Source organism: Camarhynchus parvulus, chromosome 11 (genome assembly GCF_901933205.1).
Source record: "Camarhynchus parvulus chromosome 11, STF_HiC, whole genome shotgun sequence".
Classification (NCBI taxonomy): domain Eukaryota; kingdom Metazoa; phylum Chordata; class Aves; order Passeriformes; family Thraupidae; genus Camarhynchus; species Camarhynchus parvulus.
Genome location: NC_044581.1, coordinates 3116918 through 3258397, shown reverse-complemented (window position 1 = coordinate 3258397; position 141480 = coordinate 3116918). Strand labels below are relative to the sequence as shown.

Here is a 141480-nt window from a genome sequence, read left to right as displayed (position 1 = left end):
TTAGGGACTTTTGCAGGATTGTTGCTCTCAAGAATTGTAACAGCTTTTAGTTTAATCTTGGTTTGGAACTCAGCAAAATTGAAACACTGACATTTGAGGTTAAATACACTTCTGGTGCTCTTTGTTATGGTAACACCCCCTTCACTGCTGCATTCAAGAAGAGAGCTGAAAATTCACACTTTGCCACAGCACACTTTAAATCTTGTCTGAGCCCCGTATTCTGTTGCCAGATTTCACTGAACTTTCCTCACATGGAACTTTTCTTGGCTCGTAGTAACCCAGAAATCCCGGTGAGAAGTTCACACCTTTGCTCAGGGCTGATCTCACCACAGCTCCTTTGCTCTCACAGTCTCACCCTGCTGAGGACACCCCTGAGAGCTCCTGGAGTCCTGATTTTGGCAAAACATTTCTTCCCACGAAAACCGACATCATTCTTCAGCGGGACAAGATTCAACTCTTATTATTTTTAAATCATGTCACTAATCTACTTATTGGAGCCTTGCCCTGGTGTAATAAAACCAAGTTTAAATTGCTGAAGGGCTCAGCTGCTGCCTCCAACAGCTGCCTGGCTGTAATTTGCCAATAGGATGTATTACATCCTGATTACAGTTTCTTTTGAGTGATAGGCCAAAATTACAAGGCCAAAATGTGGCTAATCATGATAAAGGAGATAAGTCTATTCATCTCCTGCCCGCATTTAATATTTGCACAGCAGATGCTGTTTGTTCCCTTCAGCTTCATTTCCACAGAAATTTGCTCTCATTCTGAAGAAGTTGAAAGGTTAGTGAAAAACTTTATTGGACATTTTGATGGTGGAGAGAGGGAGGAAGGTGGAATATCTTAGAAGGTTTCTCTTTGTTTCCCAGCCCAGATAGACTTACACAAATCAACCAGCCCTTGAAAGAAAAGCAAAGTGAGTGACTCCAGGCCAGAAACAATTTTTAGGAGGAATTTCTTCACTGAAAGCATTGTCAGGCATTGGAAGTGGTGGAGTCTCCATGCCTGGACTTGTTCAATAAACAACTGGAGATGGCTCTCAGTGCTCTGGTTTTGGTGACATGGTATTGTTGGGCCAAAGGTTGGACCTGATGATCTTGGAAGTCTTTTCCAACTTTAATGATTCTTTCATTCCAATCTTCCTAAAACACTCTGGGAACTCCTGATGAGCAGTGTTGCAGCAAAAATAGGCATTATTAATTCCTTCTTTGTCTCCACCACTGAGGGTGAAAATACAAACCACAGCAGAGTCCCTGATGCATCAGATCAGAGCAGCCACTCACAGACACTCAGCTCCCCTGGGGTCTCAGAACAGAGACAAATTCCAATTTATTTTGTGTTCTTGTGATATGCCAAGCATGAGACCCCAAACACAGCACAGATAATTAATCTCAAGCTTTTGCTCTTCACGTCCCAGCCTTTCTGCTGCTCCATCTTTGCCAGTTGTTCCTTGCATTATTAACTGTAAGCACAGAAGGAGAATGCCTGCAAATGCTGTGGGGTAAATATTTTCCAGTCAAGTGGGTGCAGACCCCAGAGATGTGTTTTAGGCTGCAGGACAGCTTGTGAGTTAGGCCAGGCTTGTGCAGCCCCTGGACCAGCTGAGCTGCTCCTACCACCCATGTAAGGCTTTGACAAAATATCAGTAAAGTCACTCTCCTGAGGGAAATGAAAACCATTCCTACACTGAAATATAATCAACATTCTAGAAACAAAGCCATTTAGTGGCTAATTCAGATTACTCCTCAGGAATGAGAAGTAAAGAGAAAATGAAACATTTAATTCTGGAAACACATTTTGCCCCAAACACTCCGCAGGCATCCCCCTGGGATGTGCACTCACCAGCTTGGGCTGGGTGTGTTTCCAGGACATTCTTTGTGACCGAGATAATCTCCTGTTTGACTGAGGCTTTGACAGACAGGGACTTGATTGGCTTGGCTGTGGCAGTGCTGCCAGAGGGACAGGACTGTACAAACAAGAGCTCCCTGGTGGTTTGCAGCACTGACCCAGCGAGGCCAGGGGCACAGCAGCAGCAATGCTCCCATGCATCTCACCCCAGCTTCTCCCCACAGAGTTCTCCACAACATCACCAGGGTGGTATCCCTACATAGCCTGCCCTAAAAGATGAAATTGAGGTTGGAAAAAACCCAACCCCACTGGTTCTCTGCTATTACTCTCATTCATTGGGCTACTTTCCTTTTTCCCCACAAGGATTTATCCTCATATTACAAATCAGTAATTCCTTCTCATGTTTCTCATGTGTTACCATGCAATGCCTGCAAACTTGATATTCCTGTGCTCAGCATCAGAGTCCATGTGCCTGTACACCACAGAGGTTATTCAAAGAGTGAATATGGGATTTTCCATGTTCTAAGGACTGGATTAATGATAGCAAAGCAACCAGAGCCAGGGTGATGCCTCCTCTTCCTCCATCCCTGGACCCAGCTTGCCAAAGGCAACACAAGTGCTCCATTTGTCTTGCTGAGATGCCTTTGAGGGCTGAAAAAGCTAATTTGCCTCTGGTGAACTCTTTCTTGAGCCCCCACCACAGCTGGTGCTGATGAATTTCTTGTGATGGTGCTGCCATGCTTCACAACCAGGCAGAGATTTGTGCCACAGGGTGTCAAATTCGAGTTTATCATGGTCACTGAACCAGCAAGGCAAAGCCTCAGAGCATCACAAGCTCTCTGCAAAGCTCCTCCCCATTAGTTATGCCTGTCCCTGCTGCCAGTCCTGTAAAAAACAACCATTTTCCTTCTTTCAGGGCAAGGTTTAGGAAGTCCTGTCCAGAACTGTAATGCCCCATGTAACCCTGTGCAGGAAGCTGCAAAACTTGTCTGAAAGTGTTGTTCTTGTTCCCAAATCTATTCCTGACCTCTCTGCATTTATTTTCCCTGGCTGTGAAATTCTCTTTGACCTAATTACAATTCCCACTTGGTGTTTTGGCACTGGAAATGGAGAAGCAGAGCTGCTGAACAAAAAAGTGTGTCAGGTGCACTGTGGTCACCTCTGCCTCTCAGAGCAGACAAGGGCTGCAGGCACTGGGATCATTTTATATCTAAGCCAGTGTTTAATTCTCCTAATAGCCCCAAGATTGCAGCAGCTCAAAGCTTCACACCAAGGATTAAGAAACATCCTAAATATGGGCTTGTTGCAGGGATGGTAAAAGAACAACAGAGTCTCTGAGAACTATTCTTGAAAAACATTTATTCTGTCATGGATTTACAGCTCTGACTCCCAAGCCCCACAGCCTCTCCCAACAGGTCATTCTGGGGACAGTTACCTTGGATGGAAAAACAAAAGCCATACAAAGGAGCCCCCCCACCCCAAACACACAGTTTGGTACCAAACTGAGCCCAGGTTTTCTCTGGGCCTCTGCTGTTGGATATTTAACCCCAGCTGGGATGGAGCTGCCCTGCCCCATCCCTTGGTCCCAGCTGGAGCGTGTTCCCTGCCAAAGGCCCCAAGGAACTGAAGGTGTTGTGTTTAACTGCAGAATAACCAGGGGGGACAGGGGTGGGGAAGGATTCAGCAGCTGCTCTTTTTTTCAGACATCACTGAAAAAGGACATCTATGCATTTCAGTTTCACCTCCTGAGCCCCAGCATTAGCAAAGTCAGATACAAACCCAGAGACCAACGTACACAAAATAGTGACCAAGATCCAGACATTTCTAAGCCCCTCAGTTTACTGTGCTGTGACACCTCCAAAAAGCAACAAAACCCACGTTAGGATTGTGGTGGATCTTATTTTTAAGAGGGAGGGACAGAGATGCAGCACAGAGCATAGCAACTGTCAAGCAATGTTTAAGGCAAATTTATTCCCATTTATCAGGAGTCAAAGAAATGGTTTTGTTTGTTGGCTTTGTTGTTGAAGCTGTTAGATAACATCTCAGCTGGACATTTCTGCTTAGATGATTTAATCAAAGTTTGAGGGAAGTCATCTCAAGCTGATCTGAGCCTAGAACAGCAAATAATGTTATTCCCAAGAATATCAGCCAGAACAAATTTTTTAAAAATTAAAATAATTGATGTTCAGAACTCCCCCAAAACTTTCTTCCCTCAGGAACCAGGTTGAGCCCAAGTAAAACACACAGACATGAAGAAGGACACAAGGCAAGCCTCTACAAACACAGGGCTGAGTAGGACCAAAGCAGAGCCAAACCTAAATTCCACAGGTGTGAAACAGAGTTATGAATAAAAAAAGAGGGGAAAAAAGAAAAACAGAGCCCCAGAGAGGAATGTTTCATGAGAGAGATGGAAAATAAAAGTCCTCTGAATGCAAAAAAAAGGGAGTTCTTAGGTGCAGCCACAGAAAGCTGGGGAGTTCAGTTGCCTCATCTCTCAGGTGTGTTAGTTTGTTGTGCCTTTGCCCTCCCTTGGAGATGCAGGTGATGGTGCCAGGAGGTTCCTGCCTTTACTCAGTCTGTGCATCATAATTAGCCCCCCCTGCTTTCTTCAGCTCGTTCTTGATGTAATCCTCATCCAGCTCTTTGTGGTCACTGATCACAAATTCTTTGGCAAAGTTCTGCAAGAGATAAAGAAAAAGCCTGTTAACAAAGGGGGATATTCTTCATTAGCTGAATGAAGATGGGTTATCCAGCTTCCCTGGGTGTCTGAGCTGCATACCCTGATCTCCTGTGGCTGGGATGATAAATAGCAAGCTGTGGATGAGACAGAGGGCTGGTGAAGGCAAAACCCAACACTTAACCTGGAAAAATGTTATGTTTCCACTTCCACAGCCACCGGCTGCAGACCCAGTGCAGGGGTGCAGCAGCTCTCAGGTTAGGTCAAGTTCCCTAAGCAGAACGTGAACTGAAACACTGAAAATTATTGACCTCCTGAGCACCACTGACCCTCAGCATAATCTTGGCCAAGTCACTAATCCTCTCTGTGCCCTTTTTAGGGCCCCTTCTCCTAAAAAAAGAACAGCACCACCCCAGAGTCCACTACAGTGTCACACCTGTGAAGGACTGAGCAGCACAGGGATGCTCCCAGGAGCAAACACAAGCCAGACACTGCCCCAGCCAGGCTCTGCACAGGCTCTGCCCTGTGCTTTGAGTCCCAAGTGAGCTGCTGGGTGGATGCACTTGTGTGCTGCAGGGCAGTTTCCTCCCTCTGGAGAGCTCGGCAGCTCCTGGAGCTGGGCAAGTGCTGGGATGTGAGGTGGGGACACAGAAAACCTTGCTGGGAGCAGAATGGGACCCAGGGTGCCTTTAGGGCTCCTGTCAGAGCAGTGGCAGCTCAGGGATTTTTTTTTCCCTTGTTGGGGGCTGTCCTTCCTGCCTCCCAGCAGGGCTGGCATGGCATCCATGTGTGTGCACAGCCATCTCAGCAAACAGCCCGTTTGCTGCCTGCTTTAGCGTTTTCCTCCCCTTCCTAACCACAACTGAGAGCACTGCATGAGTCTCCCTTCCCCCACCCCAGGGACATGACAAACACAAGCATCCACTGCACTCCACCAAAACCACGAATTAAAATCCCAACAGCTTTGCTGTGACATCTCAGGGAATCTGCAATGCCCCAATCCCTGGGCGGTGAGCTCCCCAAAAGGTGATGGAGAAGGAGGGAACGCTTTGGGAGGGCGGCAGGAATCTTGTGTGGGTCTCCCTGGCACTGGCACAACGGGAAGGGGGGCTCCTAATTGGTTTCAGCCTCTAAGCCATGGGAGAGCTCTTTATTTGGCAGCATCCCAAGGGTCTCAGTTTGGGATCAGAGTCAGATAAAGGAGGGGGTGGAGGAGGATGCGGCTTGAAAGAGCCTCAGCACCTCTTTCATGCGATGGGAGAGATGGAAAGGAGAGGAAAACAGCTCCCTCCTCCCTCTCTGGGCCGTGGCTGATCCTGTTTCACACTGCAGGAAATCCTCGGAGCAGCTCGGGAGCCTTGGCTGCTCTGCTGTGCCTGAGGGCCCTGCACAGAGTGCTCAGCACTAACAGCCCTGCCTGCAATGCCCGGTTTCCCGGCCATGTGGGCAGCACAGGCACTCATCCACAGCTTGGCAGAGTGCAGGGAAAATGGGAAAGACATTGCTTTTTAGAGAAAAACAAATCCTTTTCTTTTTCTTTTATTTTCGTGTGTTTTTTTTTTTTAAGATAGAAATAAAGAGGCAAACTGCCCAAACCATCAGATTTAGTCATGCTCACGAGTGTCCTACTTCCAGGTCTCCAGGGTGACATCTCTGCAAAGCTCAGCCCTGGCTAAGACCCACCCCAGGATTTTCAGCTGTTTGATGCTCCTATGTGAGTCTTGAGCTGAGCCCTTTCAATTCCTTTTCTATGGTACCAGGTTTAACACATTTTCCTCACCTTGGGAGCAGATTATCCAAGACTACATGATTTCAGGGCGAGTCTTTGCCCTGCTTTAGTGAGAACTGAGGCAGGTCCATAAAACCATTTCTGAGAGGGATTCCATGAAAAGTGTATTTTATAAGTGTGGGGAGGGATTTCTTCAATGCCCACTCTGCAGAATCCAGCTGATTCTGAAATTGAAACTGCAAGTGCACTCATGCCCAAGCAGAGCAGAATTCATTCCATGTGCCACAAAGTAAATACAATTACTCAGATGCCTTCTCAAGTAGACACTTATCCAGATGACTCCTGGGTGATGATGTGTGGGCATCAGCCACCATTTCACATCAGCACCACCAAGACACCTTACAAGGAATGAACAGTGTCCCCCTAGCAGTGGCCAGATGGATTCTGCTCCCAGCCACTCTTAAATATCCTCTTAGCTGACTGGGCCACCTCTTGTGCCAGATTTGTACCCTCAGAGTGCAATCTGGGTCACTGCTATTAATAACTCTGCTTTATTCCACTCTCTCAGGGTGCTCCTTGGTTCCTCACACCAGCTCTAACCCACCACGGCGTCTCCTCAAGCCTGGCCCCAAGGAGGGAAGATGCTTTTGGTGAGTTTGGTGCCTGGAATTTGTGATTTTAACATCCTGCTTGACCTTCAGCCACAGCCTCCCTCATCACTCTGAATTTACTGTCTGAGCTCTCTGGGGCTGAGCTTTAGTTCAGGCTGCAAATCCTAAGGCACGGTGCATAACTCTGATGCTTGGGCCCTTGATTTGCTGACATGTGTCTTCATCTTACATCCTCCACTTCCTTTTCCCTTCTCCTCCCCCCAACCCCAGGCTTTCTACAACCACAGCAAGCCCTGCCAGTGAATTCTGGCCTTTGTCTTCACCCCAGCCAGCAGCAGCCTCCAGATAACAAAAACAATGATGCCATTTATCTTTATCACTCTCACAACACAACAGTGACCACAGCCTCTTTGCTTTGCCTCTCAAGTCAGTGAACAGCACACAGGAATACGAGGTTCACTCCTGGCTCTCCAGTGCACCTCTCTGGCTCCAGCTCCTCCTTGTGCCTCAGAGTCACAATTTTGGAATGCCATCCCCTGTGCCAAGCACACCAGGCACAGACTGAGAGGGCTCCAACCATGCAGGAGCAAAGAAGGAGGCTGCATCCCTCCCTGGGAAGAATGAAATTTGTGCAGAAAGCTCAACCCTTCTCTCCCAGCCAACTTAAGGGGGGGAAAAAGGGTGGAGTAGATTCTCTTCCAAGCCCTGAATGTTTAGCATATGGGCCATAAAATTTCCCTAAATTGCCCAAGGGAAAATCCGTGTGGTGCAGATATTGTACCAAACCAGGTCTGCAGAGGCCCTTGAAAATCCCAGCCTAGGAAGCTGAAGCCAGGAGTAAAATCCTTGCATAGGCTACAGACACTTCCCAGCAGCTACAGATGGTGCCAGGTAGCTGAGCAGCTTCTTGCCATTTTTTATTTATTTTATTTTCACTGGGGCTTGGAGCAGCTTCTGCTGATGTTCAGAACTCTCAGTTCTACTGTGCTTAATGCCACCACTCCCATGCACTGGTCACCCCATCCTCAGTGCAGAGGAGGTGACATCTCCCAGGATTCTTTTCCAGCAGGCTCTGAGTCCCAGCCCTACAGCAAACCTGCCCCTGCACTCAGCTGTCAGACTCCAAGCTCAGCAAAAACCCTCTCTTCAAATCCACTCCCTGCCAATTTTACATGGAGCAGTTCCAGACTCTGAGAGAAGCCAGTCCAAACCTCTGGCAAACACTTGTCTCAGCAATGGGAGCTGCATTTCAGCTGCTCTGCAAATTCTCCCTGCTGTGCTTCATCCCACTGGAAGAGTCACAAGTCTGTGTGTCAGACACAGGGAGATGAGAAGCTGCTGATTCTGATCCTCTTCTCTAGACTAGGAGTTCTTGTAAATCCATATCCATTGGGTATGGTCATTGCAGTAAACCAGAATAGGAAAAACAACCAAAAAGGAGAATTTAGTTTGCCTTCCCAGCAGGATCTCACTCACCCTCATGAGTAACTCTCAAAGCCACTGTGACATAGCTGTTCCCTGTGAGTTTCATTTCCTGCCTCTAACAAAGCTATTAAACCTTCTAGTTTAATTTGGCTATTTCATCTTCTGCTCAGGACTCTGTACTGATATGAGAAAACCAAAGCACATCCAGAGAATTCTGTGTGATCCCTGGATCAGGGACAGGGACCCCATCAGTGGCTGCTCCCTCATGGGACACATCATGAGTGCAGTGAGAAATCCAGAGGAAAAGGGAAAGGTGAGCAAAAAAAAATATTTGAGTGTGAGCTGCAAAATAGGAACTCAGTAGAGCTGTTGACATCATGAAAGCCAAATGAATTCCTCACCAAAAATAATGATGAATAAAATGCCTTGAATATTTGCTCACAGAAACAGAGCTGTTTTACCCTGAATATGAATTAGGGAAATAACAGAGCACATGATTGTGTGGGGGAAGGAGTGCTGATGAAAACAGAGTCAAAATCCATGGAAAATCTGACAAATTGGCAAAGATTGGGCAGTTCCTTTGCTGGGAGAGTCCTGCAGGACATGAATTCAGCCCTGTCAGAAAAAAGACCCCAGTGCTGCCTAAGGAAGAGTTAAAATCTCCTGGTAGGAAATGCAGTTATGAAGGGACAGAGTTCAGAGAGGAAGGAACACTCAGAGGGAAACCAAGTCCTGGCTCCATTTCTTTGGTGTTTGCATCAGAACCACCCCATTGCCACAGCCCCTGTGCCTGGGCTGGTCCTTGCTGTGGGGTCTGGTGACCAAAGTGCAGCTGGCAGGGGACACCAGTGCTGTGGGGTGGCTCTCTGAACACATCTGCCAGGTCACCCTGGCCACAAGGTGACACATGGCTGCTGCTGCTGCTGCCAAACAGACGCAGAAATCACTGCTCCATGAAGTTCCCAGTTGTTTAGATTGTTCTAGGGGCGGGTTAAGACTCTTCCCCAGAAATGATCTCCCAAGCATCTTAAGCAGCTGCCTGCAATGGGAAATTCTGTGCCATTCTTGCCCCATTAGACCTGTCCCTGGCATGGAGAGGAGCCCAGTGGGTAGGATGTGGGATTGTGCATCTCCCTGTCTCCATTTCACAGCAGTCTCACACAGTAAGACTTAGCTAGACCCATTTTTACAGATAAATACTTGTTCCCCATCCTGGCCTTACTCCTAATCTGCTCCCAGCTGAACTGCTTGGACCAGGCTGCAGGCTGGAGCCAACATTTCCTGCTGAGTTAAGGAGGAAAGGATGGAAAAATAAATGGCTGTGGGGGAAAAAAATAGCTCCTGATAGTTCCTTAAATGGATTTTTCTACAATCCAAAAGAAATACAATAAACTCAAAAGCCATTTTCCAACAACATTAAAGAGCTAATGAGCATAGGTCCAAGCAGGGCCAGAAGACCTGGCTCTCATCTAGCACAGATCAGAGGAACTACAGCTATTTGTAGCAGATGAGATCCATCCCTGTAATTTGACAGTTATTACAGCAAAAAATCAATTGTCCTTTCTTCCTGAGAGGTTTTCTGGCAACCTCCTGCACTCACTATCAGCACTCCAGAGCCACCTCCCCATGGATTTCACAGCACCTGCTCCTCCTTCCAAGGGAGGAACACAAAAGCCAGGGCAGCCCAGTTCCTCCTCTGCTCTGTAATAGTTCATCCCTCTGTTCACAGCCCATAATCCCCTCCTCACCAGTTCATGTCCCTGTGCTTTCCTGATGGAAGGTGCTTCTGGGAGCCCAATAACCATTCCTGGTGGGATCCTCTTTGTCCCAGGGCTGGGCTGTGCTGGCAGGAGGTGCCTGAGCTGACTGGCTTTCCCTTGGTCTCACAAGAACAGCAACATTTATTGGTGTTTGCTGAGCCCTGAGCTGAGCTCAGCCCAGCTATCAGTACAGCACAGGATATAAAGCAGGAATCTCCTCACACTTGGGTCTTAAATAAAGACCCACAGGTGCTTTGGCAAATAGTACAAGATTGTGAGAGCCCTTCAGGTTTTGCTGAGGGCTTCTCAGGGTGAAGAGCTGCTCTTCTGGAATGCCAAGCTGTCCCTTGTGCAGATCAAAGCTGTACAAAATCCTCCTTGTGCCACCCTTCCACAGGGTGAGCGCACCTGTGGGCCCAACTGCACCTGCACCCATTCAGGGTTTGCAGACCGAAAAATTCCTACCTTAGGATACTGCTTATTCCAAATGATGAACCAACACTGGCTCAGATTTGAAGTTTATCATTACAGAAATAATAAAAAAAGTGTATTTTTCTGTGTATAACTCACATGTCAAATAATCTCTGTAAAAAACAGGACACTGAGAATGTACCTGAAGGTCAAGGGAACTGCTAAGAGTGAAATAGCTCTGGGATAAACTCCCTCCATTAAATTTCAGTTGGACTTTCTTGTCCTTGTTTGTTCTGACAGATTACCTGCAAGGTCACAGGCATAAAAAGAAGAAAATGGTTCTGCTTTATCTCACTGCACTCAGAGGGATTCTGTTGCATATCAAGAACTATTCAAAATACTTGTCAAGATAATTTCTTCTGGACAGGAGATCACCATTGCTGTGACATTCAGAAATGCTTTGCAAGCATTTATAGACAAGGTTGCTCAGTAAAAGTATATCAAGCACCAGTTGTATTGTTTTTATATTTTAGTACAGACTAATTGGAATATGAAAGCTTTAAAGTAACAGCTAAGAATGGTTAATGCTCCACCAGATTATTAACTTGTACAGACTACTAATCAAAGATGAAACAAGTGAAATTGCAAATTATATGTAACAGACCTAGGGACAGATCTGAGCACAGTGCTCAGGAATGCTATTCAACTCAACAGGAATACATTGTCTAAACAGATTTTTAAGAAAATCTTTGGCTTAGTGACTCATATAAGAGTCATTCATTAGTACTCTATAATTTCATCTTCAGCTACAATTACGCAGTTTCAGCTGCTTCCCATGAGCAGAAACTTGCTTTCCTATCTCTCAGGTGTCATTCTGGAAGTTTCTTTGGAGAACATGCCCCCTCTGAGTCGTCATTCTGAAACATTCAGCACCAGAGTTTATCCTCTGGAAAGACAGGAATGTATTATCTTCATTCTTCTTATCTAAATGTAATCTTCTGTATCATATAAACTACCAAAGAGTCGAGGGGGCTTCATTCTCACCCTTCCCAGTGTCCTGTTGGGAGGTTTCTTTACACTGGCAAGAGCTCAGTTATTGAGGGAGATTAATTTAATCATCAGCCCCTTCTCCAAGAGCATAAACAAAACCATCTCCCATGCTCTGGTGAGCTGGTTCTACGTTTCATTGGAAGAGCTAATCTTGTTTTAAATTCTCCTCCAGAGGAAAAATTCCAAACATCAGCATCCTCTCCATCACAGCCAGGTCTCAGCTGTGCCTCCCACGAGTCACTTCTCTCCTGGCTGTTGTTTGTTCTCACTTGGACTGAGCACATTTCTCTTTCCCCTGCTACGCCCAAGGCCAAACAAAGCCTGTTCACATCTAGTTAGCCATTAAGAGCTGTTAGTTAATTGGTGCCACGGGGACTTCAGACTTTGGGTGATTAGCTCCACAAACCCACTGTGCAAAGGCAAAAGGCCTCTGGAGAAGTTTAAACAAAGGTGTGGGTTTTCCTGTTTAATTTTACCTGCTAAACTGAATACTGCTGATGATCATTCAATAGTGAATTATTTCCATAGCAAGGAAGGGGATGGGACACATCTCAGTGGGGACAAGGAGGGGAGTGCAGAAATTCCCTCCTCATGAAATAGCTAAGGCAGCCTTAAGCTCAAAAGATGCTTCTTTATGCCTGAGTGCTCAAAGGGCAGATGTTAAGCCCTCCTAGGAGGAAGACAGGCAATAGGAAACTGTCTTCTTTTTAAAGGATTAACTCCTAAGTTGGAGGATGAGCCAACCCTTGCCTCTCTCTCCCTCCTGCTGCTGTTGGTACAGAGAACAGCATTGGGAGCTGGTGGTTAGGAGCATAAGGAAGAGGTTACCTGTACTACTTCCTTGACCAGAGTCTTGTCAGTCCCAGTTTTGGCTCTCTGCAGGCCACTGACATCCTCTCCAATCCAGGTGATGAGGGCAAACTTGACTCTCTTGCTCATGGCATCGCCGGTGGTGAATCGGACAAAGCCGAACAATCGCACATCGTCTGCGGAGGCAAAAAAGGGACCAAGGGATTAAAACCAGCAACATCCCTGCCTTCCATTCTCCAGGCTGAGCCTACTGCTCTCAAACACCAAGGCAAGGCACTGATCCTGTGTTCAGTGCCAGCATTTGGGAATCAGGGGGCAGGACAGGGCTCTGCTCACATGCCCTGTGCTTGCAAGTTGTGCTGTGCCCGTGTGGGCTCTGCCCCTTCTGGGTTCTCTGAGTTCCTGGGAGGAAGCTGGCTGTGCTGGACACCCCACAGCACAGTGGAAATGGCTAAAATACAGTCAGCAGGCAGGTCAAGAGCACAGTTACACATTCAGCCAAATGGTTCATCTGCAGGTCTGGTGAAGAAGGGAAGACAGCAATATCCTGGTGTCTCTTTCTTACAGAACAGCAGGATTAGGGTCACACTTCATAACATTACCAGAAACTGGCCATTGTGCAAGTCTGATCTCTCTCCCTCCTTCCACCCACTTCTGGCTCACTTGTAGTATGAGTTCACAAGAAGGAGGGGAGAGGAAGGAGGAAAAGAAAAATCTGCAAGGACTTGCCCAGGTGTGTTTTTCTACTCCTTCCAAAGCTCTGGAGGGAAAAGTCCTGGACTTTTGAGCTGTGCTGATCCTTGTTTCACAGCTGGCTTGTGCTACATCACACCAGACTAATTTAGCCTGGCCATATGTGTGACAACCTTGCAGACTCTTATCTCAGAGAGCTCCTTCCTCCATCTCCTGTGACTCATGGAGCAGTTGGAAGCTTCCTGATCAGGAGCAAGCACCATCCCCCTGCATCCCAGGCTCCAAGGGATGCTGGAACCTTCCACCAGGAGGGCAGAAAGCAGAGCAGATGGACACTTGTGCAATTGTGGAATATTTCTAATAATCAATATTTCAATCTTCATCTCTCAGAGGTCACTCGAGGCCTTTAAAGGAGGTGACTCAAAGCAGAAGAACAAACCTGCTGTTAGAGAAGACTCCTGGTAATCCTGGCACACTTGTTGTGGCCAGTTCAATGTGCCTTAGAGGGATTTGCTGGGTTGACTAATTGCCAGGTGAAAATGTAGGCTCCAGGTGTAGGAATGACTGCCAACATCCCCAGCACACTCTGTGAGCAGCCAGGACAGCCCCAGGAGCTCTGGAGACAGGGCAGAAGCAGCTCTAAACTGCTCATCCCCTGAAAATAAGCTGCTAGAAATCAATGTTTTAAAAAATTGGGATATTCTGTGCAAGTTAACAGATCTCAGAGCTTCTTTAACACTTTCATTTGCCAAAATGTGGACAAAGACAAAATAGAAGACTTTTTTAAATCTGAAAAAAATCCACCTCTGCTCTCCCTGTTTTATTCTCTTTGTTCTTTTTTTTTTTTTTTTGTCACTGACCGAGTAATACTGGGCAAACTGGAAAATGGATGTAGGGGGGTGTGTGAGCCAGTACAATGCTCAAAACAAACTCCTCTGAAGATTTCAAAATAGAAACAAAAAGAAAGATCTTATTCAGAGGAAAAATCCAGATGGATCTTTGGCAGGAGAGAAAGAGCCGTGTACCAACAATGCGGGCAAACAAAACTTCTCTCTCATTTGCCCTGCTACTGGTGAGTGTAGGAAATGCACGTGGGGGCTGCTGCTTCTGACAGCAAATCCTCTTCCCAAGATTGATTAGAGCCATAAATGAAGCGACAGCCAGGAAATACCCAAGGTGAAGAGAGACAGTAAATCCCCTAATGTTACAATCAACAGATCCAGGAGCCAGCCTTGCTTCCCCAGCTCTGACAGCAAACAGGCCACACTCTGCCCACAACTGTTCTGTGGCTCCTCTGGGAGCAGTCCTGGCAGTCCCAGAGTGCTGGGAGCTCCTGCACTGCAGCGGTGTCACTGCCCTTCCCATGGAGCCCTCAGTCCCCACCTTGAGCCTGGGGGTTTTCATCCCTGCCCCTTCTAGCAGAGGCTGCCCCAGAGCCTGAACACTGCAGTGTGCCCCTTTGTAATAAAGGGAGTGGAAAAAAGATAATGAATGTGAAAAGCCAGTGCTTTTTCATAGCAGCACAGAGAGGAAGCTCCAGGGATGCCCCATCCAAGTGTCCAAGGCCAGGTTGGAGGGGGCTTGGAGCAACTTGGGATAGTTGTCCCTGCTTATGATGGGGCTGGAATGAAATGATCTTTAAGGCCCCTTCCAGCACAAACCATTCTGGGATTCTATGAATTTGTGTGTCAGAATAACTTCCCTTTGGCATTAACCCACAGCTCGCTGGCAGCAGCAGGATTTGCTTCTCAGCAGAACTTCCAGTGCTTGCCCATCCTGGCTGAAAGCAGCTCCATGACTGAAGAGAGCCAAACCCAGCGATTCCAGCTTTCATCCATGAGCACCTGAGCATGAACAACTCTTACTTGACTAATTGCCAGGTGAAAATGTAGGCTCCAGGTGTAGGAATGACTGCCAGCATCCCCAGCACACTCTGTGAGCAGCCAGGACAGCCTCAGGAGCTCTGGAGACAGGGGAGAAGCAGCTCTAAACTGTCCTGTAAGTTTAATGAGCACCTGAGGTTGGACTGGGGCTCTGAGTCACCTCTTGGGCAGATTTTCCTGGGGCTGCTTCACTTGTGGGGGCTTGAAGGAGGCACACCCCAGCTGGCTCCTGTCTCCCCATGGAGTTTAAACCCCACTGGAGGCAGAGCAGGCTCTTTAGCACAAACAGGATATTTAGCACAAACGTGATGCCTTAGCTGCTATGCAGGATGTGAATCGCGCTGCACACAAAGCCAGAGGGAATGTGAATTGGAGCCCTGAGCAATTAACATGTCTCAGTTCCTAAAAGGGCATCAGGGACGGATGGAGAGGTTTTTAGCACTAGCTCAGTATAAGCCTCTCCAAGTGCAGGTCAAAATCCCTGAGCAGAAGTGGCTGAGTTTCACAATTAGGCTGAAGCGTGTTCGGAGTGATAAGGGGATCAAAACGCAAGTTTTTCCCTGCTCCCAGATTTCCTCTTTCACAGTTCATCAGTTCTGCCCTGCCACATCAACTCCCCACGCTGGAAGTCATCAATGCCATCAGTGCCAACTCCCTGAGAAATCTCAAGCATTAACATCCACCAGTCCCTGCTCACACAAAAGCACTCACGGTGGTTTTAGGAATTTGCTGGGAGTGAGGGGAGCAGAACAAATCAGAGAGAGACAGCACAGATTGCCCCTCAAGGAGGAAATCCTGCCCAGAGCTGTGCCGCCCCTTCCCAGCCACTGAGACGTGAATTTCAGGGCAGAGAGAAGTGAATAACTGGTCTGGGGAGAACGGAAATAGCAGCTTTATTTGAGATCACACAGGATCCAAACAGCAGAAATTCACAATGTTTATTCGATTAATACCACGGCTCCCTTCACAATGGCTGGACAAACAGTGAGCAGCACAATGAACGCCTTAACAAGCATCACTTGGTATTTCTCTCCAAACTCTTTATTTATCACTAAGACAGGATTTTCCAAATATTCTGCTTAAGCTGCCCTTGGCTGTCAACAAAGCTTGATGCCAAACTACAGAGATTTCCTTCATGGTATCCTTCCCCTTTTCTACATCCACTCAAGTGCTTTGGTTCAGTTGTACTGAAAAATTCCCCATTTAAAATGCAGTGAGTCATCAGTAAAAGATAATAGCTGCAGGAAAGAAATTCACTGCCAAACCATCATGGTTCTGAGGGCTCTGAGTGGCCAGGCCAGAGATGTGCCACGATAAAATCCCTGCTCCCAGCTTCACCTGCTGAACCAAGGTCACAGGCAGCCAGGCAGGTGATGGACTGACCCGCTTTTGTCTTCTGTCCAACATGAATTACTACAGCATGTGACAGGTTCCATGAAGATTTGATTTGTTTGCTTCAATTGGATTAATTTTAGATTAATTTGTCAATTTTCCACCTCTTCAGTCAGCGCCGTGGTCACGTGGCTACAAGTGCAGACAGAAATGTTCCTTCCCTCTCCCTACACTGTTTTTTCCTCTTAAACCCTGCACTGAGCCCACGGCTCTCATGCAGGGCCGCCTTGCTCCACCCCAACGTGTTCATTCCGTCATCTCAGATGTGTCTGACCCCACCACAGGGCTTTGCTGGGACACCAAACCTCCTCCAGGTGACTTGGGGTGGCCCATGTGAGTGCAGGGACACAAGTGCAGGGACAGCGACCCCACAGTGGCTCCTCTGCTCCAGGGACGTGCTGCTACCCCAGTGACAGTCGTGGTTCCTCTCCTGACCTGGTGGATACTGAGGGCAAAGCGGGAGCAAAAGAGGACCCAGCTCTTCCCTGAAGGAAGGAATGGTGCTGCTGGTTGGCCAGAAGGGCGAGGCAGGCCCCAAAACAAAGGGCAGGCAAAAGGTAGAGACCTCTTCTTTCCTTGCTCCTGTGCCCACCGTGGGATGGCAAAGGCAGACCAGGACATTTTAATTAAACACCACAAAACCAAGAGCTACCATCAGTTACCATCACAAAACCAAAGAGTTATCAAGAGTTACCAAAAACACCCAAGAATTACCATCAGTTACCATCACAAAACCAAAGAGTTCCCATTAGTTACCATCACAAAACCAAAGAGTTACTAAGAGTTACCAGAAAACCAAAGAGTTACCAAGAGTTACCATCACTGCAGGCCTTGACCCGATGAGTTACTCCCACAAAAATCAGTGAGAATATTCCCTAAAGCCACACCCTGTCCACAGCAGGGCCAGGCTAAGCCTGGGCTCCAGCTGGCAGCCAGGAGATCTCTGTGACCCTGCCAAGAGCACGTCCACACAGGCAGGGAGGGCACAGGGGCAGGGTGACAAACTCCATAAGCCACCCATGGCCCCAGGTCTTCCTTGAAATAGCCAGTAAGGGAAAGCAGGAGAGATGAACACTGAAGAGGAAAAACAAAAGCAGCAGGAGATTGATTTACAAGGCCCATTTTAGCAACTTAAGATGCAGCCAAATGCAGATAAGCACCTATCTCATTATATGTCCTCGTGTGTTTTTACAAATCTTTCCTACAACCTCAGGTGCCGACGTTACCTTGGTGATGTCTCAACTCACAGCTCCTACCTTTTTAATGTGCAGCCCAGGCTTTCTGGGACAATTGATCTAAACCCCAAAAAACTTGTATTTTTATTAGGAGCCAATTCTATTTCTATTTTCTAATATTTTGTGTCAACCCCAAATGATTTTATAGGGTATTTATTTTCTGTTCTTCTAAAGATTTTCTGTTCTTCCTGCTGCTGAATGCCCAGTGTGGTTTTGGGCTGATCTTTTCAGACACATGAATAACTATCCCATTTCATGCTGTCATTGCAATTATTTATCTGCACTGAGGCTTTCCAAATAAAAGGCTCATTATTTCTTTTGTCAGAGATGCATTGAAAACAGCTGTTCACATATGGCATGGGGGGGAGGTGGGGGGAAATCCAGCCTTCTGACCACTCCATTTTTTTTAATGGCAGAATACACACTAAAAAAAATGAAATTAAACCACAGACAGAGCCAATGTGATGCTCTGCTGCTTCATAATAGAGACACTGAGGCAATGTCCAGGGCAATCAGGTACAACAGACGCACAAAAAAGTTCCACAGGATGTCATTTCAGTTGTAACTCATTCTGCTCTTCTCAGCAACAGCATTACCAGCCCAGTTATAAGACTTTGAAATTAAAAACATCCAAAAAAAATCCTAAGAGCTGTCACATCCTTCCATACAATAACCTTCAACTCTTATCTATTTCTGGCCTCAAATGCACCAGCTCAGCTGTTTTTTTTTGGTTTATTTTTCAAAGTGTACTGATGGCATGTAGTACTAACCACCAAATTAATGCTTGCTCTGGAGCCAGGCCATCTGCAGAGGCAAGGGCTGGAACTGGGAGGTAAAATGGATCAGAAGCCTTGAATCAAGTCCTTGTTTAATGCAGAGGTAATCTGTGCTGCTAAACCCAACCAAAACAGTCTCAGCCAGCAGACACGGGGTGTCCACAGGGAGTGGTCAATGACCCTGACACAGTGAATGTCCTCAGCTTTGTGTCCTGACTCTGTGGGTCAGACCAGGGCCAGCACAGGCCGGACATTGGCCCTTAGGCAGGACTGCAAGAGGAAGAGCCCCCAGCAGCCACGAAGGATGTCCAGTGGCCTAAACCAAGCTCCTTGGCCTAAACCAACCTCCATGGCCTAAACCAAGCTCCTTGGCCTAAACCAACCTCCGTGGCCTAAACCAACCTCCTTGGCCTAAACCAACCTCCGTGGCCTAAACCAACCTCCATGGCCTAAACCAACCTCCTTGGCCTAAACCAACCTCCATGGCCTAAACCAACCTCCATGGCCTAAACCAACCTCCTTGGCTTAGACCAACCTCCTTGGCCTAAACCAACCTCCTTGGCCTAAACCAACCTCCATGGTCTAAACCAACCTCTGTGGCCTAAACCAACCTCCATGGCCTAAACCAACCTCCATGGCCTAAACCAACCTCCTTGGCTTAGACCAACCTCCATGGCCTAAACCAACCTCCTTGGCCTAAACCAACCTCCATGGTCTAAACCAACCTCTGTGGCCTAAACCAACCTCCTTGGCCTAAACCAACCTCCTTGGCCTAAACCAACCTCCATGGCCTAAACCAAGCTCCTTGGCCTAAACCAACCTCCATGGTCTAAACCAACCTCCGTGGCCTAAACCAACCTCCATGGCCTAAACCAACCTCCTTGGCCTAAACCAACCTCCGTGGCCTAAACCAACCTCCTTGGCCTAAACCAAGCTCCTTGGCCTAAACCAACCTCCACGGCCTAAACCAACCTCCTTGGCCTAAACCAACCTCCTTGGCCTAAACCAACCTCCGTGGTCTAAACCAAGCTCCATGGCTTAGACCAACCTCCTTGGCTTAGACCAACCTCCTTGGCCTAAACCAACCTCCATGGCTTAAACCAACCTCCTTGGCCTAAACCAACCTCCATGGCCTAAACCAATCTCTGTGGCTTAAACCAGCTTCCTTGGCTTTGCTTTGGGATAGGCTGGAGGAGAGGTCTCACACACGTGGGGCTGCCTTTGGGGGCCAGGGAAGATGGATGCCTGGCTCTAAAGCAGGGCCTGCTGCCTCCCAGGCAGTGCTGGAGTTGTCTGAGACAAACAGACCTTGACAGGGACAGCGTGACAGCGACTGACACACAGAAGTTCAGGGTCAGGCTCTGTTTGCAGCATCACCCCAGGACCCTGAGCAAAAGGACACTGAAGGAGCTCTTCTTTCCATGTTTCCTTGGCAGCTGCTGTCCCCAAACGGGTATGGGGAAAATGTGATAATTTAATGATGCTGTTTGTTCAACCTTTCTGTTCCTACACAAAGCTTAGTGAAGATGGAAGGAAGAAAAGGCCTCCACACCAGGATCTGTAAGATGCAGGTCTGATGTGGGAGGTGTATCTGAGAGCACAGCAGAGAAGAGAACCCGCAGCAGGGCCAGCAGCAGCTCCTGGCTCAGGGCAGGGCCTCTCTGCCCCAGCTCAGCACCTGTGGCACGTGTGCTCCCCCAGCAGCCCCAGAGCAGGGCTGGAGGTGTGCAGAGCTGGTTTCTGACACGGCCTCCCTCAGCTGCTACTTCCTCTAAAAGAAGCAGTTTCAGTTTCTCTCCTTTCCCTTTGTCCCCAGCCACTCTGGTTCCCCAAGGAGGTTTGCAGAGGCAGTGATGGGCATGGAAAAGGCTATGGATAGAGGGGAAAAAAGCAAAAATAGGAGCTGTTACCAACAGCCCTCTGATGTCTGTCACTGCACAAGGCAGGACATCCAGCACAGGCAAAGAGATTCCAAACTGGCACAAGAGCCCCTCCTGGTCCCAGAGCCGCAGGAGCCAGCACACAGCGACCCCGCCCAGCGCCCGGCAGGGGAGCCGAGTGTGCCAAGGTGCTTTTCATCAGAATGGCTCTTAAGGAAAGCAGGGACACGGATGTTTGCAGCTCGGAACGGCGCTGAAATAGGTGCTGCAGAAAGTGGAGCAGAGCGAGCTCTGACGGTGACTCTTTGCACGCTGAGATTTGCAATCCCGGCTCCTGCTCTCACCTCCGACCACCAAGTGATGCTCAGCTTCTACCAGAGGCAGCTGCTGCACTTCGTGGCTTTCAGGGCAGTGTTTCTCACACAACAGGAACTTAAAACAAAGAAGTTTGTTCTGATACCAAGGTTTTTTACATTTTTAATTGCATTTTTTGAAGCTGTCTGCATTGGTAGCATCTCTTCTCCCTTCCAAAGAAATGTAAAAGGAGATGGAAGAGACCAGGACGAAAGAGATGGAGCAACAAGAATAAATACTATTCAACAGCTTTTTCTATCCCTTGCTACTCTTTTTTACTGACTTTGTTTCAGTAGAAATATTCCAACAACTTCTACTTCCACTTTCTTCCAGATGGGAAGGAAAGCTCCAACTTCACTGCTGGCACAAGGTTTGATCCCTGACTATGTCTAGCGGGCCAGGTGAAGGTTTGCTGCACAGATGGAGGCTCCAAAACTTGCATGTCTTCCTTCCCCAAATGCAGCACCGAAATTCGTGGGTGGAGGAAGATCCTTTTCAGCTCTCAGCCAAGGACCAGGCACCTCAATTTGCCTTTTTTTTAAGCCTCCAACAGCTGTGCTCCAGAGGTGCCTTTGAGGACAACTTCTTGGCCCTGGTGTGCCAGGGAACAGCCCTCAGCAGGTGCACAAGGGAAAGGGAAAGGAGGAACAGGGAGCAATGGAGCAGCTCTAAGGGATTTAACTCCCCATTAAAGGCTAACAATACCCCACAAGTGCCCTATATTTAACTCTTTCCTTACTGAGCTTATTTCTAAAATATGGCACATTTCCTTTTTGTCTATCTTGGGGCCAGCTTGCTTTGAGCACCCTGTTTATAAGCCCTGTTAAGAACACAGATGTGGCCACACTCCAGAGTGCAGTGTGTGCCTCTGCTATTTGTCATCCTCATCCTCCCCAGCCCAACTCCTGCCTGTGCTCTGCCAAAGCCCCTCTGCCTGCTCAGCCACTCCAGAAAAGGATTCCCTTTGCCACAGGATGGAGGAGAGGAAGTTCTTCAGTTCTTTTCTCTTCCAGAAAAAGCATTGAAAATCAGTTCAAAGAAAAAGAAAGACAGGGGCTGTATAAAAGCAAGGAGAGAAAATAAATGGGGAAGGCTCCCCTGCAAGCCTCAGGTGTCTGGAGACAGCAGAGATGCTCAGTTAATTTGGTCAGGAGAGGAGACAGAGAACTCAGATCCTGATCTCCCAAGGGAACAATTAACCACTGCCATGAACTTCCACAGTGCTGAGCCCTGGGATTCCCTGGGTTCCAGGTAATTGCTTTTCCCTTCTGTTGCCCACTAAAAAGAGTTGAGTGGGAAGGAGTTCCTGCAGTGCAGGATCAGCTCTTCTGACACCAACCACAGCAGGACCTTTCCTAGTTCTGAGAATTTTCCTGCAGGTTCTCAGGAACAGCTGGAAACGAGTGGCTGCATTAATCTCAGTGAGACCCACTGCCAACATCGTAGCAGAGCAGCATAAACCATCATCATTTCAGGGCTCCTTTCCAGGGACTAAAATACACTTTTCTCCTGTCAGATCAGAGCTGTCCTGCCCTCAGTTACTTTCCTGGGAGTTCTCCCACTCAGTAAAGCCCAGTCAATCCCTGGGACTGCCAGCCCCATGGTGTCCCCGTGAACTGCCCCAGCTTGGGAGGACAGAGACTGCTCAACACAATTCAGACAAAGAATTCTGAAAGTACAGGTGATTGCTTGTACAGTAACTGGCTGAGTAAGTCTTTGTTATAATCCAGTATTAGTAAAAAATACTCCATATCTCACCTCACTTGGTGACATTGTTAACTAGCAGCCAAGATAGGAGGAAAACTGATAAAAACTGAGATAAAAATCAAAACCCTCTTTTGTGAAACTCATCAAAAGTCAGATCAGAGGCAGCTAAACACTCCTGAATTTATCTTCATTTTTCCCAGGCTTTGTTCCTGCCCTGAACGTTCCACAGCCGGCAGCTCCACAATTCACTGCCACGTTTGAACCTGGAGCCGCAACAGTTGCGGTTGTGCAACGCCACATCTGCGATTGTTCGATTGTTTGCAGGGCTGTATTGTTCGAGCCCAGCTTTGCAACGACCACCCTCCGCTCAGGTTTTGTGTCTTTAAAAAAACCCCAGCCTTCCAACTGCAGTCACTTTAGTGCTATGATTTTCAGGAGGATGTTATAAGTATTTAATGATCAACGATCTGCACGACCGCATCTTTCTGGCCACAACCGAGTCGGTTTTGCCCTGAAATTGCATTGCCAAACAAGGCGGCCGTTGCTTATCGGGCGTTTTATCTGGTTTATAACCGAGGAGCAATGAAAGATTGTGCAAAGAGGGGAGGAAGAGCCCAAAGGACGTGAAGTCTAAGGGTGAGACAAAGGACTCGCTGGACTATGGACTTGGGGCAGTTGCACTCTGTGGGGCTGGAAGGCGATCCCGCAGGACAGGGCGGGCAGGGAAGCAGCAGCACTAATCCCGGTCCCCCCAAGTTTCCTCCCGTCCTTTCCCCTCTCAGCGGGCAGCAGGAGGGGCAGAAAGGGGCCAAGGCAGCGGAGACGGAGCTTACCTGTGCACTTCCTTTTGAAGGTTTCATAGTCTACCCCTTGGTCTCCAGGGACGATCGTAGAGCCATTGTACTTAAACGTCACCCTTCGGGGAGGGAAAAGACAAGGGGAATAATACAGTTAAAAGTCACCTTTTAGGGTGGGGTAAAGGAGAGGGGAACAACACGTTTAAAAGTCACCCTTTGGAATGGGGGAAGGGAAGGCGAAGAACACACCGAACAGTCAGAGTCTTTAGGAAAGGAAAGGAGGAGATGGGGAAGAATAGGCGGTGAAAAACCCATCCTTTAGGAAGAGAGGAAGAGGAGAAGGGGCAAGGTCTGTAGAATTCACCCTTTGGGGAGCGGGGAGAGAGAACGGCGAACCCCAGCGCGCCGCTGCCCGTCCGGGGGGATGCCGGGGGGGCACCTACCAGTTCACCTCGGTGGCATCGTCCCTGACGAGGTTGTACGCCTCCCTGCACGCCTCCTTGTCGATTTTGGTGGCCATGGGGGCGAAGGGGGGGGGAAGGCAGCGCGGAGCGGCGCGGAGCTTGGGGGGCCGCGGCCGCCGCTGCTGCCGCACCGCGCTGAGCGAGCCGAGCCGAGCCGAGCCGAGCCGAGCCTGGCCCCGCGCAGCGCGGCCGTCCCGCCCCCGCCGCCGCCGCCGCCAATGGCTCAGCGGGGCCTGGCCCGGCCCCTCCCGGCCCGCCGGGGGGACCGCGGTGATGCAATAGCCCGGGCACGGGGGCGTGGGGGCCGTGGGGCTCGGCCCGGCCCGGCACGGCACGGACCAGCCCCGGGGATGCTTTTCCCGGCCGCCGCCGTGCTGGCAGCCCCCCGATGCTGTGGCGGCCGCTGAGGGCCGGGAGGAGGAAGGAGGCAGAGCCCGGGATGGAGCGGCCGGCGGCGGCGCGGCGGGGCCGGGGAACGGGCCGGGAGCACGGGAGGTAGCGCGGAGAGGAGCAGGTGAGCGGGGGTGGGGGCTCGGGGGTGGGGGCTCGGGGGTGGGGGCTCGGGGATGGGGATGGGGGCTCGGGGATGGAGATGGGGGCTCGGGGATGGGGATGGAGGCTCGGGGATGGGGATGGGGCTCGGGGCTGTGCAGAGCAGCGGGGGCTGAGCATCGCCCGCATCCCGGCCCCAGCGCTCCGGGCGGCCCCGGCCTCGAACGGCGGCTCCGGGGTGACTTTGGGTGTTGACAGCCGCTGCTGGGCCAGGTGTGCGCGGGGGGCTGTGTCCTTGTGTCTCTGTGTGTGTCCGTGTGTCTGTCCGTGTGTCCGTGTCTGTGTGCGAGCGGCTCGCCCCGTTCCAATGCAGCGATCTCCCCCTGCCGGGCTGCCGGCGCTGCCCAGGAGCGATCCCGCATCCCTGCGAGTCCCCGCGCTCCGGGAGATGCGGGCGAGAGGCTGAGGCTGCCTGTGAGGCCGAGCTTCATTCCCACACAAACAGAGACAGCTCTCTGCTTTGCAGAGCCCGTGGGAATAAACAGCACCAGGTGATGTCGTGCCCAAGGACTGGAGTTTTACCAACCAGCCCTTTGGCATTTTCGTGGGTTTCTACCCAAAACCCGTAGGGCTGGATTTGCCATTTAATAAAAACCTGCATTCCTTCATAAAAAGTATCACATTTTATTTCTTTTAAAGTTTGCAGGGGATGACCATTGCTTGTTTCACATTAGTGTTGTGCCTGTGAAGGCTGAGCAGTAGGAGCCCCACTACCACCCTGTCGCTGAGTGCTGTCAGACGTGAGGGACGGGAGCTCCAGAGCGAGCCCTGAGTGCCAGGGACCCTTTAGTGCCACCAGCGCTGCCCCAGCTCCCTCCAGCTGCATCCCTGTCCCTGCATGACGTGAGGCTCCCGGGGCACTGCTGCAGTGCATCTCTGGCTCGATGAGGTCATAGGGAACAGGGAAATATTTCTGAAGTCAGTACAAGTGGAGGACACTGAGCGAATCACGCTCGGTATCTGCAGGCTGCAGGCTCTAGATGATAATATAATCACACATCAGTACTTCTGGATTTATATTGATTTTCTTTGCTTTTAGGAACGCTTTCATTTTTTTCTAAAACCTTTATGCTGAGCATTATCTGCTCATAAATGTATTTTTTGTAGTCTGTGTTTACCATCCATTGGCACTTGCTGCTGTTTATCCCTGTAACCCTGCTGCTTGTCCTTGTCCTTGTCCCTTCAATCCCTGACCCTCAGCTCCTGATGTTTGCCAGGGCAGAGGTGGGGGACTCCAATGTCATCCCCTTAGGAGGAGAGAACCTCATCCTTGTGCAGGTCTCTGTGACCCAGTGGCTGAATAATTAATTCACTTAATTAGGGACTTCATGCCTCACGCTTTTGAGTGCCAGATCCGAACATCAGAAATGCCCATCTTCCTTGTGGGACCAAACCTTTTCTCTTTGCTCCTCTTCCTTGTCTTTTCTCACTTTTTCATGGATTTTTTTTTTTTTTTTAATGCATGGAGGGATAAGTATTGTGCTCAGTTTCATCAGGCTATACTGGAGTGAGGAAATTACCTACTTTTTTGACTTTGGTGAGCTCTGACTTGCTTTTCATATGGCAATTCTGAGACCTCCAGATCATGGGGCTTTTCATCCTGTGAGGAAGATGTCACTGGCCTGGCAGAAATACCTGTCCATGTCACAGGAGTCCTTGGAGAGGAAGCACCAGAGAAAGTGAGGACTTTTGGACCTCCTCAAGAAAACATCTCCAGCAGGCATGGAGTCGAGGCTGGAGTGACCTTCAGCTGTCTAGAATGTACCATGAGGTTCAGGAAGGATCTCAGAATATTTGGAGCAAGCTGAGCAAACAGGATGGCTCTGCACAGCCATGGGCCCCCAGGAACATTATCTTCATCTTAAAATGTGGTAGTGCCTTGTCCCTGTGTCTCTTTGCCATCTCCCCCACTTTTTGCTTCTTCTCCAATCTTTCTATGTGCCTGCCCCCAATCCTGCTTCTCCATCCCTGGCTTTTCTGTGCAGGAACAGAGAAAGGAATGGAGAGAACAATGCTCTCCTTCAGGAAGAGGCTGCCCTGAATTTTCAGGTTACAGTTAGCATTGGGGTTGTCAATTTTCAGGTCACAGTATTGGGGTTGTCAATTTTCAAGTCACAGTATTGGGGTTATCAATTTTCAGATCACAGTTGGCATCGGGGTTGTCAGTTTTCAGGTCACAGTTAGCATTGGGGTGCCAATTTATAGATCACAGTTGGCATTGGGGTTGTCAATTTTCAAGTCAGAGTTAGCACTGGGGTTGTCAATGTTCAGGTTACAGCTAGCATTGGGGTTGTCAATTTATAGGTCACAGTTAGCATTGGGGTTGTCAATTTATAGGTCACAGTTGGCATTGGGGTTATCAGCTTTCAGGTCACAGCATTGGGTTTGTCAATGTTCAGGTCATAGCCCACATTGGGGCTGGCAGCAGAGTGGGATTTCACTCAGACAGTCGAGTCCTCATGGCCACACGAGGAGAGACCAAAGCTGGCAAAAACCACTTCCATCTCCAGCCTCAGTAATCAATAGATGAGTACAAGCCCGCCATCCCCTCTGGTTCCTGGGGTGTCCGTGGGGCTGGCTGGGTGCTGCTGCCCAGCACTGGAGGGTGGCAGAGGCCGGGGCAGGTGGAGGTGCTGGCACTGGCAGTGTGGCACACACCCCTGGTGTCACACACTGTGCACATCACCCTCTGCAGCCACACAGCCCTGTCACCACCCGGGACACGTGTCCAAGCTGGGCTGTCCTTGGTGAGAGCAGATGGAGCCTGGACACACAGCCAGCCTCCTGCTGTCCCCGTGATCACCTCTGGAGGGTACCCGGGGTACTGGGTGAGCAAAGGGCTTTTCCCCTTGGACCACTGCCCTGAAACTGGACCCGGTGGGTCTGTGAAGTGTCTTTGCTTCTGAGTTCCCCCCTGAGGCAGGGAATTTTCAGCCTGCTGCTCACCAGGGGGAGGATCTTAATTTCGAGCCTCCTGGGCCGTAATGAATGAGGGAAAGTCCCACAGAAGCAGGGAAAGCCCCACTGGGGAGGTGAATTTCTGAGGTCAGGTAGTGTCATGCCGGGTAAGCCGGAGATGGTGATGGGGCTTCGGGCTGCACCTCCCGCAGCCACTGCACAGTTTATCAACACTGTACAAACAAAACACAAAAAAAAACCCCCAAATTCCCTGCAGCCAGTGCCCCTGGCACGGCTACCCGTGCCTGTCTTGCCTCAGGCCCTGCCAGCGCCATCCCTGACCCGGCAGGAACAGTCCCGATCTCCCAGATGCGTCCGAGCATCCCGGGGCAGGGAACAGCCCGGATCTCCCGGGTGTGTCCGTGCATCTCGGGGAACGGAACAGCCCTGATTTCCGGGATATATCCGAGCATCCCGGGGCAGGGAACAGCCCCGATCTCCCTGGATGTGTCCGAGCACCCCAGGGCAGGGAACGGCCCTGATCTCCCGGGATGTGTCCGCGCATCCTGGGGCGGAGAACAGCCTGGAGCTCTCGGGATGCGCTGTCCGAGCACCCCAGGGCAGGGAACGGCCCCGATCTCCCGGGTGTGTCCGAGCACCCCAGGGCAGGGAACGGCCCCGATCTCCCAGATGTGTCCGAGCATCCCGGCCCGTCTCTCGGTCTCTCCCGCGGGGATCCCCGCCCCGGCCCGCCCCTCCCGGCGCCTCCCCCGCCGCTCCCGGCCCCGCTCCGGTCCCGCCCCGCTCGGTCCCGCCCCGCCGGCGTTTCCTGCCCCGGCCGCGGGGCGAGGGGCGGCTGCAGCCTGCAGGAATTTGTCACCGCTTTGTTTTCCCGGCTGTTTTCCGCCCGGGTTTTGCCCCCGCGGCCGATGTAGCGGGGCCGGGGAGCTCCGGCCGGCCCCGGGCAGCGCTCGGCGCTCCCCCACGGGCAGCGCTGAGCCCGGGGCTGGGCTGGGCTGGGCTGGGCTGGGCTGAGCCCAACTTGTTGACACAACCGACCTTTGACAACAGCGGGGAACAGCAGCGAGGAGGGAAAATTGATATTTTTTAAGCCGGGCATTTCCAGCGCGTGCCGGGCCGGGAATCGCGTTCCCTGCTCGGTTCAAGATGCGTGTGAGCGCTCAGGAGGGGCTGGCGAGCTGCTGAACATCTCCCTCCCTGTGCCTTTGTTGCAGAAGTGCTGCGGATCGGGCGGTCATGGAGGGAACGCGGCAGAGCAGGATCTGCCGCCCGCACAAGATCAGTGAATCCTCCAAGGTTCGTACGATTTGTGTCACCTACCAAAACCATCCCGCTGCGGGTACAGGGTCTCCTTTGGGGGGAATGTGAGAATTCAGAGCTTTTAAAAGAGGGATAGAAATGGTGGCTTACCTGCTCAAGTGGTTTTGGTAGAAGTTGCTGCCTAGTGATTAAGGGGGAAAAAAAGGAAAAGCAGCAGCAAATGGGCATCGGCTCATCATGACTCATAACTTAGAAACCCACATCATTGCAGCACAGTAGTTTCTCTATGCTAGAAATTCTGTTATGAAATGTGGTGTGTTTGCTTTTTAAACTGATCCATCTCGTAAAATCCAAGCTCGTTACAAAAGCAAAGCTGGGATTGCTCTTTAGATTCAGTCTTGGTTTTGTACGAGATGGGAGCCTCGATCCTTCAAACTGGGCTTAGCCCAGTGAACTCACAGAGCCTGGGCTGCTTTCTTGAGTTTGTGGGGTCCATTTTCTTTGTATCAAAGCTCTGTCTGCACAAATACATTGTTTTTATTTGTGAATTCACGGAAATCCATCTCAGGCAGCTGTTTCTGCAGGTCCTCAGGATGACTTATAAAATGTTAATAACAGCTGTAATTATTATGTTCACTTTGTTTCATGCCAGTGCAAGCTGCTTTTGTGCTGTAGTTACAGGAACTGCAGAACAGGTACCTTGTTATACCAGAAAAAAAAAAGCTGGAAAAGAGAAACTTTTCAGTGCCTCCTTACCAAAGCTGAACGAGCCAGATCTCATTTTCTTTTGCACCATTGATGAGCAGCAGAGCTGCATTAACAGTCTGAGAGAAATTAGATCTTTGAATCCAAGAGAAGCTGAAATTCTGCTCTAACACAATTGATGAAAGATAAATAGGACTAATTTTTAAATGCATCCCTACCAATATAATCTTTCCCTGATCCTGTCTGCCACTTAAATGGTTTAGTCTGAATGTAATGATAATTCATCACATTAAAAATTAATTAACTTGACAGCATTGTTTTATTTGCTTGCTTAGACAGCAGCTGTCACTATCTGTTAAACTTAGAATCACTGGATAATGTAAGGCTGCTCTCCAGAATATAAATAGCTTGAGGAAAATGTTCAAGTTCAGTATGAAATTAGTCTTGGTTCTGAAATGTGCAGCTCCCAGCTCCATTTCTTGCTCCAAACAAATGAGCTCAGCCAGTGGCTGAAATCCTGAGCTGCTGTGCTGTGGGTGCCTCCGTGCAGTGTGGGATGGGCTCATGCCTGGTTCCTGGAGCAGCAGCAGTCCCACATGGCAGCAGGGATTCCAGGAGAGAGAGCTGCCAGGCGGATCTGAGGGCAGGATTACGCTGCTGCCTCGACATCCAGCTCAGCACAGAGGGATCTCTGGCAAATCTGATATTCTGCTGTAATCTCGTTATGCATGATGGTGGAATTAGGGAATATTAGAGAGAAATGATCAGGCAGCTCCCAGGGATCAGAGGCAGGATGGGTTTTGGTTCAATCCAAGGGTTTGGATCAATCCTATCCCCAGTCAGTCAGATTTGGGAGAGAGTGCTGCAAGTTGTTATTTCTTGTCTGTTCATCTGCCACCATCAACTACCCCTGGTTACAGCTGCCACAGAAGTCTGGTTTATCCTTTGCCATATTTATTCTTCTCCCCCTTCCTCTCCACCCCCTGGTTTCTGCTTAAGCTCCTGTACAATATCAGCTTTTCCCAGCCTCAGGGAAACGCAGATAAAAAACTTTATAGTCCTTAAATACCGATTTATTTTTTCTATTTCTCAGTGGAAGCCACTTTGTTGTCTATGCCATAGATCCCTTTGTAAATTCAGAGGTGTGTTCATGAGTATAAGGCAAATTAAAGGGTTTTGATGCAGAAACCTTTTATTGTTGAAGCCTGTTCCCTTAGACTGGTTTAACTCTGCACACTTGAGTGTTCAGAGCCATTCCAACAGCAGGATTTTTGGCAGCTTGGGCTCCATTGTTTAGAAGAGAACATAACGAAATAAAGAGGATCTGCTGGGATGTCACAGTGAGAGCAGCACGTTTGGTTGTTCATTTGGGTCTCAAGAAGCCCTCTTGGCTCTAAGAATCAAATATTTTCCAGGTAGACAGAGTCCCACCATGGTTTAACCAACCCAGCAAAGGCTTTTCCAGACTGCTGTGGCTGTGTGCTCTCTGCCTGGGCAGCCAGGAGAGCCACAGGGCATTAGGATTCCTGGGAGAACCAGCAGCTTGGTGGGGAAGGGAAGGGGGAGTGTCTGGGAGGCTCAGGTCACCTGTGGGACCTTGTCAGGTGTCACCTCTGGCAATGCAGCCTGGGGGTTTGGGACTGGGCAAGATTCAGACAGCCAGGACTGCTCAGAGCTGCCTTGGGTGGGACACAGGGATGTGCTTCCATTGCACCCCTTCTCACTGCTCTTACAAGTTCTTACAGGCTCTGCCTGGTTTGGGTTTGGTAATTAAAGTATTTGCTATTTGCATTTACCTTAACCTGGCTTCTATTAAGAGGCCTCACAAGGTACCTGACTGTGCCATCTGATATTTAATTCCTCCAGAGGGTGGTCCTAAAACTTCACTTGGCATTCTGGGCCGACCAGCAGTGTTCAGTTCTTGTTCTGCAGGACATTTCAGGGCTAACAAAATGTTTCCAGCTTGGTTCATCCTAAGGCTGGTGATGTGAGTCTGTGGGGAAAAAAAGCAAATGCTGGTGGCCTCAAAAGCTCAGTGACACATCCAGAGCTGGTGGTCACAATGTGAGGAGCAGAGGGATCACAGAAGGGCACTTAATGGATGTGTCCTGAGGGCATTTTCCCTTTCCTTTAAAAGAAAAATATCTGCTCCTATTCATTTAAACAAAACCTACCTCAGCTTCTGGAAGTGAGGAGAAGCCTTGTGGGAATCAGCTCTCCACATGTGTGGCTTTGCACATAAATAAACAGCTTTTCCTTCTGAGTGCAGTGTGTGTGCCTGGAATAATGTGGGAAGAAAGAGAGGAAGAAAGGGATTTTACCCTAACAAGCTTAGAAATGCAGAGTTCTGGAAAGATTTAAGAGGGGGTAGCTGTCAAGCAAGCAGCAACCCAAACAATACATGGGCTGAATGAAAATTCAGAGTACTGCTGAGGGTGTGCTTCCCACTCTGAATGCTCTGTGAGCAGCTTAGCTGGGAGAACTCTGCAAGGAGTCATCTGGGGGACAAGGAAGAAAGGAAATGTCAGCAAGATGTCTCCAAGACAATGAGTGGAAGAGTTTCAGAAAATTGTGCCTGTATAACTCATCAGGGAGGAGGTTTCAATGCAGCACTGTGGGGGAAGGAAGAGTAAATTTTATTAAAAAAAGGGGAGTAGGAAGCAGTAAAAGTCTCCATAGGCCTTTCAAAGTGAAGGTGATGAGCTCAGGCTCGTACTGTGTCACTTGCCAACTACTTCATGTCAGAATTTATTATAAATGTGAATGTGCAACACACAAAAGCTGTCTCTGACTCATGTATGACTGCACTTAGTGAGAAAACACATTCCACTCTGGAACTGATCGTGGTGGAGGTGGCGCCTGCCTGATGCTGTTTGTGTTTTCCAGGTGTACAGGTGGGATGACCACTCCACTCTGGTTCTGCAGAGCCTGAACGAGCAGAGGCACCGAGGCCTCTTCTGTGACATCGTGCTGGTGGTGGATGAGCAGCGAGTCCCGGCCCACAGGAACCTCCTGGCTGTGTGCAGCGACTACTTCAACTCCATGTTCACCATCGGCATGAGGGAGGCCCACCAGAAGGAGGTGGAGCTCTTTGGAGCCTCCTACATCGGCCTCAAGGCCGTGGTGGATTTCCTGTATGGCAGTGAGCTGTCTCTGGATGGAGGCAACATTGACTACGTGCTGGAGACAGCTCACCTGCTGCAGATCTGGAAGGTGGTGGACTTCTGCTGCGAGTACCTGGAGAATGAAGTCAGCGAGGAGAATTACCTGTACCTGCAGGAGCTGGCCTCCATCTACAACCTGAAACGCCTCGACTCCTACATCGACTCCTTCATCCTGCAGAACTTCGGCACTCTGTCCTTCACCCCGGACTTCCTGCAGAACATCTCCCTGCAGAAGCTGTGCCAGTACCTGGACAGCAGCGATGTGCAGCAGGAGTGCGAGCACGACCTGCTGCAGGCGGCCCTGCAGTGGCTCACGCAGTACCCGGAGCGGGAGAACGAGGCTTACCAAGTGCTGGACAACATCCACTTCCCTCTGATCCCCAAGAGCGACCTGCTGCACAGGGTGAAGCCTGCCGTGTGCTCGCTGCTGCCCAAGGAAGCCAACTGCGAGGGATTCATCGAGGAGGCCGTGAGCTACCACAACAGCGTGGCGGCGCAGCCGGTGCTGCAGAGCAAGCGCACGGCGCTGCGCACCTGCGAGGAGCGCCTGCTCTTTGTGGGAGGGGAGGTGTCGGAGCGCTGCCTGGAGCTCTGCGATGACACCTGCTTCCTGGACACCAGGAAGGGACAGTGGGTGGCAGAGACGCCTCTGCCCGCCCGGCGGAGTCACCACTGCGTGGCGGTCTTGGGAGGATTCATCTTCATAGCCGGGGGCAGCTTTTCCCGGGACAACGGAGGGGATGCGGCGTCAAATCTCCTATATAGGTATGACCCCCGCTGTAACCAGTGGATAAAGGTGAGGCTTGAGCTGTATTATTTCTCTTGATGTTTAGAGTGTCTTCTCCTTTGCTGGTGGAAGGGCAGGGCTTGTTGGAATAGTCAACGTGGCAGCACTTGCAAATGAAAAGTCAAGTTAGTTACATTGAAGCAGCCGCTTGAGTCCTTTGTGGGAATGCTTAAATGACACAAAGAGCAATATTCAGATATTCAGATATCTGATATTCAATATCAGATATTCAATATTCAGATGTTCAGATATCTGATATTCAATATTCAGATATTCAATATTCAGATATTCAGAAATCTTCATTTGGGATTTGGGGGGGATGCGGGACAATGGAGGGGATGCGGTGTCAAATCTCCTATATGGGTATGACCCCCGCTGTAACCAGTGGATAAAGGTGAGGCTTGAGCTGTATTATTTCTCTGTTCAAAGTCCTTGATGTTTAGAGTGTTTTGGTGGTGGAAGGGCAGGGCTTGTTGGAATAGTCAACGTGGCAGCACTTGCAAATGAAAAGTCAAGTTAGTTAGTTAGTTATGTTGAAGCAGCTGCTTGAGTCCTTTGTGGGAATGCTTAAATGACACAAAGAGCAATATTCAGATATTCAGACATTCGGCTCCATTTGGGATTTGGGCATCTCATCTGAGAAATTCAGCATCTGCCCACAATTCTTTAGATTACTTCTGGAAATAATTCTGGAATGGACTTAGAGGTGATTGCTTGGCTCATCTTCCTCAAGCAGTAGTACATATAAATCAGAAATGGGTGTGATGTAAAAAGAAAATGTCTCTGACAATTGTCAAGTGTCTCTGTGCTAAATGTCCCTTAGAATGAGCTCTTTGCTCCCAGTGCTGCCACAAAACCCTTCATGTGTGCGGGTTACTGTATCAGCCACTCCTTGTTCCCATATGGACCAGTCATGGTTCCTGTATGGACCAGTTATGGTTTCCATATGAACCAGTCACGATTCCTCTATGGATCAGCCATCCTGGATGGTTCACTTGTGGTTTTCAGTGATTCCAATACCTGTTTCTTGCAGAGCTGGGAAGGAGTTCCTATAAACACAAATGTTTCTACAGTAGCCTGTCTTTTAGATGTTTCCTGTTTTCCCCTTGTTTGAAATGGATGCTACTGCAGAAAAACAGAAGTGTTTCATGAATATAATAGTCAAAACCAGAATCTCTCCTTACCAAATAAAGGGGAAGGAGCAACTTCCCCATCCTCAGACATGAAAAGCCCTTAAATCCCTTGCTTGCCAGACCCTGGAAGATGCCAGCAGGTCATTTTTCTTTGCCAGGTTGCCTCCATGAGACAGCGACGAGTGGATTTCTACCTGGGAGCCATCACTGACATGCTGGTGGCTGTTGGTGGCAGGAATGAAAACGGGGCCCTGTCCTCAGTTGAGACCTACAGCCCTCAGAAGGACTCCTGGACCTACATAGCAGGACTGCCCAGGTAACTGAGCTGTCTGGAAGCTCCCCTGTGTTTGCAGGGTGGTAGTAAAGAGAGCTTGTGTGGCTTTAGCTGATGAATATGAGCCCTGGAAGGGAGGGAAGGGGGTGTAAAAGCAATGTGGCATCAGCCATGCCAACCACAGCAGCAGCTGGAGCTGAGCAGGCAGTGCCTTGTGTCAGCAGGGTTTTAGTTTTCATCCCAAGGTGCATCTGGAGGATGGGAGGGAGAGCTCTGATTCCATTCTACAATTCTTACAAAGCTTTTCCTGAGGCCACTTGGAGTTGAATATTTTCAGAAGCACTTTTCACATCTTGGTCAAAGGGATTTGTCATTTCTTTGGCCTTACTTTGTCACCTTGGTGTGATGATTTTCCTTGTAGGGTGTTTGTGTTGGGCTGCTCAGGCTGGCTGTCACAGCTAAACACATTTATCTGTGTTGGAAATACAGAACCCTGGCAAATGTGAGCTCTCTCTCTCTGAGTTAAAACTTGGCTGTTCTGCTTTTGAGAGGTTTAAGCCCTGCAGCTCTTGTTGTAGCAGACAGAACATTGCTGTGTCTTGAATCAGTGTCAGAGCAGTGACTTTGGAAGGACAGCAGGACAGCATTTCATTTGCTGTGATCAGATTTGGTGATGTTTCACAGCTGTGGGAATCACAGGCTGTATGGATGCTGTTTCCATGATGCCTGAAAGCTCAGCAGCACTGCTGGCTTTCCTGGTGCCATCACAGAGCAGGCTCCTGCAGTTTGATGTGAGAGTTCAGGGATTTTCCCAGGTCCCTGAGCTGCCGAGCTGCAGAGCCAGAGGCAGCCAGTGAAGGCACAGAATCCTGTTGCCCAATTCTATTTTGGGCAGGTGCTGCAATGCAAGGCTGATCCAGGCTAACAGCTGGGCTCGAGTGCTCTTCACAAGCAGGATGCTTTTTTATTTCTGCTCACTTAGGCAGATCCAGCAGTTGGGGCTAAACACCACAGCCCTTCCAGGGAAGCTGTGTAGGAGAGTATCTTCATGTCCTAAATCCTTCTGTTAACTGGGGTCACCTGTGAGGTGTATCCTGTGTGGATATTTTTACTCATAAATGATCCTATGGAAGTTCACACAGTTGGCTTAATCCACACAGACTGTCTAAAAAGGAGCAGTTTGTCTGCATATTCCAACTGCTGCCTGTGTGCTGGCTTTGGGAATTCTGCAGCTGCAGCATTTAAAGTGAACTTTGACTTGTGGGTGTTAATTTTTTATTAGATTGCCTGGCTGGTCTGCTTGGACGAGACAAAAGTCCCCTCTTAGGGGACAGACCCCTTTTAGGATGAATTATTCCTGCGCCCAAATGAATGATTCTGCATCTTCTCTCCCTGTTGCTCTGTCCTTGTGTCAGCTCAGCTGGGTGGTGACAGCTCCCCACTTTTCCATGCAGCTGCAGTTTTGCACATTTAACTGTCTTTACTTAGATATTAGTGGACTCTTGGCCCCTTTGGATTTTCTGTCTTTTCAACCCTTTTTTTCCATTTGGTGCTGGGCAGTGAATTGTTTGAGTTTGATTTGCTTCTGCACAGAAGGAATAAGGCAAAAAGAACTTTATGCAGGTTGCAAAAGGCCAGACCCAGAGGTGAGCAACGGGAACCTTTCTGACACACATCCACTGCTTGAGCTGGGTGGCTCTGGCAGATTTGGGGCTGCTGAAAAGGCTCTGGGCAGCCCCTCCTTGAGATGCTTGAGGTAGAGCAAGTGCAGAGGAGGCACCAGGATGACCAGAGGGATGGAACAGCTCTCCTAAGAGGAAAGGCTGAGAGAATTGGGATTGTTCTGTCTGGAGAAGAGAAGCTTCAGGGTGACCTAACTGTGGCACTCCAGTGCCTAAGGAGCCCACAGGAACGATGGAGAGAGATTCACAAGGGCCTGGAGTGCCAGGACAAGGGGGAATGGCTTCCCAGGGGCAGAGGGCTGGGTCAGATCAGATATTAGAAAAAAAATTCTTGGCTGTGAGATGGTGAGACCCTTCTCTGTTTGCCTAGAGGAGCTGTAGCTGCCCCATCCCTGTGAGTCTGTGATTTACTGGCAGTGGAGGAAGGATGAGAGAGGATCCTGCGATCCATTCAAGACTGAAAGCATTCCAGCTACAGTTCCTCCTGCCTGCTCCACTCTTCCCTTCAACACACTCCTCATCTGATCTCTGTGTTCCTCAAACAGATTTAAGTTCCTGTTTCACCCAACATCTCCCCCAGTCCTCTTCCAGCAGCAAGACTTCTCACATAGAGGAAACCAGAAGCTCCAGTCCTCTGCTTCCTGACTGCCTGATCAGGCATTGTATCCCAACAAAACCTCCTCTTTTCCTGTGTTTTTCTGTCTTCTTCCCTCTGAAGAGAACTTCTGCAGGTGTTTTGGTGCTCTTGGGAGCATGACCACCAGCAGCAGGCTTTTTGGTGCCATTCCTGACTGCCCCAAGCCTGGAATCCTGTTTCCTGGAGTGACAGGCTCGTGTTGACGTCATTCTGGGGTGTGGACTCGAGCTGTGTGGGGTGGGACTCTCAGAGGTTGTTTGTTAGAGCTTCTATGCTGAACATCCAGAAAATGGGTTTGTTTTGTTGCTTCCCAAGGGTCAGAGCTTGCCACGTTGTTGCTGTTAGGTCAGATGTGACATACACACAGCATACACGTGATCAGGGTCTAAGAAGAAAAAAGTTTTTATTCTGCGTGTTCTCCAGCTTTTATACTCTTAACAAAGTGTGACCTTAAGTCATTAACTACATCACAATAACTTATTATATTCATTGGTGCAAAGCAATTAGTGTCAATATAATTGGTAAAAGATTTACAGAAATTTAATAAGGCACGCATACACATCTACTTATGCACGTGGTCTAGCTTACAAAGATTTTCATGTATCTTCTCTAATCTGTTTCCATGCTGACAGTCTTGTCTTCTTCTTTGCTACGGATACACTCGAAAATCATCAATTGTTATTTCTTCTATTAACTCAGCTTGGCTTGCAGGCCAGCTGTCCAGCCCCTCCACAGCACGTGTGTAGATCTACAGGGAAGGCAGTGGTTGTGTCCTTGAGCACACATGCCAGCACCAACGCCGTGTCCATGCTGCTGTTCACAGTCTTGCTCCTCTAAGGAAGAGCTTTACAGGCTCTTCTTTATCTCCTCTCACCCCCCTCTCCTTCCCACCCTAGATGGTCAAAACAACACGTTGTTTTCCCGAAGCACTCTCTTGGAAGGAGCTGAGCTGTTTTGACTGAATTTAGGCTGTCTTGCTGGACGAGCAAACAGCCTCTTGGGGCAGATGCTTTGCAGGGAATACTTCAGCCAAGTTGTCTAAAGGGTGGGCCTGCTCCAAGCCTGCTACAAGGGAATTCAATTTCCCTGATGGTCATTAGGGTCTTTGGTTGTGGTGTACCTTTCCCTTTTTTCAGAGAGGTCCTATATTTTTTGCCCCTTTTCCCAGAAGCTGGGAGCAGTTTCTGTCATGGTTTCTAGCCTGGCAGGGAGCAGTGGTGGCTGAGGAGCTTGGCAGAGCAGGAGGTGGGGCAGTGATGATGACACTTAGATGACAGATATAGATAGCTGAATAGTTTTTTCAAGAGATGAAGCATCACTGAGTAGCTTAAAACCTTGTTGAAGACTAAATTGTTAATTTTGTTAGCGACTGTAATTATTACTCTGTGTCTCCCTTATCTGCTTGGATTTTTGCATCGAACCCTGCAAAAATCCTTCTCAGCTGTGTTTGTCTTTCAAATACAAAAAGGAGGAAGTGTGGAGGGGCTGGACAGCTGGCCTGCAAGCAAAGCTGAGTTAATAGAAGAAATAACAATTGATGATTTTCAAGTGTATCCATAGCATGTAAGAAGACAAGGTTGTCAGCATGGAAACAGATTACAAAAGATACATGAAAATTTTTGTTAGCTAAACTACATGCATAAGTAGATGTGTATATGTGCCTTATTAAATTTCTGTAAAACTTTTGCCAATGATATTAATGTTAATTGCTTTGCACCAATGAATATAATAAGTTATTGTGATGCAGTTAATGACTTAAGATCACACTTTGTTAAGAGTATATAAGCTGGAGAACACTCAGAATAAAAAACTTTTTTCTTCTTAGACCCTGATCACGTGTGTATGTCACATCCAGCCTAACAGTAACAATTAGAGTCCTTGCTTGTGGGGCACCTTTCCCTCTCTTCAGAGAGGTCCTGTATTTTTTGCCCCTTTTCCCAGAAACTGGGAGCAGTTTCGGTCAGAGTTTCTAGCCCGGCAGGGAGCAGCGGTGGCTGAGGAGTTGGCAGAGCGGGAGGTGGGGCAGTGTGTTCTCATCCTGAGCACACCATGAAAAGGTCTGCTGCAGACAGCAGTGAAATTAATTGAGTGGCCCTAGGTTAAAATTTGGCAGAACAACTGAAAGCTGCTGTGTGAGGAGCTGTGCTGGAACAGGTTGGGGAGTGATGGTATCTGCTCTGCCAGTTGGGTCATGAATGATCTCTCAGGGCTATGACAGGTGGACACCAAGATTCAGAGCAGCCACAGCTCACCTGGACTTTGGTAGGAGTAGGGGATTCCCAAAGCTTTCCTGAGTTATGTGCTCTTCTGTCTTGGGCAGTAAATGGTAGGTTTTCTGGCATTTGAATGGTGTTACTGGGTCAGGAACTAATTTTTCAGCACTGCATCTGGGTTAAGGCATTCAAAATTGGTGCCAGGCTCCAGCAGATGTTAAAATCAAATCTCCTTTCTCTTAATGCCTCTGCTTTTTTCTGGCCACTCTTGCAGACAACGCTGCCAAAATGCTCAATGCTCTCTGTTGGAGGATGTCTAGACCCACTCTATTGATGTGCCTGTTCTGTTGCCCATTTAGAAATGCCCCTCTCTCAATCACAGGGCTTGTAGAAAGGATCTGTATTGATTGATTTCAATTTATGCATCTATTTCATGCAGCTCCTAGGAAAGTGATGCTATTTTGGATGAGCTTTCGGAAGTGAAAGTTTCAAAGTGAAACACCTCTGGTGCCTTTCAGTGGGTAATTGTCCTGTACTGGACAATAACAAGTTGATGGTCGATTTGGGGCTTCAGATCTGATGGTTTCTGTCAATGCACTCTCTTTGCTGTTGCTGTTCCCTGGACACAGCCATGGACTGAGGCAAAAGAACAAGAAAATCAGTGCTTTTTCTGCAGCTGCCTGTGCTGGGCTGCATGCCTGTGCTTGAGAGACAATGGCTATTGCTTGCTTACCTGTACAGAGCTCCAGAGTAGGAGAATATTTAACCTACTTCTCCAAAGGCCATGCAGGTTTTTATTAACTTAGGGTCATTTTTCCCCTGAATGGTGAATGCAGTGTGATTGCCATCAGCAGTGCAGGGCTCTGGGGTGCATTCCATGTCCTCACATTGTCCTCCTCCTGACTCCTCCAAACTCCCTGGTACAGCACAGCCTCCAGGCAGCTTGGCTTCATGTGGGTTTAAAGTCTGCTGCAGTTTGAAATGAACTGAGCTCAAGCTGTCCATCCCACCCCCAGACTGAGCATTTTTAACCCAAGGAGCAGCATCTCTGGGCATTTCACCTGCCTGGTATTCCTGTCAGGGTGAAAGCCAGGGGTCCATGTGCTCAGGGTACATCATGTTCACCAGAAGCACTGAGCTTGAATTAATTGCTTCCATTATGAGGCACATTGAGAGCTGTGGAAATTCTGAGTTGCCTTTTTGGATAAAGTCCATAACTGCACCAAAGCTCTCTCCTTTTTTCTTCCTGTCTTTTCCCTGAGAGGCCAAGAAGGAGAACAGCAGTGAAGTCACCTCTGAAGATCTCCAGCCCCTGTAGTTGAACAGACTGTCCTGGTCACTCAGCACTGTCAGCCCAAGCGTGTCAGGCATTTTTCTGCTTCTTGTAGCAGGAACCTATTAAAATATCTGATTCAGACAGGGATCAGAGGTTTTGGTAGGCATCTAGGATAATAACCACCTTTTAGCTCATCTCAGAAGCGTTGTGCTTTCAGGGTAAACGTGGGGTTTCTTTCCTAGTCCATCTTCTCCCTTGGCACACAAGTGCTGGCACTCAGGTGCATGGAAGATGTTCTGATAGCATTTGTATGGCTCAGGGAAACCATTAGCCTGTGAAATAAAAACAGCTCAAGGTTCTCTCCACACGGAGCTCCAGCGTGTTCAGGCACGGTTCAAAGGCTGCAGCAATGCTAACAGAGCTTTCTCTGCCGTGGAGGCTGCGTGGTCTCCAGCACCTGACTACAAAGGACGCTGGTAGGGGCTGGTGAGTGCAGCCTGATGAGAACATTGCTCTGTGCCCTGTGGGGATTGAATCCTTCAGAGTCCTTGTGAGAGCCAATTTGCTGTAGCTGGTGCTGCATCTTTTGACACCTCAACTCCCCCAAAAGAGGGGAAGAAGGACATACAGAAATTATGTGTTCAAAGCAGCTGATGCTGTTCATCACCTTGGCTGTTCACTTTGGAGAGCTCAAAGGGCTTTGGTCAGGAATAGCCCAGTGTGAAGTTAAGAACAGTCTGGAGATTTAGGTTTGTAGTGGGTTTATTATAGATGATCAAAGGGGGTTTCTCTCTGCCCTGTGGATGCAGCATGCATGGTGCTGCTTCTCCAATCTCATTTTCTTTTATTTCACCATGATCTGTGGTGGGCTGGGGGCTGCTGCCTTGTCCTGGGGTGACCAAAGAAGTTCCCAGCTGTAGGGCAGTGGTGGCAGAGCAGACAGATGGCTCATGAAAAGGACACTGGCTGTATTGAGACTGCAGGTGAACCGCGCAGAGAGTGCCCGTGGGTGAGAAACGTATCCAGTGATCCTGAAGCTGTGCAAGGGCAAGGCAGCAGCAGTTTTCCTCTTGGTTTATCCCTACTGGTAAGTCTGAGAGGTGTCATGATTATTTCCCCTTTCTGTCACAGAAACCCTCTCTGAGATGTGGATTTTTTCCCTCTCTGGCCCTCTCAGGCTGATGCAAGCCAAGCACTGGAGCAGAAATACGGGAGTGAAGGTCATGCCAGCAGAGCAGGATGGGCTATTTCTGTTGTGTGACACACTCTAGAGGATGCATTAAGAAGTGATTGTCATGCCTTAGTGCTCTGTAGTGACCAGCTATGGAAAGGGTGATTTAAAAGTGGTTGTCAGGCTGTGCACTCTGCAGTGCAGGGTGAGGCCCTGGGAATGAGAGGAGTTACTGGGTAACCGCCAGATCAGGGATTCTTCTGCCTTTAGTTACTGTTTATTTGCTTCTTTAGCACAGTCCCTCTGCATGCTGGTGTGTCTTGATAAAACCCATAAGGACTGCTCCTGTTTGCTGCCCCAGGTTTACCTACGGCCACGCCGGCACTGTCTACAAGGAGTTCGTGTACATTTCGGGAGGCCACGATTACCAGATCGGCCCCTACAGAAAGAACCTGCTGTGCTACGACTACCGCACGGACGTGTGGGAGGAGAAGAGGCCCATGATCACTGCCAGGGGCTGGCACAGCATGTGCACCCTGCAGGACAACATCTACTCCATCGGCGGCAGCGACGACAACATCGAGACCATGGCTCGGTTCGACATCCTCAGCGTGGAGTCCTACAGCCCCCAGTGCAACCAGTGGACCAGAGTGGCCCCCCTGCTGCAAGCCAACAGTGAATCGGGGGTGGCAGTTTGGGAAGGCAAGATTTATATCCTTGGAGGTTACAGCTGGGAGGAGGCTGTCTTCTCCAAAACAGTCCAGGTGTATGATAAGGAGAAAAACAAATGGTGCAAAGGGACGGACTTGCCCAAAGCGATTGCCGGAGTGTCCGCGTGCGTCTGCGCCCTGAAACCCAAAACAGAGGACAAAAAGAAAAAGATAAAGACAAAAAAACATCAAGATCGAGGAAGATGACCACTCCTGGATAGCCACCCTTGGGTGGTGGGCTCGTTGTATTTAGACATTTCTATCTAACCTTTATTCTTTTTCTTTTTAAACAGGGTGGGGAGGGCATCTTCTGAAGCCTCAGAAAATGTACACTTGAATGTGGTTTTTGAATTAAACTCATGGTTAAGGTAAAAACAACAAAACCAAAAACTCTCCCTCTTGCTATACAAAGGGTGATGTGGCCAGAGAGGTTCTGCTGCTCCTGAATGTTAAGGTTTAGGCTTCTCCTTCTGTGGTTCATGGCATTTCCACATACATCGTATTATATCGACGTTTTAAGGAGGTTTTTAAAAACAACTTTTATACTTTTTTATACCACATTTTGCTAACTCAGTCTCTCGTTCGCCATATATTACGTTGTTGACTGTAGAAGCTGCAGCTCTGTGCTCGTGACCCCGTTGTTGACGTCAGGAATTGCTGGTGTGATGATCTTTGGTGTCTGTGTGGCTTGGCCAGGACGTGGCGCAGCTGCTGGAGCAGCGCTGGCATTCCCAGCATTGTCAGGCAGTCAGCTGGAATCGGGACTATTGTCACAATCCCAGCTCCCCCAGAGCCCAGCTCGCCAGCCATGCCCATAAACACCCTTTATTTCAGTGACTGCTGATCTGCTGAGTGGATTTCAAGGGCTTTGGTTTAAAGTTCAGCTGTTGATCATTGCTGTTATTTTTTCCTCAGTCCTCCTCTCCCATCTCCCTTTCCATGTATTTCAGATTTCTTCCATCTGGTGTATGTGCAGGTGATATCCTGCTACCCTCATTCTTTTGTCTTTTTCTCCCCCCTCAAACTACTTACCTCAATCATTGGAAAACACTAAGAAAACATTTTTGCACTTAATTTCATTTGAAACTCTGGTAAGAGTTTCTACTAAAGAAACCTACTTTAAGACCTACTACAAGCACATGTGTAAGGAAAGAGGTAACAATTTCTGGAGTGCAAGGAGGTTATAGGTTGTTTCTTCAATGCTAACAAAACTAGTTGGAATTAATTTTCTGAAACTCTTTGAGGGTTTTTTTTGGTGTTTTTTTTTTTTAATTTAAAAAAAAGCCTCAGGAGTCAGGCTTTCATTTGCATTAATGGATTTATTTTAAAGCCTTTGTGTACTGCATGAGGTAATGGCTATTCTTTTTTAGCCTAAAAATAAATTTAAAACCAAAAAAAACCCAAATGAAACATTTTGGTTATGACAAACTCATTGACAAGTTTTTGGGGTTATTTTTTTAATATCTGAAATCCTTGCTATGTTGACTGACAACTACTTAACTTTTTGGGGACATTTTCATGTGTAAGTATACAACAAAAGTTTCAAAGACTTGCTTTTTTTCTGTTACTGGGTTGCTTGTTACTATATCCCCTCTTTTATCGTGTTTATGTATTACATTAATGTCTGGGAACAATAAATCCAGTTTAGAATATTCTATTCATCACAGTCTGATGTCTTGTGTATTGATTTCACTGAGGTTTTCCTTTTTGATTAATTGGAAAAAAAAAACCAAACCTGTAATCATTTTTCAGTGGAATTCATAATGATGGAAAGACTTCAGTGGGAAGATAAATTTAACAACATTAAGTAGAACTTATTTAGATAATTGATTTTTTTCTACATTTTTCTGCTCCAGACAGTCAGAAGAGACAAGGGGGAATGGCTCCCCACTGCCAGAGGGCAGGGTTAGATGGGATATTGGGAAGAAATTCTCCCCTGTGAGGGTGGGCAGCCCTGGCACAGGTGCCCTGAGCAGCTGTGGCTGCCCCTGGATCCCTGCAAGTGTCCCAGGCCAGGCTGGATGGGGCTTGGAGCACCCTGGGATGGTGGAAGGTGCCCCTGCCCATGGCAGGGGCTGAAACAAGGTGAGTTTTGAGGTCCCTTCAAGCCAAACCATTCTGTGATTCTATGAAATTTCTTTTCACATTTTTACAGGTCTGACAAAAGATCCAATCCAGTTTGTAGGGTGGTTTCAAAGACCATATTTAATGGAGTGTAGATAAACAATTTACAATTTCTTAATGTTAAACATGAACAAAAGACAGCTTCAATGCTCATCAAAAAGGGTTTGTTGGGGAAAATACCAAAGTCAGAAGCCGTGAGTGAGGTGGGACATGTCCTGTGTCACTAGAAGTTACTGGGGGATCCTACCTGTTGCTGCCAGAAGCATTTTTCCATTACTAAAGGAGCAAGTGAATCCCATTTGCACCTCCAAGCCCATGGCAGGGAGCACTCCTAAAGGCAAGGTCTGGCGTAGTGCCCTGGATTTGGGGTGTTGTGGATCCAGATGTGGCTGATCACCCCTGGATTTGGTGTATGGATCCAGATGTGGCTGATCACCCCTGGATTTGGTGTTTGGATCCAGATGTGGCTGATCACCCCTCAGGAAGTGTCAGCAGACAGCACAGGGAGCTTGGAGCTCACCCTCACTCCCCAGCGCTGCTCAGCTTTGGGGAATTGGTGTGCTGGAATTTCTGAAAAACGAAAGGGAGAATTTGTGTGACACCAGTGGATTTCTGCTCTGGCTTTTGAGGTCTGAACAATCCTCTTGGTGAGGAATTAGGGTCGGCAGAGGAAAGGTGTATTCTCTTGGTTCTGCCCAGCTCCTGAGCCTGCAGATCCCACTGCCTTCATCCCTAAGCTCTGAGAAGTGTTTCACTCTTGCCAGGAAGCACAGCTCTTCTTCCTGCCCCAGGGAAAAATAACTACTGCTCTACCTCATTTCTAAAAAGGCTTCCATTGCCAAATTCTGAGGAAAGCTCGTTTTACCTGAAACAAAGCAGCTACCAGAACCCTCAGGTTTGCTCTTCCCACACTTCCATGCCTGTATCGTGGCATTGGCATGCCAAGGAGCTGCTGCTGTAACTCTGACGTTGGATAACAAATCCCTTGAGGTGCCCTGAGGAAAAATCCCAGCCTGGTGTGAGATGCAGTTGTTTTGAAGGCTTGAGAGAGAAGATGGAAATATTTTTGTTCTCGAGTTGAAATTTTAAATTGAGAAAAATGTGCTGGTGTCTTTGTGTGTAAGAGATCTGACTGCTTTCAGTGGTTTCTTCCAAAAACTGCTGATTTTCTGGGCGCTGTTTAGGATTCTGGATTCTTGCGTGACAGCAAAAAAAGGGGTTGTGTGTCTAGGGAATGTAAAGAAATAATTTAACCTTCAGTGCTCTTTGTGAGAGCAATTTAACTTGCAGAAAACAAGCCCAGATTTGAATTGTGATTCTTCCCTTGCTGGTATGTCTTAGCAAAGCTCTGACCAGTAAGACAAAAAAAAAAAACCAAAGCTGGCATGACAGGCTTTAAATATTATTTTATTTCAGCTTCTTGAGCTATTTCAGTTCTCATGAATGTAATAATGAGAGAGATGCTAATTATTCCTTCATGAACTTACGGCTTTGGGGTGTCTCAGGGATCAGGTAAGGGCAGATGCAGAGGTTCTGTCGCCACACTGTGAGGGTCAGAGCACAGCTCAGCTACTCACAGCTTCCTCCTCCTTCCTGATCACTCCACACAGGGAGGACACAGCTCAGGCACGGGGTTGTTCTGCTGCACACATCTTTTAGTTCCTCCTGGAACTCAGAGTAGCTTTGGAAAAAAATATAACTTTGTTTTATGATGATGGATTTGGTGACAGACCACGAGGGGAAGGTGAGTTGGAGACTTGCTGGTTCTTTTGATGCTCCAGGACTGACAGAGGTGATTGAATGAGAAGAGGGAAGACTTATATTTAAGATAAGGATGAATAAGTCACAATTAATTAGCCAAAAGTTCTGCATAGATAATTGAAACACTGAGTCAAGCATCCACATGATCTACTCAAGGCTTGTCCACGCTGCTAATGTGTTTCTGCTTGACCTAGTCCATGCTTAAGCTTTTTACATCAGCAAATCTTTTTAGAAATGTCCAGAAAATTTAGGAATTCCCCCTTTCTGTAAACAGCCAATGGAATTTGAAGAGTCAGGTTTGCATTAACCCATTTTTGGAATTAACTAGCTGCTGTTTGCCCCTGTTACCTGTCTAAACTCTTCCACCTGCAGAACCATTCCTGCCCTTCTGCTCTCAGGTTCCCTTTGCCCACTCCCAGTGCCTGCTGCTGGCCTGGGACATTTAGGGCTCAGAAAGTTAAAAAAAAAAATTACCAAGGTTGATAATTGTACAATCTCTGATGCTGACCTAGAGCTGGCTGGTTCTCTACTGAAACCTTAAATATCCTATTTTTAATATGAGCCAACTGACCCTCCCTGAGATCCAGCCAGGGCTTGCAAATACTTTATGTAGGCAAACCCCTTATTGGACCTAGAAACTGTTGGGATAAATGTTCTGCATCTCTGAGGAAAAGGTCCTGGGAGCTCCTGAAGCTCTTGGCACAGGGATGAAGCTGTACAAGGACAGCACTAAACCTCCTGAAGTGCTACAGCATTCCCTCTGTCCCTGAAAAAGTGGGTGAGAGGGTCCTGAGTGCTTCAACTCCCCAAAAGTCACCTTCAGAAGCCGTGTGTACACATCTCCTGGCACTGTCACATGAGCACAGATCCCATGACCTTGTGAAGTCCCACGGAGTCCCCAGCACTTTGCATTTCCAGGATAGGAGCAATTACAGCAGCACCTGGAGCCAGATACCCTGGGAGTGGTTTATCCAGCTCCCGGGCTGCTGTCAGACCATCCTTTATTTCCACAGCCATGGAACTCATTTGGTTTTGATAAATCCACATGTTGTCAGGAACATTGCTCCACGAATTTTAAGAATGTGCATACGCAGAAAGAAAAACACAACACTGGTTATTTTTTTTTAATTTGGAAAAGCAACTTGTTGATTTGGAGGGATAATTCACAGCCACTGGCATAAAGAATGTAAGAAGATACAACTGGTTTGTGCAATGAAAGCAGTAATGAAATAACATGCCACTAAAACTGGAAAAATTAATAAAACAGAAAAGAGGTGGAAACTTTGTAGCAGGTAAGTTTCATCAAAGCACGGTATTACAAAAAAAACCCCCTTAGATTATTAGGAAATATTATGGTAAAATGTCAACAGACTTTATAATTAAACTATACTAAGATGGGATAAAATCGAACATGTTTAAAATGTTGCTGAATGAGACAGTGACATTCTTTCTCAGTTTTCACCCTCAGCTCTGGGTTTTAGCAGTTTTGGTATTTGAATTTCTGCTTTCCAGGCTGAAGACACTGTGCTCATTTGTATTTTGGAACAGTCAGTTTACTTAGGCAGCATTGTGGGCAGAAGGGAATTTTGCCTTCAACCAGACTGGCTATGTAAGGGTTTTCACTCCATTATTTACCTTGTAAATTAGACTCCCGAGGGGAGAGGGGCTTTCAGACGTTTGAAATGCTGTATGCAAAAAGCCTGAACATTTGTCTCCCTTTTTTGTTTCTCCCCTTTAATATTAACCAGCCATTTTCACTGCTGGTTCTCTGCCTCAGGACAGCGCAGCAACACTGGGGAGAGACAAAAGCGAGGGAGCGGCAGCTGGGTGTGTCAGCTGGAAGGGTAAAGGCTGATAGAGAAAATCATTTACTGTCATTAGCACACGGTAAGTGTTGCTCTTCACAAAACAGGAGGGACGTGTCCTTGTCCTGGAGACGGGGAGGAATCTTCTCCCCACTTTCCCAAAGACACAGAGTTCTTGTGTGCTCTTCCTTTCTTCTATTCAATTTTCTCGCTGGTATAAAGTTGTCTCCATCACTCGCTCTGGATCCAGAGTCGAATTAGACTTCTGCAGGACTTGGTAGTTTGTTTCAGGAAAAAAAAATATGGAGTAAATTAGCGATTAATTTGATGGATTCTTGCCTGGGGGTTTCAGTATTGTTATGACTCAATCCCCTCAAAATCATGAGATTGGCTTAGTCATTCCTTTTTTTTTTTTTTTTTCCTAGATACAAACCCTGAACCCTTTCCCACCCTGGTTATTTGGGACAGAGGTGGGACAGCTTCACTCTGGCATCACCTGGGCACACAGCCTTACCTGTTATCTGCCAGAGCGACAAATAAGGACATTTGTGCATGTGCCCTTTTACAGATGAAAATTGGACGTTAGGAGGAATTTTTTCACAGAAAGGGTGATTAACATTGGAATGCGCTGTCCAGGGAGGTGGTGGAATCACCATCCCTGGAGGTGTCCAAGGAATTCCTGGATGCGGCACTCAGTGCTCTGGGCTGGCTGACCAGGTAGGGATTGGTCACAAGTTGGACTCAATGGTCTTGGAAGGTTTTTCCAACTTAACCAAGGAATCTCAGAATTATTTGGGCTGGAAAGGATCTCTGGAGATCATCCAGCCCAACGACCTTGCCAAGGTAGGGACATCTGGAGCAGGAATGTGGCCGGGGGGGTCGGAATGTCTACCTCCATGCCCTCTTTGGGCAGCTATCCCAGAGCTCTGCCACCTTACACGGACAGAAATTCCCTCTCACGTTGAGCTGAAACTTCTCGTGGTTTAGTTTATGGCCACTGCTGCTTGTCCTGTTGTTGAGCACCACAGAGAAAGGTCTGGCACCAGGCTGGCACAGGGTGCCCAGAGCAGCTGCGACTGCCCCTGGATCCCTGGCAACGCCCAAGGCCAGGCCGGACAGGACATGGACCAGTGGAAGGTGTCTCTGATCATGGCAGGGGGTGAAACTGGATGATCTTTAAGCTCCGTCCATGATTCTTTTGGAACCCGCCCTGGCGATATTTTACGTGCATTAACCAGATTCCCTCTCAGCCTCTTCTCCCCTAGCCTAAACCCTCTCCGCTCCCTCAGCCTCCCACAGGCGGGATGCCCCCTGGGCGGCTCCAGGGAAGCTCTCGGGGCTCCGCGCCCGCCTCGCTCCCCTCAGGGAGGCGGAGCCGCCTCCCGCCCTTTTCCCTGGGCGCCCTCAGCTCCCGCCCCGTGCGCGCGCAGCGGGCGGGCGGGGACGGCGCATGCGCGGTGCGGCGCGCGCCCGCCCGCCCGGCCCGGCTGGTGCGTGCGAGGGAGAAGATGGCGGCGGCGGGGGGCGGCGGCGTGAGGGGCCGGGACCGCCGAGCTCCCCGGGGACGCGGGGCGCCATGGCCCTGCACGGCGCGCAGGTACCGTCCGGGACCGCGGGCACCCTTGCGGCACCGCGCCCGGACCCCGCCGGGCTCCCGGCGGCGGGCGGGCCGCGGGATGGGGGGGGAGCGTGGTGGCCGGGAGTAGGCCCAGGGTGATTGTGCACGTTCATTGAATGTGCTGAGGGCGGTGGGGCGGCCTCGCTGCCCGCGGGGACGGCGGATCCGGGGCTCCCGGGGCGGAATTCCCATCCCGGAGGGGTCCGGAGCGCGGGGGGTCGGCCCCGCGCCGGTGTCGGTGTCACCACGCCGGGGCCCGGGGCGGGGGGTGCCGGTGCTGAGCCCCCGGCCGAGCGCGCCTCGGACAGAGCCCATCGCTCCGGCTGCTCTTTTGAATTTTTTTGGAGAGGGGGAGAGGCAGAAACGATTCTATAACGAGAAGGGAATAAGGAGATTTGTAAACTAATCCTCCCCCCTCCCCCCGCCCAAACACTCGCTAAACCCCGGCGCATCGGGGTGCAAAGGGCTGAGTGTTGCAAGATCGCCGTGCACGGGGATGCGTGTGCGGATTCCCTGGATCCCACTGGCTGAACCAGCCCCGGACATTTGTGCACCGAGTGGAAAAAAAACTGCAGTCGTGGTGGTTTTTCGCTGGAAGTTTACAGCTCGGTTCCTGGGCTAATCCAGTGTGTGCTTAGAGCGAATGATTGAATGGGTTCGCTTCGCTGTTTCTTTCCCTTAAGGTTTTTCTCCCAAAGAGTTTGAAAGCAGGAATGTCAGGAAAAGCGTGTGGAGCTTTGGAGTGTTTTATTTGCAAGACTTAGAGCAACTTTGTTGTTTAGCAAATAATAAAGTTTAGAAAAGTGTGGTAGCGTTAAAAGTAATTTTGTTAAGGATCCGTGTCTTCTGTCATAGAAAGCACGTTTCATATAAAGTAAGTCATTTTGAACAGGGTGATGCTTTACTATAAGTTCTGTAGATTTTGTCTTCTTTCTTTTTCTCAATGAAGTTCAGTTACCTATCAAATGAAGATGTGTACTGGTGGCACTGGTATTTCCATTTTCAAAAGTTCGTAATTGGTGAAAACTATACCGACATTTCTGGTCCAGCTTGATTTATTTATGTTTGAGAGAAAAACGTGAGTGCTTTTGTTAACGTGGGTGTTCTTAAGGCAGCTGCAGTGTCTGGAGTTTGTTTCAAATTTACGACTAATTTTAGAATTTTGTGTCCTACAAGTTTTATTTCAAAGTGAAGGAAACTCACTCACTTTTCGACATTTTTTTACTGTCTCGGTGAATGATTTTTGGAATGTAGATACATCCGAAGGATTCAGTGTTGTTTCAGAAACACTCAACTCAAGAGTTGTTTCAATCCCTGCTTTCTCCCCCCTCAGCCTTGCATGTGGTCAGTTTAACGAGTTTGGTGTTTAAAATGCAGCTTTTCTCACGATTTGGAGGAGTTAAGGATTTGTTTTGTTCTGTACATAATTACATTAGTATACTTTAAAACAAAAAATATTATGCTGATTTAGTTTATGGTGAAGTGCTCTGTTGCTGAAATTAAAACTGGGCTGTAAATTCATCTTTAGTAGCAACTTGAGCACAGACTATTTTAAATCATCCCCCACTGTAGGTAAAGGTGGATTTTAGGTCTCATGAGGTTGCTGCTGAAGTTATAATATATTATTTGTATTAGATAGTTTGCATATAATGTGAAACATACATATTTTGGAAGGACGTCTGTAAAATACTGCTTAGCTAATGCTTTGTCCATGTTACTAAACACAACCTGGTTTTGGTTTTTTTTCAAATTTAACCAGTTTATTGAGATGCTGTCTGGGATTTATGTGAGCACATCTTCCAGAACAGTGCTGGGATGTTGAATTAAGGTAACAATGTTTTGGAGCCTTTGGGATGAAATCCTGAAGATAAGCTCAGGATGCAGTTTTATATGTGTAAGGTGTTTCCTTTTTGTTTTAGGGTGATAGTGTTACAGATCAGTAGAAAAAATAAGGCAGTTTTGATAAAAGTTGCCTGTTCTGAGTAGAAGATAAAGAAGATTATTGAGTCATTATGTTCATGTCATGATGCAGAAGTAGACAAAAGTGTGTTCTTCTTCCAGATCTCTAATTTGGGTGTACCTTCATTGAGGCATTTTTTTGTCACACGGGGGAAAAAACATCTTCAAGGAAATCCTGCTGCTCCTCCAGCTGAAATGCAGAGTCAGATTTCTGCCATGGATGGATTCATGGAATAGTGGGCAGAAATAATTCATCAGTCAGTTTGCACATTGTGACAAATGACTCCTGAAGCCCCATCATATCGAATATTTCCATTGATTTTGGGTGGCCAGCTCAGCGAGCACAGAAGTGTTTGGTAGCACAGTTCAGCTCTTGCTGGTGTTTGTACCTCTGTTCCATGGCACTGTTTCATAATCATCTCCTGAGAGGTTTAAGTGTTGTGTGGGTCTGCTGGGTGTGTGCTGACTGTATTCACAATCTGTCCTTTTTTTAAGGTGAGCTACAAGTGAACCTGCTGTATTGCTCCATGACACTAAAGATGTTAAGCTGATCTAGTTAAAACCACTTGTCATCAAGGGCATCTAAAAATCTCTTAAAAAAAAAAAAAAGACAGCTTAAAAACTATTTCCCTGTTTGGAAAGACTAAAACTCTGTAGGAACTGTATAAACAGTTATTTTAGCCACTTTTTCTATTGTTTTTCATAGAAAGAATTAATACAGAGGCATCATTTGTAAATCCTGTGAAAACAAGTTAAGCAGAAGAAAGGATACCATAGCAGAATGAATCATTTATGCTTGTTTTGTCCTTCCACCATTACTGTGGTGTCAAATGAACTCGGTGCCATTTTAAGCGTACCACGTTGGCCCCAAACCCAGCTGAAGTGAAAACCAGGCGGGTTTGAGCTGAGAAAAAAAAAAGCTGAACAAGCTCCTAAGCTGCTCATCCTCACCCAGGTTGTGTCTGGCCTGGCAACCAGAAGAACTGGAACTCGAACACGGCATGCAACCTGACTCCCTGAAACACTGCACTGCAAACTGCCTCTTTTATGGCCGGCTTGGAGGGCTGCTCCCTGCCAGGGTGTAGCTTGATGTTTCCTTAAGCCAGGACTCTTTCTAGAAGACAAAAAAAAAAAAAAGAAAAAAAAGGCAGCAGCCTGCAGGCATTTGTGCTGTGCTGCCTTTGCAGTGTCTTGCCTGATGTTTGTGGTGATTAGGAAATCGATGTCTCGAAAATAATGTCCAAAAAATGGTTGTTATGCAGCTGGATGAGTTTCTTGTGCGCATATGTGTAATGTTGGAGTGTCCTCATGGGCAGAAAGAAACGTTTGGGGATGGGGCAGTTGGATTTTGTCAGGTTTGTAAATTCACTGAAGATATGGGGGACACCCTGAACACAAAATAAAACGTGGTTGTGGGAAAGGGCTGCTGGGGAGTGGAATTGGAGGGAGGTGTGAGAGTGCCCCATCTTGCTGCTGCTGCTCTGTTGCTGTTGTGTGTTTAAAGGGCTGAAGAAGCTGGATTTGTCTCTCCCCACTTCTTTTTCATTGCTCAGAAGGGTCTGGGCTCATCTTTTGCCCATGGAGTGAGCAGTTATTCCAGGCTTCCGTGATCTTGGGAATTCAGGCTGCAGCTGGAGCTGGGAGTTTCGGTAGCCAGAAGGGATCATTTGCCTTTCTAAAATGTGAATGGTGAATCCACACTGAGTGAAGTGGGTGAATGTGGGTTGGTTGACTTAAAAAAAGGAAGTCTGGGAAAACTGACATAGAACTTAAATTTGGAACTATATGGCAGCATGCAAATAGGCTAAAACCCACAGGTTTTGTGAATCACTGCTATTTATTCTGTGCATTCTAGACTATAGCACTGATCTGGAGACTTCTTAGAATGGATCCAGCCATTTACCTATTAATAAATCCAGTTTCTGTAGGCAGTTGCTCAGACACACTGGTCTTTGCATTCGTGTAGCTGTTAAAATACTTGTAAAGTTAAGTGGGATTTTGTTTGTAGGTAAACTGAGCAGTCTCATTTCTGTTTAGTGATCGACACACAACATGCTGTGTCGTACAAAACTGCCAAATCTGTTAGAATAGAAGTTGCTGGCCTTGGGCCATTGGATTATAGTCATTTGTCACTCTAATGCCATTTTAGCAATGTAGATGTTCATTTCCAAAGAATTAAACATGCTGGAACTGCGGTTTTTCTTTTTGATGGAAGTGTTTTATGTGTGATCATTAAACATACAACTGGGGATTAGGGAACAAAGGGTTATGCTTTGTGGTGAAAAAGTGTGTGTGTGTACATGTGTGTGTTTGTATATTCAGACATTCCATAATAGAATAGTCTGATATTTTAAAATTGGGGTTCTGAACCCTCTTTTTGTTTTATGAAATTGTGCCATAGGTATTTAAGACTGTGTTTTAAGTATTTCCAATAATGGGGCTGTGTTGGTTATTTTTAAAACACTTTAAAGGATTCTGTTTTGTTTGTGCTCATGTTAATATATTCATTAGTGCTTTAATAGGGTAAAACTTTGAAGTACATTCATCTTTTCATTTTGTATTTGACTCTCTAATACCTAATTTATTTCCAGATATTCCTGATATTTTAAATATGTGTAAGAACTTTTCCTCCTTGTTTGACAGCGTACAATTTATTGATCTTCAGTGTGTGCTACAAGGTCTGTTTTTCTTCACCTGTGTAAGTAAATCACAGTAGCCCTAACAAAGTGTTTGTGCAAGGCTTCTTTGAATCATACCCCTTGTGAAAAAACATCTGTTCTTCAAATCAAGAAAGGCTTGTTGAGGTTCTGTGGTAGCCACCAATGTCAGTGCCATAGGAAAGAAATGTGCAGGAGCAGTTGGGAGAATTTGCTGCTGCTAGCATTGTATGTGAATTCATATCATGGATGGAAGCTTTAACTGAAGCACTGTGTGTTATTTGCATTGGAATTGTAGTAGGAAAGAAAGGGATATAGATGAGCTGCCATCCAGGGTAATGTTAACACAAACTGGAAAACCCCTTAAGGGATCTGAAATTATTTTACTTTGTTAGAAAAGTAAATACCCCAAGTGAGGCTCAGCTTTGAGGTGGAAGAGAAAAATGCACCATCTGTAAGAAGCTGTAAAGAAGAGCATGTCTCTCAAGGTTGTGTGAAAAGATGCATTTTTAAAAAAACATGCAGGAAAGTAGGTTTTCTTCAAAGAATTCTGTGTAAGAAAGACTTCTTATTTTGTTTGAACTCCACTGAGTAGATCAGCAGAAATAGCTGAGTTATTCCCCCAGTGCACTGGGCATGTTTTTTCATACAACATTTAGAGCCTGCTGTAGTGATTCACAGATTTCCTGCCTCATTTTTCCCCATGAATGTTGTAGGCTGGCAGTGGATTTGCCACTGTAGCTCAAAATACAGAAGTCATGTATCATTCATACAAAGAAGTGAAGGCTTCTGCTCTGAAAATGTTTTGTCTTGTTGGAGTGTGATGTCTTTGTAGGTACTACAGCAACCTGTTAAAATAGGTAAAATACTGATAATCCCTTAAATTCTTGGTGCAAGCTTTAGGCTGGATGGAGAGGGAAGTGGAAAAAGTTCAGTTAATTTGTTAATGGTAGAGGCAGGCAGTTAGATTAGTTGTATTCAAATAATGGTTTTGGACCATGTTACTTAGGGAGGGTATTCCGTTCAAAATGAGGCTGGCACATAGTGTGGGATGGCCTTGTCATTTTAAATATGAGTAGATAGGGTGAAAAGGAGAGGGAAGTCAAGCAGAAAGGAGAAGAGTCATTGTCAGCACAGGTAACAGCTGAATTGCAAAAAGAATCAAGTTCTCTTGAGTTCCACTTTACTTAGTCTATCCATTAAATCTTATGGGTTCTAATAATAGCTAGCTGACCAAAGAAAGTAAGAAATAGCACTCTGATGTCCTTACAGCATGGAAAACCTCACTTTCTGTTCTGCTGCTGCCTTTGGGATACAAAACCAAAACCACAACTGTTTGAAAATGTCTGTGGAGCACTACTGTGTTTAATTGATACAAAGTTGGAAAAAAGTCAAAGACAACTTATGGAGGCAATTTCCACTTAGGCAGTACTCACTTTCTTCTCAGTTAAGGGCTGTGACCATAGACCATTGCCCTTAACAAGAAGTTTAGGCTCCCACATATAATCACACATAGTGAGAAGTCCCTAACAGAACTTGAAACAACAAAAATGGGAAAAGAGTTTATGCAGTTGGTGTGCTTTCAGAGCAGGCAAGAATAAAATATATAAAATTGTCATCCTGACATTGCAAGCAACAGAAAATGTAAGTGCAGCAGAGTCAGAAGTGTGAAAGAGGAGCAGTCAGCTTTCAGAGCAGAAGAAATAAAGCTGTTGAATTTGTTCCTGTCAGCAGGCTCATGGTCTCAGTCTCTTGAACTTCACTGTAGTCCTGACATAGTGCAGAATTGTGGTGGCCACTGAATTGTGGTGGTCACTGGGTTGTGGTGGCCACTCTTGTTGCAGAGTGCAGGTGGCAGATGCTGCCGTGGTGTTCCAGGTATTGCCAGAGCTGAGTTTCCTCAGTTGGAGAGGATAAAGGCAGTGGATGTGTATTACACTTGGCACTAATGATGGTCACATTAAGGCTGATATGATTTTCTGATTTGATGTGATCACATCCTTGGAATAGAGATGTCCCCAGGTTCTGATCAGTGCTGAGCCTGCAGAGGTGTGGGAGGGCAGCTGTGCACATTTTCCCCTTGGCTTTGTGCTGCTGACAGTGGTGGGTGCCAGGGGCTCTGAGGGGTCCCTCCTGCCCAGCAGCTGTGCAGCCTCTGTGACTTCATAATTGATCTGAATTCCTCATGGATTTTTATGGTTAGGAAAGAGATATGCTAAGAGCTAAGGTGTTTTTTAGCCATTTGGTATGCAAACTAATTTTAAGTGTGTGTGCTCTAAATTTATTTATTTTGTGACAGCTTGAAATAAAAAATGCTTAGAATTAGTGAACTACTGCTTATTGGCAGGTGATGCACACATCCAGTGTGTTTACTGAGTAGCCAGCAGTATTTGATAATGGCAGACATCACTAATGTGAAACTTGAACTAGAAAATAGAAACTGATTTAGTTTGTGTTTTCTGCCTTATTTGCAAAACAATCATTTTGAACAATTGTGTGAGTTATTCCTTGCTTTACTGAATGTCATTATGATTTGCAAGATCTCTTAATTAGATTTGGGACCAAAGGAGGCAATGAACAGACCCATGAGAAGCATGTTCTTCCAAAAACTGCCTGAATTGGTGTTATTTGAAAGTGGAAAGTCTCAGAGGTTCAGAGTGTGCAGAAGTGTGAGGGTTCAGGGTGTGGTTTCATCATCCTTGCTCAGCCCTGCCTGCACTGTGGGCCAGATGACAATTGGGTGGCACTTCTGTGGGGCCTCCAAAGCCATGGATGGATGAGGGACAGGAGAGCTGGAGCTGCAGAGGAGCTGGTGGAGCTGTGGTGAGAGCAGGGACACTGCAGACAGAGCTGCTCCTGCCTCTGTCCCTGCACTGAGGCAGCTGAAGGCCAGAGCAGAGCTGCCTGTGCTCCTGCTGCTGTCGATATTCCTGCTCTGAGGCACCTGGATGAGCAGGCCAAGGAAGTGGTGACTCAACTGCTGCCTGCATGGAGGGTACCCAGGGAGCTGTGAGTGTGCTGTGCTCCCTTAGCATTGGGGCTTTATCAGTTTGTCAGGATATTCTGGTTTAATCGCTTTTTTACCTTCAGAAAGCCAAAGAATTTCAGTATCTTTGAGACTAAATGTGTTGGGAAATATCTGGAGTGCTGTTTTGTGCATTCTGTTCATTCATATGTGCAAAAGAATTCTGAATGCTGACAGAAGATGTTGTACAAGGAAAGACATAAGGCAGCAGCATTATCAGTGGTAGTTTTTTGAAATGAGCTACTTAACTTTGACCATTTAAGATTTCTTTTTTTTTCTTGCAGTATACCTACTGCCATACTCATACCCAATTTTTAATGCTGTCACTTGAAAGTATGAGTGCTTATTATGCTTACTGTTTGGGGTTTGGTGGCAGCAGTGTATTAATCTGTGCATTTCTTTAAACAGCTATGTTGCATCTACATAAAATTGTTTTGCAGATACTTAAGCTCTAAAACTGTCTCGGGAGGCGGTGGCATATGTGTGGTGTCCCAATTTTCATTTTAACTTGCAAACCCCTTGAAAATACAAAGTTGCTGTCACAGGCTTTGCCAGATCCTTGCAGGTTTCCACCTGCCACGTGTTGGGCTGATGGAGGAGGTGGATGGCTGAGAATGTGCTGGGAATCAGAACATGGGATGGTGTCCTCACAGGACATCCCACATCCATGTGTGTCACCTGGTGGAGTCCTGAAGGGGCTGGAGTTCCTGCAGAAAACACAGCAAGAACCTCTGCAGAACTAGTGCTGAAACTTCAACTGCTAAAGAACATACAATATTGGAGCCTTTCTTCTGTAGTGGTAGTTGTGTTTCATTTCTGTGATCCCCATGAGTCATTTACCAATCATTGTGTTTTTCACATATTCTCTGGTTTATTTTTGGCTGTTTCTCTGTGAGATAACCCATTTTTGGCAGGTCACAACTCGCAGAGGGGAAAGTCTCATTCTTCCTTGTTCCTGGGCACTTGTATATTCTGCTTGACACTGGTTCCTCAGTTCCTTAACATTCCTTCCACCAGTGGAAAAAATAAATTTAAAAATCATCTGGATAATTTTTCCTCAATTTGACAGTAATCACCTTGATGACCATTCAGCCTGTGGAGAAGAGATGAGATTGTGAATTCAGCAAAATGTCCTAAGCATTCCACTCTTCAAAAAGTTAGGGTTGAGATGTGAAGTTAGGCCATCAAAAGAGACACACGAGTCCTGGGCAGGTGGGCTTAGCTGCTTTCCAAAAGTGCTAATCTGTGTTCCTTGTCAGGATGGAGTCCAGATAGCTAATTTTTGCCTCACCTAATCTTAGCCACCCTAAATCCTGCCCTGAGTAATTGCTTGTGAAAAGCATTGTGTGGGTGACTCGTTTGCTGAGGTGCTGTTAGAGAGAGATTTTAGTTTTCCACAGTGTTTAGCTGCAGTAATTCAGAGGCTGTGCATTATTTTCCCTGCTTTTCTTTATATTCCACTATATTTTCCAGCTTGCTTGACAAATAGGAACAGCAATCCCCTCACTGCCCAGGGTGGAATGGTTCTCTTGGATGGGTCTGTATGGATCCTTTGGGGTATTTGTCCTCTGTGAAGATCAGAGTAGTGGAAATAAGCAAAGAAAATATCAAACATACACAAACTAGTGGGAATCTAATGAAGATACAAGCAGTCTGAATTTTGCAGCTTTGCTTTTGATTGCTGTATTTTAGAAGCATAATTTTAGTGTATTTTGCATATTTAAGATAATAGGGTGCCATCCTGAATATTGGCTGCTGTATTTGCAAGGTTGGCACCTTCACTTGCATGGAGAGGGCACTCACTGTCCAGGCACATGGAGGAGCTCACAAGAGAGGGAATGTAAGATACAAACTGCTGGAACTGAGTTAGGGATTCCTCATAGCCACAGAAGGATTACATGACTCCAGAATCTTGGGTGATAGTTCAGCTTTTGGAAGGGAGAGTGGTCTGGGAGGCACAAAACCCATTCTCAATTTCTTTTTTTCTCCTTTGCTATCTCTGCTAATAACTTCAGATCCTTTGTCAGCTCTTCATTTAACTCTTGTTCCTCATCTTTGGCCTCATCAAGCCAATTGTAATATTTTTGAACTTCTTAAAATGTGCCCATATTTAATCTGTTTCATTTCTTAAAACTCAGATTCTTGCACTTTTTACTCCTAGAGCTCTACTTCTGATTTTTTCTTTTTAATAACCTCATCCAAGTCTAGATCTGTTGGTTTTATTTCTTTAAACCATGGATTTGAAGGATAAAAGCAGCCTGTGAGGTAAATTCAGACATAGTAAGAAGAGAAGAGAAGCTTTGCAGTAGCAGGGCAGTGCCAAGCAGCGCTGCAGTTTCTGAGCTGGAAGCCATTCCGGGAAAGCCAGGCTTTGTTCCTGCCTGGCCAGGGGAGGAATGTGCTGGCTCCTGGATGCTGCAGGCTCTGGGGATGGCAGGGGGAGATGCATGTGCTGCTTTTCCACCTTGAGGAACTGAGAGAAGCTTGTGGAAGACAATCCTTCAGGATCGTGGCTGCTAAATAAAGATTTTGTAAACCACAGAAGAAGGTGGATTTATGGAATGTGCCTGGAACTTGGGTGGACAGCTGTGAGGTGTTTCAAGGCAGTTTGCTATTTAATGTGGCCCAAGCAGTGTTCTCCAGATGCAGAACAGATTTTACCATCATGTTCTTGGAACTTCATCCCACTGAAGGTTGCAGCTCTAATGATTTTAGCTTGGCAGAGAAAAAAAAAAAAGGCCAGCACTAAGGGTTTTCTGCTGGGAAGTATTAGATAAAATTACTGAGGGATTGTTTTGCCTGCTCCACCTGTAATAAAGAGTAGTTAAACTGGCTGTGTTCTTGAGGAACTTCATGTTCCAGCTTCTCTCTCCTCACAGCTTATCATGCAGTGGTAAATCAGAATAATGCAAGTCTTAATTATTTTTGTTCTTCATTATAGGGAGAGTTTCCAATTTGCACATAGACTCAGTAGCTAGTTCAGTGCAAGATGAGCCTGCAGAGCTTGAATAAATGTGTTTGCTGAGTTATGAGCAGCCAGCCTGGAGCTGGTGTTTCCAAACTTTTAGAGGGTGTGAGGAGATAGAGCCTTGGCCAGAGGTTTTTTACCAACCACCAAAAGAAATAACTTCCCAAACAGGGAGACTGCTCCTTCCTCAGTGGTTGTGCTTGAATTCAGAACTGAGGAAGGACCAGTCTCCCCGTTTGGGAAGTATTTATTTTTCATTTGATATTTGTGAGGACTGCCAGCTGGGAGGTAATGATAGGAAAGTATTTTTGTTTGGCTTGTATTTAGTTTTAACATAGCAAGAAAACAGATAGGAAAATGTTACTACTTCTCTTTATCACAGGCAGATGTTCTGTGGGTTTGTAGTGGTGGTGGAAAGGTGTCAGAAATTCCTTCTTTTGCTCTCCACAGAGCCAAGAGTTGATGTAATCACCTCTCACAATTCAGTTACCTCCCTCTCCCTGTTGCCTGGAATGCACTTTGCAGGTATTCCTGCTGTAGGGAAGGTGCAGGGAAGGACTTTTCTCATCAAGAACGCCATGCTGTGCCACAGGATGCAAATTAAAAGTTGTATATAAAATATGGCTACAGTTCTCCTGTCAGGGGCCATTGCTTTGTCTTCATGTACTACAGTTGCACTGCCCTCCTTATGCCGTGATTATTTACAAAATAAGATCATGCCTGTTTTGGTGGGCTTTCTCTGTGTTGTTTTGTGGAACAGAAAAATATCAGCTGGGGCAAATCTGAGGTGTCAAGCAGCAGAAGTTTTCTGCTGATGCAGTCCTGACATGGGAAGATAAGGAGTCTTTGTGGAGCAGCTCACTCAGAAATGCAGTGGTGTCTGTGTGACATGGGTTGGTTTTTATTCTTGAACTCCCTTTTTCTCTCCCCTGCTCACTACACTGACCATTTTATAGAAAACTTCCTTGGGCTGGATGCACTTTGTGGCAGCTGCTGTTTGAAATAGAGGAGTGCCAACAGGCACCTCATTATTTGAAATAGAATGAGGAGCATGCATAAACAGAACTTGTTTGGGTGTAAGAAATTGGCTTGTCTTTTGGCAGGATTTTCTATGGTTGTTGTTCAGTTTGTTGCTTTGATTTGAAGTACGTTATATAATTGATAAAAAAAGTACAACCTGCTCTGCTTTTGTGAGTATTTGAGTTGCAATATTCAGGATAAACTGCTGAGATTCACATTGTGCTCCCTTAACTACATCAGGCTGGAAGGGGTCATTTGGTCATGAAACCTGTCCTTCCAGTAATGTGACAATCACAACTGTGCTTCCCTGCTAGCCAGAGATCTGCCTTTTCCTCTGACCAGAAAATGACTTTTTGAGCATGAGAATTCTATTTTTTTTTTATGAAGGAATAAAACCTGTCAGATTAATTTATGTGAAACATATAGAGAATCTGTAACTTTCTTTAGCTGTAAGAATTCTGTAATAACACCCAAAAAACTCCTGAATTAGAGGGGGGAAAGGAAAGGTTTGATCATGCACTATATTTTTGAGCCTTTGATAGCTTAAATGGTGGGCAGGAGGAGTTGCACTGACTCATGGGCTTAGGTGACCTACATTTACCTAGTTCTGATCTTTCTCCAGGCACTATGGAGATGTGTTAATGTTCTAGTTTTGAGCTGCAGGCTAATGGTAAAGGACTGGCAGCTTCACTGAGAGTTTGCTTGTGATTTGTTGCATTTTCAGCTGTTAAAAGTTTTAATATGCAACTGCTCCACCTTCAAGTGTGGCTTTATTTGCATATGTTTGTGTTTATAAAAGTCAACTTTATTTTTTGGTAAAGAGGGTATATTGACACATGCTTTGCCTGAAATACTATTTAGGCTGTGGTACAGCTGTAAATACATGGCCAGTGGTTTTCATAGCTCCTGGTTATGGGATGCTGGGTGCAAATTCAAAATCTATAAAAAGCCCAAACAGCAAACCTGTTTTTCAGTTTCACAATTTTGTCCGTGCTTTTAAAAGCATTTCAGTAAAATGTTTCTTGAGATTTGTTAGTTTGTAAAACCTTGTCTCCAGTTAAGTAATCATCTGTGTAGTAAGACTTGATGAATTTCAGCTCAGAGGAAAGGACAACCTGTGGGAAAGGCTGCTTTTTCCTACATTTTCCATAAAAAAACCTTGAGAAATTGGGAGAGAAGTAAAGGGTGAGGAAGCAATGCCTTGTTTGCTGCAGGGATGACTAATGGGAGAGTGTTTTCTCTGCTAATAAACCCCGAGTGCAGTCATATGCATGTGCCTTTTTTTCCTTGCCAGAAAACACACTTCTGTCTGAATGCTTCCTTTTCCTGCTCTGCTGCAGCCTGTCCCAGAGCTGTAAGAGTAAATCCACTTTGTAGGAGTAACTTGGTGGCCAAGATTATATATATAATATATATATAAGTATAGCTTAGGCTATACATCAGCTATTTCATCATTTCAGTTCAAATGTGAACTAGTTTGACTTGTTTGGCCTTCTGCTGAGACATTTAGTGGTGGCACGGAATAATCCAGCTGTAAAAGCTGTATTTTTAACTCCTTTATGGAAAAGCACTTGAAGTGGGAGTATTTGCAGCTTAAACTAATTTGTCTGAAGATCTGAAGCTGTTGGGTGGTAGATGAAAGCCACGTTAATGCTTTCTGAAAGCCAAAGTTGACACTTCATTTCCCTGGCTTTCTTGCAGCACAGGTGATCCCAGGATGATGATGATGCAGCAGCAGTGCTATTTCTACCTATTTTTCTAGGACAAGCAGCTGTGGAACACGTACTCACCCTCCTTTTGTTCCTGCAGGACAGCCTTCGTGCTGCTAGGCAGGAACACCAGTGGAGATTTCATTCCAGGCACTGGGCTAACATTAGCATTCCTTTTTCAAGTGCTTAGGGGGACCACAGCACAAACCAGTCAGCATGGGCAGAGCTTGCAGGTCAGGTATTTTAACCCTTTGGGGTCTTTACCCCCCCTTCCTTGAAATTAGTTGTGTTGCTGCTGCTTTTATCTGCATAGTTAAGATGTTGCCTAGCGATCAGAGTTATTACACAAATATATAAGTATTTTACTTTCATTCCTGAGTGGTAGAAAACAAATCTTCCTGGATGGATTTGTTTGGTTAATTCATTTTATGTAATTTATGTTAAAATCTAGCTGCAGATAATATCTTGAAGATGTAAAGGGGATGTTATTGATGAAATGATTTGTTCCAAGTGCTGTAGAATCTCCTGGAGTGCAGCTGGATGTTACACTGCTGTAATCACATTGGAGAGATTAAGTTAGAAACTGATTCCAGTTTTGTTGTGACTGGAAACACCAGGGGCTGACAATCAGCAGGATTTGGGATTTGCTCTAAGGAAGGTGTTTAACATGAGTATTTTTCTGAAGAGAATGAATGTTGGGAGGCAGGGATTCAATGCAGGGAACTTGATTCCTTGCAGCATGTCAGACTGAACATGGAAATTGGTGCCAGAGGATCAGGAGTGAGCTGGAAACTCCAGCTTTAATAGTCTCATCCATTCAATGTTCCTAACTTGTATTATAGAAATACATATTTCAAAAATGTTACACTTTAAAGAATATACTCATCTGCAGAGTATTTTTATAGTATTCTAATCTTAAAATTTTAGCTTGGAGGAGAGAGTGAAGATGCAGCTCTTTTTTATTCTCCAGTCGCACAGGAGGCATTTCAGAACTACAGTTTTAACTGGTTCTTTGGTTATTTTTAAGAATTTAGTTGTGTGGGTTTTTTAATAGTCCTAAGAGTATGACAATATTTTGCATTCAGTGCCCAAATTTTATTGCAAAAAATCTTGATAGGTGCAAATAAGGCAAATAAATGAAATATGAAGTGCTAGAACACCCATGTCACCAGCAGCTTCATGAGAAAAGATGCCATTTTAGAATTGCATAAAGTATGTTGAATTTTGCAGTTTTTTCTTTAATTAATGTGCTGGTTGTTGTTAGTGTCAGTATCTGAAGGGAAAGATTTTAGTTATATGCTGTCTAAAACGACCTCATTTTCAGGTTTATTCAAGCATTGTTAGTTTTATTTTCATCTTTGGTCTCGCACATGTGACATCTGCAAGAAGACATTCCCATTTGAAAACACACAGAAGTTCAGAACTTGTGTGATTGGTTATGGAACCTCAGTATGGAAAATCCATAAATACTTGATTGTGCAGTGTAAGCAAGGCATTTTATTAAGTTGGTGCATGTTTGTTCACATTAGTTAAATCATAGGAAGTTTAGTGTGGTTTTTAACACTGTACATCTCTGGTAAATGGTCACATTGGGTTACTGCTGACAATTGCAGAATGGAATAGATCCATCAGTATGTTTTGGGTTTGGAGGTGTTCACCCATCCCAGAGGAGAAGTCTGGTGGCCTTGGTGAGGAATCAGAAAGGCAGCAGGGGTAGAGCTGTAATGTGTTTCATCCCCTCTTTGCAAGAATTCACAGAGCCCTGTTGTTCCCACACAGCCCTGCCTCCCCCCAGAGGAGGTTTGCATTTCCCATCTGGTTTTTTATACAGTTGCAAGTGGAAGGTCACTGGGGTGTGTTTGATACTGTTCTGAGCTGCTTTTAACCTGTGACAGAAATGAAACTCCCCTGGCTGAGGTGTCCTGAGGGACCTCGAGCACACTCAGTGCAGGGTCAGTGGTGGCTCTGCAGAGTTCAGTGAAATACCTGCCCCAAAACCACCAGAGATTCCTTCCCAGGAGCCAGGACAGACAGACAGCTCTGGGAAAGGCTGTGGAGAGGGTTTGAAAGGAGAGGGAGGGCAGATGGCACTGCATTAAGCCTCTTAGGGATTAGATATCTTTAAAAGTAAGTCTGGGGATATTCGTTACAGTTGGACATTTTCAGAACTTTCTCCCAGTGTTCTCATTTGATTTTCTTCCACATTCAGTCTTGGTGTGAGACTGGATCTCCTGAGCTTTATCCATGTGCTCCTGTGAGTGAACACTGACACCATTGACTGCTGTTTAACGTGATTTTCAAGCAGCTGCATTTTTGTCTGAGGCTATAAATCAAAAACAGTTTTTGAAATCAGCAATTGAATGTCAAACAGCGTTAGAGAAATACATATATACACATTTTGTCTTAAAATTTGTGTAGAGCTATTAAACCTCAGGATTTCACAGGTAATATTTATAAATATTTTGGGTTTGTATGTTGCCAGATATTGTGTTACTGATGGGAATTGGTGTTGCTGCCTGGGCCAGGTGAGCTCTGTGCTCACGTGCAGTGCCCGACCTTCACTCAGGCTGTGCAGTTGTTGGTGCAGGTGAGAGGCTGCACTGTTGCTGCCTTGGCACAGCAGTGATGGAGCAGCACAAGCAGCTTATCTCCAGCACAGCACAATCTCTCACCTGCTCCAGGGCTGACCCTGAGCTGTCTGTGGCTCACTCCCACTGTTCTTGGAGCTTGTGCAGTCTGTCTGTTATCCCCAAGCAGGACCTTGAGGTGCTGTGACATACAGGACCAGAGACTGGGACAGCGTGGGGCAGGTTAGCTGGGCATTAAAGGCATCAGTCTGATGCAGTTGTAATGGGTGTGTGTTTCTTACACACTTGAAAATGCTAAAATTGGAATTGAAATCATCAGAAATTAGTTTGGCCAAGTTTTTAACACATGCTGATATATCTCTGGCATGTGTTAAAATGTTATTTATAGAGTGGGGGAGAAATTAATGCTGACTGTGATTAGCTTGTGTAAGTAATTTAATTAAATGTTTGATGTTCCAAGCATTAGATTTTATTTGTCAGTTTGAAAAAAAGGCAACTTTGAGAATTTTGAGGTTACAGGAGTAATTTTGAGGGTGCAAACAAGTAGGACCCCAAAAGCTCATGCTGATAATGAGGTTATTCTTGTAAGGGTGTGCTGCTTTTTATTAGATTTTAGTCTGTTGCTTAGAATTTCTTATTACTTGGGCATTTAGGGTGCTGTAAAACCTTCAAAATTTTGAATTAATAGTACAGGGTAAGTACTGCAGCAATGCTGATGCTGTTTTGGAACTAAACAAGTATTTTCTTACACAGGTAACTTGTAGAGTGCCAGGTGCACTCATTCCTTGGGATGGATGGATGGACAGCAGGCAGGGAGTTACAGTGTCTTTGAAATTGCTTAAAATACATTTTTTCCCCCTCTGAATCCTGTCTTTTTCTGGTAGGGGTTGTTACACTTGCCAAGGGATGTGATATCACAGTTCTTTTTCACTCAAGTGCACAGTTGTGTCTCGAAAAGGGTAGAAAATTCTGTCCAGCTTGCAGAAGTTATTTCTGGAGAGATGAGCATGACTGGAGGCAGAGGAGGTTGGTTAAACTGGGCAGGTTTAATGTCATCAGGCCTTAAGTTTAAGGACTGATATCATCATGGCCCTAAGTTTATTTTGAAACATTATTTCTCTCAGTTATCATGCAGGGATCTTTCAACTGCTGACTTAATGCTGGTGTAAATATGCATTGGTAAATAAAAACAAATCGGAGCAAATTCTGTTTATTTCAAGGCCAAATGGGATAGGTTTTTTGAGCTTTAGTCTGACTAGGATGAGATGTTGGTAAATATTTAAAGTCCTATTTTAAATTCCACAGGAAGAGTTGCATAGACACAAATTTCTCTGTATGAATATACCATTAAAACAGTTATTTATTATAGTATTAATGATCACTTTGTTCAATTTTTGTCTCGTGTTTCCTCATTAAAAAAGAAGCTCAGAAAGACATACCAGGCCTGTGATACTTTGCTTAAAAATGTTAGTTAATAAAATGACTGTATTATATTATTAGATGGAGCAATTAGGGTTGGATTTATATAACTTTTAATAGACTACACTTGAGATGATTGTTTTGTTCTGTGGCATGACAGCATCAAAAATACCTCCTAAAACATAATTTTAGTGATGAGTCAGCAAGTGATTTTCTTCAATTTGTTTTTGGACTATGATAAATTCTAGTTCATATGTTGCTGAATAAAAATGCCTTGGTTATACTGAAAGTATAAACCAAGCCTGAGTCCTGTGCCAGGAGCTGTGAATTGGGTACAATTTAGGGATCTGTTGGGTTTGGGTGTTGGATTCTCCCTTGGTGGGCAGCAGTTGGCTGAGGGAAGAGTTTTTGAAGCATTAAATGTTTAACTGTTCTTCACTCTTTGAATCACAGATGTTCCAGTTTGTTTTGACTGTTTGAGTTGTTTGTAGTCTAAACCAGATTACATTGCTAGTTTTTTTAAAAACCTGAAGGCCATTGAAATGGGCACACTCTGCCACACGTGATAGTGGTGTGTGTATAAATCACTTTTTGTGTAAGAAAAAGATGGTTTGTAATTGCTGTGGAATTTGGCTTTCAGTTAAGCTTTGAGATTTATGAATGTAGATGGCTGTGAGTCATGTAAACAGCAAGTTCCATTGGAATAAACCACTTCAAGTCTGGAAAAAAACCCCTGTGATTGGGTTATTGTGTGTGCAGTGTGTGGTAGCAGCCTGCACTTCAGAAGAGATGATTTCCCAGATTTTAGGAATTCTTTTCTCTGGCTCAGCTCCCACTCTGGTTTGTTGTGTCTCAGTAGAGCCAAGCTAAAGATTTACCACGAGCAAGACTCAAAAGTGCTGAAAAAGCTTTGCTGGTGGGAGGGTGGAGGAGAGCAGAGAATTGTCCAGAATGGCCCTGGGAGAACATGGAGATAAATGGGAGTGGGGGTTGTGATGTGCTGGGCCAGACTGACCTGCTTTATGCCAAGAGTGTTTGCAGTCCTCTTTGTCTGTTTTGTCAGTTTATTCAGCTCCTTGTTTAACTTTTTTTTTCTGTCCTAACATCTCTGTCCTGAATGTTTGGGTGTTATTCAGTCAATTACAGCTGGAGTGGAAGTTTATAGAAACTTCTAGGTGCTGTGAAATAGCAGCAGCTCAGGCCTTTTTTTATTGGCAGTCTTTTGTTTTCTGTAAATTAAATTTCTCATTTTAGTGTAATTATCTTTGTGGTCTCATTAGGTACTTTTTTCAGAGAGTAGATGCAAAGTATCTGAAAAGGTGCAGGAAGATAATGTTGGGGAAAGATGTTTTATTTTAGGTTTGGTATGGAGAGTTTCAGGCACAGGAATAACAGAATTGATGATCTTTGTGTATTTTCCTACACCTGAGCAGTTTCAGTTCTTTGTGCCCTCAGGTACACTTAGTCATGTGTAACTCCTCATTTAGCACAACTCTGGAGAAGTCATTCTTGGTTTTTTTCTCATTTGGTGAGGGGTGGGTTTAGAAGGCAAACCAGCCTTTGCCTGAGGCTTGTAAGAACTCATGCAGCTGCACCCAAACATGGTTTTAAACTGGTCACAGCATGAGGAGCAGTTTGTGATCACCTCCAGTGGGAATTTGAAGGAAAATGCTTTGTTTACACTTTCAGAGCCTAAGGTTCTTGGCTAAAGATGTAGGAAGGAGCCACGATGGGAGTTGGGATGCAGGGTAGAGTTTCTGACTCCCAGCACATGGGTCTTTCTGAATTCTAGTAATGGATTTTAATATGAATTTATTGATTTGTATTGAATATAAATAGTTCTTTAACAAAGATCCTTCTCTTTTATTTTTAGTATATTTTTGGGGAGTTCAGCCCTGATGAATTTAATCAGTTCTTTGTGACTCCACGATGCTCTGTTGAGGTAAGATCTACTTTAAACTTGTTTTAGCAATAACATTTGAAAGCTCCATCTCTTTGTGTGAATTTGAAATGCAACAATACAAATATTTGTCATTCACTTGGCTTGCTAATTTACAAACTGAAAATTTTATTCAGTAGTTTTCTTTCCATGTATGTGGATATTAAGTCAATTTTTAGACACAAATTAATGATTCCACTTTCTGCTTGTCATCTTTCAGAGCTGGACTAGCTGACAGTAGTGGTGGGGTGTTGATGATGAATTTTCCAGCCCTGTACCTCAGTTCTGATGGATTTTTTAAGGGGTGGATAGTGAGAACTTTCCCAGCAGAGTTCTTGGTTGTGAGGTGGGCTGCTAAGCCTTGGGAGCCTTTTGAAGCACAAGGATTGTTAATATTTTTGGCCAGGTGGAGCACTGCTGACCCTCAGAGCTGTGCTCACAGAGAAGGCTGTGTGTGAGGTCTGAGAAATGCATTAATAATGAACTAATTAGTGACAGAGAGAGCCACAGAGTGGGAACAGTTGTCTTTGTGTGTTGGAGTTCATTACATACCCACATAGTATTGCAGCCTCTTATTCTCTGTAGTTCTTGGTAGGCAATCATGAAACCATTTTCCTTTATAGGGAGGAGTTTTATCCCATTGTCCTCATCTCCAGACTTGAAAAATAATTTTCTTCTGGATCCATTTCCATGTATTTCCTCCAGACATTTCCATTCAGACATTTCAGTCATGCTTCCATCCTGCCCTCTCAACATAAAGGAAACAAACACTTGAGCTGTAGATGGGGAAATCCTTTTGTCACAGTTTACAAGCCATTGTTAATGTGACTTACTTTCCTGTAGCTTAATTTTCCAAGGGTAATTAGTGTAATAAACTGCTGAACAATGAAAGGGCACGAAGGGAATAGGGTGGGGTGAGGAGTGAGGGGAATTCAGAAAGGAAAAAGTATTTATTTTTTGGGGGGAGAGCTGTGTAGCAGAAAAGATCTTTAGGTAATTCCTGTTAGCTGTGATGACCCTGCTGTTCTCCCACCATAATTGCAGTCACAGCAGTGGGACATTTTCATCCTGTGTAGTGTCACCTGAAGTGCCCCCATCAGCTTTTTCAACACTTACTTAGGGGATGATGAAAATGTCATCTCTTGAGCTGTTCTCAAAGTATGAACCTGCAGCAGCAGCACCCGTGTGACTTCATTTTCTCAGTGTACCACTTATTGGTTAGCTGACAAAATAAAGAGCTGTTGAACAATGTTCCTTAAGTTTGTCCTTGATCTGGTTCACTTCAATGTTTTAATTACCTGGATCATGAAATAAAAATGATGCTTATTAGTTTTACACTAATTGGTGTAAAAATTGGTCTGAAAAAGGCAGGGTGAAACTCAGGAAGGACGAGCCAGAGCTGATAATGCTGCAGTGATGTTTGACACACATCCTGCTGGGGACAGTCCCACATGTGCTGCTGTCCCTCTGAGGTCCCTTAACCACACACCCAAGGGGACTCTGGCAAGGGAGTAGTTAAAGCGAAAGAGAAATATAGGTTGGATATCAGGAAAAAGTTTTTCAATGAAAAAGTGATAAAGTTCTGGAATTGTCTGCCTGGGGAAGTGGTGGAGTCCCCATCCCTGGGTGTGTTTAACAAAGCCTGGATGTGGTGTTGGGTGCCAGGGTTTAGTTGAGGTGCTAAGGCTGGCTTGGACTCGATCTTGAAGGTCTCTTCCAACCCAGTGATTCTGTTGTCTAAAATGTCCCTTTTACATGTGACATTTTGGACACATGTTCTGCCTCATACCTGTTGGCTGGCATGGTTCACATGACCCAGGTGTATGGAGCAAGGCAGCTGTGCAAGAGTGCTGTTGATTAATCAGATACGTTGGGGACCAAGAGACTGACTGCTTTTTTAAAATCTTCTTATTCTCTGAAGGTCTTTGCTTTGGATAAAAACAAAAATTGCACGGTGTATCATAGACTGTTTGTTATAGACATTTAGAGTAATTGTTTTAGCTCTAAGTAAAATTATATTGAACCTGTGTTCAAAATTAATATGGAGCTTGACCCATTGATTCTCATTTTTGGCTTGAAAAGATGATATATTAAGATGTATTGAGGTTCATAAATGGATTTACAGCATATGGTTTTTTAAATACTTTTGCAGTGGAATTTCAGGAATATTTTTCTTGCTGTTTCTGGTGCACTGGTGTCTGCAGTGCATTAAAAAGGTGATATGTGAGTATGTGTAGCTTAGGGAATTGAAAACTTCAATAAAGAAATCTTTTATTTGTTACAGCATTGGAGTTATATTTTAAAGCAGCATTGTAAAGCTGCTCTGTCCCCTCAGGGTTGTGTCTCCCACTGCAGAACCAGTTCCACGTTCTCCAGGAGCTGCTGGAACGCAGTGTGGCAGTGGCTGCCAGTTCTGCGGGCACTCTCAGCTGCTCAGGAGGTTTAGGGGCAGGTGAGGGGGGTCAGGAATTGCCCACCTGTGGTTACACCATGGTAAAGGTTCTGTCAGCTCTGAGTCCATAAAATGATGGCAGTGTTTGTACAGGAGTTACTCACACTCTGTGCTGTGGGTGCTTCATGCTTGGGCTGATCAATGTGTTCAAGAACCCACCTGAGCTGAAACATTCCAAGGGCCACCCTGGAGAAGGCTGAGAGTCAAAAGGTTTAGATGTGATTGTTGGCTGTGCAAAGGTTTGTTTCATCCTTTCTCAGTTTGGTCTGTCTTCAGATTTTGTCTAAAAAGAGGATATATGTTCCTCATCATAAAATGAGTTGAAGAAAGATGCTGGGAGGTGAATTGCTTGAGAGGTTGGTGAGCCTGTGGTGTGTAACCAAGATAATCTTTCTCTCTCAGTACTTGTGGTAATCTGCAAGGACACCTGAAGCTGCAGTGTGGGATTTGATAAATATAGAAGCATGAGTTCAAGGCATCCTCTCCAAAAATCAAATCTCAGTTATGATGTTATTTTTTAAAGGATTTGGATGTTTCATATGAAACTGATATGAAGTGTTCATAGATTTGCTTTGCCTTTAAATAAGTTTCATTTCTTTTTTGTACAGCTCCCCCCATACAATGAAACAGTTTCATGTGGTATTAAATCCACAGGTAAGTTTCATGATGGTAAGAAATCAAGATTATTTTTTTTTAAATTCAAGGTTGTGACACTTTCCTGAGATTTACTGTAACCTCTCGTTAAACACAATTGTTACAACTTGCTCAGCACCTACACAGGCATATATTAGGCAGGTTGGATTTTTAAACTTTACTGGTAGATACCTGTGAGAGGTTTTGAAAATCCTGCACTGAACTTCAGCTAATTAGAGTGGGCATCTTATTCCTCCTTCACTGTGCTGCCACAGTCACAGTCCTGTGGAAACTGCAGGATGTGGCTGTGAAAATGAGGGGGCTGAAGAGCCATAGCCATGAGTATTTTCTAACAGTTACAGCAAGACTGCTCTGCAAACAGTGCTCTGCTCTGTGCTCCCTTTGACTTTTGTTTCTGCCTGGCTTGGCTATTTTTCTGGAGAATCCTGGTTTGTTTTTTTTTAATCTCTTGATGAAGGTGTGACTCGATGTAAAACTAAATTACAGAGTTCCCCTTTTAAAGCTGTAACACTCACAGGTCTCCTCTGCCTCAACCCCAAAACCTGACCTTACTTCAGGGGTTGCAAGAAGTGGACAGGTAGGTGGGAGCTGCCCTGGGATCCTCACTCTGAACAGTTTTAACCAAACTTCCACAGAATTTTAAGCAGCAGGTAAATCAGGTCTTGATTTATTCCCTGAACCAAAGGAGAGTAAGGAAGCTGAGACTTAGATGTTTATGAAAATGACTCCAGGTCTCCTTAGAAAATCATGGAAATATCTGACTGAACATTTCTCAAAAGTGCTCAAAAGAGGACCAAACCCCACGTTAATGTTTAAGAACCCCTGATCATTGTGCTTAAAGACTTTGGCCTTCCTTTTAAAGGTAAACAAGATAGGCAGTCAGAAAGAAGGACCACAGGTCTCATTTGAGAGCAGATCAGCAGCATTTTTGACAATTTAGGAGTTTTATTTAGTTCAGGACCAGTTTTAGGACCCTGAGTAGTTCTAAATAGGAGTTGGAAAGGTTCTTTAAAAAGACCATATGATGTGAATTGTCTGTTGGTGACAGGGGCATCCAGTCATACATTTCTTTGTCTAACTAGATGTAAGTTTTGTTCTTTCAGACTGAGATTTTAATGTTCACAAGCCATACAGAAAGATGGTTTGTACAAATGTCTTTCAGATCATTCCTAGACCTTGAGAGAACCCCTCCCAGTCCTGAGATTAGGTAATGACAGCAAATTAGGTTTTGCTTGAAGAATGTCTTTAACAATCTTGCACTGTACTGTGCATGCACATTATCACTGTGATGGCTGCATAGGAAGCTGTGCAAACTAAACTGGAATGCTTGGTTATGCAGAATATTTGTATTTTTATATGATACACACTTACTCTGTTACCATTCCCCATAGTCTTCATTTTTTTCTGTATTCTCTTCAGTGTTTATTTCAGAATCAGAAGATCTGTTAACACCTACTAGGAGTAATCAAACCATGGCTTAAGCTCTAATATGCAGAACTCTGTTCACACTAATTAGTACTGTGCATTCACAGATTTTGGGGCTGTACATAGACTGTCCTTGGAGCATCTGTTGGTGCTTGTTTCAATATGTGTGCCATGTTGTTCATGGCACAGAGATCTGTTTCAGTCCATTCAGAAATAGAGCTGTGAACTAGATTGAAACAAAGATGCCCTGAAGCAAAGTGGAAAGTCAAAACAAATAAAAAAAAAATTACCTCTTATTTTTCTCAAATAAACTTGACACAATCTTACAGCAAATGAGCTTCTGCCAGTCATTCCGCAGACTAACTGTACAGTAACTACTGGTATTTATTATTCTAATCCTGCTGTAAGGTACAAAGATTAATTGCTCAGCTGTAACTTCCTAATTTTTTTGTTAAATGCTACAACATCTCTTCTGCTCTTGGCAAGGTTTCAGCCTATGATGTTGTGTAAGGGATGTGTTCTGTTTTCTGCTCCCCACTAGCACTGAGTGGGCTCTTGTGATTGTTTGGTGTACAATAAACTGATCAATTCACCAAAACTAGAAAAAAAGCTTCCCTAGAGGATGTTTTTTGTCAGGTTAGTTCTGGGTCCCACAAGTGCTGGGAGCTTGCTGGGGACAGAGGAGCAGCACAGGGGTGCAGAGGTGACAGCTTTTACCTTGGCCTCTGACAGACTTGACTCACCCATGGAGGGAAACCACATTCTATTTTCTAGAATTTGGATTTTAGAAAAGAAGTAGTCCTGGATTATTTGAACTGGCAGGGATTTGAAATGTGCCCAGTAATTAATTTGTATCAAGGCTGGGGGAATATCGGGTGTTGCCAATTGTTGCCTGTGCTTTGTGCTGTTGTAACAAAGGGTAGAAAGAATCATAAACAGATGAACTAACGAGGAATGGTTTTGTTGTGGATTTATATCCCTTAAAGCCCCCAAAGCTTTGCATTTGCACTCAGATGGAGCAGTTTGGAGCTGTGTGTGTGCACAGCCAGCTCAGGCTCTGTGGCACTGGCAGCCCCTGGGCAGGAGGTGCTGCCTGAGCTCTCCCAGTGCACACCAGGCACAGCTTCCCCCTCCCTGGCTCCAGGCTGCTGGTTTTTTAAAAAAGGAACTTCAGCCCTATCTGCTGGGTGCTGATGGCTCGTCAGTGATTGCAGAAGTGGTTGGTGAATGGCAGACAGGGTGTTAAAAATGTTTTCTCACAAGGAGAGGGGGGAAAAATTAGAAATTTAGAAATTAGAAATTTAAAATTCACTCTGTTCCTAAGATGATTTAGAGAAACCAGATGTATGTGGAATTTTTGCTCTTCTATTTTAAAAAAGTCTCCTTTAGTCTGACTAGGAGCAAGATTGAAGTTGATATGTGACCTGTTTGCTTCTCATATAGTCAGATTAATAGATCAATGCAGAAAAGCAATTAGCATCTTTTAAATTTGTTCATTAAATCATAATGTGTTGGTATTGCATGGATAAGTCAGACCTCAACACACATTGTATGTTTGTTACTCTTCATTTGATATTAAAAAGCACAGATTCTTGTTCCCTTCACATTTTTAAAGCTAAAATATTTGTTAGCAGATTTTTCTAGAAAACATCCAGAACTGCAAAACTTTTATATTGATAGTCATGTATCAAAATATTCCCTGCTAGATTATTTTCCCAGAGGATTTTTTTTCTTTAGATGTGTAAATAACTTCTTTTCTGGGAACTGTTGGTTGCTTTTTGTTGTGTTTAAAAAAATTTCATCTCATTTTTAGTGAGTCTGTACTTGCACATATGTATTTGTTGATGTCATGCATAATGTAAGTTGCACAAAATCTTTAGGGTTTAATTCTGTATCCACTTAATTCCTTTGGAATGAATACCTAGTGTTGTTTGGTTCTGTAGTAAGGCTTAAAAATTGGAAATGTGTGTTTGAGCCCCCATGGTTGAGGAAACACAAAATATTAAAATGTAATGTCCTTGAAACAGTAACATACATATCATAAAGACCTGCAGAGCTTTAAAATGTCAGCTTACCTTTGAAATTCCTGAAACTGTTTCATTAATTTTATATCTTTACTCAGTAGTTACAGAAGTAGTTGTAGTTGAAGTGTTCAGTGTTACCACTTGGCACACATACATTAGAGCAATAAATAAATTCCAGGAAATTGCAGAACTTGGTGACTGAAAAAATTTTGTGCAACTGAAGCCTACGATGAGAATATTTCTTTAATTCCAGGGCAAATAAGTAAATCAACAAAACAAAAAAACCTGTTGATAAGTTTTCAGTACAATTTCTATGTACAAGTTGAATGCTGATTTATGTTGAGGAATGTGTCGTATTTTGTGTCATAAAATCCTGGATTCATGTATATCATTCCTCTCACATGGTAATACATTTAATTGTGATAAAATTAATGAAGTTATAAATGAGCTTGGAGGCTCAGAAGCTTTAATTGCAGTGTTCCATACAATTAATAAATATATTTTTCAGTTATGTTTGGTTGTGATAAATCCCACCAGAAAAACCAAACCCAGCCCCTCAAAAAGCAAACCTCACATATGGAGAAGTTGAAAAGGAAAAGGCTTGGATTTTGTAATTGTCCGTTGAACAGACTGGCTTGAAAAAAGCATGGAATTAAGTGTTACACCATATTTCATAGGCAATTATCCAGTAATTAATTTAATACAGATTATTCCTATAGACCTTGGACTTTAATAGGTTTTCTTATGAGGGGAATTTAGTTGGGATTATGTGCAGGATTCTGCAGTGATTTGGAAATTATGTAACTCTGGTTAAGAAAACCTGAATCATGCTCTGCTATCTTTAAGAAAATGATCTTTTGAAAGTTGTCATGATTGAGAATGAGAATTCCTTTTGTTTGGGAGCTTACTTTATTTTCTCAGTTACAGGAAAATAGGAGAGTGTTTTCTTGCTTTTGTAGCTTTTTGATTCCATGTGATTGTCTAACTGAGATTTGCTTTTTATTGTCCAGGGGAAGAGTATCAGAGAATAGAATTTGGTGTTAATGAAGTTATCGAGACTCAGTCATCTGTCCTGAATAACACCGACTACAGTATTTCGAGTACTCTGAATCCTCAGGCTCCAGAATTCATTCTCAGCTGTGCACCTGCTCAGAAAAGCCCAGATGATGCTCTCAGCGACGCAAACTACAACTCCATTGACTGCCAGTTCAGTGACCCCACCCTGGCTCTGGACAGCGGCTCCAACGCCGAAAACGACACCTTGGCTGGGAGCCTGGGGCAGAGGGAGCGGAAAAAGAAGAAAAAAAGACCCCCTGGATACTACAGTTACTTGGAAGATGTCCCCGACGGCGTGGCTGCCCCGGAGGCGCTGGTGAACGGCCACGCCTCGGCCGCGGGACTCAACAGCCTGAGCGCGGAGGACACGGAGCTGGCAGGAGACCTCCCCTCGCTGGCCACGCCGAGGACTTGCAGCAGCCCCGGCAGCTCCGTGGATTTCCTGGCCGGAGCTGCGTGTGCCGAGCCCGGCCCCGGCAGCAGGACTGGCGGGCAGGCCGAGGTTTGCCGCCTTGCTCATTCGGAACAGTTCTGCCTCCCCCCGGAGGCCGTCAGAGAGAGCCCCCTAAGGACAGCTGTTGTACAGGCTTATGCTGGTACTGATACTACTGAAACTCTTGGCGTTACTAATGGACAAACACTTGAATCCTCTGGTGAGGACACAGCTGCCAATGGGGTAGAATTGCACACTGTGGAAAGCACTGACTCAGACCAAGCTAAGCCTGAGGAAGCTTCACCTACTACTGAGGCAACAGTCCCGCTTGCAGGATCAGTCCCTGTTAATCAGCCTGCAAAGTCGTGGGCTAGTCTTTTTCACAATTCCAAGCCCTCTGCTTCCACATCTGTGGTCTATGTTGAGACTAAGTATACCCCTCCTGCCACATCTCCTCTGGTCCCTGAAAAACAGGTTGAAGTCAAAGAGGGACCTGTTCCAGTTTCAGAGGATCCCGTAGCCATAAAGATTGCAGGTATAGTTATACACACGAGTGGATGTTACACTGCAGGGGTGTTAGCTCTGCTTGTAAACAGGAGTGTGCAGTATTGATAGAGAACATTGCTCTGGTAATGAGCTGGCTGTTCAAACACTGCATGAAGGATGTCATTTGAATTAGCCAGTTTGTATCCCCCTGAGTAAACATTCCAAGCAGGCATTGCCATGTCATTATCCCAGATACAGGGAAACTATTGCTGCTTGTCAAACAACTTGTCAGTCTGTGGAAGTGATCTGTGGTTTTAAATGGGCTGTGTGCTGTTACAAAAAGGAGAATATGTTAGGTTTGTTCAGAAAATGGTGTGTTACATTATCCAGTATTTACAATTTTGTAGTATTCCATTACAAGAATAGTATTACTGTGTTTATACCAAAGTAGCTGAAACTCCTGGGCACTAAAGAGCAGTTCAAATGTAATGGCTACATAGGTCTTGCTTCAGAAATTTCAATTCAGGAAATATCATATTTACTAATATGCTTCTTGAGGGGTCTGTCCTTCCAGTTTAACCATGACAAACAGTACTGCTTTATCCATAACCAATACTTGCTGTTCCCAGTTCAAGAATAACCCTAAGGAGCTGTCCAGAGGGGACATCAGGACAGGGAATGAGTGATACAAAAGCTTTGACTCTTGGTCCTGTCATATTTGTGCTCTTAATGGGAAATGCTGGAAACTGCAGGAGGCTGGTTGTGCAGATTCAGCCAGAAATGGTGAAGTTCTCCCAGCTTGGGTGCATTTTGTGTCACTGACTCACCAGTGTTGGAACCAAAGTAATTATTTTAAATCTGTGAAGTGGTCACTGTGTGAGATGGCTTTGTGCAGTGTCCTGCTGTTTATGCTACAAGCTAATTTACAGGTACAGTGCTGTGTTGAAAGTGACACCTTCAAGCCAGGTTTCCACTCTGAGCAGAAGCTGACCTGGAGATGATGTTCAGAGTGCCCAGAATTGTGTGCTGCCTCTCCTCCCCTCCTTACTCAGCAATGGTTTCATTACTCAGAGTTGTCTGTTGAGAGAAAAGCTGTCAGAATAATTTATATTTCAGTGTCTTTTCCACTTAGGTGTCACAAACACTGTATTAAAACTATATATATATATATATATATATATGTATAAAAGCAGGTGATTACAGTCTGTATGAACTCATATGGAGAATGTTGTCTTAAGATATCAAGATATCACTTAAAACTATTTTGTGACCATCATAAAGCTAGGATTGCTTGCCATAAATGGAAAAGGTTTTTTTCTCTTGTCCAAGTTGTTCCAGCTGTAAGTTAACTTTCTAGACTTTCACTGTTTCTGTACTATTTTCTGCCACCAGGTGGGAGCAGAGCTTTTTATTCTGTCTTCACTGTAGTAAAACACAAATGTAACTTTTACCCAGTTTTCTTCTACACCTTCACTATTAGCTTGCTCTTTGGGCAGAGGAGTAGTCTGAGTATGGATAAAAGGAATTAATCTGCTCATTGTAGCTGATTTAGGTAGGAATCATTGCTGCAATTCCTGTAATTCAGATGCTGCTGATTTTGGTGTAAAATGTTTACTTGAAGATCTGAATGCCATGTGATCCGTGCTCTGCTCTGTGGAAAAAGGTGTTTTTCTTTATTTTCTTTATATGTACTCAAAAATTAGGTACCTGAGTGCTTTCTTCATGCACCTGCACTCAAAAATGTGTTACAAGAACTTCAGTTCATGCTTTCCAGACAGATCATTTGCACTGCTCTGTAGATATTTGATTTTAAATCTCCTGCCTCAGTGATCATCACTGTGAGAGGCTCTGTGTGTTTGTCAGGTGTGTTCCTTGTTTTCCCTGTGGCTGAGTTGAGATTCCCCCGTTTGGTTTGTTGGGAATTTGGCAGCTTCAGCTCATGCCAATGGGAATGAAGTTTTGACCACAAGTTCCACGGGGTGCTGGACACAGGTAAACTCTACACCTGAAGTATCTCGAGTTAGCAGGCAAAATTAACAAATCAAATTAACAAACAACCAGTGCTGGAGTGCCAAGGTCCTTCTGCGCGGTTTTTATTTAGAACACAAGAAGAGGAGTTGCTTTTCCAGGGACGAATTGTTGGTTTGTACTTCAATTTCAGCAGTTATTACAAGGGAGGTTAATGACTCACAGGCACCCTGAAGATAATTTAATGCTGCTTAATTCAGCCTGCAGAGGTCTGTGGTTCCTTTAGTCTCAAAGACAGAAACTACACAAGGTAAGGAGATGATCAGGACTAGAAAATAAATAGAACAGGCAAATTTCATGTTAATCTTGATGAGAAACAAATACTCAAGAGGTAATTTTATTAAGTGTCCAAGATGTATCTGCTGTGCAGGTGCAGAAAGGGACAAGTGCAGTAATTATGCACCACAGCCTAATTTAGATGCTAGGACAAACATTTTAATAATTAATATCTAAGGGATAGTAAGGTCATAAATTGTATTGGTAAAAAATATGACTCTTCAGGGCTTTACTTGCCACATTTCACAGCTGGTGCCCTACAATTATAACCTGATAATTAATAAAGCCTTATATAGTGTTGAAAACAAGCTAAGGAAATAAGTGATTGGAAAAATACCAATGCTCTGAGTAGTCTTTTAACTCATCTTTGGTGATCTTGGGAAAAATTGCAGTGAAAGAATCTAAAACAATTTTCTGAATCATGTTTTCTTGCAGTGTTTTCACTGTGGGTGATGGAAGTAACAATGCCCATAAAATCTGTTTACAGCAGGCAGGATTTCAGATGAATCAAAGAACAGAAACTTTTAAGATCTGAGTAAATCTGGAATGATTTTAAATTTAGGAGGAAGGGAGTCCAATAAATGCAAGTCTGGAAGGCACCAGAACAGAAACCAAATGAGAGTACAGTGTGAAGAACTAATGGTGGACATATTAGAGAAAAGGATCTGAAAGTTCTTGGGAATTGATGAGTGTCTTTAGTACAGCTGAAGAAAACAAAGTTTTTTTCCCCCAGTGTGTGTTGATACCAGTTTACTTGGAAAACAACTAATTCTACTCTTGCTGTTGAGGACTTGATGCAATGGAGTCTTTGGGCATTCCTTCTGAAGGAAAATTTCATGGTGCAGCAGCAAAAATGGAAATAAGATTTAAAAACCATGTGGGTAAACGTGAAATATTCAGAGTTAATTTGTCTCAGTTGATATTGTTGGCACGACCGTGGTTGTAAATCTAAATTTACAAAACAAATTCATAAAGAAGATGGTGATTCGTAAAGAAGTGAGGAAGATCACTTCTGCCAAGGCTAGTGATAAAATTAAATTAATTCAGTTTGTAAGAAAGGTGTTCCAGTATATAGTAGAAGATTTTTTTCTCATTATAAAGGTAGGTAAATGCTAGAACAAGGAGTTGTGGAGACATGCAGGGTCTGGAGGTTTTATAATCTTCAGAAATGCAGCCATTTGTACATTCAAACTTCATTCTTACAGGAAATGTTTTTATTTATGGTCATCCAGCAGTGTTGTCCTGGGATTTTTTAGGCATGTCCAGATTTGAGGAAAGATCAGAGTACCAGAGACAAAATTCTCTAAATCAGGGCCTTAAGCCAAGAGTTCAGTTCCTGACTTGTAAGCACCTTTATCTCTTCAGCATGGACACCATATCCACAGGGCTCCTCTTGCCTTAAACTCTGGACTTGGTTTGTTTAGGAAATCACCTTGTTAAAAAAATTGAGAGGTAATTGTAATAACAAAACCCAATGAATGAACTTCAGCAAAATGCTTTCTGTTTACCAACAGAAATATCTAAACATTTCCTCATTTCACAAATCAGTACCCTCCAAAAGAAACAAGTTTTCTGAATGGTGACATGAGCTTTCCAACAGGTTTTGAAATTTTAAAATTTTCTCATGGTTGTAAGTCTGTTTTTCTTCTGATACATTTGTAAGAGTTCTTTAGTTACTGTGTGTTTGATGGGAGCTGGAAATGTGCTGTTGGATGTAATTGCTGTACACAAACCCAGGTCTTTGTTAAAAGAAGCAAAACTCCCAGGAATGGCACTGGAGCCTGTTCACAGAGCAGCTTTGTGACCACAAGAGGATGCTAAAGGTCCTCTTAATATCTTTATTGAGCATGATGCAAAAATGGGGAAGAAAAGAGTTAATGTAAAAAGTTATTGATAGACACAAAAACTAAAAACTTTTTCCGTTACTTTTATCCTTATTTTCAACAACGATGAATTATGTTAACAGAAATATTGTGTGTGAACACAGTTCAAATGTTGCTGCTCTGACAATACATTCTGAAGCACTTTAGCAGTAATTTAATAACATATTTTAGCCTTCACTAGAAATAATCTTACTCTGCATCTGTGCTGTCTCATCTTCCATTTTACATTTCTTTGCTGTCTGCTCTTTCAGGTTCTTTATGTAACAGACAAGTGAATTAAACATTCCTTTTTCTTTTTGTCAATTTTGTTTGCTTAGAACTGATGTTATCTGCAGGAAATGTGATCTTATAGATAGGGAGACAGCTTGGCAGTAGAAGGGTGTAGATTTTGTTTGCAGTTCTGCCATCTCCTCTGCTTACTTTCAGCTTTGTACCTCTGCTTTTGTACCTACATCATGTTATTTTTAGTCCTGTAGTGAACAGCTCAAATTCTTTCAGGTTATAATGTGTAAGGGCTTTAGAGCTCCTCACATTTATTATAAAAAAAATAATCCCACTGGTACACAATTGCTATATTTACTTGCAGTTTGTATTTTCTCTTGTATACACCTTATTTTGTAAGTTTAAAGTGTATGAGCTCCAGTATTTTCTTTGAATAGTTCTTATTTAGGTTTCTAAATAGCAGGTCAGGATTCCTGGAAAAGCTCCTTTTGTTGTTCTTGGTTTCATAACTGGGACAGACTAATCTGCAGTGGTTTCAAAGTTTTCAACTTGGGTTTTGAAAGCAGGAAAGAGTAGGAATTACATTATGTAAGGCTGTTATCTTGTAGATTTTGGAAGTGTTAAACTGTATGTTCTGAAGAGCAGAGCACATCAGTCTGTGTGTTTGCACTGAGATGATTTTGTTGTAAGATAGTGGATGGTGAAACTTCTGAACTGAAACTGCTGCATTGGTTTCATCCCTCTTCAAAGCAGAAAAATGTGGGAAATACTTCATGAAACTGGTGATTGCAGCTGATTGCATTTTATATCTGTATATGTATCTATGTAGCAATATAAATAAAATATCTGGATTTAGGGAAACAAACACCCAGATCAATAGGTCTTGCTTTGGAATGACAGTGATCAGTTTTGGATCAGCATCTCCTGATCTGAATCCCAGGATCTTCGGTGGAAGAAAAAAGTCTGGTTTGGAATGTGAGCAGTGGGTAAATGGAGTGGAAATCATCTGCTGGAGGTTCTGGGAATCTTCTTCATTGATTTGAATTACTGTGTAATGCTGCAGCAGATATTTGTTTGATGGCCACGAGAGTTTTGTTGATGCTCAATTTGCTGTTTCTCATTCTGCAGAAATACTGGAAAATGTAAGACTAATACATAAACCAGTGTCTTTGCAACCCCGAGGGCTGATCAACAAAGGAAACTGGTGCTACATCAATGCTGTATCCTTCCCTGGGAAAAATTAATGCTCTTAAGTTGATATTTTTATATTATATCTGTCAGAGTTTTTTTGGATTGTTCTGGTAAGTATTTTATAAAAGTGCTTTGTTTTCCCAGATCCTGCTCCTGTGGTTAAAATGCTGAAGTGTAGCAGCCAGAAATCCGGGGGGATTTTGGATCATTGAACCTGTTGTGCAGGGTTCTCCTGCAGTCCTGTTTGCACTTGTTACCTGTGTCAAAATATTTCAGACCTATAACTTCTCCTGACTGAAACCCTTGTGATTTCTAGCAGTGTTTCCCCTTGATTCTGTGCATCCATTTATAAATAGTTATTTCTCTTTTGCACTTGAAGTAACTGTTCTTACACTTGGGCTTTGTTTTGCAGTTTTAAGTGGATCATTTGGGTTTGTGCTGAGCAGGTTGTCACTGTTGTCTCATCTGTGTAAAGCAGCATTTAATTTAAATTAATTCCACTACAATCTTACATATGGAAGATGAGCTTGTTCTGAATGAATTGTATTCCCCTGCAAAAATAACTTTTACCCTGAGGAGCAGAAAGCACCTTCTCTCTATGGTATATTATGATATTAATAAAAATATTAATAATTAAGAAAAATTATCTCCCATGTCGACAAGGTGACACTTGGGGTACTTTTAGTGCTGGTACTGCTCGTGAAAAATGTTAACACCAATTTCAAGACTGATCATGGCACATCCTAATCAACTATTTCTAGGCCAACAACTGCCTTAAATGAAGCTTTGATCTTCCATAACCAGTTCTGCACATTTGGTTATATACACTATATATCTTAGCTCCCCTTTTTTCAGTCTTGAAGTTTTACACTGGTTTTTGCACATTGTAGGGGATCAAATTAATCTCTCTTCAGCTGTTGAGATCATTGCCTTATTTTGTCATTTCCCTTTCTCTCCAGTTTTTTAGTGCATTTCCTCTGTTCACTGCTCTCACCAAGTTGTGATGTTTTTAGAGTATCATTCTCCCAGCATACTCTGAAGTTTTCCAGGTTGCTCCTGACCCTTTGACCCTTTGCAGTGCAGAATATCTCACATCTCAGCAGGTTTTGCTTTGGTGGCAGGGGTGACTCAGCACCTTTAAGTTTCAGCTAGTTTCTTCCATTCTTCTCAGAAAATGTGTTCCAGGTTATCTCCTGCCAATTTTCAAATGGTTAATTCTCTAAAGTCTTTCCTACGGAAGTTCTTTTCCTCTCCTGCTCCTGGATGAAATGTTTCCTTACCCATGAATGAAAGTTTTTGCCATGATTAAAATGTCAGTGAAATCACTGCATGTTACAAGATGCTTGGGTTTTTTTTAATACAACTTCTGTAAATGATTGGTTAATGTTGTGCTAAAGCTTCATCCTCTTTTCCAGTTAAATTCTTGGATTGATCTACCTAATAAAAATGCAGCTCTGTTTTCCCTATTGTTTTGCATAAATTGAATATTTGGTTGATACACAGATGCCATTTCCTGCATATTTCCTTAATGCCACTGCATAGACCCTGCAAGCCTTGGTTGCTTGCCCTCCAATGTATCATTTAATGAAGTCCATTCCAATGTATTCCAAATCGCAGAGGCCGTGCACCTCCACACCAATGCTAGACAGTTTGTAAGTAGCTTGGGAAAAAAGGAATCGAACTCTGGGATGTGGCTGAACTCCTTCAGAAATACCTAACAATGGCTGTTGATAGAAGCTGATCTGTGGCCAGAAGTTTTTCGTGTGTTTTTGGGTGACGCTCTTATAATGAACTTGGTGTTTTACAAGTGCTCGGATTGTCAAGGAAGATAATTCCTGATGCCTTGGGAATATGAGTTTTGTCTAGTGTTTAATGTGCAAAAAATGAACTGTGGGAGGTGCAAGGACCAGCCCAACACCTGGGTTTCACTGCAGTGATCAGGTGGATTTTTATCTTTGAACTTCACCAAGACTCCTGTGATATTCTTTGATTTTGTTTTGTTTTGGCAGTCAGAATGACAATGTTTTAATTTTATTATTTATTCTTCTAAGTGTTAAATTGCTGCTCATGTCCAGTTGCTTCCCTTCTGTTTCAGTGTTCGTTTAATGAATGAGTTCACTAATATGCCTGTACCTCCTAAAGCAAAGCAAGGTGAGTGGGAGCAGGGGCACAAAGCAGAAAATGATGGGGAGAAGCCTCTGGGGTAAAGATCTGCATGAGGGGAGGTGTGGCACCTTGGATTTTTTCCTTCTGTTTGGTGGACCAAGTGCAGAAGTGCAATAAGAACAGTTTTTGTTGGAGGTTCACTTAATTGTGAAGATCCCTTCTAAGAACATGCCTTTTCTAAGAAAATCTCTGTATTTTCCTCCACTTCCTTCCTTACATAGTTCCAACTGTTTGTTTATCAGATTGCTCAGTTCTGCTCCTTAAACCCTGAACACTCACTGATTTGGAACAAAATGGGGCCAGAACAGGTCCCTTAAGCACTTGGAGATTGCCTGCAGGAATATTATCCTGGCTTCTGATTCCAGTGGGAAAACTTCAGACATATCTGATCTCTCCTAATGCATATTTATTTATACATATTTAGGCTCAGTAGTGATTATGGAGTGAGGAATAGCATATTGATGCAAATAAATTATCTTAAAGGTTTCAGTTGTTTAATCTTTATTTTAAGCCAAGTCTATTGTATTGCAAACTTGCAGAAACAAGCACATTCCTGAAACTATTCTTATGTAACATGATAAGGAAATATCAGGAGGAGCTGGTTGTTCCAGTGATTTCCAAACAGTTCAGACATTTCTGTGGTTTCTTTCTGTGAAACAAATCTTACTGGCTTATGCAACTTATTTTACTTGTAAGTCATTTTCTTGTGTAGTTTTCAATTGCAGTTCTGAGGCCTTGTATTGCCATTAGTGGAACATCTTGTCAGGCTGTTCTTGGGGTTTTTCTCCTGCAGTGAGCAAAATAATCTGTTAGAAATACAGATACACAGAAGGTTTAAGGACATATTCTTCGAGTACAAAATAAATGCAAAAATGCAAATAGCACTAATAGTGTTATTTTATGATGGCTGTTGATAATCTTGTTAATCTTCTTAGAACTTTTCCTGACTGAGTTTATGCAGGGTGATATGTTGTAAAGCAGTAAGAGTTGTGACTTAAAACTTCTGAGCTCAAAACCCCAAATTACAATTAAACCAAAGTGCTGGACTTCAAAACTAGTGATGTGTGAAGAGACTGTTAAGGTATAATGTAAAAAATCCCTTTTATTTATTATTACTTACATGAATTCTCTTTCACCTTGCAGCTTTAGGTGATAAAATAGTGAGAGACATCCGACCAGGAGCTGCCTTTGAACCAACCTACATTTACAGACTCTTGACGGTTATAAAGTCAAGTCTGTCAGAAAAGGTGAGACTTCAAATCCTTGACTTGTGCCACTGCATTGCAGGGCAGTCTGAGTTCTTAAAACTCTGCAAAAAACCTCAGGCTCTGCTCAAATGCCACTAAAATCAGTTCATTAAGAGCTCATGGTAATGAGGCTCAACTGCCTTGGGACCTGAATTACAGGAAAATCTTAATTACAGGTTTGGCAGTTTGATATGTCAGAATAATGGAAAAATTACTGTTGGAGTGGAACATCTCTTTCTATAATGGAGTTACCAATTGATTTACATTTAAGAAATGAGCAGTTGTTCATTTTTATGAGGAATTCAGCTAAGACTGATTGAAGGTCAGGTTTAATTTCAATATAAAGAAGAGATAATAATTCAGACCATCCTTTGATTTGGCCTTGGCTTCACAGCAACTTTTAATAGTGGCTGTAAAAGAAATGGGGAGAAAAAAATTCCAGCTCACACGTTAAATGGAATTTGTATGGAGAAAAATGCAGAATTCTTGTAGCCATTGTGGCGCTGATGCTACTTAGCACAGTTTGGGTTTAACTGGTTAAAAAGGAGTTTTGTCTTATAATAAAATTTAAACTTTATTTAACATAACTTTAGACTAAGTAGTTGCTAAATTTATAGGAGAATGCTGGATTTGTTCAGTGTCGTGAACCTTCTGTTAAAAGGAAACCATGAAAATATCATAGGATTAATTGGAAAAAATATTTTGTTCAGGGCAGGCAAGAGGATGCTGAAGAATACTTGGGATTTATCCTCAATGGACTACATGAAGAAATGCTGACCCTCAAGAAACTTCTCTCTCCACATAATGAAAGTTAGTGGATTTTTTTTAAATAACAAACTGTTAATTTCAAATACTGTTTTTGTGTGGTGATTCCATAATACAGGGTAATGCTTGGAGTGGAGGTTGAGATAGGGACAGAATGCCATGTTTTAGAGGGCTGGGACATAAGCAAATAATATTTTGGTAAAATCTGGATACAGAGAGTCCATTCTGCCCAGTTTATGAATGATCTGAAGAGTTACTGGGTTTCTGGAAAGGCATCATGGTTCTGTCAATACTCTGAATTAGAAGTCACATCCCTGTTCTCCTAAACAACAAAACTCAGTATTACACATTTTCCTGAGCCCAGTGAGCATTATTTGGGGCTAACTCTAGTTGATCAGTCTTGTTTGTCATTATAACACATGCAGTGTCAGTGGTTTTTGACTCTCCATGGGAGTTCAAGAGTACATCAGTCTCTTTTTCACTGATCTATAAACCAACTGTTAGGATCTTTCTTTTTCTATCTAACACAAACCAACATACTAAATTATATGGAAATTCTTACTGACAAAGTTGGAGGAGAATTTACTTTGAAAGAATTACTAGAATTTGTATGCTGAGTAAAATGTCATTTTAGTTTATAGAGGCTTTAGCTTGAACCCCATTACAAATAAAATCCTGCAACCCATAGCCAAGTAAGAATTCAGATCACTAGTTACCCAATTTCTCTTTAGTAGGGTAAATTTTTTAGGATATAAAGTCATACCATATTTTGTTCCTTAGCTGTGTGCAGTTTATAACCTGAATTTGGCACAGGCTGGGAAAATATTTGCTAAGCCTTGGGTTCCCTGTAAAATACCTGTGCAGAAAAGGAGTTGTATTTAATAATGGCGTAATTCTCTTGCCAGAATAACACTTGACTTTCTAATTTTCTATCCCATAAATTTGCTTCTAAAAATATATCAAACTTTGCTATTTACATACAGTCATCAGTGAGCTGCCTTCTGTTAATACATGGATGTGTCATGCAGGGAGCAAAGCTGGAATAGGCTTGTTCTTTTTTAAATTAAAAAAATAATGGTTTTTAAATTAAAAGAATTATGCAATTTTTGGGGGTTTCGTATGGGATTTACTGAGAATTATTTAGGGATTTTGGGGGGAATCTTTAGGGATTTATTGGGAGTTTTTTGGGAATTTTTAGGGGATTTTTTTTGGGACTTTTTGGGATTTTTAAGTGAATTTTTACCAATTTCTGGGAGATTTTTTGGTAATTAAAAAAGATTTTAGGGGATTTTTTAGGCATTTTTGGGGATTTTTTGGGGGAATTTTTAGGGATTTATTGGGAGGTTTTTGGGAATTTTTAAGGCATTTTTGGGGACTTTTTGGAAGTTTTTCGTGACTTTTTAGCAATTTCTGGGAGATTTTTTGGTGATTAAAATTTCTTTAGGGGATTTTTTTGGGATTTTTAATGGGATTTATTGTGATTTTTATGGGATTTTTGGGGGATTTTTAAGGAATTTTTGGGGACTTTTAGGGACTTTTTTATGAATTTTTAGCAATTTCGGGGAGATTTTTTAATAATTTAAAAAAAAATTGTAGGGGATTTTTTTAGGGATACTTTAGGGGTTTTGGGGAATTTTTTTTATTTTTAATGGGATTTATTGAGATTTTTATGGGATTTCTTGGGGATTTTCAGGGAATTTTGGGGGGATTTTTTGTATTGGGTTTTTTGCCTTTTATATTGTGGTTTTTGCCGTTCAAATCCCTTACCTGTCCGGATCTTTATTTGTCAGTATGTCTGACGCTGTGTTTTGCCCTGGTCATTGCAGAAGTGTCGGTGTCCAACGGCCCCGAGGCTCAGAGTGTCCCCAAGGAGGAGGAGCAGGAGGAGCAGGGGGAGGGCAGCGAGGACGAGTGGGAGCAGGTGGGACCCCGCAACAAATCCTCGGTCACTCGCCAGGCTGACTTTGTCCAGACTCCAATCACTGATATTTTTGGTGGTCACATAAGGTACAGTACTTATTCCTACAAGTTCTCGACTTGCAGTGCTTGAATCTTTTAAAATGTCTTAAATGAAAAGACTGTGGTGAGATCCCAAGCCCTGAATTGCATGTGGAAAAGGAGTTTCCTAATTTTAGGAATTTTTGCCTAATTTTTATGACCTTTGAGGAATCTCATCTCATATTGTAAATAAGGATACTGAGAGAGAATGAGATTCACAGAGTTGAATCCTGACAGTAAAACAATGAACTAAAACATAAAACTGTGAATTTTAGGTTTTTCAGACCCTTCGTGCTTCCCAGAGAAAGCTGTGTTTAATAGTAAAGAAATGTTAAAGGCAAAAGAAGTCTGGAAAAATGTGAATTGCTACAAGATGTTACTGGAATGAAAAGAATGTGGCATATCACTTCTCTGCAGGTCTGATACCAGACAAAGGCAGAAAGGAGAATCTGAATATTTTTTGGAAAGGAAGCCTCCTGACTTGTTTGGAGAAATGTATAATTTAAAATGAAAGCAAAGTAAACACTTGCTAAAAACATAGAGCAAAACAAAACGGCTAGACTTGAAGAATTATTTTTAAATTGGAGACAGACACTTAATTGCTGGTGTTTGACTCTCTGTGTTGCCAGATATTGAGTCTAGAAGTGTGAATAATGTGGGCTAGTGCCTTCTGCCTTGGAAATGCTCTGAAATTATTTATTCTTCTGGGTTTTGAGCCAGACAGCTGGTAAATAAAATGATATTTTCCATAGAATTTGGCAGACAGATGTTTGTAGGTATTGATGGAGTCCTGCATCAATGGTTCACATACCCAAGGTGCTGTTAATACCCCAGATGTATTTACCAAAATTTGTCACAATTGTTTAGCTATCTACATGATTCCTTCAGTTTTTATATTAAAAATACTGAGATGATGACAGTTTTCTGTAGAAGTCCATAAAAATGATATAAAGCAATGGTAATACTGGAAAAAGGGAAAACCTTGCACTGAGCAGCTGAACCACAGGATCCAATCCAACATCTGCTGGCACCACATCCACTTTATTTATCCTTCACACCAGGGCACAGCTCACCACAGAAACAGCATCCCCTGGGATGTGGGAAAGCTTCATCCTCAGGGGTGGAGATAGGAAGGACTGAATATAAAACTCCAGTAGAATTCCACTAAATGAAAGCTTCAGAAACTGGAAAAATCCAATGAGAAAAGCAGTGAGGAAAAGATGATTTAGATTGGCATCTTTTGGTTGAGGAAACTTCAGGCTTGGGAGTTTTTAGGCTGTCCTTGAGAGGCTTGAGTCTATTAAATGTCTATTTAGGCTTAATTACTTAAAAACCCCAGCCTATAAAGCCTTTCTTAGCAACATGAGGCTTAAGTGGGGAAATACAAAGTTTTCCTGGGAATTCTTGCAGTGCTTGAGTAATTTTTCATTGAAAATGATGGATTTTCCCTCATCCAGCTGAGATTTGTAATTATTCTCATTAGGGGCATGGTTACAGAGAAATCATAGCCCAGCAAAGGTTTTGCTATCAAATCCATTTCTGCATATCCTGTGAAGAAAATATCCTGAAGAGGTGTTACAATATAATTTCTGCTTTTTAAAATAAAAGTGCTGCTGGCTGCACTGGCTTTGTGTTGGTGCTTCAGGGCTTTGCCTGAGTAAAAAGGGCTCTTTTGATTATCCTGAACATTATCCTGAATATTAACATTTCCTTCCTGACCTGGAAATATTCCAGCATGGCCAAATGGGTCAGAGCTGTGTTAATTATAATTCTGCTTTCAATATATAACAACATAATAATTTATATACGTGGACAAAGTCTGAATACAGAAAATGATGGGGAGAAAATGAACTGCCAGTCCTCAGTGGAGCATAGTTTATATTTTCTATGGCAAGATTTAAGCAAACACTATGAAATCAGTATAAAATTGGTCTTAGAGAAGTGACTGAAAAAATGGTGTATTTTTATTGGAGAACCTGGAATCAGCTGTGATTTTTACAGTACAACACAGATTAGTACTGGCTCTTTGCACTTGTGAAGAGCTGTTGGAAAATTAAACTAACAAATAGAGCCAGGAGGTGAATTTTTTTTAAATGCTTATCAAAATTTTCAGTCTTTTTCTTTAAACTTTACATAAATAAAACAGTTCAGTTACAATCCCATTCAGAATGCCCTTAGTAGATGAAAATAATTTAAATTGGGATAAATGGTTAAAATTTGATGTTTATTTTTATGTTTTGCCTTGAATTAAGTATAAATTGAGTTACTTAAGTAACTCATTCTTCCTTGAAGGTTCTGTCTGGTTGAAAACCACTCTTTATTTTATTTTGATTCCCTTTTTTTCTCCACAGATCTGTAGTTTACCAGCAGAGTTCCAAGGAGTCTGCCACGCTGCAGCTTTTCTTCACCCTGCAGCTGGACATCCAGTCAGACAAGATCCGCACCGTGCAGGATGCCTTGGAAAGCCTGGTGGCCAGGGAGTCTGTGCAGGGCTACACCACAAAAACCAAGCAGGAGGTGTGTTCTGCTCACCCCTTCTTCACAGCCAGCTGCTAAACTTTGTATTGAAAAGGGTTTTCTTAGAGCTCTGGCTTTACAAAGAGTTGTTGGAGCACGCTTTGATAAAAAAAGCACAAGCCTTTTCAGTGTCCTGGAGCAGTGAGGTGTCAGCTCTAAAACAAAGCCAGGCATGTAAATAGCTGGGGTTTGAGTTGATGAAATAATTTATTGGGGATTTTAATGGAGAATATACCAAATTATCAGGCTGAACTGTGGTAAAGATACATAATATTATGTTCAATATCCTGACTTACTGATTCCTGGGGATTGCCAGATGCTGTTAGTAAAGGAGCAGCTCTTCTGAGTAAATACTTCTTATTTTACGTACAATACATTATAGTAATAGCTACAATAGAAAAGTACTTACAAGGAGGAAAAGCATGCCTTTGGTTTGGCAGTTTGGAGGATAATAATGAAATTTCCCTCACTAAGGCCTTGCCTTGTTTCCTGTGGTGGGCACTGGTAAAGGCGTCTGTGGTGTGCAAGGATTGCTCACGTGGGAATTCCATGTTCACTCTTGGTAACTCTGCAGTTGTAGGTGTTCCTCTGACATTCATGTCTGTAAGTTTTCAAAATCCTCCAAGTGAGAACAGGATTAGATAAAGAAAGGTTCATTTCCCTTGAAAAGCTAAAGATGAATAGCAGAAATTTGTTTACCTTGAATATTCAGAACATATATTTCTCCAGTTGTTTTCCATGTGAAGAAAACATTTGCAAGCTGATTATGATTTTCCACAAATATCTTGTTTTGCTTGCCATTCATTTTTTTCCTTTTTTACTGCAAATGGTTTAGAGTTTTTGACTGACAACCCAGTGCTGGATTGGAAGAAATGAGGTGCTTCATGACATTTCAGAGTTTGGATGGAAATACAAGCACCCACAGTGTCTTCCAGATATTTTTTTAAAAGAAATTCAAATTGAAATAGTTGGTTTTTGTATTAAAATTGTAGTAAAAATGCTGAACATATTTTTATTTCTACATGTCTGTAGAACCTTGGAAAGAGATAATACTTTTTCCCCATGAGTTTCTATTCAACTCATGGGCTCTAGCAGAATCAAGCCATGTATTGAAAAATAATATGCTCATGGTTACCAATAAAGAGGTTTTTCTCAATTAAAAATGGGGAAAAACCTTAAGCAGTAATTTTGAGAAATATTTACATGTCTTCATTTCTAGGAAGGCAAAACATTTTTGTTCTACAATTCTGAGCTCAGCTCCTGGTTTCCAGGCAAAAAAAAATTTTGTGGATTGTTCAGTTATAATTATATAAAAATCACTATTTAGTAGAGAAAAGTTTGATCATAACTCATATTTTTCTCTTTGAATATACTGAGTTCTCCTTTGAAAGAGTGATAGGATTGAAGGTCCAGTGGGCTGTAAGTCACAAACGAGTGTTTATCATAAATTAATACTGCAGTAATAACAAATCTGGAGGATTTGCTGCTAGTGTATTTAAAATTAAATACTTAAATTTAAAATAATTATTAATTTTAATACTTAAAATGAAATGCTCTCAGGTGGAGATCAGTCGAAGACTCACCTTAGAAAAGCTGCCCCCTGTTCTCGTTTTACACCTCAAACGCTTCGTGTATGAGAAGACTGGAGGATGCCAGAAGCTGATCAAGAATATTGAGTATACTGTTGATCTGGAAATCAGCAAAGGTAAAAGATTTAGGAACAGAATTCCCCTCTCCTCATGGGAAAGAGAATGTTGTATTTCCTACAAGTGTCTGTGTTTTAATTTTCTCCCACACAAGATTTTATTCTCATCATTGTATGAAAATTTGGTCATTTGGGTGAATATTTTGTGGGGTTTTTTTATGATGAAAGATCTGAAAGCCTTTGGCACTTTCTAGGCAATGGGTTGGCCAAATGGGAACTTGTGGATTTATAGAGTAAGGATATAGGCTGCTGAGGGCAAATATGGGAAGTGATCCTCTTGGATCTGTGTCCCTGTCTCTACAAGACTGTTGCCAATATTGGATCAATATTGAACATTTTTATCACAAATTTAATTCAGAGAAGTGTCAAATTATTTAATGAGTGGCTGGTGAAATGAAACTGGTGTTTTATTGAAAATGCAGCCTGAAGGTAGACAATGCATAGTGCAGAGGTTAAACAAGGATCCTTTGTTTAACAAGTATCTTAGGAGATACTGACTTTAAATAGTGTGAGATTGGAAATTGTCCAGCATCTGAAGCTTGCCAAAAGAATGCCTTTTGTTTTGAGCTGACAGATGCACTATTAGCCAGCCAGTAGTTCAAATAGGAATAAATAAAATCAATGTATACTCATAATCTCAGCTGAGATCTGGACCTTGTCAGTTAGTGCCCTTTTGTTTTACTTAATATGTTATTTTGCAATTTTTTTTTAGGAATGTAAGCATGACTTGGAATCTGAAATTGATTCTGTCATTCATGGACAGATACAGAATGACAATTGATTCTGTCAAGGATCAAATCCTCCTAGGAGTGAGAGGGAGAAAATAGAATAATCTGATCTTTTACTATGTCTTTTTTTCCTTTCATTTTTGGTGATATTTTTAAACCTTTCATAAACCACAGTATTGCAAACCTGCAAATTCACTCCCTTGATTACCAGTTACTAGAACCATGACCATCCTTTATGTTCTCCTTTGTGATAGTGCTGATTTCTCTGAAAAATAATTGATCCTCTTGATATGGAATTTCTAATGTGTGGCTGTTTTTCCTCCTCTAGAGCTACTATCTCCTGGTGTGAAAAGTAAAATTTCCAAAGGCCAAAGAACGTACCGGCTCTTTGCAGGTATTTTATCTGTGTCTTTTATTTATTGTTTTATTTATCTGTGTGGTTTTATGTGTGTATTTTACCTCTATTGCAAGTGCAGATTCTGCATATGGAATTATAGAAACACTGGGTTACATTAAGTGTTTTCTTTTAAATTGTGGGTGTGAAATTCTTGTTTCCCTCTGGTGGAGAAGCTTTAAGGGGATGGTGAAGGAAGGGAGTTGGTTCTGATGGAGGGTTTGGATCCAGAGCTTTATTCTGGCCCAAAGGCCTCTGAATGCAGCAACAGCTCCAACAGAACTCCCAAACCTCATGATTGCTGTTCCTTTTAACCCCAGGGGGAGGGAAGGGGTAGGGAGCCACCAACCAGGGACAGGAGGGGAGGTCTCAAGGGATAAAGGACACACGTGTGTGAAAAACGCCAATCACTTGTTTTTAAATTTTTAAAAGTTTAATAGTAATAAAATTATTATAAAAATAGTAATACAACTAGACTAATAATAATTTGGACAGTTTGGATTAGGCCAATATGACACAATAGAAACAAAGAGTTACAGACATCCAGGTACCTTTTTCTGGGCAGCATATGCCTGAAAAAGGACACACATTAACAGAGGATTAACCCTTAAAAACCACAGCCTGTTGCATATTCATACGTCTCATACATGATGCATAAATTCCATTCAAATACAGGATTCTGTCTGGTTATCATCAACTTCTTCCTCATAATCCTAATGGCATCATCCTGCCCAAGAGAGGTGGGAAGAAGTTTGTTTCTTCTGATAACAGAGCAAGAAATTCTCTTTCTCTAAAAGCAGCCACAGGACACCTAAATCTATCTCAGTGCAAGTCCTTTCTTCAGAAAAAAATTATCCTACCTAGCATAGTTTCTATTTTAACATTTTGTTACAACCTAACACTGTATTTGACACATTACTTAAGAGAATTGATGCAGCATTACTTTCTAACACAACACATACAATATTCATTTTAATATTTGCAACAAGCCAATCCTAAAATACGCATTTTTCACACGTGGATAGCCCAATGTCCTTCTGGAGCTCCAGGACTGACAGACAGCACTCGGCAGGGGTCAGGGTGGGGAAAGGAGAGGTGGAGGGAATTACCAGGGGAGGTCCCCGAGGTTCTGAGGTAAATCCCACCACACCACCTCCCCGCTGTGTGTCCCCACAGTTGTGTACCACCACGGCAACAGCGCCACGGGCGGGCACTACACCACGGACGTGTTCCAGATCGGCCTCAACGGGTGGCTGCGCATCGACGACCAGGCCGTCAGGGTCATCCACCACTCGCAGGTGGTCAAGGCGGCCCTGGAGCGCACAGCCTACCTCCTGTACTACCGCCAGGTGGACCTGCTGTGACCCCACCTCCCCGCCCCGTAGAACGCCAACATCACTAACTTTTTCTCCTGTAAATGCTCTTCTGAGTGAATCTTTTTTTTTTTTTTTTCTGTTTTTTTCCCCCCTTTTTATTCTTGTTTTTTTTCCCCCCTTGCAACTATGGGATAGAGTGCTAAAGGAAGCTGCCGTTTGTGCACAACATGGTTTGTGTTGACTTTTGACTTTGCAGAATGAAGTCGCTCGGTTGGAAGCCTCGTGAATCACAAAAAATATGAAAAAAGAAATAAAGTTCATCCGAGTTAATGCTGAATCCTAAGATAATAAAAAAGGGGGATTTGCATTGAATTCCCACTTTCTAATTGCGTAGTAGAAGAGAACCCTGCACCAGCAACAGAACTTGTAGATTTCTGTGAAAATGTTTTATCTTTACTTCAGTAAAAAAAGAAAAAAAAATTTAAAAAAATAAAAAAAGCTCTCTCTGCTTCCCCAATAGTTTTTTGATAAGTGGTAAAATATGAGCCGATGTGTATGAGATGGAAATGGTCCTTTGTGCTTCAAAACATGTACAAACTGCAGAGTTGCTGGTTCCTGATAGGAAGACACATTTTAATAATTGTGCGATGAGAAACTGCTTAAGTACACATTGCAGATCAAATATTTGGAGTTAAGATGTTAGTCTATATAGATGGGTGATTGTAACTTTATTGCTATTAAGAAATTTCAAACTGCATTTATGCTTCTGTGTACATGAAATTAAGAAAATGGGCAAAATAATTAAGATTGATATTTCTTTAAGTCTGCTTTGTTTAATTTTGCTGTCTGCTCTCCTATAATGTTGAGTTCCTAATTGTACACAGTTTAGTGATACCTAGAAGTATAAAGTTGTCGCCCATCAATAAAAGTCACAAAGTTGGTTTAAGGTCTGTGTGTGTGTGTGGGTTTTGTTTTTCCTCAGGTGTGAATCCTGCCCTTGGAAACTCCAAAGGTTTCTGTGTAGCATTTCTCAAGGTGTAGGGAGCCATCCCCAAATGAAGTGAAGATGTTTTTTCTTTGCTTTTACAGCTTTTTGAAACTTCTGAAGTGTTCCTGTTTTGCATTTAGGTGGAACTGAACTTGGAGGGCGGAGGGAGAGGGATGTGGTGGTCCCAGGGCTGAGTACTGAGCAGCCAGGAGAGGGGATGGAATTCCTTCTGTGTCCTCCTGGAAACTCCTGCACTGTTATTTCTGAAGCAGATGATGTTTTGTTTGTCTCTTCTTCAGCCAGCTGCCATTGCCTTGGAGAACTTCTGGTAAAAATATTTCCTTGATCAGCTTCCCATTGCTTTCTTTAAAAACTCCTATACATTATTTCTTTGATAGTGGTGTTATGTCCTTATTTCATCATGGGATGGTGGAGGCTCCCTGGCTTGTCCTGACTCTTCTGCCCTCTCGTGCTGTCCCACAGGAAGGAGTTTCCTGCCCAGAGCTCTGGCTGCAGGAAGGAGCATCCCAACCCCACGGCTCTTTGGGCTGCTCCTGCTCTGCTGAATTAGTGTAATGATGCTCTGGCATTGTTTTGGATGTCCACATGTATTGCTATGTTTTTGCTGCTCACGCTCTATTAGGATTTTCTGATTTACAGGTGGTGACTGCTCATGATTTTGGTGACATTCCACCAATTTCAAAACGATTTTCTGTGCAAAGCTCACTTGGATTTTGGCTGTTTGCAGGGAAAACCTCAGCTCCTGGAGCTGAGCCTGCTGGAGAATTGGTGCTCCCATCTCTGTGATGGGAATTGCCCCAGAGCCTCACTGGTGAGAACTTGAAATCTTGGGGGACTGGGAGGTTGTTCCAAGAAAGAAAGAAACCAGGTTTTGTTCTGTGCTGGTTATTATTCACATCATGTTTCTGGAACCTGGTTAAAGTTGTTTTCTGTTCAGCAGAAATCCTGGTTTAATTAGTCTTGTACCTGTGTTGGGTATTTATTTAGCTTTATCTCCAGTGCATTGTGAAAAAGTGCATTTCTGATAGTGCAGGTGAACCTGAACAGTGCAGAGAAAACTGCAAGTGATCAGTTATTAATATATTACTTAATAAATGTTACATATGTTACCATTTTAAGAAATGGCAATGAGTCATTGCCAGTTTAAAAATCAAGTGTTGAAACTGTCTCAGTATGAATTGAAATTGTCTCAGTATCACTTACAAGTGAATTTTTGCATTTTTTACAGAGGATATTACAAATGTATTTGTCACTAAAGTCCTTCTTCTGCAGTGTATTAAAAGGGAAATAAAAGTATGTGGCAACAGTGATGTGGACACACAGCCACAATTTTTATTTTCTGTATTAACTCCTCCCATTGTTGCAAAACAAGAGCTTGCAGCTTTTGATCATTTGCTCTGGGTGTGATTATGTAAAACAAAAACCCTCTGATACACCGTAAATCCGGTTGTTGTTTGCTGAAGTTCAAACCAGATTTTGAGAAATATTTGGGTTTTTTTTCTTAATGCACAACAAGTCCTGAAATTTCTGAAATGAGAAACTGGATGTGGAGCTCCAAAGGGCTGTGGGGAAAACCTTGTGCCATGAGGGAGATGTGCAGGGGAAGGGCTGGATGGGCTGGGGGAGGAGGGGTATTAAAGCCAAGAGGTGTTTGGGGTGAGGGAAGGTGTTTTAAGTAGGAAACTGCTGTTTTCCACAATATCCTCTGGAGATGAGGTCCCTCAGGGCTGGGCTGGGCCAGGGCTGCTGCCAGGATGGATCCTGAGCTGTCAGCAGAGTTTATCTCTGTAAATGTGCTCTAAATCTGCTGCTTTTCACTAGGAATGAAGAGGGAGCCTTGGATGTGTAGGGGATGTTCCCAACATGCTGGGGATTTCTGCAACTGGGGCTTGATTTCAGACTGTCTTAATGACCCAGAGGATTTTTTGGAAATCATTTCTATTAGTGAATAAGCAGATGTGGTGGCTGCAGAGCTTGTGGTAGCAGTTCACCTTCTGCTCTGGGGTGAAATCTCCAAAGTGCTGGCTTAAGGGTCCTGAACTGTTCCAGTCTGCAGATGTGACCAGGGAACCTGTGGGAACGAGGTGAGTGGTTTTCCTGGAATCCCAGCCTGATTTGGGTTGGAAAGGACCTTAAAACTCATCTTGTCCCAGCCCCTGCCATGGGCAGGGACACCTTCCACTTGGCCATTTACTTTAAACCCCTCCAGGGCCGGGGCAGCCACGGCTCTCTGGACAGCCTGTGCCTCACCACCTTCATAGAGAAGAATTTTGTAGATTTCAGTTCACATTTGACTTGTACTTAGTGCAGTCAGTGGTGTCCCCTAAATTTTCTAAAATTGCTGCAGCTCTTGTTCTTATTTCATTGTTTTACATCAGCTTTTCACTTATGAAACAGGACAGATTTATGGGGAGTTGTTTTCTTGCTCAGCATCAGCTGCTGAAGCATTTGGGGGAATGTTCTTGAGTATGAGAAGGTGGAGGAGCTGCAGATGGACCTGGGTGGTCAGTCCAGGCTACCCCAAAACAGAGAGCAGCAAGAAAGAACAAACAGGGGGCTCGCAGTGCCAAGTAATAATTGTGTTTGGGAATAAATCCATCAATGCCTGATTTCCCTCCTGTGATTTGGATCCCCACACTGTTAACTCATCTGCTGGAGTAGCTTCTGGAATGCAGCATGATCAACAGAGGGGCATCTCCACTCTGCTGGGGTGGTGGATGTGGCAGAGGTTCCTTGGCTCCCTCAGGTAAGGACAGCCCAGGCAGGAGGGGGATGTGAGCAGGCAGCAAACAGGGGGTGATTCCCCCAAACCTGAGCCTGGTGCCCAGGCCAGGGGTGATTCCCCCAAACCTGAGCCTGGTGCCCAGCCCAGGGGTGATTCCCTCAAACCTGAGCCAGGTGCCCAGCCCAGGGGTGATTCCCCCAAACCTGAGCCTGGTGCCCAGCCCAGGGGTGATTCCCCCAAACCTGAGCCTGGTGCCCAGCCCAGGGGTGATTCCCTCAGACCTGAGCCTGGCTGTGCCTGGTGCCCTGCTCAGGGGCTGCTGCTCCCCCTGTGCTCTCACTGCTGGTGATCACAGACAAGCTCCTGCAGATCCCTGCTGTCACTTCACCCTGTTCATCCCCCTGTTCTCCAGAGCAAGAGTCCAACCAGGGGATCCCCTGCAGTTCTGTACCTCTCACCCTGCCCCGTTTTGGGGCCATTCCTGCCAAGCTGTGTTTGAGTGGGAAATAAAGGAGCATTAATTCCACTGGAGATCAAGACTCTCTGTCTGCCTGGTCAATTAGGAGGGCATAGGGAAATCTGTGTCTCTTCCCATTCATTGGCTATTACATTAAAAGCCTCTCTGCTAATATATACTTATATATGCAGCCTACTTTATGTGGCTTTTACCACATATGAAATGGAGATGTTATAATCAAGGCAGTAATAAGGAGGAATGATTAAAAGTAACTTCTGATTGTTTTGGCTTTGGTGGAACATATGACCCCAAGCTGCTGACTCAAGACAAAATGAGGTGGGTAAAAAATTCTTGTTCCAGGCTGTGCTCATCCCTGAGCACAAGCCAGGCCCTGTGTGTGTCTTGTACAGTGAAACCATCCTGGTGTATATTTAAAAAAATAAATTTAAAAAATCAAATCTTTGTAAAGCAGCCAGGTTGATGGAGCAATCAGACAGCCCAAACCATCCTACAGGGATTCATTTCCCATAGGGATATTTGTGGAGATTACAAAATACCAGATTCCTCTGAGGTCTGGAAATTATTTGTCCGTCGGTATGTGAGATTTAAAATGAGTTAATTCAGCTTTATGGTAATTGGAGTGAGCAGCACCTTCTGAGGGCTGTGAGTCAGGGCTGGGGAGCTGCCTGGTTTTGGGGTGGCAGCCTGTGTGGGGGCACCGGAGTTCACTGTGTTGGGGTGAAATTCACTGTGTTTTGGGGAAATTAGTAACTGGAGGGGGCTGCAGCATCTTTCAGATAATTAAATCAGCCTAGAGCAAATTCACTGATTCAGAGGGAATCAGAAGAGCAAGGGGTAAAAAAGAAAAAATAAGATACAGTGATTTTACAGTAAAGCAGTGCAGAACCTTCTGTCAGCCCAGTTCTGGGTGGTCTTTGAGTTGCCTGTGTTGGTGTCAAAGTCTGAGCTTTTTTTGGGATCAAACTGCCCAAACTGCAGTGAACGGCTCCTGGCAGGGCAGAAGTGCCAGGTCCAGCTGCTGGACCACGTGTTGTTGGTTCCCATACACAGTTTGTTTGGAAGTAAATAGAAACTCTTTGTAAATACAGCTGGGAGAGTGTGGGCAGTGGAAGAGCAGCCAGAGGGGCTGGTGTGGCTGCACCAGGCTGTGGGACTGGCACTGACTGGTGAGGACTGGCTGCCCATCTCAGCTTGGAATGGGCTGGGAGATACAACCCCAGTGGTGACAATCTGCTCCTTCTTGAAAAATCCTCAGGAAAATGGTGTCAGAGATGGAATGAGCCTCAGTGCTGACTTCAGAGGGTTCTTTCTTTGCTCAGAGCAGTGCTGCTCTCCCAGCTGCCAATATTTGCTCCTCTGCTCCCGTTCTGTTGAGCGAGTTTGATAAATGTCCCTCTGCTTTCTGAGCGCCGCTGGGTTTGAACAAACCTCTGGGAATATCTTGTAAACTCCCTCCTAGTAAACAGTAAATAAAAGTGGTTGGTGTTTTGCCTGAAGGAAGAAATAAATATTGACTGCTTAGAAGAATAGAAGGACTTTTTTTTCCCCAAAAAAACTTTGGAAAGAGGACAAGGCAGTGCATTTGGAAAAATCAGAGCTGCTTTTCTTGGATGTGCCAGCTCCCAGGAGACGGGTGCTCCCCTGGCTCCGTGCTGGGTGTGGCTGGTGTCCCTGCTCAGGGGACATCCCGGGGGATGTGCTGACCCCGGCGCGGGATGCGGATCCCACGGGAATGCCGGGGATGCTGCTGCTGCTGCCGTGACACGCTCGCCTTGTCACTCACCACAGTGCTTTGGGTTTTCCCTGTTTGTTTACTTCGAGAAAAAGGAAGGAACTTTAAGCTGGTCTTTTGCTCAATCGTTTCCTTTCACAGTGAGTAAAACCACGGAGCTGGATGCCAAGGCTGGAGCTGTTGGGACATCGGCAGGGAGGTGAGTGCTGCCTGCGTGTTTCACCGACTTTTCGCGTTCCCTATTCCCTGCGGCTCCCGCTCCTGCACCGGAGGAATGTCAGCGCTGGGAGAGCTTTGGCAGCAAACTGGAGTGCGATTAATCTGTTCCCAGCAAAAACCCGCCTCTGGAAATAAAGGGGGATGCCATGGGGTTCACTGGAGGGGCTGGAGCTGGGCGGGATTTCCCTGTGCGGAGCGGGGCTGGCTGAGCCGGCAGCCGGGGGCAGAGAGCTGCCTTCAGTCCCTTCCAGGGAAAATTCCTCTCTGGAATTTCCCTTCCCTTGTCACCGCAGCCCTCACGGCGGCGTCGCGGTCCCCCCTGTGCCGGGAGGATTCCCCGTGCCCTGGAATTCCTGGCTGCGAGTCCCAGAGCCGGCTGCTGGCACAGCACAGCACAGCCAGCGCTTTTATAGGAGCAGGGCTGCCCTCCTCCTCCTCCTCCTCCTCCTCCTTCCTCCCGCCTTAGGGAGGATGGTCCCGCTCCTCTGAGCCCCAATGACCGCCCCTGAGCTCCTGCGATCCCAGCCCCTCTCCCTGTGGCTTTTCCCCCCGCTTTTCCCCTCCCTCTCCTTCTCGTTATTGCTCCACGCCCGTTGTCACAGGGATGATCCAGGGTTCTCCCCTCTGCCTGGAGAGCATAAATACCACCGGGGAGCTCTGGGAGACTGCGCTGGTCCGAGTCTGAGCCCAGACCTTGCACATCTCCTGAGGCTTATTCCATCCTTTTTCCCCCTCCTCCTCGTTTAAATACTTCAAATACATTAAGTTATTTCCCACAAGCAGGCTTGGAGGAGCTGCAATTACCTGGAGACTTGGAAGTACTCAGCAAGGTAAGTGTAAAGTTCAATCCTGGCTGCTGAAATTTTGGTTTTGGGGGTGGTGGGAGTGCAAGAAATGACCCTTAAGAAGGCACAGTTTTAGTAACTTCTCCAAAAAGTTGCCTGGATGATATAAAACAACTCAATACTCTCTGAGCTTCCCTCGTGTGTGCCCTGCAGAATTTAATGCAAGATTAACAAGCTTTAATCTGGAATGAATGGGAGGAGTTGGCAAGTACAGGAGTGGATTTCTATGCAAATAGAAAATGTCCAAGGGATGCTGCTGCAGTCCCCAGAGCTGATCCCTGTGGGCACATTTGTGTGCTCCAGGCTGCCTGTGCTTGTGCTGCTCTGCTCTCAGGTCCTGCAGGAAAGGAGTTTCAGCATCACCACGTGTGGGGTCTGTCACCATTGGGCTCTCCATGTGGTTTTACACAGAAACTCACCCACTTGGGTTCTGTGGGAGAAATGGAAGAGCCAGATGTTTTAACCCATGGCCTTGAAGATGCTGAATCTGTGGTGTGTGCAGTGCAATGTGTCACTGTTGTCCTGTGCCTAGGAACTTGTCATCCTCCTTGTCTGTGGAAGCCAGCACAATTCTGCACAGCTTGGGGTGTGTGCATCCCAGGGAAGGAGATGACCTGGGGTTTAGTGCATCATCTTGTGGCTTTATCCCTGGGTTTCTTTGCACAGGTTAAAGTTGATCCCAGGCTAACTCATCCTAGATCCCAGGCTAACTCTGGTTAGAAGCTGATCCCAGGCTCAGTTTAGAAGCTGATCCCAGGCTAACTCCCCTCTGCTTCACTCTTTTAAATGCTCTCCTGACATCCTGAGCTAACTTTGCATTTTCCATCCTTGCCAGCTGGTGCCATGTGTAACTCCACAGGCCCTGGGATGTTTTAGCTGCAAATGTCACCCATAACCCAGGCGCAGGAGCCCACTCGTGTGCTTCACCAGAGGCAGGCAAAGCTCAGTGTCCCCAAGGAAAAAGGTGACATGGGGACATGAATGCAGGATCAGCCTGCATGTGGCTTTAGCAGTGTCTCTGCCAGGCTTCAGATGTGACCAGCTCTCCTGCTTTCCTGCACAGCAGACACCATCCATTAGCTGGGGAAATAGCTTTCCAAAAATAACCTTTCCCTAAGTCCAGTGCTGCTCTTTAACTCCCTCAGACCCCAGAAGAAGGCCTCCCATTTCTCCCCACTTTGGACAGGCTTTCCAGCGTATTCAGGAGTCCTTTTCTGCTGACTCAGTCATTTCTGATGGCTCCCAGATGTTCACCTGGCACCAGTGTCAAGGGCCTGATGTGTTTAAAGGGAGGTTGCGCTCCTCTTGAACCCTTGAAATCAACAGCAGAGGCTTCCTCAGCTGACTGTCAGCTGATGATTTTCTGTGAATAATGTCAAACCCCAGCTCAAAGGCAATGTGATTTTGTGATTTCAGCCTCCCTGGGTGAGGCATTGCCCCAGCCCTGCAGGGCACTGGGACAGGCTGGGCTGGGGCACACATGTCCCAGTGCTCCTTTGCACCTGGGCACGAGGATACTGAGAGGCAGATGGATGGACATCTGAAATCTGTGACAGCTTTCTGAAATGTGAGCATCTTCCAGCTGCTTTCAATTAATCTGGCCAGGGAACTTTCTGCTCTCTGATCCCTTTATCCTCCCTTGGGATGCTCCTCACCTCAAGCCGAAGCAGAGGACGGGACCTGCACACCCTGAGTGAAATAGAAGCCAAAGTGACCTAATTTTTAAGAGGTGCTGTTATCCTTTTGCTGGCAAGTGGGAGCCAGGGAAGCACATCCCGAGGAGTAAAGCACATCCCGAGGAGTAAAGCACATCCCGAGGAATAAAGCACCATCTGTTGGGAGGTTTTGGCTGCCTCGCCGGGCCAGACGCGCTGCGGAGCCCTGAGCGGGGCAGCTCCTCTGGCTCTCAGATGCTACAGCTGATTTTTTTCAATCTGCCCTCTCTGAAAGTTCAGTGTTTGCCTCAGATGGGGGGTGGATTTGGGCTCCTGTTCAGCCAAGGGCAGGCGGCCAAACGAGGGGTGCAACAGCCGCCTCTGAGCGCCGGCTGTTGCTGCAGGCAGAGCGGCCGGGGCTAAATGGCCACATTGTCAATGGCCCTGGCAATGCAGCTATTTTTAACCTCTCAGGGAAGTGCCTCAAAGTAGGAATTGTTCCCTGAATTTGGGTCAGACAGTCTACAAAAGCAGCTTGCTCCTTCTCCCCTACCCCTGTGCAGCCGGGTTAGAAAGTCGGGCTCCTGCCTGGGGGGAAGCGAATGCCGCAGGCGGGGCTGAGAGCAGGATGAGGTTAAAGGAGTGTCTGTTTGTCTGTCTGTCCCTGTGCCACCGACTGTCCTGCCCTCCAGGTGTGCCTGCAGCTGGGGACAAGGCGTGTGCGTTCGGTTTGCTCTGCAGAGCAGGAAATGATGAGGATTTGTTACCCAAACTGAGCAATGACACCCTGCATTGTTGTAGCCAGGCAAAGGCTGCCTGGAGAGAGGCCGAGGGCAGCTGGTTTTCATCTGCCTCAACGTTCAGTCCAAGAAAGAAGCCTGAAGCAGGGACTCTGTGTCTTTTGTGCAGTCAGCCAAGAAGTTTTTGGGGGTTCTCAGTGTTCTCAGAGTTTTTTTGGGGTCCTTGCCTGTGCAAAGCCCCTCGTGCTTGCCGCTGTTCTCCTCAGATGCTGCTCTAGTGGGTTGGGGGAGCAGAGGTTGGGGGTTTTGTGCTCAAGTGTAGCTTTTAGCTGGGAGTTAGATGGCTCTTCCCTGGTCTGGTTGGCTTCCAACTCCTGTGGTCTCAGAGTGTCCAAATCCCGTGTCATTGGATGAAACTTCTCAAATAATTCCTGCTAATCTGGGGGTTGTTTCCTGCCTATGCAGAGGAGTGCTTTCAGCGTGGCTTTCAGCAGCGCTGTCAAAACCAGATCCTCACCTCGTGCCGGAGACAGGGGTGGGGAAGCTTTCTCCCAAAAATTAACCCCAAGCAGGGAGATCCTGTGCTTGCTCTGTCCATAGAGATGCTTCTTGCCCTGGATGGATTGATGCTGCTCCAGGGGCTCAGTGAGTGCTGCAAAGCCTCCTGTGGATGATCCAAGTAGAACCAGCCAAGACGCTCAAGGATTGCTAAATTGGAGCACAGGAGGGGTGGAAGTGCTTGGGAATGGCAGGTGGAGCAGGAGCACTGTAGAGCAAGGGACAGGGATTAAAGGAAGCTGCTCAAAGACCAGATGTCACTCTTGCACCGAGATTGACACAGGAGCAGGCGAGAGGCAGGATTGTAGAAAAGACAAAGAAAACTTTATTTAAAGGAACTGTGCAGTTTTTATAGAGTGATACGATAGGTTCTATTCAAAAACTAAACATCTTCTTCACACACTGTCCTTGAGAAGAACAGAAAGACGAAGTAGAAAAACACCCCTTGCAAATTGTTTATTCCCAACAAGCTATCACATCTTTCCAACTCTCTAAAATTCCTCACAAGCCGCTGTGAGAAACGCTTGCTGTTTCTGTCTCTCCGTCCCACGGCATCCACAACCAAAGACCACTCCGGCGGTGCTGACGGCATCCGAGTGCCTGGGAACGCCTAATCTGGCCGGGGGAGGGCGGCTGCTCCCGCTGCTCCATAACTCACATCCCGGGAAGCGTCAGCGAGAGCCCCGGCTGCGTCAGTGCCAGCAGGGACCGCGCTGCTCCATCCCGCCGTGACATTTCCCAAAAGCAGCCGCTCTCACCCGGCCCGGCAGCTGCTCTGCTGCAGCCTCAGAGCAGCTCTTGCTGCTGCCTGACCTCCTCATCCGGCTGCCTGGGCATTTTACTTTCCTTTTTGTTTATAAAATAGCGAATCTCGGCTTTGCTTTTTGGGGGGATGGCTCCGAATGTTGCCCTGCCTGGGAAGGGATGGAGCTGGGGTTACCCAGAGCTGATGGGCATGGTGGGGCGGCAGCTCCAGCAGGGGTGCAGAAAGCATCCTCCTGCATGCCTGGGAAGGGTTCACCCCCAAATCAGCATCAGTGGAATTCCCTGGTGTAATAAAGTCCCCACCTCTTTTGGGTGCTGTTCAGGTCTCCCTGCCTTTGGGGTGAGCAATAATTTTAAGCACCACTCTTTCCCAAGCTCAAATCTGGGCTGCGTGACCTCATTGTTGGGGGGCAAATGCACTGGGAGCTCCTGTGGCACTGCTCTGACTTGCCTGTTTCTCCCCAAATTCCAGAGCTGCACTGAGCCACGGGAGTCCCTGCAGGAAAACCCAGCGTCACCTTCATCTCTGCTTCTGCTGGCAGCATGACCCCTGCCCTGCCCTGGATCATTCCTCTCGGATGTGTGCTGCTGCTGACAAAGACAGCCGAGTGCTTTATCTTGCCCAACTCGAGTCACCTGGAGAGCATCCTGAGCAAGTACCAGCATGGGGAAGCTCACTCCAGGTCCAAGAGAGCCATTTTGTTCTCAGACAGACAGGAGATACTGATGCTCCACAATAAACTGAGAGGTCAGGTGTATCCAGCGGCCTCTAACATGGAATACATGGTGAGTCTAGAGCCTGATACATCACTTTATTACTACTTTTATTTTTTTTCCCTAACTGTATTTAAATTTTCCTTGTGGTGCAAGAGGTGTAGCAAATTTCCTCTGAAGCAAGTTTTTCTCAAGAGGTTTCCTGAAGCCTTTGATTCCAGAGTGAAGGATGCTTTAGATCCCTGGCCTGTTTTGGTTGGAAGGGGCTGCTGATGGGTCATCCAGTCCATCCTCTGCATAGTTCCAGAAGTGGTTCCATTATTCATAAAGGAGCATCTGGCCCAGCCCTGGATGCATCTCCGGTGATGGCAATTCCCCAGCCTGCCTCAGCAGGTTCTTCCATTACCTTCAAATCATAAAAACAGCAATTTTCCCCCAGGGTTTAACCCCTGCTCTCCCTGTGAAAGCTTTCAGGCTGTTGTGGGGACACCACGGTCTGCTCAGGGGATCTTCTGGTGATTTTTGGGTTGCCAACCCAGTGCTGGAGGTGGCACCAGCCCTCAGTCACACACTGATCACCTGAGCTCAACAATGTGAGCCAAACCTCCACGATGCTCCTGGGAATCTGCACAGGCCCACAGGGAAACGGGGCCTGAGGAATGTGGCTCCATCTGCAAAGCACTGGGAATAACTGGAAAGGTTTTGGGAGTTCCTGGGTGGATGGGTCACTGCTGTTGGGTTTTGTAGTTCAGGAAACCAAAATAAAAGTTTGGTCAATGCATTCTCCCACTTCAGAGGGAGAAACTAAAAGTTGGAGGAGTATGAAATATGCCTTTGCCGTCAACAATTCACATGAATATTGTTTTTTCACCTGATGCCAGAGACCCTACTTTGAGCTATTTTTGCCATGCCATCAAAATATTACAGGGCCACAAAATGATGTAGGCAAATAATTACTTTTTGTGTGCCTTTTCCCAGTGTGCAAATATAGTTCTGATCAAAACCAGTCTGACTTCAGCCATGTGCCCCTGCTGAGGGATCAAATGATGGACGACTTGCTAAGACCGTGTTTAAAAGGGTGAAAGAAAAGTAAACTTAAATGGAATATAAAATTGTTGGCCAGCTGTGCTGAAGTGAGGGCTGCAGATGGAAAATCCTGCCTTCTGTGACTGCAGGGAGAAGGGGAACAGAAGGGAGGGCAGGGGAGGGGGAGGAAGGACAGCTGTCCCTCGGTCCATCCACACCGGCTGGGTTCTGCCAGAAATCCCTTGCCTTTCTAAGAACTGGGGATTGCATCCCTTTCTCAGCGTTATCCTGCAGGGCAGCACTGCCAGGAGAGGCCACTCGATGCATTTCCAGAGGGCAAACACAAAGCAGGAGCAAGCCCAAGGTGTTTAGGTTGGCTCTGGGGCTGGCCCGGCCGCTGTTTGCACTTCTGTGTTTGCCTTTGCTCTGGGAGCTTTTCTAGTGGTTTTCATGGGTGATGGAGGGCAAATGAAAGGGCCTTGTGTGCTCTGAAGAAAGGAGCTGAGTATGAGATGGTGCTGCTTGGAAGGGCTATAATCAGCCTTTCATGTGCTCGTGTTTACCCAGTAGGACTTGGAAACGCCAGGGATGTGCTGAACGGGAATTTCTCTTTAATCCTTTGTCCTGCAGAGGACATTTCTCATTTGGACTCGTTTAAGAGGATGGTCTGTCTGTAGAACCATAGATAAACTTTCCCCTTTCCCTTTGGTGCTGGAGTGGAGCGTCACTGGAGATGTGCTGGGATAATTTGTGGATGAGTGGGTAGAGCTTGTTCTTGCCCATCAACCTCCAACCACTCCCTTGTGAAAATCCTTTCTCCCAGCTCCATATCTGACGTATTTAAGTGGTCTAAAAGGGAAATGGGACCTAATATATTCCAGGAAAGGGCCATATTAAACTGCTACTGGATGAACTTCAGTTGTTGGACACTGTTAATGAGAAAGCAAGAGCACAGTGAGTCCTGTAACTTATCTGGAGATCAAAAGAATTTTTATATACATACGGGATAAAGGCAAAGTAGACTGAAAAATGAAGAAAGAAACGGTTTAGCTGCTGGGTCTGTGTAATTAATTGAAAGCTGGCACAGGTTTCAGTGCTAATGGAAAATGAGTGAGCAGGGCACAACTTCCTGACAAAGCTGGGCCAGTTCAAAATTACCTTAACCTCTCTACCAGCTCCATGACTGACACTTCCAGAGTGCATTTGGACTGTTGAACAGAGGTGGGTGGGTGCCAAGGCCAAAACAAACTCCTTGTTAACAGTCCCAGAGTGAAAAGGACAGAACGGACTCAGAGGAAAAAGGACAAAATAGATCCCAAGGCATGGTGACCTTTTAAGATGGCTTAGTCAGATGCTTTCAGCAGTGATGAAAGGCAGAAATCTTTCCTCTTGCGGTGGCCCCAGAGACAGCTGGATAAAGCAAAATTGTTCTCAGTGCAGATTGCTGGAAGGAAAACAGTTTGTTTTCATGTATAAGGTATGCATCCTTCCTCTCAACTGTAGGGTGGTGGCTTTCCCTGTCAGGATGGGGTAGTGTTTCTGTGGGGGTTAGCAAAAAGCATCTCCAGACCTCTGCCAGGACATGTCAGCCCTGGAGCTTGATGCCACTTTTAGAAGGAAGCTGCCAGTACTGCAGAAAGTCTGGGCTGGGGAGGAAAATGAGTGAGTAACCTGATCACTGCAATTCAGGTGTCTGGCTTTGGGTTTGCAGGCTCCTCGGGCTGAGGGAGCAGACTCCTTGTGGGATGCATTATTAAATCTGGACCTACAAGTTGTGGTGGGATGTGTGTGTATGCCACGCATGTATTTTACACATACACTGTCCATTCCACTTTGAAAGGCCATCAGAAATTTGCAGGAGTAAAAAAAAAGAGAGTTCATGTGCTAACCCACTTGGAATCACACACACCCAAAAAATTTTCAACCTCTGCTTCTGAAGGAGGCTGAGCACAGGCTCGTTGCCCCTCTGGCTTCAGTCATCTTCCTAGATACTGCTTTGAATATTGGCATAAAGAATTCTTGCAAGTATAGCTGGGAAAGTCTGAAATATCTTTTTTTTTTTCTCCCCCTCTATGTTTATTGCTCTGAAATAATTCCAGCCTCCTGACCGCATTCGCGTCTGAGAAGCAAGAGGCAAATAACTGCTCTAATTTAGATGGGATGGCTTTGTAATCTGATGCCTGCAGAAACGAGCTTCTCTCCTCATGCAGCAAAAAGTGCAGAGATGGAGCTCCCTCCCAATTACCTGTTAAGTGTCTTTTGTTCGAGTTCATTTATTTTATCCGCAGGCATCAAAGGGAGGTACAGCGCGAACGCTCGCATTAATTCCCATTTAATAGCCCATTGCTCAGGACGTCTCTGCATTAAATTAAGAAATTTGGAACATCTCCGCCTCCGGGGCTGCAGGGAATAGAGCTGGGTAGGAAGTCTGAGGAGCTGGGAGTGCAGAACATCTTGGGAGAGTTTCTGTGGCTTTTGTGCTGGATGGGAGGGCAGCTGCGGCCGGTGGCTGCTGAGCCCACAAAGTGGGAAACCACAAAAAGCCGTGTCTGCTGCAAGAGGCTGCCCGAGCAGAGGGCTGGGGATGTGTGGTGGGTCTGATCCCATCACTCCCAAAGAGCTGAGAAGGAAAATGGTTTTGTTCCCTGTGTCAGAGCTGTGTTCACACGAGGTTTTGCAGGCTGAATGTGCCGGGTCACTGCTGAGTCCAAAGCCAAGCTGGTGAGAGTGGGGCAGCTCTGGGATGCTGCTGGAATCTGGGTTGCTGAGAGTGCTTCATGATAAGCTGTTCTGCGAGCTCGGTGAGATGAGGTCATGTTTGCCTCACTGAGACAGTGGAGACACACCAAGCTCCAGGAGACACTGCATTTTCCCATTGCCTCACACAGGGATGCACAGTCCTTCCCCATCCCAGCTACAACTGCCTGAGACTGTGTGCAGATATGCCCAGAGTGAACACTGGATGGTTTGTAAATGTGCTGGAGAGCCTGCATGCCCTGCAGCCCTCCAGGTCCTTTGAGATGTTGGAGATGAGAAGTTGCTTTTCTTCTGGAGGAGACAGGGCTTGGGTAGAGCAGCTGGTTGTGATGGTAAATGTCCAAAGAGGACAGTCTCGTGCTGGCATGCGGATGGGCTGGATGCACATTACAAGACCTCTCCTCTCTTTGGTTTTATTCGTAGGAATGTGTGGTAATATTTTAATCCCAACGAATTATCCTCTAAGGGCTGCTCTGAATAGAGCAGCTGTCAGTAATTACACAATGAATTCAGGGCACTGGCTGCTGGGCCCAGAGAGTCTGGCCTTTAGAACAAATGCTCTCCTGGGCAGCAGAGCCAGCAGAGCTGCTTTCCTGTTTGCCTTTGTGTCATGCTGGAGCTCTCCTTCGGCTCACAACCCTGTGATATTCGATGAGCAGTGATCTCACCCCAGCATCCTGCCCTCAGAAATGGGATTTGTCACTTCTAACGTGATGCCTGCTCCAGTGAGAGTGGAAAAAGCTTAAAAAACCCTGGGACCTTGCCACCTCTGATGTATTTGACTGGATCCACTGGTGGGCTCTCATTTATTCTGGAAGGAGAAGGGGAGCTGAGACTGAGAGCCTCAGACCCACAGTGCTTGATTATGATGTTGGATCAAAGATCTCCAGCTGTGTGGTGGTGGAGGTAGTGGAGCTCTCACTTGGTGGGAAAGCCTGGAGATATCCCAGCAGTAAAGAAAATGGATGAAAAATCATCCTGAAATACATCAAAGCACTGAGTGCATGTCAGAACTCCTGCAGGACCCAGAAATGTGTGTTATACTGGAGATCATGGCATCTTAGAAATATGTGTCATGTTGGAGGTCATGGAATCCCAGAAATGTGTGTCATGTTGGAGGTCATGGGATCCCAGAAATATGTGACATGTTGGAGATCATGGAATCCCAGAAATGTGTGTCATGTTGGAGATCATGGAATCCCAGAAATGTGTGTTATACTGGAGATCATGGGATCTCCAAGCTTGAATTTTAATTTTGAATTTTTTAAAACATATTAGGAGACCAACTGCCAAGAATATCTCGTGGTTTAGCGTGGATGGTCTGGATGTGTTCTTGAGGTCTTCCCACGTGGGTCTGTGTGTTTTCTGATGAGCTGAGTGAAGCATTTCCTCAGACGCATGGCATCAGCTGGGGAAAATCATCAACCCTGCAGTGCCCTGGACTTTCATGGCAGGGGAACATGCTGAGAAATGTGATTTTAGCACAGAAATGTGGTGGCTTCACCAGGACAGGCCAGAAATAGGGGGGTGGTCTGTACTTTAGTCTTTCTCCACTAACTGCCGTTGGTTTAATCTCCTGATCTAGCGAGTTTGAGATGCAAAACTGACCTGTTCTTTTCTCTCCCCACCCCTGCAGAGCTGGGATGAGGAGCTGGAAAGGTCAGCACACGCCTGGGCTCAGCAGTGCATCTGGGACCATGGGCCCAGCGACCTCATCAGGTCCATTGGGCAGAACCTGGCAGTTCACTGGGGCAGGTAAGGCTTGGGGCGCTCCAGGGTCATTGCAAAGGGTGATTTGTGGGCCCTCCTTTAGAGAGAGACAGCTGGAAATGTTTGCTCTGGTGCTTGGTGGAGCACTGGGGACATGGGAGAAAAGCTGGGGGTCATTAATTGTGATTAATTGTGATTAATTGTGATTAATTGTGATCAGTGGGATGGGTATCGTGGTAACTCCTGCAGCCACCTTCCACTGAGACTTCCCAGCACTGATTTGGGCTCCTCCATCCATCTGGATCTGGGGGTAGCCCCTCTGTAACACACCTAAAGTCAATCCTTCTCCTTGAGGAGAACAGGTACAGAAGCCTGAACCCTTGCTCCTAAATCTGCTGTTTCAGGGGGGGTTCTGGCATCATGCAGCTGAAGGCCGAGTTTCGTCAGGAGCAATGGATTCAGCTCAGAATTTGTGTCTGGATTCAGTTCAGAATTTAATTCTCTCTTGCTGTGTTTTCCATAAATATTTATCTGGCTCCTGATTTTTCTGTACCGAAAACACTTTGTAGGTTTTTTTCCAATTCCTGGGACAAGTTGTTAAACTAGAGTCATTAACCCAGTTAGGAAAGCTGACATGAAGGCTTCCAAAGGTATTTTCCTCTCCATCTCAAGATGAAATTTGTGTATTGAAGTCCTTGGTTTTAAGCTTGCTATAAGTTAAACCTGCTTTGCACAGTAAACATTTTGTACTTGCTCAGAAGCCCTGAGCATTTTCCCCCCATTTCCTGGGTGGAAGTCCAGTTATCTTTGCTGTAAATCAGGTAGAACTTGGTGGAAAGCAAAGGAAATTTGCTGGTGTGAAATTAGCCGGATGTAAAAATCAGACCCATTTTAATGTTTGGCAAGTAGAGTGGTTAATTCATTGGAAATAAAGTCAAAAGATCCTGCTGTTCTTGGCTGTCCTACAAGTGCTCAGGATGGCCATGGGTTCCTGATGGAAGAAGATCCAATCTTGCTCCCTTTGAGGTCCCTGAGAGGAAAGAAAAATCAGATTTATCTCAGCTTTTTCAGGAACGGGCCACGACTTGATTGCCTCCATTTCCTCTCCTGTAAAATAGGATTCGGAAAGAATTTGCTTCATGACATCATGAGATGGATGTTTTTAAAATACTCCTAATGAGTGATTTTTAATGAAAAGCTGGCTGAAAGGATAAGCTCCAGTGGGTAATGATATCATCTGGATTTCTGGCAGCTTGCTCGGTGTGAGCTGTTGAAAGCAATCAGAAAGCAGTGGGTTTGGTACAGTTTGCAGATCACTGTGTGTGAAGTGAGTGTGAGTTTGTACAGGTAGTTTTGACACCATCTGTGCCCCCCAAACAGCACAAACGGCCTCAGACTGTGATATCTGAGGCAGAGATTACACACAGGGTACAGGGGGCTTGGTGCAGCGGAAAATTGCTGCCAAAAAAAGGCAGGATAGGAGTGCAGAGCACCAACTGCTCCACACCAGCTCCTGGTGGGATGTGGGTGAGGAAAAGCCCACTCACATTCAAAGTTCTTACAGTATTGGCTGTGAGTTAACTCCAGAGTTAGCAAATTTACCTCTGGTAAAATAGGTACCTGATGGCTTTTGGTTTAAGATGTTTGGCAAAGCCTAATTTGTGTTTACTTTCAAAACACAACCTCCCGCCAGACTAGAAGTTATTTTGTAGTTGAGTGGAAAAGTGAGAGGGCATTTCAGGTCAGCAGCACTTGAGGATCATGTCAAACCTATAAATAATACAGAGTCAGGTCAGGCTGTGGATCTGAGGGAAAAAATCATAGAAACACACAACAGTTTGGGTTGGAAGGGACCTCAAAGATCTTTCCAGTTCCAACTCCCCTGCCATGGGCAGGGACACCTTCCACTGTCCCAGGGTGCTCAAATGCTGTCCAACCTGGCCTTGGGCACTGCCAGGGGTCCAGGGGCAGCCACAGCTGCTCTGGGCACCCTCACAGGAACAATTCCTTCCCAATATCCCATCTAACCTCTCATCTTTAACATTTTTAAAAACCTTTTTTTTTTTTTTGTTTTGTTTTGTTTTTGTCTTTTTGTTTTTTTTTTTTTTTTTTCCTTTTTATAATTTGAAAGCTTCTACCAGAACATCCTGACTCCAGCTGCCTTTTCCCCCCTCAGGTATCGATCTCCAGCCTTCCATGTGCAGTCCTGGTATGATGAGGTGAAAGATTACACATTCCCATACCCCCACGAGTGCAACCCGTGGTGCCCAGAGAGGTGTACAGGTGCCATGTGCACACATTACACACAGGTAAAGCACTCCAAGGGCTCTGTACCCACACTCCCCACGTCCCCCTTGCCTGGAATGGGGTAATTTCCTTATTTTCAATAACCACACTTCCCTTACAGATAGTCTGGGCCACCACCAACAGGATTGGCTGTGCTGTGAACGTCTGCAAGCAGATGAATGTGTGGGGAGAGATCTGGGAGAACGCTGTCTACCTGGTCTGCAACTACTCCCCCAAGTAAGGCAGGGCAGCTGGGCTCTCTCCAGCCCTCCCAAAACTGGCAGCTGGCTTCACTAGCTCTGGGGAAGAGATTTCAGGCAGTCTAGACTGGTGGTTGTGGCTTTAAATTTTTTTCTTTCGACAGCAGCACTGTGCTGGTTCAAAGCTACAGAGTGCTGCCTGGAAAACTGAATGAGAGGCTGGGGCCAGGCTGGAGCTTTGATGTGCCTGCCACGGGAAGGGAAAGGAGGAGCAGGAGATGGCCAGGATGGAGCTGGCTGCTGAGCAAGGCTTGCTCTCTGCTGTCACAGGGTGGGAAGGGATGGGGTGGTGGCGGATGCCAAAAAAACCCTGAAATAACTGCAGCAGTCAAGATTTCACCGGCTCGACGGTTTGATGAAATTTCAAAATGAAAATCGTATTTCTTGCCTACTACATCCAAGAGAAGTTTACTACCTGGCAATGGCAGTTAAGATTTTCTGGTTTAATGGCTAACAGGAGAAACATTCCCACTCCAAGCCCTTGGCAATTCAAAACTTCAAAACAAAACAAAATAGGGAAATCTCTGTATGCAAACAGAGTGGCTTGGGGAGCACCTGACTTCAGGGGATCACTGCAGAATAATGCAAAGGAAAAAGAAGTGTGGGGCTGCAGCTGTGTGTCCAGGCAGAGCTCTCTGGGTGGGTTCTCTAAGCCCCTCTCCCCAGGTCAGATGAGCACATTTTGCTCCTGGTTTGGGGGGATTTAACAACCTGCTGTTCCTGAGCATCTCCCACAGAGCCCCCTCAGCAGGCTGGGAGATTTACAAGCCATCCGTTCAGAGCTGCTGGATGGAAAAACACTCTATTTCTGCAGTTTCTGCTTAATCTCTTCTCTCTGGCACCGGTGCACATTGTCCTCATGTAGCCTTATAGGTGGAGACAGCTGAAAGAGCATAACCCAGGAGTTTATAGGCACAGCTTAGCTCCAGCTCCTTCAACCTCCTCATCCCCTAAAACCTGCAGGACAGAAGGCCAAAATGGGCTGTTGTTTCTGGGGAGTTTCTTCAGCAAAATGCAGTAATCCATTGATTTATTTCTGTTTACATAAGACCCTGGTGTTGACATTGGAATGTAATATAAAAGCAATATGGCACACGATTTAGCAAACCCCTAAAAAATGTCATTTAAGAGATGGAACGAGGAGGAACACCTTTCCTACAAGGCTGGTTGTTTAGCCTTTATTTATTTGCTCTAGGCCAGGATGCTGGGTGTGGGTTTGGAGGCTTGGGAGGGTATTTGCGTGTCTGATGGGTGCTCATTCCTCCCGTGCTCCCAGGGGCAACTGGATTGGAGAAGCTCCGTACAAGACTGGCCGTCCCTGCTCCGAGTGCCCTCCGAGCTATGGGGGGAGCTGCCAGAACAATCTCTGCTACAAAGGTACCTGCTGGGGGCTTGGGGCACCTCTGGGGTGGGGGGCAAGGCTGGAGCAAACCTGTGGAAGCTTCTAATTGGAGCCAGCCACAGCTTCATGCCCTTCTTAATTAGCCGTCTTCAATATTCCGATGTTGGGGAACGTGGGAAATCGTCAGCCACTGAAAGCAAGAATCCCAGAGAGGTGGGCTCTTTGAAAACAGAGGGATTCCCTAGAGACTTGCCCAAACTGAGGTTTATTTTGCTGCCACCATACATTTCTCATTTTTTATCTTGTGGGGTTTGAAGGAGGACCCCAGGGTGCAGGTGGGCTGCGGCAGGGAGAAGGAGGGGGATGCCCTGATGGAATATGAGCCCTTCAGGTAATTTGAGTTTTCCTCCAGAGGAAAGAGCTCAGTGGGAAACAGAGGAAGGAACAACTGCACTTTTTTTTCACTAATTAGTGGGGATCCCTTCAAATCTTTATTGTGAGGTGCTGTAAATGCTGCTTCATGCGCAGAGGAGCAGGGGAGGGGTGTCCTGGCTGCCTGCAATGGGCATTTCTGATCTCCCAGCTGCTTAAAAGCAGATCCTTGTCCAACTAAACCATCCCCAGTGAACATGAACCTGACTTGCCCACCAGTGGGAGCACACTGTGATTATTTTGCATCCCCTTTTCTGCCAAGATCACCGTTATGAAGATCCCATCATTGCTGAGACAGACGAGACCAATGAGGTGGAGATCCCGCAGGTGGCGGAGCAGAAGCCGGTGCAGTTCCACCTTCCAGAAAACAAACCCAGCAAAACCATCAAGGCCAAGAAAATCACCCCAGAATCCTACATGAGTAAGACACAGGCCTTTCTCTTTTTCTTTTTCTCTTTTTCTTTCTTTTTCCTATGGGTTTTGTAGCACCTCAGTGGGAAAAGCTGTGGGAAGTGATGAGGAGGCTCAGGGGACAAAGAAACTGGGAGGATGTTTGAGCGGAGGAAAGGTGATCTGTGTGAAAATTCACTGTGTGAACATTTCAGCTGCGCAGAAAGCTGGTAGAAGTGGTGAGCAAAGCTCTCAAAAACAACTTGTACCTTCTGCACATCGATCTGCAAAAATCCTGCGTTTGTTTCAGTCATTTCAGAGAATCCCACAATGGTTTGGTTTGGAAGGGACCTTAAAGCCCATCCAGTCCCACCCCCTGCCATGGGCAGGGACAACTTCCACTATTCCAGATTGTTCCAAGCCCTGTCCAGCCTGGCCTTGGGCACTGCCAGGGATCCAGGGGCAGCCACAGCTGCTCTGGGAATTCCATCCCAGCCCCTCACCACCATCCCAGCCAGGAATTCCTTCCCAATCTCCCATCCATCCGTGCCCTCTGGCAGTGGGAGCCATTCCCTGTGTCCTGTCCCTCCATCCTTGTCCCCAGTCCCTCTCCAGCTCTCCTGGAGCCCCTTTGGGGGCTCTGAGCTCTCCCTGGCGCTTCTCCTCTCCAGGTGAGCACCCCCAGCTCTCCCAGCCTGGCTCCAGCTCTCAGAGCATCCCCATGACCTCCTCTGACTGACTCCAGCAGTCCTGATCTCAATAAAATATCAATGTACCAAAAGTCCCCTCAATCAGCAATACATTTAAGAAATATTGGTTTTATTTCACCTTTAAGAAACTCTACACTCAGCGCTTACCCTTCTTCACAACTTTTCTGGGGTTTATGGCTTGTTTCCTCTCTATTTCTTGCTGGGGAATATTTCTGAAGTTGTTTGTGGAGCTGCTGGTGCTTCCTGGGTTGTTTTCCAACCGCTGTTAATTAAAAGACAATTTTTTTAAAGAAAACAAGGTGGGGCAAGCCAGAAGGCCCTTTTCAAGTTTATCAGCCAGCATCTGGAGAGTCTGTAATTAAAAGGAGAAGGAGAGCTCTGAGTGCAGACCTCGGGCTGTAAATCAAAGCCTTCAGCTGTCAGCGGCATCTTCCTTGCTGATATTCCACAGACACCTGTCTCAGGTGAAGGGCTAAAGAGGCACCGACTGCTCCAGGCTGGATGAAATCTGATTTTATCTTACTGCACCAAAGACCTCCAGGAAAGATGTGTTGCTCATTTCTGCAGCTCAAGAGCAGGCTGAGCAATTTCCTTTTTAAAAAAATGTATTTATTTGATTTTTTTCCTCCCTAGCACAAGTCATTACCTGTGAAACCAAGATGAGAGACAAATGCAGAGGCTCAACGTGCAACAGGTTGGGTTTTGTTGATACTTCTTGGAGTGCTGAGGGGAAAATTAAAGAAATATTTTATTAAATAAACGGAATATTTTATTATATATAAAGTAAATATTTTATTAAAAATTTAAAAATATTTATTAAAAATTTTATTGCTAAATATTTTAAATAAATATTTATGTTTTATTGCTAAATATTATTCAAACATAGGATAGGTTGCACTATATATTTTTTGTGACTCTCTAGGTAGATCTCTTTAGGAAAAGCCCCAAAACCCAACCAAAAAAATCCCCTAAATTTCTCTTATTTCAAGCCAAGCCTGGCAATAGGGTGATTTGGATAATTTTACTCAGCCATGATGACCCACAGTTTCAGGTGTCCAAAATAATTTAATAAATTTCAGCAGAGTCATTTTTCGAGCCTTTTTCATGCATTCCACTGCTGCCCAAGGCAGACCAATAATTCATGGCTTGTCCCCTCCCAGCCAGTCCAGAACTTCTGGTTAAGGTTTCTGCAGAGAACAGGACAGTTTATCACTTGGAGAAAAACCAAATCCACAGAGCCTAAATATTGGTCGGGCTCTTAAGGAGGGTGGAGTAACTGGTTTAAAAAAGTAGCTATTTTGCAATCTTGTTTTTAAAACAGGAGAACTACATGAAATGAATGGAATGCCCATTAAGCGAAATAGAGTCAAAGTCTGTTTTTCTTGAATTGTTTTTCGCCACCCTCAAAGATAAATATCTTTACTAGGTATTTGTGCCCAGCTGGCTGCTTGTACAGTAAGGGAAAGATCTTTGGAACATTTTATTATGAAAGTGTAAGTACCTTTTAATAGCTCCTGGATGTAATTTGTGGGAGGCAGTGGGAATGACAGAAATGGGAAGTGCCAGCCATTCTGCTGTAATTTGGCTTTTCGTACTCTCCGGTTGTGGTGCTGTAAAATGGTGCTAATAAAGATTATCTGTATTTTCCTCGTCTTGCTGTTGAAAAAAGGGACAGGCTCTGGGGAGGCAAAGTGGTTCCACATGTGATTTTGTGAGGAATTGTCCTTAATTGGACACCCATAGAAAGTGAGGGACGAGCACCAATAGGCAGCTCCTACACAGATCTCTTTGCTCCTGTCAACTGAACAGAAACTTTATATAAAAAACACTTCCATTTTGTAACTAAATAATATTTTGGGCTGATTTGCTTGATCTTAAACTAGCAAGATAATTTATAAATAAATCATAGCACCATTTTCCCGTCAAAACTGCTTTTTGGGGTGAAGGAAGTTGGAAGATTAAAGGGTTTTTTTGGGAAAAATCAGGTTTTCTTTCCCTGTTCCAACTGTTGGTGCGTGACTGCATCACCCCTGATGTGTCTTTGCCCTGGAAATTCTGTGATTGCAGACACCCAACCCCTCCAAGTGGCGTCAGCAGAAATATTTTGGGTTTGAATATTTTCTCGAGAGCTGGAAATATTTCAGACTGGTCGCTCACTTCCAACACTGCTTTTCCTCTAAATTGTATTTAAATGTATGGTTTTGTTATTAAAAAAAAAAATCTTGCCATTCAACCAGGCAGTGCTTAAAATAATAGTAATAAAAGAATCTGTATTGGAAGAGGAAGATTTAACAACCAGATTCCAAAGCAGTGTACTCAGCTTATTTTCCACTTGGTGCTCTGGTGGTGGTTTCATTTCTCCTCTGTTTTTCACGTAGCAGTTGGGCAGCGTTGCTCTGTGAATGAGATTTATTTGATTTGATTCATTTCAAATCTATTTATCTCTTGTCAGTCCTCCAGCATATGTCGTGCTGCAATCCACTATGGAATCCTGGACAACAAAGGAGGGCTGGTGGATATCACCAGGAAAGGGAGGACACCTGCTTTTGTGAAGTCCACCAGGAATGGTGTGGAGTCATTCAGGTACCGCCCTCACCAAAAACTCTTGGTATTACCTTTAAATACAAGCAAATATTCAGTCATTGTTGCTCTCATGTAGACATAGTGGTCCAAATAATTCTACTCTGCTTATTTTTTTAATATTTTTTTGTTTGCTTGTTTTACAGGAAAAGCAAACCTTCAAATGCATTCATGGTTTCCAAAGTCACAAGTAAGTTTTAAATGTTGAAGGGGGGAAAAAAATATTGTTGCTGGGGTTTTATGGGGGACTTGAAAACATCATTCCTTTCAGGGCTCTTCTTCATTTTCAGTGGTTGTGTCAAATGGTTCTGAGCCACAGCCAAACCCTGGAGTGGTGGTCTAGGGTGATCAGAACCTCAGAGTGACAGCCCGCCCACCCTGGGCAATTCCACCACCAACCACCTCATTTTCCTGGGGGGAAGGTAGAGAAATAGGTGAAAATGGGCCAATTCCAGCAGCATCTCCTGTTGATGGATCATGGTGGGGTCCAGACTGCAGCTGCTGATAGTGAAGGGATGGGAGTTGAGCCATCCATCTTTAAAAGCTTCTGTCAATTGTCAACTCTTACAAAAACTGAAAAAAAAATCGTGGCTAATGTCCTAGTGTAGTAAGGTAATGAAAAACACAATACATGTGAAATTAGTTTCTAACACTGAGTCATCACATTTCTGATGGGCATACAAATAAACACTGCTCTGCTTTTTAAACAATTCCCACTTTCTGATTATCTTTGAAGAATTCCTCCAGTGCAGAACCATCCTTTTGATGAGATCCACCCGAGCCCCTCTCAGGGAGAGCTGTAGGTGTCAGGATATTTGGGCTCCACATCTGGAGCTGTAACAAACCCAGGTGTTGTGGATCAGCTGCCTGTCTCTTCTGAAAGCTGCGACCTTTTCAAGGCCACACTGTAGTGGCCTTAAGAATCTCCAGGATTCCTGCTGGAAAGCTGGTCAGCCCCATCCTGGGATCCTGCTGCTGGAGCAGCTTTTCTCTTGGTGCTCAAAGGTCCCACCTAATGCATTGTGTGGCTCTGACTTGCGTTTTCTGGAGCAGCCTGAGCTTTTGGGTCTAATAATTTGCCTTTCCACGTTTATCTTGGCAGCACAGACTCTGGATTGTTACACCACAGTAGCTGAGCTGTGCCACTTCAAAAAGCCAGCGAGCCACTGCCCAAGGTAACGCAAATCTGTTGGGTTAAAAACCTCTGTCCTAAGGGAGGGGCAGCTTAACAGAGGTGCTGGGGGCCCTGAATTTGAGGGCTGCTGGGAGAAGAGCTGATCATGCTGGTTGAACTGGAGGAGGGGGTTGGGGGTGGTGCGTTTCCTCCTGCCACCACGCTTTTCTCGGCATCACTGTAGAAAATTCACTTCATGTTTTTGGATGGCTTCAGTAACATATCAGCCAGGCTGCACAATCCTGTCCCAGCACACTCTCATGTGTGAGTGTGCAACTGCACACTCCTTGTCCTTTTGCTTCTGCATTTGCTGGGTTTTGGATGTGGTTTTCCTTTCCTCCTTAAAACACGGAAGAAGTTTGTTCTGGAAACTGTGCAGGAGTAAGTGACAGGGCAGGAGGGCACAAACACATGCAGAGATTTATGTGCAAAAATACAGGTAGTCCCCCTTGAAAGGTCATAAAAGAACAACCCCTCTTCTTCTGGTCCAAATCCTCTGCAGCAGCAACCAAATGTCATCTGAGGGGAGCGAATAATCAAATTCACTGTTGCCACCTGCAGACCAGATGCAGGCACTCGAAATCTCCCAGGAATGCAGCTGGCCTTCCTGTGCAGCCCTGCTCTGGAGAATCAATCTGAATTCATTGTTTTCCAGGATTTACTGCCCTGCCCACTGCAAGGACGAGCCGTCGTACTGGGCGCCCGTGTTTGGCACCAACGTCTACGCCGATGTGAGTCCAGACTTCTCCCTGCACATCCTGACTGCCCTGCCCCACAGCTGGGCTCACCCTGGGGTTCAGGGGGCAAACTCAAACTCTCTTGTGGTTATTCCATGTTGGGATGGGCAAAAGGGGGTGAAAGATGGGGTCAGCAGGCTTGGAGAACCCTTTTGGTCTCCATACACTGATTAATTTGGAAGGACTTGGATGTGTCACTCCACAACTCCTTGAGTTGGGTTTGGTGAGTTCTTCTACTCTCCAGCATTGACTCCTTCCTAAAGAATTGGTCATGGCCCTTGAGATTTGGTCACGTCCCTTAACCTCCCCAAGCCTTTGGGTTCTGGCTGTGACATAACGGTTGCATTTGTTTGAAGCATTTTGGGATTTGTAGGTGAGCACTAAAGGGCTTTTATTCCATCCTATCTCATGATAGAGTTGACAGAAAAAGACCTCTCTCTCCCCTTTCCTCCTCTTTCTGGGAGATGACAGCTTCTGAGCAGCCAGGACGGAGCTCAGAGCAGTGGAAAGAAAGAAAGTGTGTGAGCTGGTTTTATGGGCTTGTTTTTGTTCAAAGGGATGAGCAGAGACTTGATGCTAAAACTCAGCAGAGTCATTTTCTTGAAATCTCTTACCATTAGGCCTCTAAAAACTGGGTCTCAATGTTTTTCCATTTGTGGGTGTCTGGTTATTTTGGTTTTTTTCCTCATTTTCTGTTTTCCATCGGGCCTGTGTTCAGGAATGCCAGCTCCCTGGCTGCCCCTGTAGCCTGTAGGATCCTGGTTTAGAAAACCTGGGGAAAGCAGCCAGCAGGTTGTGGACCCCTATCTTCAGGTCACCCTGGAGCTTTGCAGACTGCTGAGAAAATCCATGCTGCAGGAATCATACAGTAATTTGGAGAAGCAATTTAGAAAGCAATTTCAAAAAAAAAAAAAACAAACCCCACACTATTTTTAATTTTGCTCAAGACCAATTTTTTTGAAGGAAGAGCTGCACAAACAGGTTATCCTGGACTAGCTTACAGGCAAATCCACGGAGCAGCTGCCTCCCTGCAGTACCTGCCTCCTGCATGCTCCCACCTGCAGGAAATGGGAAATAGTTTTCTCTTTTTTACAGAGGACAAACCTCCCTCAGATCAGCCCTGAACAGGGCCTGTGATTACAAAGGAATTAGGTGAGGAGCAGCATCCCAGGCTGGCACTGCACTGACGCAAAGGGATTAGTGTCCTTTAATGAACCCATTTCCTACTCTCCCTCCTGGGTATTGTTTCAGAAATGGGGGCATGCATGGTGGCTTGGGAGAAAAACAAAAAGCAAGAGTAATACAAAAGTATTTGGCCACTTCCTCGAGGGTTTGGTTAACCTGTTTTTCGGACTGCTGCGCTAGCAGGGTGATGTGGAGGTGGCAGGAAAGAATTGAGGTTGGTGGCAAAGCAGGTGAGACAAAGAGTTTGAGGTGACTCTGAATGGTGCTGCAAAGGGAGAGGTGGGGATTCTGGGAATGTTCAGAATGAGAAGTGGAGAAGAGAAATAACCACACCAAGCAAGGAGAATTTGGGGAAAGGCTTTTCCCAGGGAGAAAGGCCTGTGCAGGGTGCTGGGAATTAACCCAAACCCACTGCTGAGGAGTCATTAATGCAGGCAATGAGATGGATGAGACAAGTGCTGGTCATCTGGGAGGGCTTTGGGGAGCCAACTTCACGTCTGGTGTGGCACCTTCATGGCCCTGGAGGCACCTAGGCTCCAAATCAGTCTTCTTAAATAAACTATCTAAAACACAATGAAACATTTATCCCCACTTCCACTCTGCATTTTGCTTTAAAAAGCAGTTCAGGGAATTGTTTGTGAGGAAATGAGTAAGGCTGTGGAATAGGGACCTAGAGGAGACTTAAATTTTGGGGTAAATGAACAAAATGCAAGAAACATGCAATGGTAAAAGTGGACAGACCTGGCTCTGGGGTGATCCTAGAGCCATGGAATGGTTTGGGTTGGAAGGGACCTCAAAGTTCATCCAGTTCCACCCCCTGCCATGGGCAGGGACATTTTCCTTAGACCAGGGTGCTCCAAGCCCTGTCCAACCCGGAGCTGTGGGAACAGCCAGGGATCTTTATGGAGGTTGTAAAAGAGCTTTTGACTTCCACGAGACTCTGTCATTTGTCACTCTGCCTGGCTCCTGGTGTGACATAATCCTGCAGGGGAAACCCATCCCCATCCCTGCCCAGGAGCCCTGTGGGGCCAGGAAAGAGAACAGCTGCCCAACTTTTGAGATAAGGCTTTATCTACAGTTGTGCAGTGATTGGATGGAGGAGGAGGTGTGGATGGATGGAGGGATGGATAGATGGAGGGGTGGATGGACGGATGGGTGGATGGATGGATGGATGATGGATGGAGGGATAGATGGATGATGGATGGATGGATGGATGGATGGATGGATGGATGGATGGATGGATGGATGGCCTGCACAGAGGCAGGAGTTTGTCACCAGAGCAAACTGAGTTGGGAGTCAGCTCTCAGGAGATATGAACTTAGTGATTTAACCAGTCACACTAGTGAGGAAATTCTGGGTGATTAAGCTCATAGTCAGAGATTATTGTTAATGACCCACTATAAAGTGTGTTGTCATTTTATGGTGTGTGCCCTGGGGCTCATTTCATCAGGAATTGGTCTCCAGAGCATCCCAAGGGGCTTCACCATGGAAAACTGTTTTATTGCCCATGCTGCTGTATTCCTGGACCTGGAAGGGAAGGCCTTATTCTTGTAATAACTCATCTTCCAAAAGCTCTGCAATTAATTAATCAAAGCACAGCGTGGCCTGGGACATGAGAGGGCTGTAATCCAACAGAGTGATAAGAGGAGGTTTGGGGTAAATCTGTTGGTCAGAGCTTTGAGTGAGCGGCGGAACAGCAAGTCCTGGAAAAAAAAAATAACAGGAATGCTTTGAAAAGAACATTGTTCAGGATGTCTCCCAGTGGAGAGTGCTGCAAATTGATCCAGGACAGTTTAATTTTATGAGCCAGTTTTAGATTTATAGATTTCCCACCGCATATTAGGGCAAATTCACTGCATAACTTCCAAACACAGCATTCTCTTGCTCCATTGACCATATATAGAAGCAAAATACCAAACTAGCACTCAAAACTCTGAGAGCTGCCAAGAGATAGGCCATCCAAAGTGATAAATATATATATAGGGGACAAGAGCTGCCATATATGGCTGTGGCAGGGAGGCAGCATGGGCTGCATCCCACTTACGCAACGGGAACAGTTGCACTTGGCACTGCTTTTGTGGTACTTGGATTTTTAGCAATCAGGGCACTTCTGGGCTTGGGATTTTCACCTGCTGCAGTTCTGCTGTGCAGAGTTGGTTTTTCCTTTCTGTTCTTCCAGCTTGCTGTATGTAAACCCTGCAGAGAGCTGATGGCCAAGTTTACACTATCCCTCAGCCTTCTGTGCTTTTGCTCCCTTTTTCTGGATGTTTTGGGGACTTAGTCATCAGTTGTTGCTGGTTTGTGTTCCTCCAGCTCTTCTGACTGCACATCTGGGATGTGCAACAGAGAAGCTTTGGTCTTTCCAGAAGTGTAATCTCCCTCCACATTTGGTGTTTTATGGGGTAATGCCCATCCAAAAACTACACCCGACAAAGGGGGCAGCCCTTCTGTCATTCCTAGAAAGAAGGATGTGAGCTGCCCCAGATAATTAGTGATCATTTACCTTCATTCAGGAGAAGCATTTACTTTCCAAGAAACTGTGAATAACCTTTGCTGTCATTAGCACAGAGTTTCACCTCAGGGGTTTCTCTGGGGCAGTCCCAAGAGGCACTGGCTGGAAAGTTGTCCTCAGTTCACTCTTGGCCCTGGATAAGGTGAAGAAGTGTGGCTTTAGACTGGACGTTGGGAAGGAATTGTTCCCTGTGAGGGTGGGCAGGCCCTGGCACAGGTTTTCCAGGGAAGCTGTGGAAATGTCCAAGGCCAGCTCGGAGCAGCCTGGGACAGTGGAAGGTGTGTGAGCTTTAAGGTCCTTTCCAACCCAAACCATTCCATGATTCTTTGATGATCTCACAGGTGCAGCTCCACCTCAGAACAATGGAAAATCTGTTTCTCCTCTGTGGTGATGGTGGATCTTATTTCACCCAGGGATTATGACATACCTGCAAGATCTAGTCCCTAGTTTGTCCAAAAGAGGGACAAAGCTGTTTCATAACTGTTCCTTTGTCTACTCCCTGTTTCTCTTGGTGTTGATGGAATTGATAAGTCTTCATAAATAAAATATAGACAGTGCATAAGTCAAAACAATTAAATATTTTTCAGAGCTCCAGTATCTGCAAAACTGCAGTGCACGCAGGGGTCATTTCAGATGAAAGAGGAGGCTTTGTGGACGTGATGCCTGTAGAGAAGAAGAAAACCTACGTGGGCTCCTTAAGGAACGGCGTCCAGTCAGACAGGTGGGATCTCCCTCCTTTGCACTTCCCTCTTCTTTTCCAGTGTTTTCAGCTGCCTGGGAAAGTCAGCAGATACCAGCTCGACGGGCTTGGGAAGAAGTGACTTCCCAGTGTCACTGTGAGTTGTGACAGCCAAGCAAATGGAGCGTGTTGTCCTGCTCCTTCCTCCCCCAGCCAGGAGCTGTGCTCAGGCTGCTGTGAAATGTTGTTAAGCAAACCTTGTTAGATTTTGTCACAGCACAAGTCCATGTTAATACGTTTTGCTGTGTGTTTGGCACATCAGGAGGTAAGCACAGGTATTTTCAGTTCTCAGCCCAGGTCGCGATTTGGATTTGTAATTTGGATTTCGTAATTTGGATTTCCATTCAATTCTGGGTGAGACATTCATTTCTATTTGTTGATTTATGTCCTCTATTCTCTTTGAAAGAACTAAATTAACCTCTTGAGACATGATCAAACACTTTTTGAGGATGAATTTGCCACTCTTGTAGGTATTTATTGTAGTTTCTCTAGGGTCAGCCATGCTGGTTTCAGTGACCAATTGCAAATCTGTGCTCCCAAAATCCTGCAGCTCCTCATGACCACAACAATCCAGTCACAGCTCATCCAGTCCTTCCTAATTTGAGCCTTCTCTTTCAATCTGTTATGTGTTTTTTCAGATATTGGTGTGATGGCACTGATTTCTCAGGGCTATCTTCCCAAGTACAGAATTTCCCACAGTTAGGGAGGTTTTGGTCACTGCTAACTCTGTCTGCTCTGTGCAGTTCTTTTATAAAGAGCATAAGAAATTCTATCAAGTTTTCTGCTTTTATTCTAACAGTGGATATTCCAGAATGCTTTGGAGCATCTCAAGAAATAAAAGCAGACTAAGTCATGAAAGCTGTAGCTCTTAAATATGGGGGTTTTAATATAGATTACCAGGGTCAGCATTTTCCAAATTGATAAATTGGATTTAGGTGAAAAACCTCCTATTCCTTTGAATTATTTTTATCTCAGTCTCGCTTTCACTTATCTTTCATACTCAAAGACAACTTTTTACTGGGATGGCAAACTGTGCCCTAGCTAAGAATAAATCCCTTCACTCTCAGGGATGTGCAATGTGAGCAGCCAGTGCTGATCTGAAGGGTGAGGGAAACCAGAGACCTTCTCACAGTGGGGATGAACATTTGGAAAGTGTTATTTACACTCAGCAATAAGGAGCAGCCTCATGCTGTGAGATCCACCAGACAGTGAAACAGCTTTTCCAAGATTAAGGTGAACCCTCACCCTTTAGGACACTGGAAATAACCTTGGGTAAAGATACACACCCAAACAGGTATGGGAAAAGTCTTCCTTTGGGATTTACTGCGTCCTTACACTTGTTGCAATGTTTATCTTGTGGGAATATGAAATTTTGTATTTTTCCTGGGTTTTTTCAGTGCTGTAGGACCTGGGAATAGAAACACCCCCTTTCCCCATGCACACATCCACCCCAAGCAGCTCAGAGTCAGAGCAGCTGGGGACACCTCTGCAGGTTGAAAAGGAATATCTGTATTTATTGTCATTTAACATGAGCTGATGGGGCCATTCCCACTCCCAGCACTAGGAGCCAAGCCAGACAGGCCCTGGGAAGCTGCCAGCCTATTTGACAACGGTTTTGTTAGGAAAACATATTCCTCTTTACGCCTGAATCTCTGCAGAAGGGAGCACAGTGTTCCTTGGATAAAAGCTAGGGCTGTAAGAGAGCCTGTTGTCTTCCAGCTCCTTTTTTTGGCATTAGCACTACAGATTTAGATTAAAAACATAAAAAAAAGTCGCAACCATGGATTTGTGCCACTTCTTTTTCATCCTTTGTCTTTCTCCTGCTCCTGGTAGGAAAGAGATAGGAGAAATTCAGAGCTGCCTGTTTGGGTCTGTGTCGTGTTCACTTGATTCATTCCATGTTGGTTTTCTTTTCTTTTTTTCTTTGTCTCCAGCTTGAAGAACCCTTCAGATGGGAATGCCTTCCGAATCTTTGCTGTGAAGCAGTAAAAGACCCCCAGGGAAGGTGCAGGTTCCTTTGGGAGAGCTCTCTGTTGATCTCCAGAGACGCCAAAAGCTCCTCTGAACGGCATCAGCTCTGCCCGTACCCTCCTTGCCCATCTCCTTCAGGGAATTCCAAAAGAAAAGGGGGAAAAAAAAAAAGAAAAAACCCCAAAAAAAGACCCCAGGTTCTGACTCAGCTGTTGGCATCTCATCGCACCCGTGCAGCGTTGTATCTTTTTTGTCTCGTGTTTTTTGTTTCTCTAGGGGCATTCAGCGACCATAAACTGTTCAAGGTTTCGTTTTACCAGAGGTGTTGCTACACAGGATGGTGGTGGCTCCATGTGCAGCAGATTCAGGGATCTCAGCCTGGCCCTGCATGGTGTTTTTAGGGTGTGAAGCTTCTCCTGGGATGGGCGTGAGGATGAGCAGACTCGGGAGTGAGCGGCTGTCCAGGCGCTCTGGACACTTTGAAATGAGAAACTCATTGAAAAATTGCATTGTCTGGGGAGAGGATGGGCTTTGGCAGAGTGATTTTGTGCATGTTGGATAGTTTCTGTGCAAAAAAGCATAAAAAGTGGTGTTTTCCCACTGAGGTGACGTGCAGCATCTGTGTGAGGCTGCTGGATACCTCAAGTGATGGGGTTTGGGGATGTTCTTGGCAGCCAAAATTGAGGTTTTATGGGCCTGGAGCAGGGTGTAAAACGGTGGCAGAGATCCTCACTGCAGAAAATGAGGCCACCAGATCATCCAAAGAGCAGGTTTGGTGTTTGCTGGTCAAACACTCCCAGGTATTTTGGCAACCTCTGAGCAGTCAGAGAATTGGGGCTCCTGTGCTGGCACATCTCATCCTATACTTCATGCCATAACTTCAGTTAAATGCAGTGTATTGGTTTATACAGCAGTGCTGGTTGTTTTATAGTAGTTGAGTAGTGATAAAATTAATCTTATTTCTGCTAGGAATGGTTGCATCTGTAGGAAACAGGTTCACTTTCCCTTTGTGAAGCTCCTTGTGGTGTGTGCAGTTCTGAGACTTTAAAGGTGCAGCATAAATTGGGGTAGATTAATTTTTCCAGGAATTTCCAATTGTGAAGCCAACACAATGCTGTACCCGTGAGTATTTGATATCCAGGATGGTGGGTTTTGCAAAACTAATAAGGTGTTGTAATGGTGTTATCCCATATTTTGATATTTTTGTCTTGACATGCACTCAAATTCATTTCAAAGCCAAGAGAAGGGCTCAGCATGAGCTGCTTTTTTAAGGCAGGAGGACATTCTCTGCTGCATATTGGAAATGAATTTTTATGATTGGTCTAAACACAAATCTGGTGGGTTTTTGATACACACACGTGCAGTAACTTCATCAGTCATGAGCAGACAAAGCCAACAGTGGTTCTTCAGTTCTTGTAAATGCGCAGTCCTTCCGTTCAATAACTGAATTGTAATATTGGATAACAAATGGGAAAATATTTCCCTCTGTTTGGCAGATGTTTCACAGCTGCTCTTAGGCCCAGAACATGTTTGGTTTAATCTAGACAGACATAAGCATTTATACGATTAAATTCTTCTTTAATTCTGTAAACACCATGAAATCAGCAAGGAAATGGCATTTAAGTGACATTTATCACTCAGTTTGTCCCACCACTGGGATTTATTTCTCCATAAAATCTGAATTTGGAAAGAAACCTTTTGTAAAACCTGAAATTGGAGCTGCATTTCACTGTCTCCAAAAATGCTGCACAGAAAAGCCACTTTTGGGGTGGATAGAGAGTAGTGAGCCTTCATGTCATCTTTGTTTATGTAGTATTGTCGTCCAAGGTGTACAGTATTGACTTTAGATAGGAAAACTGAACCATTTCCTTTTCTTACTAAATAAATTGATGTTAAAACCAGCTGGAACATATCCTAGAAAAGCTGCTGGTTGGGAGCATTTGAGATGTTGGCAGTGAGGAGAAGCTCCCCGGTTTCTGCCCGCTGTGAAGCGCTGGGGTGAGCATGGTCTGGTTCCAGCCCATCCAACACTGCAGCAAGAATCTGGGACCAAATCCCAGAATCCCGGGCCAAATGGGCTGGGGATGGAACTGGGGAGAGTGAGAGGTGCAGTCAGGTTCATGGGGACTGCAGGAGCACATAAAACACCTCGACTCTAGTGTGGGATCCATGAAAATTACGGATGGAAGGTGATGGAAAGGACTGTGAGGGCTCTTGGAGTAAAACCCAGGGGATTACTGAGAGCACATAAAAATCCAAACAGCTGGGGATGTACCTAGGTGACAGAAAGGGGACAGGGGAAGGGTTATTATTCCAACAGAAATATCCTAAAATGCTTAATTCAAGTTACAATTGCGTATTTTTATCTTCAGCCAACTGGTTTGGATTTTTAGAAGGCGATGTTAATTTAAGTCTGTATCTGTTTATTTTTGTATTTGTTGTACAAAAGAGAAATTGTGACTTTACTACACAAATATTTTTCGAGGTCCTGGGTGCTATTAATTTAAACATACCTCCCCCAGAATTAGGGGTGATCAGGTCCTCCAAGGCAGTCATGACCTATCAATGACTCGCAATCATGTGTGCTAGCTATTCATGAATAGGTGGGACAGTACCAGTTTTTTTAGCCAAATATTGACAGATTTTATTTCTGATACCAAGACATTTCTCAGCCTGCTATATTTCAGTGCAGCTTAAAGATGCATCACGTCTGTATCTCACCAGGCCCTCTCCTCCTCAGCACCTGAAGCATCCAGGTGCAGCCAAAGCTGGCGCTGCCTGGTTGTTCTTCTCCAATAATTTGGAGGTTGGAAGCAATGGCTTGGCCACTGCAGAACACCTGGCTCAGCCCAATCTCCAGGAGACACAACCAGGGTGAAATCCAGAGCCTGTGCTGGTGGGGCCTTGGCTCCACTCATTCCTTATTTTACGACTTCCAGCCAACAGCTGGTTGAGGAGGCTCCAGTTTGTCACTTGTGCAGTCTAAATATTTAGGACCAGTTCACAGAGTTGCTTTCCTTTTTTTTTTTTTTTTTCTATGAAAAATGGTGTATTTTACTTCCTATGTATAAAAGTTACTTGTAAATTTTTATGTGCCTTTGCATGTTTTCCAAGGGGCCGTGGTTGTTTATAAACTAGATTTTTTTTTTTTGTCTAAATACAGAATTGTAAAATATCTTTTCCTCCCTACCCTTCCATTTTCTTTTGACTTCTGAATTATTTGTGAAATAAAACCTTCCCAGAATGAATGCTTCCCTTGTCTTTAATGCTCAGCCAGAGTTGAGTTGGTGTTTAGAAGAGCTATTTGGGATTAATCCTGGGGACTGGAGTGTCCTCTGGAGACTCCAAATGAGATTGGGATGTGCAAAGCCTGTTCCACAAACAAATAAACTGCCCAGTACCCATTAAAACTCAGTTTTTACCCCACCAGAAATAAGAGGTATCCTTAGTGAAACATACTGAGAGTAAGGGAAAATCACTGCCTGTCTTTGAATCCCTGCAACATTAGGGCTGAGCTAGATTGATGGGTTGGAAATAGTGTTTAATGATTTAGTGCTGCAAAATACAAGAGAGGTGAACTCCTCCCCACCTGAGCAGGCTGGTGTGAATTCATTTTTTGAAAGGAAAAGTATTCAGATTTTGCAATTCCCTTTGAAATTTTCTCCAGGCTCATCCTTGCTGACAGCACCACAAATCAAACCAAGATTTTCCTGGTAATCCAACCCCATTTGGTTAAAGGAGCAACACAGGGAGGTTCATAACTCATCCTCCAGACAATGAACACCAGATGGGTTTTGACCAAAAATATGGGCTGGGCCATGGGATGGGGTCCTGATTGACCAGGCCATGAAATTTGTGTTTTTCATTACCTATACAAGAGGATTAATGTTAAATTCAGACATGTTTGCTTTATGCCATGGCTGGGCTGATGCAGTTCTGGTTGAACAATATTTTCCTGTAAATCCCAGCCTAGGACTGATGAGATAACCTCATTATTGCCCTGCCAGTGATTTCTGTCAAAGGCAAGTTTCATGGCTCCTGCGTGCTCTGCAATTCCAAACTGCCTGTTTGAATTTACTTTGTGCTTTCCTTCCCCCATTCTTACTGCTGCAAAAATATCTCCTTTGCTGAAAACATTTGGGAAAATTTTCCCAAGCAGAGCTTTAAGGTAAGCAGAGAGGGGAATTCAGGAATTCAAGGTAAGCAGAGAGGGGAATTCAGGCTGTTGGTTATTGTGAGGCTGCCTAGAGCATCCCATTAATGGCAACAGTTGTTTGATATCTTATTTGTTGGTGCTACAAAATGCCCCACTCTCTGATTTGGAACCTGATGGTATTTAAGGTTCCTTCCAACCAAATCCATTCTATGACTCTGGGAGTTCTGTGGTAAAATTTAGGTCCTGGTTGGCCTAGAGAGCAAAACAGCAAAATACACAAAATTTAGGGCTGAACCTAACCCATCCTTTGGGCCAGCTTGCCATGCTTTGACACTGTCTCTGGTTTTGTCTCCTCCTGCTTGAGCCCTGGGCTTTACCCTCTGCTTGTCCAGCAGAAATTGGTGTTATCACAAGTGAGAGCAAACAGAGCTGCTTCCTGTACAACAGGTATGAAAACCAGGTAAGGCAAGGCTCAGAGGGAGCACACAGCCAGGAGAAATATTAATTATTTTTTTTTCCCCAGCTGGGATGAGATCCAGATTCTGCTCTAGCAGAGAAGGCATAAAGATAGGCAGGGTGAAGGAAAGTAGAGCGGAAAGGAAAGAGAAACCCACGTGGAGCTGGGCGAGGGTGGCAGATCTGATATTCCCACATTGCTAGGAATCCCTGGAGATCAACAAGCAGCCAGGCTCTCTCTGCTTGCTGCTTCAGGCACAAATATCTCGTTGCTGATTGCTTTGCCTGCTGCTGGCTGCTCCTCAGCCCGTGCTGAGCTCATCAGAGCCTATGTATAGCACGGGCATGCCTTGGGGTGGGTGTCCTTCCAAAAACCCACAGTCATTTATAGGGTGCGCCCCCAGTGTTTTCAAAGCCACTTTGCAAACGATGGGGTTGGCTCTCATTTACACCAAGGACCTACTTTAAGGCACTTAGGAGGCATTTATGCCACTTTAGGGTGTGGGGAGAGCAGTGTAAAGAAGCCTCAGTGTAAACAGAAACCACCCTTCTATCTTGTTGACGGCGGTTAAAATTGGGTTAGGGAGTTAAGTCAACACACAAGGTCTGCCTTATGCTGCTGCTCTGCTCCTGACCCAGGGGAGAGCTGTCCCCAGCGTCCCTCAGCCACTGCACAGCCCAGCACATGGCAGGGAGAGTCAGTGTCAAAAGGAGTACAGGGATATTTATAGAGGGGGAGAAGTCAGGAGGTGCAGGTGGAACATGAGAGCAGAAAGAAGGAGGGAGCAAAAGAAACCCAGAGCTTTGGGGTGTCCTCCAAGGGCTGATTCTGTCAGGTTTGGGGTCCTGTGGTTGAGGGGCTGTGGGTGACCATGAGCCCAAGGGGGGACCTGCCAACACATACAACTGTCCTGAGGGGGGCTTGACTGATATCTGAAGTTTTTATTCAGTAGCTGCCTCAAGGCTTGTTTCTGCACATCTGTCTTTTGCACATGTGGAAGCTGAGAAAATACCAACTATGAACTAAACCCAGGGGCCAGAGGATAAGTTTGTCAGAAACAAATCTCAAAAGCAGCCTAATTTCCCTCTCCACCAGGAGAGCAGGCTTTGTAAGTTTGAAAAAAAGAGAGCAAAACCCAATAGAGGTTGACTGTAGGAGGTAGGGGTATTCATACCATCTTACTTGATGTTTTTGTAATGAAAATATTGTTTATATCAATGCAGGGAGCTCCAAAACTGCATCAGCACCTGTGCTGGAAGAAACAGGCTGAAAAATCAGATGACGCTTGGAAGGGAAGAGTACAAGGAATAATAAAAGATGGAGACCAACCAGTAAAGAACAACTCAGCCCAAATGAGATGAAGAGTCAAAACCATCACATTATGGCCAAGGAGATAAAAATCATATCAGGTGTGAAAGGATCAGCAAGGCAGGTGAGAAACCTTTCAACTTTTCTTCCTCTGTTCAGGTCTCTGGTGCAATATGACATTGTCTGGTTTGTCCTGCTGCTGCCTGGAAAATATTCATCCTGCTGTGGGAAGTCCAGGAGGAGAGAAAGAGAGACCTGAGAGCCAAAGCAGCTCCTGAGAAGGCAGGAGAGATCTCTGAGGATGGAAAAGGTGAGGAAGAAGATGCCTGAGGTGTGTAAAGGTACAGTAGAGAGGGTTCTTCGTGCCCAAAGAAACTCCACTGGGAAGGGATGGCCTTAAAATGTAGTAGGAACCACCAAGACCATTGGTAAGGGTTCTGGCTGGATCAGAACCTGTGTGCTCTTTTCAGGCCACCAGTCCAGGTTTTTAAGACTATTCTGGATGGCAGCTCCTAAAATGAGATCCTGCTTTGAGTGGAGGATGGACTAGAAAATATCTTGGAGGTCCTCCCAGGTGTTTTTTTCCTATAATTTTCCAAGTTAAAGGAAACATTTTCATTTTCCTATAATTTTCCAAGTTAAAGGAAAAATTCCATCATGTGGGACAGGCTGTCCTCTGTTTGGACCAGGATGGAGCACAAGCAGGGACTGTCGTTTTCACATGGGTGATACACATAGAGATGGCAGAAGAAGTCTAGATAAAGGTGTGCAGTGTCATGGCAGTCATGATAAAAAATAGTCATTGTTCTTTTAAGTCTTTGTTGTTCAGGGTTTTTTTTTTTTTTTTTTTTTTTAAGGTCTTTTGGCAGAGAGATGAATTCTGAGGTACAGATGGACCTGTGGCGGTTGTGTCTGAGATAAAATAATGGGGACAACCTTTAGAAATGCTGGCAAGGAAGGGGTGATTTAGGGCATCCCCTGGAGGTGTCACAGAGCCAGAACTGGGCACTGGCTGCTGCAGAGCAGCACAGGCACAGAGAGATCTCCTCCCTGTGCCAGGCGTGCAGCACCATCTGAGGACAGGCTCTGCGTGGGGAGAGGCAGACCATGGAAATTTGCTCATCTGCAGAGTCATGAAACCATCTCAGGCGTCTGGGGGCAGCTGGCCAGCTCAGCAGGCTGGGAGTGCCTTTCCAAAGACACCAGGGAAGTCAAGCTGGCCCAAAAGTTTACAGCAAAACAGATGCAGGCAGCTGAGCAGCCCAGAGCTGGACAATGCTCTCCTTGGGAACAGCTTCATGATCAGCAAACAATGGTCTCTGCAAATCCAAACACTAAATGGGGAACTGTTTGGACCCCGGCCATTTTAATGAGAGCCATAAAATGATGAAAACACCCAAGTTTTCATGAGCTCCAAAAATTCACGTCTAGACCAAGACAAGGACTTTAGGAGCCAGCTCCAGTTGATGTTGTGGACAGCTCTGGATGCAGTTCCAGAAAATGCTTGTGATGCACTTTTAAGGAGAGTTACTGGAAAAGTGGTCAAGCCCTGTCCCCTTGGCTGTGGGCACGGTGTGGCACAACGGGAGGGCTTGGAGTGGAGGGTCCTCCCTGCCCCTCTCAGGTTTTGTGTTGCTGAAATGGCTCCTGAGGCGTCAGAAAGACTCTTTTTTCCCAGCCCCGTGACCAAAGAAGAAGTTGAGATTCTTCAGCTTTGCTTTTCAAGGTTGTTTATTTTCTCTTATCTGTTCCATTCTTTCTCTGCCCTGCTGAGCTCTGTCCAGCAGGTCGTGTTGTGGCACAGTCCCTGCCCTTGGGGTGGTGTTGGCTTTTTATACTAAGAACTACGTGTACTTTATTTACAGTAATTTCCCAATACCTATCACCTATGTTAGACAGTCTGTCTCTACTCTAAACCAATCCAGAAGTGTCACCATCCCAGCAGAAGATGGAGGACAAGGAGAAGAAGTAGAAGGAGAAGAAGGAGAAGTAGAAGAAAGACAAGAAGGAGAAGAAGGAGTAGAAGGAGAAAGGACACACCCAGATTCCTCCATCTTGCCTCTTGAACCCCCATTCTAAAACCCCAAAATTCTACTTTTTCACCCTGTGATAAACTCACTATCATTCCATTCAAACCCTTGTGGCTTGTAACTCCTCACACACAGCTGGTAATTGTTCCCATGGGCTAAAATCAAAGGCACAGGTGTTTGTGACTCCGTGCCAAGGTCTCTGAGCCCCCTGCCAGGGTCTGGGGTCACCCAGGGCAGCCAGAGCAATGTCCTGGGTTCCAACACACCCTGGGTGTCCTGCACTGACGCAGGAGAGAGTTGTGTGAAGTCTCTGCTCTTCTCTTATACAACACATGACTCCAGATAAAATCAATGCCAAGTACCCAAAAAAGGGATTGAGTGTGTGCTCTTCCCGTAATCCGAGCACAGCGTCCGGCTGGGACAGTTTTGCCAGTAAAATCCAGGTTTTTCCTCTGCCCAGGTTTAAAATTAGCTGTGTCCCAGCAGGGCCATCCCTGGCAGCCTCAGGGCTCAGCCTCGCAGGGTCAGGGCCCCAGAAGAGCCCAGTTTGAACAGTGACCAGGAACGTTTGTTCAGGGAGGGCTCCCTGGGCAGGAACAACAGGAGCCTCCGTTAGCTCCCACACCGAGACAACACTCAAACTTTACAAAAATACCTCCTAAGGTAAATATCAGTGAGTCACAGATACTAAATATTAATAATTCACACAGTGGGGGCAGAAATATCAGCAGGAGCTGCAAGGCAGGCTTTTTTAATGTGCAATATTGCAGAATTGGGTGTGTGTTCCTCTATTTTTTTATTTTTTTTAATTTGTATTTTTTGTGTGCCAGGCTTTCCCATTTGAGACACAGGCTTGGAGCTGCTCCAAGGCCTTGGCCCAGTGAAACTGGTTGGAGTCTCAGTCCCACCAGGGGAGCAATTTCCCTGGAAGGGACCCAAGCAGCACTGCTCATCCAAGGGTCAGCAGTGGGGCATTCCCAGGGAATTGGAGGGTCTGACTTCATAATTGCAAATTACAGATAAATGAGGGGTGTTTTTTTGATTGACTGACCTTTAGGAAAGAAAAAACCAACCCCAAGCCAACCACATTACATAAAATTTATGCAACTACCCGAACCCCCAAAGCATTTCTGTCTCATTAAGGATCAAAAAGGAGTGAAAGCCAATCCTTGCTTTTGTAGCGAGGCAGTTTTAAGTAAAAAGTGGTTTTGTTGATCAAAATATATTAAAAAAAAATTAAAATACGCTGTTTTAAAAAGTGAAATTGCAGTTATTTCAGTAACTTCTTTTCATGTTTAAAAGTGTGGCTTCTTAAAATCTTGCTGGAGTTGAAAAGAATTAATGAAAAATTTTAATTAATTTTATTGTTTGTTTGGGTTTTTTTATTATTTTCCCAGGGTGTTTCACTGCCTTTTGATGGTTCATGTGGAGACTGAGATGCTATCTGGGTGAAGAGAGGAGCAATATTTTTTTTGTTGAAATTGAGGAGGAGTGTCAGCTGAAGAAACCTAACAAGTTCCAGACAGAACTGTAAAGGAGAAAGGCTTTTCTTGAGGGATGGAGCTAAAGGAGGAGTGAAGAGCAGGGGGCCATGACAAGGACTAAACTGGAGCCCAACACCTTATTTTGTGAAATCTGAGGGATTTCTGTGCACTTTGAATGAAAGCCACTCCCCAAAATCCAGGGGATGAGTGGCAGTCAGGATGGGAGGTGATCCTTATGCTTTGAACCCCCTCAAACTGATTTTCCACTTCTTCCTCAACAGAAAAGTGTTTTATTCTGTAGTTATCAAGACCGAATTTCATCATCAGTAATTCCACAGTGCTGTGTCCTGGCTCTCCAGCCCATCCTATAGCCCACCATGCTATAGGGATTTTATTTGGTTGGTTTGTTTGATGGTAGTATATGTTTTATAGCTGTGGATAATTTGTGAAATATTGATTATGGTTAAATTTATTTTTTGGTTTTGTGTTTATTTATAGGTGGCATTTTTATTCTGATGATTTGAGGTATTATGAGTTTATTGATGTAGGAATAATTTCTTTTTGTGTCGTTAATTTAGGTTTATTTTTGATGTGTTTATTTTTGTAGTTTGGTTTTATTTGTTTATTGTTTTGTTGTTGTTATTGGTTTTATTTTTGGGGATATGGGTATTTATATGGTGGATTTTTACTGGTAGATTTATTATTTTGGGGTTTTTTTTGAGGATATGGGTATTTATATGGTGGATTTTTATTGGTAGTTTTTTTTTATTTTGGTAGTAATTTTTTTTTATTTATTAAAAGTGGAAAAAAACTTGTTTATTAAATAACAAAATGTAAACAATATTCCATTCAGATTCTCACACGGTGCTGAAATTGTCCAGGAATGCTGAGGACACGTTTCCCCTGAAAGCACCAGGAAGGGTTTGACTGCAGGCTCTGCCCTCTTCCAGGAAAGCCATTTTCTGTGGGATGCTGGAGGATGTCATTCTTCCAGCTAAATGCAATGCAAAGGAAAATTTTCTCACTAGGAAAAGCCAGCCACAAGCAGCCTCTCTTTTCCTGAGCTAACATTTGGGTTTTCTGGAAATTGTGGGCAGCGTTCCAGCTCGGTGGCTGGGCAGACAACACAGCCCTTGTCTCTTCCTCTCCATATCAGCAGCTTCCCAGTGGACTTTCCTCAGGGAAAATTAATGGAACAGCTCACTCAGCTGGTCAAACAGCACAGGCAGCCTGGAGAACTGCCAGGATGACAAGGCTGGATGAGAGCCCAACTCCTGCTCTTACAGCACCGTTGGGTTTGTGTTGGTCACTGACAATGGATGGTCCCTGGCAGCTGCTCCATTTGTAGGCCCCGTTTAACCAGCCCTGTGCTGAGATTTTGTGTCTCCATGAACTGCATCCCACCCATGGGAGCATCCCTGGATTGGTGGATGAGCAAGGGAGTCATTCCCAGAGCTGGGGTGTGCAAAGCAGAGGAAAATCCCATTCCCACCCCCAGCTCTGACCCACCAGCCCTCTGGGCACAGTGCCTCTGGCAGATGTGAGTTCTCATCAAAGCCCTGCTTTAAGCTGAGCTCTCCTGTACCTTCTCATTATCTTCTGTGATCTCTGCCTCTAATTAAAGTGAGACCTGAGACCCTGGGGCTTGCACAGCCACCCCTCTTTCCATTTCCCCTCCCTTCCCTGGTGGCAGAGAGGGGCAGGTGAGGCTGTGCTGGGCCCTGGGGACAGTGGTGGCACAGACTGAGCTCAGGGAACCCCCTCACACCAGTGGTGTGGGAGGTTTATCCTGGAAGAGGAGGGAGACAAGAAAATTATTGGAAGAGGAAGCAAAAAAGAACCACAGACTCGTTTTTAATGAGTGTACTGAGAATTACTGTAGATTTCAACATCTGCTTTGAGTGGACAGGAAGTGAGTGTTGCAAAGGGTGCAAGAATACAGACCCCCTTTGAAAAGAAAGGCTCACAAAACCCCTTCAGGATCTCATTTATGGATCTCATAAACCAGGGCCTGAGCTGGTCATTGCAGGTCTGCTCCCAGCTCTGCACAAATCATAATCTCCAAAACCAGCCAGGCAGGACAATGTAGATTTTTTGGAGTGGTGTCTTTAGAGGTGAATGATTTCCAGCATGGCAGAAGCAGGACAGATTTCATCAGACCATGGTTCTGGCTGTCCCCTCTGGCATTGAGGAAAGCTGTGGCAATGCCTGCTGAGGGAACCCACAGGGCTGTGGGACAAGCCTTGCAATGCTGGCCCACCAATTTCCCAGTTAAAGGCCATGACTGATCCTCCTGATTTGTTCAAGGATATTGCACAGAAATGAAAAAAATAGCCAAATGTGTCACAGGAAGCCCAAAGGCTGGAAGCAGAGCTGTGTAATTCCTCCTGTGGAAGTGCAGTGGGGATTTTCAGGTTGTGATGCACAGCTTGGTCACAGCCACTCACGGAACTGAAACTGCCCCACTGCTCCTTTCCTGGTTTGACAGAGCTCTGCCCCAGGTCCTTTGCTGAAATGGCTGCTGTGGGGCAATGTCTGGTCTTGGGTTGCTGTTGATAATTGCAGCCCCAAGATGTGCAGGATGTCTCTGTTTTGGCCTGTGTGGCTGAAGAACGAGTCTGGACTCTTCACTTTTCGGTCTTGAGGTTGTTTATTAATTCTTATCTATAAAATTTTCTTTCTGCCCAGCCTAGACCTGCTCAGCAAGGCAGCCACAAGCACTCGGACCGCCCCCGAGGCGGTGTTGTCTTTTATACTACAAACTACGTATAACATATTTACTCTTGTTTCCCAATACCCATCACCTGTGTTAGACAGTGCACTTCTACTCTAAACCAATCCCAAAGTGCCAACATCATGGCAGAAAATGGAGGAGGAGGAGGAGGAGCAGGAGGAGGAGCAGGAGCAGGAGCAGGAGCAGGAGCAGGAGAAGTAGAAGAAGGAGAAGTAGAAGAAGTAGAAGGAGAAGGAGGAGAAGGAGGAGAAGAAGGAGAAGGAGAAGGAGAAGGAGGAGGAGAAGGAGAAGGAGAAGGAGAAGGAGAAGGAGAAGGAGAAGGAGAAGGAGAAGGAGAAGAAGGAGAAGAGGAAGAAGAGGAAGAAGAAGAAGAAGAAAAGAAGAAGAAAAAGAAGAAAAAGAAAAAAAAGAAGAAAAAGAAGAAAAAGAAGAAAAAGAAGAAGAAAAGAAAAAGAAGAAAAAGAAAAGAAAAAAAAGAAGAAAAGAAAAAAGAAGAAAAAGAAGAAAAAAAGAAAAAAAA

The 141480-nt window shown here is 45.1% G+C and overlaps 4 protein-coding genes across 4 annotated transcripts; 3 read left to right on the top strand and 1 right to left on the bottom strand.

Moving 5' to 3' along the window:
* Positions 1-3187: 3187 nt before the first annotated feature.
* Positions 3188-23678, bottom strand: COTL1 (coactosin like F-actin binding protein 1). The gene is made up of 4 exons (XM_030955876.1): positions 23479-23678; positions 23072-23154; positions 12337-12494; positions 3188-4523 (listed from the first exon to the last, which is right to left on the bottom strand). Exons 1-4 carry the CDS (start codon positions 23553-23555, stop codon positions 4413-4415), a joined length of 429 nt encoding a protein of 142 aa, XP_030811736.1. The 5' UTR covers positions 23556-23678; the 3' UTR covers positions 3188-4412.
* A 102-nt stretch (positions 23679-23780) lies between these two features.
* Positions 23781-43648, top strand: KLHL36 (kelch like family member 36). Its single transcript, XM_030955875.1, has 5 exons — positions 23781-24013; positions 28185-28266; positions 31822-32895; positions 34178-34335; positions 41634-43648. Exons 2-5 carry the CDS (start codon positions 28207-28209, stop codon positions 42187-42189), a joined length of 1848 nt encoding a protein of 615 aa, XP_030811735.1. The 5' UTR covers positions 23781-24013; positions 28185-28206; the 3' UTR covers positions 42190-43648.
* Positions 43649-49150: 5502 nt separating this feature from the next.
* Positions 49151-96486, top strand: USP10 (ubiquitin specific peptidase 10). The gene is made up of 14 exons (XM_030955743.1): positions 49151-49269; positions 68509-68577; positions 71635-71680; positions 76140-77153; positions 82642-82733; positions 84247-84356; positions 84800-84855; positions 86014-86117; positions 86828-86927; positions 88709-88889; positions 91232-91397; positions 92958-93102; positions 94159-94224; positions 95401-96486. The coding sequence occupies exons 1-14, from the start codon at positions 49249-49251 to the stop codon at positions 95586-95588; spliced, it is 2358 nt and encodes a 785-aa protein (XP_030811603.1). The 5' UTR covers positions 49151-49248; the 3' UTR covers positions 95589-96486.
* A 5369-nt stretch (positions 96487-101855) lies between these two features.
* On the top strand, positions 101856-129927 carry CRISPLD2 (cysteine rich secretory protein LCCL domain containing 2). The gene is made up of 15 exons (XM_030955886.1): positions 101856-102533; positions 106739-107052; positions 112400-112518; positions 114650-114782; positions 114881-114996; positions 116296-116396; positions 117056-117214; positions 118527-118587; positions 119320-119386; positions 120346-120476; positions 120620-120663; positions 121576-121648; positions 122303-122378; positions 126669-126802; positions 128755-129927. Exons 2-15 carry the CDS (start codon positions 106810-106812, stop codon positions 128807-128809), a joined length of 1512 nt encoding a protein of 503 aa, XP_030811746.1. The 5' UTR covers positions 101856-102533; positions 106739-106809; the 3' UTR covers positions 128810-129927.
* Positions 129928-141480: the final 11553 nt, after the last annotated feature.

Excerpts from the sequence above, each read along its gene's own strand:
- COTL1 (XM_030955876.1), bottom strand. The coding sequence starts at position 23,555 with ATGGCCACCAAAATCGACAAGGAGGCGTGCAGGGAGGCGTACAACCTC. Across the intron at positions 23,155-23,478 it reads GATGCCACCGAGGTGAACTG|GGTGACGTTTAAGTACAATG; the intron begins GTAGGTGCCCCC and ends CCCTCCCCGAAG. Across the intron at positions 4,524-12,336 it reads TGGTCAAGGAAGTAGTACAG|AACTTTGCCAAAGAATTTGT; the intron begins GTAACCTCTTCC and ends TATCTCTTGCAG.
- KLHL36 (XM_030955875.1), top strand. The coding sequence starts at position 28,207 with ATGGAGGGAACGCGGCAGAGCAGGATCTGCCGCCCGCACAAGATCAGT. Across the intron at positions 32,896-34,177 it reads GCTGTAACCAGTGGATAAAG|GTTGCCTCCATGAGACAGCG; the intron begins GTGAGGCTTGAG and ends TTTCTTTGCCAG. Across the intron at positions 34,336-41,633 it reads TACATAGCAGGACTGCCCAG|GTTTACCTACGGCCACGCCG; the intron begins GTAACTGAGCTG and ends TTGCTGCCCCAG.
- USP10 (XM_030955743.1), top strand. The coding sequence starts at position 49,249 with ATGGCCCTGCACGGCGCGCAG. Across the intron at positions 86,928-88,708 it reads TCTCTCTCCACATAATGAAA|AAGTGTCGGTGTCCAACGGC; the intron begins GTTAGTGGATTT and ends TGGTCATTGCAG. Across the intron at positions 93,103-94,158 it reads TGATCTGGAAATCAGCAAAG|AGCTACTATCTCCTGGTGTG; the intron begins GTAAAAGATTTA and ends TTCCTCCTCTAG.
- CRISPLD2 (XM_030955886.1), top strand. The coding sequence starts at position 106,810 with ATGACCCCTGCCCTGCCCTGGATCATTCCTCTCGGATGTGTGCTGCTG. Across the intron at positions 114,997-116,295 it reads GTCTGCAACTACTCCCCCAA|GGGCAACTGGATTGGAGAAG; the intron begins GTAAGGCAGGGC and ends CCGTGCTCCCAG. Across the intron at positions 116,397-117,055 it reads GAACAATCTCTGCTACAAAG|ATCACCGTTATGAAGATCCC; the intron begins GTACCTGCTGGG and ends TTTTCTGCCAAG.